The 144179-nt window shown below is 29.0% G+C and overlaps 5 protein-coding genes, 4 long non-coding RNA genes and 1 other non-coding gene across 21 annotated transcripts; 5 read left to right on the forward strand and 5 right to left on the reverse strand.

The window, feature by feature from the left end:
- The first annotated feature begins 17415 nt into the window (after positions 1 to 17415).
- On the forward strand, positions 17416 to 17522 carry LOC149511548 (small nucleolar RNA R71). Its single transcript, XR_016333853.1, has one exon. It is a non-coding gene; the product is annotated as a small nucleolar RNA R71 (small nucleolar RNA).
- A 32489-nt stretch (positions 17523 to 50011) lies between these two features.
- LOC111276647 (uncharacterized) lies at positions 50012 to 71072 on the reverse strand. 4 transcript variants are annotated; one of them, XM_089754777.1, is made up of 5 exons: positions 70884 to 71072; positions 56783 to 56911; positions 55114 to 55352; positions 54726 to 54944; positions 50012 to 50351 (listed from the first exon to the last, which is right to left on the reverse strand). In XM_089754777.1, the coding sequence occupies exons 2-5, from the start codon at positions 56880 to 56882 to the stop codon at positions 50079 to 50081; spliced, it is 831 nt and encodes a 276-aa protein (XP_089610903.1). In that variant the 5' UTR covers positions 56883 to 56911; positions 70884 to 71072; the 3' UTR covers positions 50012 to 50078. The 4 variants fall into 4 exon arrangements, with proteins under 4 accessions (XP_089610903.1, XP_089610904.1, XP_089610902.1 ...); XM_089754778.1 differs by lacking the exon at positions 70884 to 71072 and having other exon boundaries at positions 54804 to 54944; positions 56783 to 56999; XM_089754776.1 differs by lacking the exon at positions 70884 to 71072 and having other exon boundaries at positions 56783 to 56989.
- On the forward strand, positions 58854 to 59589 carry LOC149511549 (uncharacterized). Its single transcript, XR_016333760.1, has 2 exons — positions 58854 to 59153; positions 59244 to 59589. It is a non-coding gene; the product is annotated as an uncharacterized LOC149511549 (long non-coding RNA).
- LOC111276646 (uncharacterized) lies at positions 61832 to 63034 on the forward strand. Of its 6 annotated transcripts, none has more exons than XM_089754607.1 (4): positions 61832 to 62062; positions 62233 to 62335; positions 62444 to 62681; positions 62761 to 63034. In XM_089754607.1, exons 2-3 carry the CDS (start codon positions 62249 to 62251, stop codon positions 62663 to 62665), a joined length of 309 nt encoding a protein of 102 aa, XP_089610733.1. In that variant the 5' UTR covers positions 61832 to 62062; positions 62233 to 62248; the 3' UTR covers positions 62666 to 62681; positions 62761 to 63034. The 6 variants fall into 6 exon arrangements, with proteins under 6 accessions (XP_089610733.1, XP_022718129.2, XP_022718126.2 ...); XM_022862394.2 differs by having other exon boundaries at positions 61832 to 62032; XM_022862391.2 differs by having other exon boundaries at positions 61832 to 62032; positions 62236 to 62335.
- Positions 71073 to 81746: 10674 nt separating the features above from the next.
- On the forward strand, positions 81747 to 82857 carry LOC111276645 (uncharacterized). Of its 3 annotated transcripts, none has more exons than XM_089754768.1 (4): positions 81747 to 81942; positions 82083 to 82162; positions 82256 to 82522; positions 82618 to 82857. In XM_089754768.1, exons 2-3 carry the CDS (start codon positions 82088 to 82090, stop codon positions 82499 to 82501), a joined length of 321 nt encoding a protein of 106 aa, XP_089610894.1. In that variant the 5' UTR covers positions 81747 to 81942; positions 82083 to 82087; the 3' UTR covers positions 82502 to 82522; positions 82618 to 82857. The 3 variants fall into 3 exon arrangements, with proteins under 3 accessions (XP_089610894.1, XP_022718123.1, XP_089610893.1); XM_089754767.1 differs by having other exon boundaries at positions 81750 to 81942; positions 82256 to 82527; XM_022862388.2 differs by having other exon boundaries at positions 82256 to 82857.
- A 4304-nt stretch (positions 82858 to 87161) lies between these two features.
- Positions 87162 to 92015, forward strand: LOC149511550 (uncharacterized). The gene is made up of 2 exons (XR_016333777.1): positions 87162 to 89368; positions 91531 to 92015. It is a non-coding gene; the product is annotated as an uncharacterized LOC149511550 (long non-coding RNA).
- A 2444-nt stretch (positions 92016 to 94459) lies between these two features.
- On the reverse strand, positions 94460 to 94852 carry LOC111276391 (uncharacterized). Its single transcript, XM_022862124.2, has one exon. It carries the CDS (start codon positions 94850 to 94852, stop codon positions 94460 to 94462), a length of 393 nt encoding a protein of 130 aa, XP_022717859.2.
- A 13609-nt stretch (positions 94853 to 108461) lies between these two features.
- Positions 108462 to 111568, reverse strand: LOC111276644 (uncharacterized). Its single transcript, XR_002688527.2, has 3 exons — positions 111216 to 111568; positions 109987 to 110048; positions 108462 to 108825 (listed from the first exon to the last, which is right to left on the reverse strand). It is a non-coding gene; the product is annotated as an uncharacterized LOC111276644 (long non-coding RNA).
- A 13954-nt stretch (positions 111569 to 125522) lies between these two features.
- LOC149511551 (uncharacterized) lies at positions 125523 to 128340 on the reverse strand. Of its 2 annotated transcripts, none has more exons than XM_089754527.1 (4): positions 128173 to 128340; positions 126614 to 126667; positions 126286 to 126491; positions 125523 to 125765 (listed from the first exon to the last, which is right to left on the reverse strand). In XM_089754527.1, coding segments are annotated over exons 1-4 (309 nt in total). In that variant the 5' UTR covers positions 128221 to 128340; the 3' UTR covers positions 125523 to 125764. The 2 variants fall into 2 exon arrangements, with proteins under 2 accessions (XP_089610653.1, XP_089610654.1); XM_089754528.1 differs by having other exon boundaries at positions 126620 to 126667; positions 128173 to 128339.
- Positions 128341 to 141273: 12933 nt separating this feature from the next.
- Positions 141274 to 142393, reverse strand: LOC149511552 (uncharacterized). The gene is made up of 2 exons (XR_016333774.1): positions 142082 to 142393; positions 141274 to 141844 (listed from the first exon to the last, which is right to left on the reverse strand). It is a non-coding gene; the product is annotated as an uncharacterized LOC149511552 (long non-coding RNA).
- Between the last annotated feature and the right edge of the window lie 1786 nt (positions 142394 to 144179).

Consider the following 144179-nt stretch of genomic DNA (forward strand, 5'->3'; position numbering starts at 1 on the left):
ATGTATGTTCGGACATTCATGTATCATTTGTAAGCTATGCATTGTTAGGGAGGAAGGTTGGAGCTTGAGAAAAGAATGGAAAAATAAAAAGAAAGAAAAAAAGGAAAGAAAAAGAAAAAAAAAGTCAAGCTACCTTGCGAAAGAAAAAAAAATGAAAACAAACAAAAACAATAAAATGGTGAATTAGCAAAAGAAAGAAAGTGGGCAAAACAAAAGTTTGCGGGTGATTCTTTAAACAAGCTTTATTTTTCTTACCTTGAAAGCTCAACATTGAATGATCCTAGACAAAGTAATGCATAGATTGGATACTTAAGCCTAAAATGTCTTTTATCATATCTTGACCCTAGCCTTACATTATAAACTTATAAAGTCTTAAATGATCTTCGATCATGTGTTTATTTACGTTGGTGGAGAAAGATGTGATAGCAAACAAATGAAACTTTAGCACACTTTATTGATCTTTGTTCATAAATTTTCATGTTTTGTATAACATTCCTAGATTACATGCAATTTTTGAGAGGTATTGCTTGCTTTTGGGAACCATAGCTAAGAATGAGCTTAGCCTAGGTTGATACTTTTATATTAGCATATTTTCATGATTTTACTTTAGTTATATCCTTTAGTTAATCCATGAGGTATGCATGATGAATGAAGCATTAAAAGTAATTGATGATTCTATCTCAATCTTGTTTTGCTTGAGGACAAGCAAAAGCTTCAATTTTGGAGTTTGATTGCATTAAAATTTTAGCATTTTCTTACTCATTTTTAATGTAATTTCTCTTGAATTTTGGCTTGTTCCTTAAGAAATTTGACAAAAATACTCCCAAATACATAATGTTCAATGTGTAGGTGAAAAAATGAAAAATAAGGAATTTTGGATTCATTTTGGAGGATTTTTGGTGCTAAAAGCTAGAAAAGGCCAAAACTAGTATGCTTGTGCTACATTATCATCTATGGGAGTTTTTCTCAACCCTATCTTTTAGGATTTTTTTAGCTCAATTGAACTTTATGAAACCTTGTTTCAAGTTTTAATTCTCATGTTTTTCATTCAGAAATATTTTTCTTAGCTTATTAGTGCATTATTACCTTTGTAGCATTTTTACAAGTGATTGAAAGGTGATTGGTGCATTAGTGTAGTTGGAAGTTATTTTTGGACTTGTAAATTTCCAAATTTTTTCAAGGTTTATAAAACATAATTTGTACGCTTAATGGCCTCAATTTTGGCAGCAAAATGAAGGAACCAATTTTATAATTGGCACCAAAAGAAGAATGCAAAATTTCAATCTTAGCCATTGAAAGATTTGCCATATGATCAAGGCATTGTGGCACTAATTGTGGAGATTCAAAGAGGATCAATTGGAGCTGCTGAATTGGCCATTTGAAGAGATATAATTGGTCATAATGTTGACTTTTGGCAGCTAATTAGATCATAGGAATAAAGCTTGAAGTAAAGTGGAAGCTAAAGGAAGAAATCAAGCAAACAAATGAATCAAAAAAGGGAAAAAAAAAGAAAGGATCTAGAAGGATGGCAAATTTTTAGATTTTTTTTCTGCATTTTTAGGGGTTGAAACACCTCCCATTTCTTATAAATAGGAGAGAGTGGCCAGCCATAAGGAGCTTTTTGATAGATTTTTAGATTTTTAGTTTTAAATTTTTGCACTTTATTTTCTCTACACTTTTATTTTCTTGCTTTCCAAATAAGGTTATTTGGCAGCCAATTTGCTTTACTATCCATGAAAATTTAACTTTCTTTCTTTAATTTTCAATGTACTTTTATATTTTTTCAATGAAATTTCAAAAATCCTATGTTTTTGCCTTCTATTTTCCATTGATATCACGTGATCATCAATGTTGTTTAGCAATTTTGGTTTTCCACCTCCTTATAATGTTTTGATTAGATCTTTATGAAATCTAGCTTTTCTTAAGCCAACATTTTTTTATTATATTCCTAACTTATAGATCATTAAGTCTTGAACATTCAATTCTGTCTATAAAATTCTAAAAAAATCTTCAAAGTTTCGGCTAAACTCAGTTGGCAAAATTGGATCATGAATGAGTGACAACATATTAAAGGACTTCTCTCCATCTTGGTAGTTGGTTTGCAACTTCTACACTTTACACTCTTCAATTTATGTGTTTACTTGTTAATTCTCATTTGATTGCATTTAATTTCATGATTTTACAGATTATTTGGTTGAATTTTTTTGATACTACTATGTTTTTCCAAACTTGCACTTGGTTTGCATTTGTAGTTCAACGAGCTAGAATTTTAGTTGTTTGATGCAATTTCTTTGTTGAATCATGTTGTAAACTTGTTGATTTAGCTTGCTTTAGCTCAATTCCATTTCATTTTCTCTAGAAATTTCTAGATCAATTTTTTTTCTTTCCTTGAATTAGTCATTTCTATTTTAAACTCAATTTCAATTTTGACTTTCTGTTGCTAGAATTTGCACTTTCTTTTTAGTTCTTGCTCTTTAATTTAGTTTTTTCTTATAGATCCTTTCATGTTATTGTAATTTCCAATTCACTTTCATGCAATTTTACAGAAGTTAGACCTAGGTTTTCATTTGATCAATTAGTTTCTATAATTTCATGCAACTTTTGATTTTTACACTTTTGTTTGGATTTAGCACTTAAAATCCATTCTCATTTTAGATCATTAATTGCTTTTGCATTTTACTATTTAACTTCATACAATTGAAGCTAATTAGATCTAGACTTTTTTCTTGATTTTTGATTTTTCTTGTTTTTCTTGATGTCATGTTTGATTTTATCTTTGTAGTTAGTTTAATTTCATGCTTTTGATTAATTGAGCCAACCTTAGACACGGTGTGGGGATAATAGGTACTTAGGCTAGGAATCTCTTTAATTAGTCCTTATGGGATTGGCATCTAGACTTTTATAGTCTCTATTATTACTTGAATGGCCCATGCGCTTGTAGAATTTTCTAATCAATAGGTAATGACACTTACACCATTTCCATCATGCAAGTATACGTCTCCTTTCTTTAAGCACTACTCTTCTTTAGTCTTTGTATGTCATTACATAAATGAGAACCACATTCAATATCTAATATCTAAGAAGATGTGTCAAAAAGAGATAGATTGATCTCAATTATAAACATACTTGAAATAAAAGTCTTTTTAAACTTCTTTTCCTTTAAGCTTGTCGAGTATACCTTGCAATTCCTCTTTCAATGACATTCCTTACCACTTGGTGTCAAGCACCATTGTCCTTCTTGAAGCTACTAGGAGGCTTGATAGCATTGCTTGTATCCCCTTTCTTATCAACCTTCTTACTTTTATTCTTCTTGGCTAACTTATTCTTGGTTTTAGATGAAAAAACTAGAAGAACGCTAGACTTTTGATTCTTTATGAACTTTTCAACAGTTTTTAGCATACTCATCAATTGTGGTAATGTTACTACCATTTGGTTCATGTTAAAGTTCATTACAAATTGTGAAAAGCTACTAGGAAAAGATGACAAGATCAAGTCAACATTTAACTGATGATCCATCACAAATCTCAGTTGTCCAAGTTTCTCAATCTAGTTAATCATCTTTAGACAACGCACTTTGTTCGAAGTGCTTTTAGACATCACTATTTGAAACAATTCCTTAGGTGTCTCAAACCTTTCAATCCACCTTTATTTGTCAAACAATTCCTTAAGGTGTAGAATGATTGTCGAAGCATCCATATTCTCATGTTTCCTTTTACAACTCAGGGATTATGCTAGCCACTATGATACATTAGCTTGGTTAACATGGTCTTTATGAGTTTCATAAATCTGCCATTGATAGCACCTAAATAAGTAGAGTTTTACAAGCTAAAAATGGTACTAATTTTTAAAATTTGCCTGATTTTTGGTGCTTTTCATGTTGTTTTCATTATTTTAGGTTTTCAAGCTCAAAGATATCATTTTCATGCAAGCCATGCATGCAAGCATGCAATAAGTAATTTTGGCCCAATATTGGAAGCTCATAACTAAATCACATTGATCCATAAGATAAGGTTCTATTGCACTAGGACACTCCATCATGTTTAGCTAAAGAGAAGTTTAATCCAAGCATGACTCATTTGCTTAACCATGAAGAAATTAAGTTTGCATAAAGACTTTACATTCTGTTAGATTACTTCAAAGAGGGAATCAACTACACATGTGATGTTTAAAGAGTTTCAAGATATCATGGACTTTGGCATGATCAGCTAAAGGAGTTTATCTCATGAAGAACTTTATCCATTCAACCATGCAAGGGGAAAGGTTAATTTACAAGATCATGACCTCTTTAATCACCTTCCTATTTGGCCAAGACTCTATCCAAGAGAACTTTCATGCAATTTTTCACAATAAAGGCTAGATACATTCAGCTAAGAAGCATTTGAAGCTTACCATAAGACTTGTTGCTTAGCTTTGAAGATTTTGACTTAAGGTAGGATTTTATCCATTTGAATTTCAATAATTGGATAAAAGTCAACTTACTCTTGAATTTTGAAGCCTTAGTTGAATCCAAAAGAGGAGAATTATCAAGATTTGACCAAGATTCAATCAAATACCAAGATTGCATCATCAAGACCCTATTCGACCAAGCATGCTCAAGCTTGAAGAAGTCCTATTTGACTAAGACTCTTTAGAAGATGAAGATCGAGCTTATCACTTAAAGTTTGAATTTGAAAACAACTCTTGTAATCTTTACCCCATTGGCTGAACCCTCTATTATAAATAGGAAAGTCATTCACCCTTTTCCATCATCCCTCTCCTCACTTCTCTTTTTTCTTTTAGTTTTTAGTTTTTAGTTCTTTCATTTTCTTTAGTTGAATTATTGGTTTAGGTGATATATTTGCCAATAACTACAAAGCTTTTGCTTTTTAAAATTCATTTATTTTAATCAAAGAAGTATTATTTTTCAAAATCTCTTTTGCATTACTTTTAGATTTTAGTTCTATTTTTACAATCTTTATTTCAGCAAAAACATTCTTTTTCTTTCAAGATTGATTCAAGCATTCTTTATTTCTTTACAAGACTCAGCCACCATATTTTTTACTGTTTTACAAGTTATGTTCATGCAATCTTTATTCCTAGTTTACTACAAGTAATCAGCATTCTTAAGTTTTCTTTATTTTTCAAGCTTTAAATTCTCATTTTCTTAGATCTAGTCTTTGGCAATCTTCTTTTACTTCCCAAGTGACAATTGGTGAAGTTAAGATCTTTGCTTATATATTGCCTTTAATCTTTATTTTCTTTACCTTATATCAAACCCTAAATTTTCAATTATTTAGATATAAGACCTTAAGTTTTCACCATTAGTTCTTAAAGAGCAACCTAACATTGCATTCTATAATCCCTAAGGAAATGTTATTGAAATACTTCCATTTATTACTTGATTTGTGCATTTGTAGGCTATACAAAAAATAGCAATCAACCACTCTGAATCATTAGCACTAGCATCTGGTTATGATAGAACTAGTTCATCAAGAACATAAAGCATTTTCTCTTACCTCAGGATATGGTTCAGATTATGGTACCAATCATTGAAGTTAGGTCCATGAGCTTGTTAATATCAAGTATGCTACAAACTAATAAGTTATTTCTCATTTTTTTCAACCTATAAAATATAAACAAGTATCAATCATAATATTCAATGCCAATCTAGATAAGGTCTAAATCTATAAATTGGTTGCTCTCACTATTTTAATCAAATCAATAGCTCTCAATTATTAATTTGAAAAAATCATATTTTTCTAGTGAGTTAAGATCCCATTTAGTTTACCATAACCTTGAATATTGTCCCAACAATCCATGATAAATAAATTAGCTAGATAACTTGCTTATCAATCATATCCCATGTGATTCTTAGATATATTGGGTGACAACTCCTCGTCTAATCAGATCCTTTGTGATTTGCCCAGTCATTGGCTCAATATTATACAGTAAAGTTTTTCACACCTAAATAATATAATGTTAATCAAGTAAGACCCATAAACCATAGCACAACCTTATTTCAAATAATAAGTGCCTTGAGTATTGTCCCAAAAAGCCCCATTAGTAGAAAGTTTATATTAATGAAAGGCATCAAGACTTAATATTTTCATAAGGAATTTTTTATTCATCATAGGTCTCATATAGCCCACATAAGAATTCATCATATATCCAATACATGAAATCTTATCATGCATCTCACAATTATATATGGCATTTATTACATATAAATTCCAACATGTATAATAACAAATCAACATAGCATACATTGTATTTATCTCACAACTAGCATGCATATTACAACACACATCATGTTTAGTTCAAATTCATGATCTTGCACATCTATTCTTTGAATCAATATCAATATCATATATCAATTATCAATTCAACTCAATGTGATGCAAGGCATAAACATGTTTAGCTAGTTTGGTCGAATATGTCCAACCAATGTTTTAGGAATTTGTAATTTGCAATCATAATTTCCTAAACAATTAAGGAATCAGAATTCTACTTGGATTTTAATGTAACATGGTTAACATCACTCTAAACCATTTAGGAGTGCTAATCAATTAAAACTAAGCCAAAATACATGCATTGGGAATTTCCTATTCCAACTAGGTGTTGTAGTGAAATAATTTCTTTTTAGTTAAAAGTTCCAAACAATTTAGAAAGTCTAATTTAATTTGGATTTTTATATGAAATCTAATTTCTCAAACCTAAAGAATTTAGGAATTCAAATTTAACAAGAATTAATATCAAACTAGGGCTTTGTTGAAAAAACCATTCATAATAAGAAACAAGGTTGCAGCTAGAGAAGTTTATATTGGAAACTTGCTAGTTTCAACCACTGGTTGCTATGCTGCCCCTACCAGCCCATCATCCAAGAGTTCTAAACTCTTGCTCATGCTTTTTTATGCCTTTGGTCATAATTCTTTAAACACAAGTAATAATTACTTTGACTTTCACAAAAGTAGTTCACTATTCTTGGTGATCAAGAAAGCAAATCTTGAAATCTTGGTGAACAAGTTTCCTAAGATTCCCAATGTTGATTACCATATTGGTTTTCATTAAAACTTTAATGAACAAGTTTTTAAAGTCTCTTAACTTTTAAGAATACCAACTACATCAAAAAAACCAATTACCATAATCATATTAGGGTAATTATGCATCATATACATATTACGCTTGCCTAGGCACCACTAATAGATTCCTAGGCTAAATTTGTTATCAACTTTTGACTAATCAAATCAACTCAAAAAATTCTTAAATTTGTACATAATGATCATCAATATGTTTATTTTTGTGCGTTAAAATATTGCAGCCAAATAATAACCCTAGAGTGAGACAAAAGTTTTGTCATATCACTACAACAAAATTTTCCTATTATGGATAGATTGCAACAAAAAATTCATAGAGCATGCAAACAACGTCCAAAAATCATGAAATTCATACCCAATCATCCTAAGGCATCATGCTTTGATATTCTAAGAAAAACTAATAAAAACAAGACAGAAAAAATTAAATTTCCAGCTTCTATGTCACAAAAATAGATTCCTACCAAAATAGTTTTGATATTATGAACAACCGAACAAAGTTTTAAGTTGATATTATGATAAGGCTCTGATACCACTTGAAGGAAATTATGTATAAATATATAGAGTTAAAGCAGAAGAATTTTAATTTTTTTTAATTCCCTCAAGCCAAATACAATCACACAACACATATAAGTTACATAGGTTTCAGCAATGGTGTGTACCTTATGTACCAAAATTGCTTTGCTTTAAGTTGATGATTTCCAAGTTGTTTCCCAAGCCATAAAGCTATCCAACTATGCAGCCTCAAATAGTTATCCATACAAACTCTTATGAAAAACCTTCTCTAAGGTAGTGAAAAACGCAAACCACACTTTAACTAGTGAGTGTTGACAAAGCCTTTTGTTTTTCTCTTGCTCTTAGCTTATTTTGCATCAAATATGCCTTGTGTCTTTCAAGAGGGATTGTGGCTTAATATTCTTTTTATAGAGGGACATTTTGTCACATTAGGTTAATACAAGACATGCATATTTCCATAAATATCCCATCCTTGGTCAAATGCACTAAATAAGGAAAGTCTTTCTCTCTTGTTTTATTTCCTCTATCTTTTAGTTATACCAAAACCAACTTAAGTCTAACTTAATTTCTCCCAATTTTAATCTTTCAAAATTATCCTATTGTGTGTGACCCATTAAGTTCTTTAGCATGTTGGCAATAAACATAAGCATTGTGAGACTTTATATTTGGTCATGAATGGATCAAACCTTTTGACTTCATCACTAATTCTCCAATTAGCCAATCTTATGTTTATAGATCATGATCAATACTAGCTACATCATCATGATCCATAATTGCTAAAGAAAAGTCAATATGGCTTGACAACTTTTTCGTGAATGGTCTTAGTGTATAATTAATATCCTTTCATCACATAGTATCTTGGTTTGAACACTGAGTATGGTTTAGTGTCTACTTAATCTTGTTCAACCATATTAAGTGTTGTCCATGACATTAACTCACTAATAAGCTTTGGAACAATTTTAAACTCTTATTCCACTTTGGCTAAATATTTTTCAAGTTAATTCAATCAAGACTAATTGAGATACTCTCTTGATCACACAAGGTGATGAATCCTATCTTGATTACTTCGTGCATCCTTATATGCCTCATGTTATACCTAACAATACTCGATTGGAGCATTCTTGATTAGAACCATGAGTAAAGTAAAGTCAAAGTATAACATTCTTCGTATAAGACCATAAGTAATCTTAAGTCAAAAGATCACTTATACAATCATCATATGAGAATGTAGCTATAAACAATATGTGAACTATCATATAGCATTCCCATCTTGGGTAATATTCAGTGAACTTATTCTTGTAATAAACACCCACATATTATCTCAATTTTACCTAAACTTCAACCTATGAGATCAGTTTCTTGCATTATTTTCAAAAGTATAACCATAAGCTATCTCAACAGCTTTTGTCAATGTTCTCTTATTGATAAAACATCAACTAGGAACAATTTTGAAACATATAGCTTTTATGCAATGATAATCTCATAATTACAATCTAATGTTATTTCTTTGGAAAGCTTTATTTATATTCTGATAAGTTTATCAAAAAAGCACCAACAATGAAATACATGTAAACAAGCTCAATGATAAATAAAAGAAGGCCTTTATAAGATATCAAATATTAAAGTACTAGAAATATGATAAAGTCTTAGCCAAAATATGATTTGACTTGAAAGGGCAAATACCAACAAATAAAACTTATATTAAAAATAACTTAAGAAAAAAAAAAGAATATTGGTTAGTCTATCAACCTAGCTAAAACTAAAAAGAATGACAAACTATTAAAACTGAAACTAGAAAGAAAATAAGAGAAAGAAAGTAAAAACTAGAACAAGGGATCAATGGATGATTTACAAGTGAAATGGCCTAACCTATTTATATCACAAGGGTCGGCCAAAGGGGTATAACTCTTGACAATCACACTTTTAGCTTAAACTCTTTTAAGATTGAATGTGATCTTGAATTTAAATAGAGTTTGGCTGAATATGGGAAGTTGTTGGATAGGATGGAGCTTATATTGGCTAAATGGAATTCTTTTATTGGTCCATTTGTGCCTTCATGCTTCGGTGTCATGCAAAATCAACATTATCTTAAAATTTAAAAAGGATATTCAGCTAAATTGATTTCTAATACCATATCTTCTTGATTTGGTTCACTGGAATAAGAACTCTTTATGATAAAAGTCTTTTATGCACAATAACTCTTGCCTTAGCCTTTTTTATGTGTTTTACTTAGTTTAGAACTCTTTTAAGATTTAAAAGAGTCCTCATGAAAATAAACTTTTTCTTTGGCTGAACATAGAATGATTATCTATTAACTTTTGAGATAGTTACATCATAAGTTGCATATTGCCAACTTTTGCATGGGTTTTTAGCTTCTTTTATATGCATAGTCGAATTGGGCTTTGGTAAACTCTTTTGTGCCTTGGCCAAATATCATCCTCTAATTTTGCATGAAGTGCATGTTATTTACATCCATATTGACCAAACCTAAAAATTAAGATTTCACACATTAAAGCACCAATTTCTTAAAAATTATCAAAATTTTAAGGCTAAATGGACTTATAAAAAGTTATAAATTCTACAGTCATCACACCCTTATGCTTAGATTTTTTCTTGTCTTAAAGCAAAATTCTCAAATTAAGAATGCTAAACAATCGAAATAAATGCTTTTAAAGTCAAAGTTTCACAAGTTATTAATTATGCACTATGGTATAATGTCAAGATAGTTATGAACATAATTAGACATAAAACTTATTCAAAAGTAAGCTTTCAATTTCATGCAACTTTCATGTATGTGTTGTCAATCTATCTTTGATCTATACATTCCATTTAAGCAAAAAGTGTATGATATATGCCATCTCATGTCATAACATATCGGCCCAAAAACTCGATTGTTAGACATGATCAATTAAAATCATGAAGACACAGGGAGTCATCACCAATCCTTTTTAGGGTGTTATTGACCACCCAAAAATTTATCTTTTTAATAAAATAATAAGTTTATTAAAAAGATAATTTTGGTCTACGAAAACAGAATTGAGTTCGGGAGTCGGTTACGCTTATGGAAGGATTAGCACCCCCACAACGCCTACAAAATTGGTACCAATTAATCATGTGCTATTTATAACTTTGGACAAAATGGTTTTTATATGAATTTTAATTATAATTCCTTTCATTTTTTAAGAAATAAAATCAATTTTAAAAATCTTTATTTGAGAATATTATGAAAATATTTAGATAAAAGCAATACTTTATAATTCTCCAACATAAAGGTAGAATTCAAAAATAATTCTTTCTGTCTAAGATTTATCACAATATTTTCTTAAAAATAAAAAAAAATTCTTTAAAAATAATAATTATCGATGACTCTTCAACATCTAGATAGAGTACTAAAAATTATTTTTTTTGAAATATTATTTTAAATTTATTTTAAATCAATTTTTAAATAATATTTTTCATAAAGTATGTTTATGTAGAAAAAGGATGATGCCACAATTAAACAAGAAACAATAATAACAATTAAACTATATGAACATGTGAATTTAAGATTTTCAAATCATGTTTTTATTTCTATTCTTTATTTAATTTTATTATTTTAAGATTAAGGAATTTTAATGAAATAAAACTTCCTTATTATTTTAATTATAGAATTATATGCAAAATGCATAATGAAATAAAATTTCTTAAATACTCCATCATCTAGGCGGCATTTGAGAACAAATTATTTCACAAAAATATTTTTATACAAATCCTTAAAATTTTAAATGAGTTTGTGGTTTCAACGAAAGGCTATTTAGGGTTTCGGATTCCTTTAGGGTTTTGATTTTAAGGTTGCATTTAGGGGTTCAACTTTGGAGTCTTAATTTAGGATTTTGATAGGGTTTCAACCTTAGGGTTTTATTTAAGGTTTCAACTTTAAGGTTTTATTTAGAGTTTCAACCTTAGGGTTTTAACTTTAGGGTTATAATTTTAAATTTTCAATTTAGGGTTTTAATTTAAATTTTCAATTTAGGGTTTTAAAACTTTAGAACTTTTCTAAAAATTTTCAACATATAAGCAAACTTTTAGAGCAAGTTTGTGTCTTGTAATTTTCCTTAAACTTGGATATATATATATATATATATTTTAGAACAAGCTCATTTTTCATAATTTCCAAGAACTAATTCTTATATTTTTTGAAACAAGCTCGTTTTTAATAATTTTCAAAAAAAATTAATTCTTATATTTTTTTAACACACTCATTTTTAATAATCTCCCAAAATTTAATTTTTATGTTTTTATATAATCCTTTTCGTTAAAATTTATTATTATTATTATTATTATTATTTATTAATATTTCATCATTATATTTTTATTATTTAATAATTTTCCAACATTTAGGTGGAATTATTATTTTTTAAAACATAATTTTAAATTCCCTCCAACATCAAAGCAAGAATCTTAAAAAAAAAAAAATGTTATTAGTTTTTATTATTACAACTTAGAATTCTTTATTGTTATTATTAGCTTTTATGAAGCATGATGAAACTAATATATTTAAAATGCCTTAGAAATAAATTACATCTAAGTTAAAGCATGAGAAATTAACTAATATATATATAAAAACTAACATAAACATAAGAATTCATTTAATAAAGAAATTAAACATGCATCAAATTTAAATTACACTTCAAACAACACAAGATAAATCTGCATAAGCATAAATAGAATAAAATATGCATGAAAATCAAATGAATTAAAACAAATAAACAGACTTTTATCTTCCCATTTTAAATCTTTATTTACATAAACACAAAGATAACAATCTTTCTATCCTAGTAAGACCTAAATACATGAATAACAAACAAGATGGTCTTAAGCTCGTATAAGAACAAAGAAGATAAAGATTCGACATTTATGAACAACACATGGATTAAGACTCAGCACAAACTTTTGTAGGGAGAGTGCCCACATGCAGATAGGACAAAAAGAATGAGACAAAACAACTTGGGACGTTTCCCATCAACCCCCATATGCAAAAAGTATCAACCAACGTGAAGATGATGAAGCTTTTAGATCTCCATGCGAAAACAAGAATAGCACAGGAAGACAAGAATTCTAGCATATGTATAAGTCATAACCTAAAAACAAAAAGCATACATAACATAAAGCTCAAAATTTCAAACCTTTTTTCGCCACTGTTTTCTTTTGTTTATCTCTTCTGTCTTTTCCCTTTTTTTTTTTTTATTGGTTGCACGTTCTTCTCGCCCAGTTTAGCTACTGCTTTCCTTTTTCATTTCCTTTCCCTTCCACGCTACTGTTGCTCTCTTTTTTCGGTTTCCTTTTCCTTTCTTTTTCACGCTTATTTCTTCTTCTTCAAGGGCTGCCTGCTGCTAGTTTTGGATGCCTTGTCTTCTGCTCTCTATTTTTCTTCTCCTTTTTCTGCTCTTCTCTCTTCGCTACCAGGTTTTTTTTGCTGTCACTGCCTTCTTTTTTCTGCTTTTTCCTGCTGCCGTTTCTGGTTTTTCCTTGCTTCCAGTTTTTGGTTTTTCAATTCTGCCGTCTTCTTTTCTGTTTGCTTTTTCCTGTTCAGCCCTTTCCGTTTCTGCTTCTTTTCTCTGCAATTCTTTTTTTTGGCTTTTCTTTGCTTCACCCTTTCTGCTTGTTCTTCAGTTTCTCTTCTCTTGATTTGCTGCCTCACGCGACTTCTGGTCTCTTCCCTTCTGTTTTTGTCTTCTCTACACTGTTGCCTGCTGACCTGGTTTCACGTTTTTTCTGTTTTTTTCACCTTCGTTTCTTTGCTTCCTCCTATAACCGGCCACCTCTCCTTCTTTTTCTTTTTTCCTTTTCTTTTTCTGCTCGCTTTTTATTTTCTGATTGATTTTCCCAACAGCCTGTGCTCCTTTCTTTTCTTTTCGCTTCAGCTTTTTCCTCTCTTTATATTTTGGCTTTAGTTTCTCTTTTAGCTGCCCGCTTTCTCTCTACTGTTTTTTGCCTCTGTCTCCCTCTCCCATGCGGCTTGCAGCCAATGCCTCCTCTTTTCTTCAATGCCTTGCTTAGCCGCCTCTGCCAGTTTTTTTCACGACATGCACGATCTGCATGTCTTTTGCGTGCAAGACCCTTCCCAAAAACTTAACCGCCCAAATGGGCCTTTTTTTTTGTGTTTCATGCATTCCCTTTTTTTTTTTTTTTTGGATTTATTTTTTTGGGTTTTACTTTGGCTGTGGGCCTTTAAACTTTATTCGTTTGAGGCAAGCCTTTTTATTATTGCTTTGATATTTAATATTTTTTTATAATTAATTACATTATTATTTTTTATTTTTAATTATTTTTTAAATTATATTTTTTTTATGGCCAATAACAACCCATTAATGGGCTTTTCTTTAAAATGGGCCTTTTATCGGGCCTTTTATTAGGCCACTTTGGGTATTATTTGGGTCTATGTAATGGGTTTTACTATAGGACTCACATTGGACCTTACTCTTGAGCATTTGAAAATGGATCATATAATGGGTCCAAAAAGTTAGCATCAGGTCTAATTGCAAAATCGAGCCAAAGTTAAAGTGACAAAATCTCTCGGACAAAATTAGGTGTTTATATTATATATCAACTTAAATATTAGAGCATACTTCATATATTTACTTTTCTCATTCCCTCTCCACTAATGCAGACTTTCATACATGATTCAAGATCAATGGATCTTTATAGGCTTGTAATGTAAGGCTTGGTCAAGGTAGGAAAAAGGTACTTTAAGCTTAAAACACTTTGCTTACTTTTTGAACTTGGACTTTGAGATTTTACAAGGCTGAGGTATCTTTATATATATATGTATATGTATATATACATATATACATATATACACATATATATTCATGGCTATTTTGGCTTTTGCTTTTACATTTTTTTTCCTTTTTCCTTGTGCCTACTTACCTTACCTCCCAAATGTAACTTGTTCTCTCATTTTGTCCTTAACATGCATAAGCAATGTGGGTTGAGTAAGAAAAAGATGGATAATTCATAGAAAGGCCTTTGGCTTATTAATGTGGGTGAATAAATAAAGAAAAGGATTATAAAGGCTCAAAGTAAGGTACTAAGGATGCTTTATTCATAGGTGGGCTTGAAAAGGCTTAGATGGTCTAAGGATGGCATTAATCATTTCTTAAGTCAAGTACAATCTAAGATTTTATGTTGAGAGTTGAGTAGGTAAAATTTGAAGTTATCTTAAATCTTTATGCATTAAAAGCTTTTCACAAATATTGATGCATGTCAAAGATCAAAATTAAAATGTGTATGACAAGATAATCAACAATCCAAAGAAAAATATAGTTAATAGTTCATTTCATGCTTTCATTATATCCACACTTGTCCTAAGATTATAAATAAGTCATTCATGATTAGCTTATGACAAATTAACTAAGATAGCATTATGATGATTATAGGCATGTTAGCTTGGTTTGAAAACAAAGATTTTAGGGATGAGTTTTGAAAAAGAAAATTTGAAAATAGTTTTGCCATAAAGTAAATTTCTTTCCCCTACACTTAAATTGCATAATATTTCACATGAACCATTAAAGTAATTAGGGAAAAGGAATACTCCCCTATCTTTGTTTAAGCTAACTAGTGTACTTTCCTTTAGGCATCATTGCACCATCTTTATTTATGAGAAAACAAAAACAAACAAAAGATCAAAATGTACCTATCCTAATAAAATTTAAATAAATAACAAAGGAAATGTAAAACTTGGGTTGCCTCCCAAGCAGTACTAGTTTTGGTTAAGTTTGACCATACCTAAAAATCTAAGACTACCATTCTTGTTTTGGAAGGATTTTCCCTTGTTGTTTGCAATTGGTTGGAATTACATAGATTGACTTAACCTTGGGAAGTGGACTTGATCTCCTAATGGGAATAACATAAACATATTGGGCTTTTTAAAGCTAAGCTAGTGAAATGGTTTTTTAGATTGCTTGGAGTTGGGCTTTGTGCGCTTGCCGAATGGGTTTTTAGAGCTTTTAGATTTGTGCTTGTAGGCTCATCTTTTCCTTTATAGGTTAGGTAAGGCTCCTCATGGACTAGTTTTTCCTTTTTATGATCCTCTAGGCTGGACACTCATTGTACATCTTTTTCATCCTTATGAATGCCTTAACATCCAGTTTTAAAGGTTATTCTTTTATCCTTAAATCTTAGGGTTACTTTAAAATTGTAGACATCAATTAAAGCTCTTGAGGTCATTAGGAAAGGTTTACCTAATAGGGTAGGAGCTTCACTATCTATCATATCTAAAACAGTGAAATGAATAAGGAAATCATATTTACTCACTTTCATTAATACGATCTACACTTTTTGTAGCCTCTTAATGGATCAATCAACAAATTTAATGCTGAAATTTAGAGGTCTCAATGCATTAGCTCCAAGCTGCACAAAAATATTCATAGGTATTATATTAATACTAGACCCCAAATTACACAAAGCTTCATTGAAAAATAAATGACAAATGAAACATGGAATGCAAAAACTACTTATATCATCTAATTTGGTTGGAAGAATTTGTTGAAGTGTTGGGTTACACTCATCAATAAGTGTAACTTCCTTTAACTCTTTGAGTATCTCCCCTCATTTGGGCTTGGGTGATGACTTGACAACTTCAAACATTTTCTTGTGGGTTAACATCCTTCGAATTAATTTCATTATCTTCGCTTTTTTATCTTTCTCTTGCATTTCTATAGTTGGGTCTAAAATTTTCAAAATTACTATTCTAACTTGTAATAGATCTTAATTGTCCATTTTAGTTTCCTCTTCCACATATTCTTTTTCAAACTCTTTTTATGGTTTTTCCTCTTGGACTTCTTTTTCAGGGTCTTCCTTAATTTTAAACTTATCTTTCTTTTCAAAACTATCTTTCCTTAAAGCTTCTTAGACTTTATCTTGCACATCTGTAGTTGGATCCAAACTTTTCAGAATTTCTCTTACAAATTGTAATAACTCTTTATCTTCCATATCAATTTCATCTTCTAAGTACTCATCTTTAGCCATTCTCACAAAACTTAGCAAATTCACCAGCACTAGTTCATTCGTAAAAGTCATCCTCATTATTAAAGAAATAAGTTTCTTCATCTTTATAGGAAAATATGGCATTGCACACCTCTTTGCCTTGTTTTTTTAGATTTGATTCGATATTGCTGGGCAAGGAACTTAATGGTTGGTTTGCTAAAGCGTTGCTGATTAGCCCATTTAGATTTCTAAGTTTTTAATAGAGATAGCTTGGCTTTGGATTGTGATGTTTTGGGCTTGCAGAAGTTGGAAAATATGTTTTTCAGGTTGTGTTTCTTTTCTTGAGGTAGATTATGGTTTTGGCAAAAGTTAGATGTTTGGTTGTTGCTGGCATGACTATTTTGATTTTGGTTTTAAAAAAAATTAGGATGGTTCTTCCAACTTGGATTATAAGTGTTGCTATAAGGGTTATAGGATGGTTTGGCTTGATTTGCATATTGCACAATTTCTACCCTAAATTGGCACCTATCAAAGGAATGTGGGCCTTCACAAATATCACAAGTTACAAATGGACTTTGAATTGCTTGAATAGGGGCGTTGGGTGACTGGGTACCTAAAATTCCTATCTTTTTGTTCAGGCTTGTTTACAAGTTGGGATGTAATAAAAGAAAGGGTGTCAATTTCATATACCCCAGCAATTTTGGCTCCCTATTGGTAGTTTTTTGTTGCCATTTTTTTAACCAAATCATAGGCCTATACCATCAACTTGCTCATGATGGCTCCTCTAACGATTGAATCTATGGGTGTTTTAGTTAATGGAGTCAACCCATTATGAAAGATTTGAACTTAAAGCCAATGTGGTAGACCATGGTGCGGGCATTTACACAACATTTCCTTGTGCATTTCCCATACATCGTATAGTGTCTCGCCATTATATTGTTGGAAAGTTGCAATTTTATTCCTTATCTTTAGTGTCTTGGCCGTTGGAAAAAAATTGGTAAAAAACTTCTAGACTAGATTGTCCCATATTGTAATAGAGCTAGAGGGTTTGATTTCAAAGTTGTTGGCTTGGATCGTTAGTCTTTGAATAGATGGGTAAAAGCCTTTAAGGTTAGGGACAGCAAAGTCCCTAAGTGTTTTTTTACCTTTGGCTACTGTATTTGCCATTGGGTTGGTTGTCTACTCATGTCTAAGTCACGTAAATGTTCTTTCAATTTCTTTGTCAAGTGAAACTAAATCAACACTTTGAGATCTATGCATGCAAACAAAGATAAGGTCAAAAATAGATTAAAGCAAATAAAAATAAAAAAAAATTCTAAATTGCTAAGTAGAAATAAATGTTATTGATATTGATCTTCTAGCACTGATTTAATCCCTAACAATGGTGCCAAAAACTTTATTGCTATTTTTTAGCTTGCAAATGCGCAAGTTGCATCCAAGTAATAATAACAATGAAGTAGAGTATCATTCCTTTGATGATTATGTTTAGGATGTGAAATTGAGTGCCAAAAGAGATTTTTTTTTTCTAAATTTATATTTAGACAATTTGAAAAGGTTGATTGATTGAAAGTGAAAGTAAAAGTATAAAAAATGTAAAAGCCAAATGCCAAGTTAGCCAACTATCACTTGGTTGTTATAAGGGTTAGCTGATTATACAATAAAATAAAATGAAGCAAGATTGAGATGACTTTAAAAAAAAATAACCAATGCTTTATAAAAGCAATAAGAGATGGTTGAATATAATAGAAATATAAAGTTGATAGCACTAAAATTTTAGTATTTTTTACTCATTTTTAGTGTAATTTCTCTTGAATTTAAGCTTGATCCTTTAGAATTTCAGCAAAAATACTCCTAAATGCACAAATGTTTAATGTAAAATGAGAAATTTAGAGATTTTTAGAATCATTTTGGAGTAATTTTTATGTTCAAAGATAAAAAAATGCCACAACTAGTGTGATTATGCTATCTTGTCATTTATGGGAGTTTTCCTTAACCTTTTCTTCCATGATTTCTTTACCTCAATTGAACTTCATAGAACCTTATTTCAAGTCTTATTTCTCATATCTCTCATTTGGAAATGTTATTTTTAGCTCATTGGTGCATTGTTACCTTTGTAGCATTTTTACAAGTGCTTGAAAGGTAAAAGGTGTATTAGTGTAGTTGGAAGCTGTCTTTGAATTTGCAATTTTTTAGAATTTTTTTAGGGATTATAATGCATAATTTGTCAGTTTAATGGTCAAAATTTTGGCTGCAAAATGAAGAGGGAATATGCTAAAATAGGTGCCAAAATATTGAAAATAAATGCAAGGTAGGCCGTGGATGCAAGCACCATATGATCAAACATAGTATGGTGCTATTTTTGGAGATTCAAAAAGGACTGATTGGATTTGCTAAGCTGGCCATTTTAAGGCTTCTTATTGGTCATAATGTTGACTTGTTGGAGCTTAATAGCTTATGAGAAGAAGGCTCAAAGTCAAATGGGAGCTAAGGGAAGCAAACAAGTAAAAAAAGATTTCAAAAACTATGAAAGAAGACCCTAGATAGATGGTAGTTACTTGGATTTTTTTTCTTCATTTTTAAAGACTGAAGCATCACCCATTTGTCTATAAATAGGGAGAATGGCGAGCCACATAGAAGGGAGGTAGCTTCGTTTTACATTTTTTTCCTTGCATTTTACTTTTTTTCTCCCAAACAATTTCCTCCTTGCTCATTTAGAGGGCTATTTGAGAGAAAATTGAATTTATTTTATTGCAAAATTTACTTTTCTTATCTTTATTTTCAATGCACCTTTTGATTTCTTCAATAAAAGTTCAAGATCATTACAATTTCTTTTTCAAAAGATTTCAAATGTTTTTCAAATTTGTTTTGCAATTCATGTTCTCGACCTCTTTGTAATGTTTTAATTGATTCTTGTTCAATTCTTACTTGTTTTAAGCCAAAATTTTTCCTTAGATTCCTAACTCATAGATCTTTAAATCTGAAAAAAATCGCATTCAAATTCCACTTAAAAAATTTTAGATCTAGCTTCAAGTTTTGGCTAAACTTAGTTGGCAGAGTTGAACTTTGAATGAGTGATAGCATATCAAAAGACTTGTCTCCATCTTGGCATTTGGTTTGCAACTCCTGCACTTTACGTTGTTCAATTCATGTGTTTAATAGTTAATTCTCATTTGATTGCATTTAATTTTAAGCTTTTACATGTTGTTTGGATGAATTTCTTTAAAACTACTCAGTTTTTCTAGATTTGCACTCAGTTGGAATTTGTAGTTCAATGAGCTAGAATTTTCGTTGTTTCATGTTATTTCTTTGTTGATTCATGTTATAAACTTGTAGATCTAGGTTGTGTTAGCTCAGTTTGAGTTCATTCTATCTAGAGAGTTATTGATCTTATTTTTATTTTAAGAATTGTTAGTTTCCAAATTCATTTACAACTTTTGGTTTTCAAGATTTTGATCAATTCTAGCAATTTTCTTTCATTACCTGCACTTCAATTTTGTTTTTACTTTATATCATTAAATTTTTTTGTAATTCCAACTTTGAGTTCATTCTATTTGATGCAATTTAGATCTAGATTTCTTATTCAATAACTAAATCTAGATTTTGCATTTAAGTTTCGATTTGAATGTTCTTCTTTGGATCTTGCATTTTTAGCACTTCAATTTCATTTTAATTCAGTTTAGATCTTCCTTCACACTCTATTTTTGAGTAATTTCCAATTTGTTTGGTTAATTTCTTAAGAATTTTCTAGAAGTTTTCTTCTTGGAAGTTAAAATTTAGTTAAGTTAGTTAGTTTTCAGTTATAATTAGTTATTTAGATTTATGCTTTTAATCTACTATTTTAGTTGTGAGTTAATCTTGGTATTTTCAATTATTAGAGTTAGATTTAAATTTCAATTCATGTTGAGTTCATTGCAATTTAATTTAGCTTTTTTTTTTTTTTTTTGCATATATCTAGTTTACTTCTTTTACATGTTGTAAGCTTACTCTTTACTATAATGATGTTTTGTTTACTATTTTCTTCCCTTATTCTCATTAGCTTAGTTATGTATCAACTTTTCAATTAAGCCAACTTTAGATAAAGTGTTGAGATAATATATACTTAGGCTAAAAACCTCTTTAGCTAATCCTCTTGAGAATGATATCTTAACCTTAGGTCACTATTATTACTTGAATGATCTATGCGTTTATAGAATATCCGAATTAAGTTTTTGGCGGTGTTACTAGATTAGATGTAAAGAATCTTAGGCTAATATCGTGCTTCACCATGCTTCTCTATAGATTGGTTCACCCCTTAGTTCACATATTTTATGATAGTTGCTTAGGTTACAAAGCATTAACATAGCCTATGATAGAATACATGCATCTTCCCTTAGCTTACATAGCTTTAGTGTAAATAGTTTAGATATAACTATTATATTTTTGTTTATGTTTTATTTTATTTTTCATGAAGGATTCCAAGCTTTATGAGGTAATTGAGCACCATGAAGACCATGCTAAGCCTCTAGGTTATTATTTTGATGACTACCTAAGACCATGGCCTAGTGATGAAGATAAAGCTAAAAGAGAGTTACCCCTTAAATATTTATTCAAAAAATTAAACTCTCTAGAAAATCAACTAGAGGCCATTAAAGCTAGGTATAATCCTAAACCTATTCTTGTCCATAACTTTTCAAGACCATATGACAATGGTAAAGTGCATGGTGAAGACTATCATAATGATAGGTGTACACTTACAATAACATTTACACTAGTCAAATTTGGAAGGGTCATTTTAAGAACATGTGGGATACTAGTTTAGGAAATTCCTTTAGTTCAACACTTAAGTACACCCCGACTTATCTTACCAAGCATTCACTTTCATAGTTCCCTCCACCACCCTAATATTTTCCAACATTACTACAAATCTTTCAAGTACCATACTATGTTCCATTATAACAAACTTTTTCTTCATGACAATGCTATTCATTTCCAAATCACTTTCCATCCACACCATATTCATCACCACCACCTTTTCCATAAGAAAAAACATCATCCCTTGAGAAAATGCACACTGAATTGTTTCAAACTCAAAAAACTCTAGCAAGACTACAAAAGGTATTCAATAGGAATTTGGGGCTATGTAGTCAAAATGTAGATACCATAAATACTTGCCTTCTAGATCCTATGCCTAGGACTATATAAGCAAAACCCTATTATGAGGATAAAAAAAGGGTATACATTACAGGACCATTTGGGAAGAAGAGGTCCAATGTGGATTGATGATGATAAGCCTATTGTGATGAGTTTGCCAAATTTTGTAAAAGTTGTGAAGAAAGAGATAATAGAGGTAGAGAATAAGCCTATGGCTAGGGAAGTTTATGATGAGGGATCACTTAAGGAAGTTGAAAAAAGGAAAACATTCAAGAAAATTTTGAAGTTGATATTCTACTCATGCTATTTCTTGAATTCCTTAAGGATCACTTACTTGATTGTGTGGAAAGGCATGATATGGATATATATATATATTGATAAGGCAAGCTTATTAGATAGATCACTTAAGCTCTTAGACACATTCTTTCTTGAAACTATTATTAAGCTTAAGAATGAGGAGGAACTCATTAGAAAAAAACTTACTTGTCTAGTAGCTTTTCTATTCCTTAATCTTATGCTCAAAGTTATAGACACCTCATTCTTAGAGTTTCTTTAAGATAAACCATCCATGGATGAAAAAGTGAATGATATTGATTTTCAAAATAATGGCTCAATTTCCTATAATTATTTGCAAAAAGGTTTTAGCATTGGTCCTAACCAAGAAATAAGTGAACCTTACAGCATACCTGTGCACTTTCATTTATGTTTTTGAAAATCCACTTAATGATGAATTATAAATGCATGTGGTTGAAAACTCATTTTTTGACAACTTGGATGAGCCAAGTGAAAAGGATGAGGATGCAATAGAAGTAATTTTGAAATAAAAGCCAAAAGTTGATAATGTGGAGGATTTTAATGATGATGATATTGAGGGATTCCCTACTTGTTTAGAAATTTCCCTAACCTCTACTTCTCAGTTTGATACCTTTGACTTATTATCCTTTATACTTAATCGACTTACACCATTCATGGAAGAATTTTTCATCTTAGAGCCTAACCACATATTCTCCATGATGGTGCTTAATTCATTTGTATTGAAATCAATGAGCAACTTTGTTAACTTATATTACAATATGCTTAAATTAATCATAGAAGTGGACATGATTCTACCCTTGAGCACTAAGGTCATTCAAAGCTTACCATTACATATTTAGTGCTAAAGAAAATAATGAAATGGGTAGATTCAGGAAAAAAATATGGTGTGATTCTTTAACACCAATGAAAGTCAAGCTTTTGACTTTAAAGAAGTGCTTATTAGGGGCAACCTAAGCTTTACATTTTTTTTTGTTCATTAGCTTATTTTGTTATATTGCTTATGTTTTCCTTGTACATATTGAAGTTGTTTCTTTGTGTAGTTGTTTTTTTTTTTTTTGTTTTATAGGATGAATAAAAGCTTGAAAACAAGATGTGCAAGTTTCAGCGAAAGTTACAATGTACATTCGGTCACCATGCTTCCAAGATGATAACAGGGGATTTTTCTTATTCCTCTCATGTCCTTTATTTCTTTTTGCTTACACATTAAGGACAATGTTTTTTATAAGTTTGGGGGTATGAGAAAATTGCTTCAAATTTTTATAAAATTTTTTGAATTTTCCTTAACTTTTGCCTGAAAATTAAGCTTGACTTCTTATAGCTTGAATCATTAGTATAGTTTTTTTATTAGTTTTTCATTTAGCTAATGATAGGTAAAGATTGATAATGAATATAACCTTAGAAAAAGATTGAATATTGTATGATATATGAGATGATGGTTAGGTTTAATGATTTCTTGAGTATGAGTTTTCATTTGTGAGTTAATATTTTGATCATTGAATTGCATTTTCTATCTAACGATTGATTATGTAAGCGTGAAATATTTTTTTCATTGGTCTTTGAAGTTGCATTTCATGTTTTAGAATTTTTTTGGATCATCTCTTAAGGTAAAATCCTAGAGGACACATGATTAGAGAAATGATATAGGCCATTTTTAAGCCAACCATGATATAATATTTTCATAGTTACCCCCATTTGAGCCTAATGATATCTTTTCTTTATTTTGAAACCACATTAGAATATTTCTTATCTTTTGGTCCCTTACACTATGTGCATTAGGATATTCATGCATCATTTTATAAGTTATGTATTATTAAGAAAGAATGGTAGAGCTTGAAAAAAAATGAAAAAAAAAAATCAATCAAGCTAGCTTGTCAAAGAAAAAAAAGAAAAAAAAGAAAAAAAGAAAAGCAAAAAAAAAAAAAACAATAAAGTAGTAAAAAAAGGAAAAGAAAAGTATCAAAAACAAAGTTTGAGGTGATTTTTTAGACAAGCTTTACCTTAAGAGCTCAACATTTAATGATCCTAGACAAAGTAATGCATTGTTAGGGTACTTAAGCCTAAAATGTATTTTAAAATACCTTAACCCTAGCTTTCCATTACAAGCTTATAAAGTCCTAAATGATCCTTGGTCATGTGTTTATCTATATTAGTAGAAAGAGGTGTGATATGTAAACATCTAAAACTTGATCACAATTTATTAATCTTTGTTCTTGAACTTTCATGTTTTGCATAAAATTACTAGATTACATACAAGGATTTGTGAGAGGTATTGCTTGTTTTTAGAACCATCATTAGGAAGAAACTTGACTTAGGTTGATTTTTGTATATTAGCACATGTTTATGATTTTACTTTAGTTATAGCCATTAACCAATCCATAAGGCATTCATGATGAATGAAGCATTCCTTGAGGACAAGCAAAAGTTTAAGTTTGAGGGTTTGATTTCACTAAAATTTTAGCATTTTTACTCATTTTTAGTGCAATTTCTCTTAAATTTTAGCTTGATCTTTGAGAATTTTGGCAAAAACACTCTTAAATGCATAAATGTTCACTGTGTAGATGAGAATATGAAAATTGAGAAATTTTAGAGATTTTGGACTCATTTTGGAGGATTTTTTATGCTAAAAGATAAAAAAAAGGCCACAACTAGTATGATTGTGCTATTTTGTCATTTATGGGAGTTTTTCTTCACCCTTTCTTCTATGATTTCTTTAGCTCAATTAAACTTCATGGAATCTTGTTTCAAGTCTTAATTCTCATATCTCTCATTTGGAAATGTTATTTTTAGCTCATTAGTGCATTATTACTTTTATAGCATTTTTACAAGTACTTGAAAGGTAATAGGTGCATTAGTGTAGTTAGAAGCTATCATTGAATTTACAATTTTTCAGAATTTTTCTAGGGATTATAATAAATAATTTTTTCCATTTAATGGCTTAAATTGTGGTAGCAAAATGAACAGGAAATTTGCTAAAATAAGCACCAAAATATTAAAGGCAAATGCAAGTTGTGCTATGGATGCAAGCACTATATGATCAAAGGCATTATGGTGCTATTTTTGGAGATTCAAAAAAGCTCAATTGGAGTTGCTGAGCTGGGCATTTGAAGGCTTTTTATTAGTTATAATATTGACTTATTGAAGCTTAATAGCTTATAAAAAGAGACCTTGAAGTAAAAAGGGAGCTAGAAGAAGCAATAAAGCAAGAAAAGATTTCAAAGACATTGTGGAAGAAGATTCTAGAAGAATGGCAGTTACTTGGATAATTTTCTACATTTTTAGAGGCTGAAGCACCTCCCATTTGTCTATAAATAGGGGAGGGTGGATGGCCATATAGAAGAGAGGTAGCTAAGTTTTACATTTTTTCCTCTCATTTTACATTTATTTTCTTGCAAAATTTACTATCCTTACCTTTATTTTCAATGCACTTTATGATTTCTTCAATAAAAGTTCAAGATCCTTACAATTTCTTGTTCAATTTCAATAGATTTCAAGTGTTCATGAAATCTATTTTGAAATTCACATTCTTAACTGTAGATACCCATTTGTGTTAGGGCTTAATCAGACTTATTCCCTTTATATTTTTGTTATTATAATATATATTATATGGCACCATTATTAATGTCATTATTATTATTACTATATGGTTAATATATTATTATTATCATTATTATTATTATTATTATTATTATTATTATTACTATTATTATTTATTTATTTTTCTTTTTTTTTTTTTGGTGTTTTTGTATATATGATGATATAGTATTATTGATGCCATTATTATTATTATTATTATTATTATTATTATATTATACTATATTATATATACTTTTTGGTTTTTATTTTTCCCATTCCTTTTTTTTTCTTTTTTCTTTTTTTATTCTAATCCACACATGCACGATAAAGATGGAATCGGAATCAGAATCCTTGGGTCAAAGTGTGGATACAATTATTAAAATTTTGGACCAAAAATCACGTTAGATAGAATGCAATCCCAGGATTCAAGTCTAGGATTGATTCTATTTATTTCTTAAAATTGATCCTAAGACTACCTATAAATTGGACTAACTTTGCAGAGAAAAAAGGTAGAAAAATTATTAGAGAAAAAATGTCTAAAAAATTTTGGGCAAAAACGGTTTTAGGAGTTTGATTTTGGAATTTTGGGTTCAAGCTAAAGTTGTGGGTTTGATCTTAGGTTTATGGGTTAGAATTAGGGTTCATGATGATTCTAGGAGTAACCGGGACAAAATTTGAGAGAAATCTAGGTTTTTTTGGAAATTTCTAGGTTTTTCTAAGTTTGGATGACTTTTTCGGTAAAAGTTTAAATTTTTCAATGAAGTTTCTGGCGATTGATTGAATTTTTAGACCATATTCCGGCCAACTTTCTAGAAACTGGTGGGTTTCCAAATTCCGGTTAAATTTCCCCGTGACTTTCCTAGAAACTGGTGGAATTTTCAACTTTTGATTGAAGTTTTCGATGGATCTCTTAAGGAATCCTAGAAGAAGGCAGAACTTCTCGATCTAGAGAAAGAGGGTGCAGAGGGCATTTTGAAGCAAAAATGCTAGAGGTAGCTTATATAGTAGCCTGGAACGACATCATTTTGGATAACCAAAGATCCGTGCATTGACCCGATGACCCGTGCACCGACCCACGTTCTAACCCGACTTGATCGTAGGCTTTTTTTTTAATTTTAATTTTAATTTTAATTTTTGATTTTATTTTATTTTTAACCTATTTTATTATTATTTTTATATATTATTTCTCTAGTTCAATTTTTTAAAAAATCCATTTTTACCATTCTATTTCTGCCATTTTAATTTTAAAAGTAAATAAATTTTCTTTAAAAAAAAAGAAAGAAAGAAAAATGATTCTATAAAGCAAGTAAAAAAAAAGAAAATCCTTTCAAAAAAAATCTTTTTAAATAAAGTCTTCAAAAAAATAATAAATATCCTTTCAAAAAAAATAAAAAAGATCATTTTTAAACAAAAATCCTTACAAAATAAATTTATGGAATCCACCAAGAAATTCCATAGATTAATTTTCAAAAAAAAATAATAAAAATAAAATAAATAATTTTTATCTTCTAAACTATTGAAGGATTGCTTCAAATTAAGTCAAACCAAACTATTGTGAGACTTTATTGAATAAAATACTTTAATGAATCCAATAACGAAACCTTTTCAGAATGGGACACTAGTTTCTATGAATACTCTTGAGGTGAGAGAATTATCTTAAATTGCTACCAAACTATTGGGACAATTTTAAGATTACTTTTTAATATTAAATTATTTGGTAAATCATAAAAAATGACTCAGGCTTGAATAATTTGAAATCAAACTGGTACCATCCATTGGATGGGCTTTATGGGGGTGCTATAACCTTCCTCATGCGTAACCGACTCTTGAACCTAATATTTGTTTTCACAAATTAGAGCACGTTCCAGGTGGCCAATCATACCTAGACAAAAAAGATTGGTGGCAATTCCCTTTTATCCATGTCTAGTAGTAAGTTCATGGATCTATACGTTATGACAGTTTGACGACTCTGCTAGGAACATTGAGAGTCAAGCCAGTAAATAATTTTTTATTATCCAGGCCTCGCTTCATAAATTTGAAGTTATTTTATTCCCTTTCATTGCTTATATTTGCTTTATTATTTATTTTCCTTTTCATTGTGTATACTTGCCTAATTGTTCATTTGTCTATCTTTTTATTCATTACTTATATTTGTTTAACTATTTACTTATTATATATATGTGTCATTCATTTGCATGTGCATAACATAAGCCCTCCACCAAAGCTCTACCTTTAGGAGGGAGTGAAGTACCTATGCTCTCATGAGATTTTATGTCTCTGCATGGGCCTGTGAAACACTCCCACTCAGATTGAACCCTTTTCGCTTGTAGCCTATGATACATGAATATTGGGGTACCTTACTAGTCTGTAATGGACCATGATATAGGGAATAATTTGGAAACCTTTTAAAGTTAAACTAAATCACATATAGTCAACCTTAAAAGCCCAACCATAGATAGAGCCTTATCTTGTCACCCTTTGTAGATAATCCAAAATTCAAGGTCATGTTGTTATCTTACTTGCTATGTAATGTTTACTCTATGTTTTATTGAAGTGATTAACTAATCTCTTTGTCTTCTTTTATTTCTTTTCTTTTTGTGAATATTCATAAACATGTTTACAGATTGCATAGTGTTCCTACCCTAAAGCTATTTCAACAAAAGCCCTTATAGATTCCACAAAACGTCAGGTTTGTGCCCCATCTACACTGTTCAAATTTGACTCTCCCATAAATGTGAAGATAAAATTAGAAAAGAAGCAGTTAGAAGAAAGAGATTGTTTGCCACTTGGTCATGTCTCTACATTGCCAAAGGAAGTTTGCTTGTTTTTTAAACAAAATGATTTGAAAAGTTTATCAGATATATGAAACAACATGACTCCCCCAAAGTAAAAAACTTTCTATCAGAAGTTTAGGCAAATTACATATCTCTTATTAGTGGATCTTTATTACCATTGCTTCATTTTTAATGTGGTTGATTTGGTGCCAACTATAAAGGAGTATTCGACTTTAGTGGCATGCATCTACTATACCCAGACAGAATATATGTGAAAAAACATAAATCAGGGAATCGCAAAAAATTAGGCCAGATTCTAGGAGTGGGAAAGGACACTATAGATTCTTACATTTAAGAGAAATGAGAGCATAGGGGTATTCCATGAGAAATTCTCTGAGATTTCATTATCAAGCATCCAGATGATGATCAAGGAATGAATGCATTTGCTCCAGCCATATAGGTTTTAGGCCACATTAAGATAAAAGTGGTTTATCTTTTTAAACAGGTTGAAAAAAAGTGTAATTTTTCCCTAGCTATCTTGATAAAAACCATCAGATCTTTGAATTTTTGTAGGCAGAATGACAAAGCACGTTTCATGGGTTACATACCCTTATTATATATATGGATGAAAAGCCATTTTGAATGCAAGAAAAGTGCTTTTACTAAACTTTATTTCTACATTCGAAGTCTGATTAGGAATTTCTATCAAAGCATTTGGCCAGAAGCAAAGCCTCAGAAAGAGTGGAAGTGTCTGCTGTAAGGGTTCATAGTTGGTCAAGTAAAATGGTTAGCTCCGTGGATGAATAGTGAAACTATGTTGTATCAATGTGGAGATGAGATAGAGAGGTTCCAGTTTTAGATCTATGGAGGTCAACGAGTTATACACCATTAATGGTAAGAAGATAGTATGGAGCCAATAGTTTACTCTTATGACCTGTAAGCTCAGTCAGTTTGACTATTCATATGGGAAGCCTAGAACTTTTCAAAAGATTGATAGCATGATTAAAGCCTAGAATAAGCCCAGAAGAGTAAGCCCAGGGCCATTTATCGATAGAGTCACTTAAGGGTATCTGATTTAGAGAAATAAGAAGGGTCGGGAGATTATATTTATGTCTCAAGATCATCACCTACCAGTGGGCCAAGAGTCAGACAATAAGCTTTCAAAGTTAGAGCATGAAATAGAGAATGAGAAACTAAAGCAAGAAATTTTGAAACTGTAGGAAAAAAAGACCAGTGGCAAAATAAAGTAGAAAAATTAGAAATCTAAGTCCATAGGATTTTTAACGAATACAGTAGGGCCCAAAAAGTTGTTAGAGAACGGGATGATGCCCTTAAGAAACTAAATGAGCTGTGACAAGAACATAAGAGGTTGCGCATACACGTGCAAGCCAAAGAAATAAACAACACAAATTTGGCTTGTAAGAATAAAGATTTAAAAAAAAACGTGCCCAAATAGAAGATGACTTTGAGGATGTTAAACAAAAAAATCAAATGTTTTCAAATTACATTTTGAATCTAACATTGAAGTTCAATGAATAAAAAAATCTTGTCAAAACCCTCATGGAAAGGCATAGAGAATTATCCTATCAGGCGTGATAGACAAAAGAGAAGGGTTAGGAAGACAAAGATACATAGTGCACCTTACAACTCAAATAGGCAAGGCTGTGATCAAAACAGGCGAGATGGCCAAAAAAACTGAGGCATTGAGAGCTTCAGTTACACCAGCAAAAGAGCATGGTAGAGGCTACTAAACTTATTAAGGAGGCTAAGGATCAATATGAGCAAATTAAGCATTTTTATAAAAGGACAGCATTAGATTCGATGTAAAACAAACTCCTGTGGAATAAATGAAAGTTTCCTTTTATTGAATTTTTTTAAAGGACAAATATTTTCTTTTCTTTTCTTTTTCTTTTCTTTTCTTTTCTTTTTCATGCATTTGCATCACACTCATTCATTCATTCATTATCATAACTTTATCATTGAATCTTCAATTGTGTTACTAAGGTGCAAGAATAGCTACACATCCATACAATACCGGGCTAAAGCTAAGAAGATGGACCAGACAATACGAACCATCTTGAAAGAATAGAAAAGGCCCAAGAAGTACTTGAAAAAAAATTGAGTAAAATTCTAGAAGCCCTAGAAAAGGCAAATAGAGGAAAATCGATGGAAGAAGATACTTCACAAGAAGCTACTAAATCAGCATATCCTCAAAGCTTCGATCCATAATAGAATCAAATCGCACCAATCTTCCAAACTTAATAGATAACTTTTCCAAAGTATAATTACTGGGAATGACTTATGCACCCAGTCATGAGAATGTTCAAAGCTATGACAATCTTATTTTTATTGAAAAGGCAGCTGAACCCATTCCACTCCTTACTGTGAATAAGGTAATAGAGAAAAGAAAGCTGCAAACAGCTTTGCCTTTAAACAATTCTAAGACTAATTAAGCAATAAATAGGCTCAAAGAAAAATTATGGGCTATGGAAGGAATTGACTTTTACGGATCCATAAATGTAGTGGGACTTTGCCTAGTATCAACGTGGTGATGCCACATAAATTCAAAGTACTAGAGTTTGAAAAATATGACGGTACTAAGTGCCCCATCACGCATATCACCATATACTGTTGTAAAATGAGGGCACATGCTAGTAATAAGAAGCTATTAATGCATGTATTTTAAGACAGCTTAACTGGATCTGCAGCAAGATGATAATTCAATTAGACGAGACCCACATAAAGAAATGGAAAGATCTTCCTAGATCTTTTATTAATCAATACTGTCACATTATTGATATGGCTTTTGATCGTCTTTCTTGTAAGGAATGGAAAAGAAAGCATCTGAATCCTTTAAGTAATATGCTCAAAAGTGGCAGGATGTGGCTGCTCAGGTATAAGCCTTTTAACAAAGAAAAAAACTATCACGCTATTTGTGAGCACTCTAAAGTTGCCATATTATGAAAGAATATTGGAAACATGATTAAGAACTTTTATTGATATGCTGATTTTAGGAAAGATCATCGAAAATACCATTATAAATGGTAAGCTTGAAAAATGTTAGTCTTTCAAAAGAGTACCTAAAAAGAAGAAGAGTGAGACACAAGTTATGAGTCTTAAAGGGCAATAATTCAGACTCTACTCTTAGCTTACCTACCCTATATACCACCACACGATGAACTATACTTTTACATCTCCTTACCAATCAACCACTTGACCATCTTACCCACCTTCACTAAGATTCCTCGCTCACCTAGTCAGCACTACAAGTAATGCCAGAGAACCATGAGAGAAAGACCCACCTTTGATCCTATACCCATAAGTTACATTAACCTATACCAAGAACTTTATAAGAACCACCTAATTGGTATTGTCCCTGCTAAATAACTTAAACCCCTTTACCCTAAATGGTATAATTCCAATGCTCACTATGATACCATTTTGGAGTAGCGAGACATTCTACTAAGAATTGCATGCCTTTCAAGCATAGGGTGCAAAGTCTAATCAATGAAGGGTTGATAAGCTTTGATACAATTTTTTAAAATTAATAAAATTTTCTAATATATTGGTAAAATCTTATTTTTAGATTTTTTTTAACAAATCACTAACCCTCCAATATATTGATAAAATTTTTTTACCTCTCAAAATCTATTACTAAATTGTGACCTTCTAATATGCTTATTATCATAATGTATAGATCTATAGACCTACCTCTAGATATAAACTTTAAAAGTCATACCAATCTTTCTATTAAGATGTGATTAGCTACTTAACTGAATCTGACCTATTTAAAGAGGAATCCTAAGATTAATTTAGGTATATTTAAATAGTAAATTTTAGTCCATGAAATTGGATTTTAAATTCGGGAGTGTGGCTACATGTGAGAAAAGTTGTAGCACCTTCACAATGCTTATCCAAATGATGGTACCAGTTTGATTTCAAATTATCCAAGCCTTAATCATATTTATGATTTACCAAAATATTTAATATTGAAAATTAATCTTAAAATTACTCTAATAGTTTGGTAGCAATTTAAGATAGTTCTTTCACCTCAAAAGTATTCATGGAGACTAGTGTCCTACTCTGAATAGGCTCTGTCATCGAATTCGTTAATATATTTTAATTCAAAAAAATAATTAGTAAAATCTTCTAATAGTTTGGTAAGATATGCTTTGATACAAATCTCCCAATAGTTTGATGAGATTTCCTTGTAAATTTATTTTTTACAAAATATATTAAATTTTTCAATAGTTTGGTAAGATTTAATTTCAGATGCAAATCCTCTAATAGTTTGGTAGGATTGAAAAATAATTTTTTTAATTCATTAAGTCCTCCAATAGTTTAGTAAAACTTAATTTAAAAATTTAAATCCTCTAATAGTTTAATAGGATTAAAATTAATTTTTTTTGCAAAAAAAATTATTCTGATATTTTCTAATAATTTGGTAGAATTTTTAACTTAAGAAAAATTAAACCCATAAAGATCATCCACTCTTTACTTAGATAAACTATTAAGTATATAAAAAAACAAAACAAAACATGAAAATTACCCAAATAGATTAAGCTCAACTTAAAAAGGAAATCCAAGACAAGCTGGGGGTTTAACGCCAATTCATGCCAACCAATTGCCCAAGGAATTGGTTCTTGTTTGACTCGTATCTAGCCTTGGTTAATAAGAGGTTTGGGTCAAAATTTATCAAACCAAAATTACACACAAGTGGGTCTTCAAATTGGGTTAGACCGACACTTCTATAAAATGAATGAAGCTTGTTTTCTTTTTTGTTTTCCCTTGTTTTTGCAGAAGTAGCAATGCAGCCCTCCCTTCCACCGATACTACTCATCACTTTTTTTATGTTTATCTCCTCCCTTCAATCTACCAAATCAATGATCAATATCCAAGGTATCCAAAAACTATCTAGCTTGTGCCACCTAGTTCAGATATTGCCTATCTCTTTTCACTAGTGAATCATGCCAACATTTGGCTACCTTGATTAGGGAGCTTCTCTTGTTTTTCAATATTTAGGTATGAGCTTGGGTTTAATTTCTAAGAATTAATGTGAGTTTTCTGGGTATGTGCTAACTACTTATTTTTTAGCTTTCTTAGGTTCATTGATGAACCAAAGCTTCTAAAGCTTAAGGGTTTGTTTCGTGGAATTAATATGTTATGTCTATCTAGTGGTTGTCATATGGAAGAATTGGCCCCTTGGTGATTGTTGTCTTGAATCTTTTATAAGGATTCATATTTGTCCAATTTGGAAAAAAAATAATTTCTGTAAAATCTGTGATTATGATTTTATTTCTCCATAAATTGATTATCTGCATGAATTATGCTCCAACAAATCTGGGACTGAATCACTAATTTCTTTTTTCACAATAGTATCACATTTTTTATTATCCTCTTTTTCCTTTCGATTTTTTAAATAATAGTAATAATAATAACGATAAATGAATAAAACTGAAAATTAAATCAAATTAAAATTAAAATGAAATTTTTTTCTATTAGGTCTGAAGCTTCCCAATGAAGCCCAATTCACGGTCGAAACCTTAAAAGAATCCATGACAAAATAAAGTGTCTATATTTATCCCTCTTTGCACAGTTTCTGTAAAACAAGAATTGCGTAAAGATAAAAGACATCAATTTTATTTGGGTTCAGAAAAACTGAAAAATTGAAATCCAAAGATTCACAATTTGGAGATTCAAGGATGCATGAAATTTTAAAGATTTGCAAAGCTCCATAACAAGAATTGAAAGATTCTAAAACTCTAAAATTCGCAAAAGATTTGTAATGATTTCAAAATTCGTCAAAAGTCAAGATTTGCAAAGGTTTGCAAGAATTTTCAAGTTTCGCAAAGATTCCAAAAGTTTGTAAATGATTCAAGATTCAAATATTCATAGAGGTTTCGATATTCATAAAGTTTTCAAGATTCATAAAAAATTTCAAGATTCGTAAAAACTTCAAGATTTGCAAATTTTTCAAGATTTGTAGAGGTTTCAAGATTCGTAAAAAAATTTCAAGATTTCCAAGAATTTTCAAATTTGCAAGAATAGAAGAGTCATAAGAATTTTAGGTTTTCAAAAATTGAAAGGTTCATAAAAATTTTTAAAGATTCATAAAAAATTCAGGTTTGCAAGAAATTCTGATTCACAATAATTCAAAGATTTGCAAAAAATTCAAATTTGCAAAAGCTTCAAAGATTTGCAAGAAATTCATATTCACAAGAGATTCAGGTTTGCAAACAATTCAAGTTTGCAAGAAATTCAAAGATTCACAAAATTTTAAGATTCGTAAGAACTTCGATTTTGTAAGATATTTAGGTTCAGAATAAATTCAAAGATTTGTAACAAATTTAGATTTGCAAGAAATTAAGATTCGCAAGAGATTTAGGTTCACAAGAAACTCAGGTTTGTAAGAAATTCAAAGATTCACATTCAAAAGATCAAAAATCTAAAGCTTTATCTTTGAAAATTTCAAGGATTCACATCAAAGATTTCGAGGTTCAAAGATTCTTGTTCAAAAAATTTCAGGATCTCACATCCAAAAATTAAAGATTTTCATTCAAAAATTTTGGGATTCACATCTGAAATTTTAAAGATTCTTATTTAAAAAATTTTGGGATTCACATCTAAAACTTCAAAGATTCTCATTTGACAAATTTTGGAGTTTTGCATCCAAAATTTAAAGAATCTCATTTGAAAAAGCTCCTTTAAACAAAGGCTTTATAACTTTAAAAGTTTGGAAAGTTCATCAACAAAAAATCTCATTATGAAATATATTCCTCGTTTGAGGATTCAAAAGTTAAAAAAAAAAAATTCCCCAATCACAGTCAAATTCTTGTACATGATAAATGTTATGCAAATGCCCTCTAAATGATGCTAATGCCACAATAAAGATTTTCACTAAATGTTGCAAATGCTAATGTCCTACTATAATTCAAATGTTCTCTACATGATGCAAATGCATGCCCCAATAATGAGCAAATGCAATTATCACAATGTATGCAATGCAAATGTCACTAAATCAATATCTTAAAATTCTAATCATGGTAACAAGTTTCTCAAGACTCCACCATTACTTCTTAGCTTCTTAATACTAATAATCTTAGAATAAATTTTGTCAACTAATCCATGTTATTTTTCTCATCTAGTCATAACTCACAGGTTATATCAATTAATCTATTACTGTATTCATCATTGTGTCACTTTGTTTGTCCTTTTAAATCATTTTCTTAGGCTTTTTTCACTTTTTTCATTTTGGATTTCTTTCAAAATAATGGAAAAATCTTGTATGAACATTGTAATTTATTTATTTACCATCATTCTAATTTATGACAAATATGATACATTTTTTTTATTCATTTAAATGATGCACATTTGGTAGAGAATAGAAAAGATGGTCTTTATTATTGAAAGGAAAAAAAGTATGGTTAAGAACAACTTAAAGATAAATGAAAGAAAATTGATGTGATTGTGTAAATGGGATATTAATATCCAGAATAATGAATGTTCAGACAATTTTAAATTTTAACTCATAATCTTTTTTCAAAAACACATTCGATTGATATTCTCGATCTTTAGACATTATCCATATTCCTAAAATCTTCAAATGAAGTTGTATTTCCAAGTTTCTATCTTTATTTAAACCACCTTTTCAAGGTTTTAGTTTAAGTTTTCCTTTTTCCTCATTGTTCTTCTTTTTTTTTTGCTTTTTGTTTTTTTATTTTTTATTTTTTCATTTTTTTGCACACTCTATTCTCATCTTGTCTTCTCATTTCTCTTCCCTCTTTGATCCATCAATGATACTTTAATCAAAATTTCAACAATCCAATAGCAAATCTACCTTTGTTCAATTCATCATTCTCTAATTCGAGTATTCATATTTGATCAAAATGAACTTTTTAAGGACATAATGTAGGATGGGGTGAGAGGTTATGAAAGAAATGAAAAAAATAGGCCCAAAATATATTTGACGGGTAATCAAACCAAGGATCATTTTTTTCATATAGAGCACTATAACATTTGCCCTATCAATTTCTTTTTTTTTTCCTTCATTTTTTTTTCATTATTTTTCAAGAAAAATTTGAGCACAAAAAGGTTTTACCCTTGAAATCACTAAGGATAGACAAGCTTTTCAAAATTTACTTTAGTGTGGGTTGATCCTTTGGTAGGGTTTCTTAAAAAAAATTTCAACAAGCTCAAATAAAATAGCAAAAGATAATTTTGCTCTTTTTGTGAAAGGTAGAAGAAAAAATGGCCATTTGTCATTTCCAATATGAATAATCTCAATAGAGAACATTGATTAACTAAGAACAGACTTGTGAATGAACCATTGCAAAGATCATGTATTGCGTCACTTTTAAAATTATTCACCAAATTTATTTTCTCTTGTTAAACAATCTCAATGAATCAACAATCTCAATTTATTAATCAGATCATCATGAATGATGTTTTCAAAATCAAATCCTGAATTATTGTCATAACTATTTGAACATTCATTATTTGGAATCAAATAATGAATATGAGAATGTAAAAGTATGTAATGGTGATTCAAATAAAAGAGAAAATGTCATGAAAATGTATCAAATCTATCACTTTTATTAAAATGCTAAAAAATAAGATGAAATCTTAGTATATAAAAGAGATCAATATTCTTAAAAAATCTTAAGATGATAAGTAGTTCTAATTAGCCTTTCCAAAATCATACCCCTAGATGATTGGGTAAAGGGCCTTTGTGGATATTCAGCTCCCTTGATTCATTAAAGCTCATCGAGCCTACTCGAATCAAACTTTACACCTTCTACTTGAAAGTAAGGTAAGTTTATATGGAGTGATCCACATTCCCATTATAGTTGTCATATGTGGCATTAACATTGTACCATTTGGGATAGGATGGCTTTATTGGTTCTAAAATGATTGGGGATGCCAAATCATTCTTGACCAATTCTAGAAACAGCTCAGCATAGGTTATAAGGATAGGATTAATGCAAGCTCTCTCTTGGTTGCCCCTGGATCTTTCTAAACCATTTACTTGATTGTTAGGCCTTGACACTGGTGTAGTGACAAGATTAGGCCCATATGCCGGTGCTTGAAAAAAATGGTTGATAAGGGCTTGTGTAAATGTTATTCATAGTTGGATAATAAACCTGGTAAGGAACTGATGCAATATTGTTGATTGCAGAATAGTAAGTAGGATAATCAAATGATGGATATAGAGTATAATCTTTGAATTTTACCTTTCAAAACTCGACGTTTGGGTTTCAGCTTCTTACTTCTTAAACATCCCACTTCTCTTAACACTACTGGCCTCTCATTCTTCAAGCTTGCTAGTCTTGATGGTATTTTCAATAATTTTCTTTGAAATCACCATATCAACAAAGTTCTTTGTTATATTTCCTATCATCTTCTCATAGTAGGGTGACTTAAAAGTGCTCATAAACAAAACCATCATTTTTTTTCTTAGTTAAAGGTGGTTGGGCTTGAGCAGCTATATCCTACCATTTTTTGGCATATTCTTTGAATAATTCTATCACTTTTTTTTCCATACCTTGTAAAGAAAGGCAATCATGAGCCATATCTATGATATAATGGTATTGATTAATAAAGTAATTGGTCAAATCCTTTCATAATCAGATGTGGATCCTATCTAACTGAACATACCATTTTACAATAGAACCAATTAAACTATCTTGGAAAACATGCATAAGTAGCTTCTCATTACTAACATAGGCTGCCATCTTTCGACAGTATATAGTGACATAAGTTATTAGACACTCAGTACCATTATACTTTTCAAACTTCAAAACTTTAAATTTTAAAGGAATCATAACATCTAAGACCAAGCAAAAGTTGATAGAAGTTGATAGCATCTATGAAGCCATAAAAATCTATCCCTTTAATAGCTCACAACCTTTCATCAAGCATGTTCATCTTGTAATTAGGTTTTGAATTTTCCAAAGCTTCAACATTTTTAATTTCTTTTTTGAGATGTCTAAATTAGAAACTTGAATCGGCTCAACTATCTTTTTTAAGAAGGCCAAGGTTGTTGTAGCTTTGGACATTTCTTTTGATAGGTACAAGCAGTATTTTTGAGTAAAGCCTATCAAAAATGCAAACTGTTATGATAAAATATTTATAGTGGATTGGGCTTGATATGGACTATAGCCTAAAGGATATAAAGGATCATCAACATCATGTGAAACATTTTTTTCTACCACTTTCCTTTATTCAACTTGCCCAATGTCTCAAGAATTTTGCTCAACTCTTTTTTAATTTCCTCTTGGGCCTTTTCTAATTTCTCAACATGGCTTGCATTATCTTGTTCCATTCTTCTAACTTGGGTTTAGGTATTATACTTGTAGTGAGTTGGTCGAGTTATCCTTAAACCTTAATTTTTCATAATTAAGGTGCAGATTTAGAATGATGTTTATGGAACCATCCAATTATGTAAGAGATTGAATGCAAAAAATGCATGGCTGTAATAAGAAGGATTTAATGATATGAATGCATGTATAGTAAAAGAAATGGTTAGTATACACATATTATACACAAAGAACAATAAATACAAAGAGCAACATAAAGAGTTAGCATAAAAATAGCATGTATAAAATCATATACCCTATTTAAGTTTTTCTATCATAAGAGAAGGTATGGCTTTAACTAGGTTCAAACCCTTTGGATTTATTTACGTGCTGGGTTTAAAGGTTTGATAGTCTAATGGTTCTCAAATTATTCCTTACGACATTGTCCATTATAGACTAGTACGGCACCCCAATCTTCACTCATTATAGGCTATAAGCGAAAAAGGTTAAATTTGAATAGAAGTTTTCGCTAGCCCATTCAAAGACATGAAATGTTACGAAGGCATATGTACTTTACTCCCTTCTAAATGATAGAATTCTGTATAGAGTTTATGTTATACATATACAAATAAATAATAGATATATGAAAATGAATAAATAAATAAATAAAATACAAACCAAGAAAGAAAAAAATCTCAAATTTATTAGGTTAGGCTTGGATAACAAGAAATCATTTATTGGCTTGACTCTCGATTTCTCTAGTGGAGTCACCAAACTGTCATAACGTATAAATATATGGACCTATCGTCAGACATAGACTTTAGAAGTCGCTACCAATCTTTTTATTAAAGTATGATTGACCATTTGACTAAATTTATCTTATTTAAAGAAGAGTCCCAAGATTGATTTAGGTATCTTTAAATAGTAAATTTTAGTCTACAAAATCATATTTTAGATTCAAGAGTGTAGTTATGCGTGAGGAAGGTTATATCACTCTCATGGTGCCATCCAAAAGATGGTATTAGTTTAATTTTAAATTATCTAAGCGTTAATCATATTTATGATTTACCATAATATTTAATACTAAAAATTGATCTTAAAATTATTCCAATAATTTGATAGTAATTTAAGATAATTCTATCATCTTGTGAGTGTTCATGGATATTAGTGTCCTATTTTGAAAAAGTTTCATTGTTGGATTCATTAATATTTTAATTCAAGAAAATAATTAATAAAATCTTTCAATAGTTTGATAGGATTTACTTTGATGTAGATCTTTCAATAGTTTGGTGAGATTTCCTTGTAAATTTATTTTCTAATTAAATTTTTTAATAGTTTGATAAGATTTAATTTAAGATGCAAATCCTCCAATAGTTTGATAAGATTGAAAAACTTTTTTTTTTTACATTCATTAAGTCCTCTAATAGTTTGGTAAGACTTAATTTAAAAATTTAAATCTTCCAATAGTTTAGTAAGATTTAAAATATATATTTTTTGTAAAAAAAAATTATTATGAAATTTTCTAATAATTTGATAGAATTCATAATATAAGAAAAATTAAACCCATAAAAATCATCCACTCTTTACTGAAATAAACTATTAAGCATATAACAAAATAAAACAAAACATGAAAATTACCTAAATAAATTAGGTTCAACTTTAAAAGGAAATCCAAGACAAGCTGCAGGTTTAACGCCAATTCGGGCAAACCAATTGCCCAAGGAATTGGTTCTTGGTTGACTCAAATCTGGGCTTGGTTAATAAAAGGCTTGGGTCAAAATTTATCAAGGCCAAATTACTACGGGGTGGGTTTTCAAATTAGGTCAGACTGGCACTTCCATAAAATGAATGAAGCCTGTCTTCTTCTTTGTGTTCCTTTGTTTTTGCAGAACCAGCAACGTAGCCCCTCGTTCCACTATAGCTACTTATCCTTTTTTGTGTGTTTGTCCCCTCCCTTCAATCTACCAGATCATAATCAATATGCAAGGTATCCAGAAACCGTCCAGCTTGCACCACGCAGTTCAAACGCTGCCTATCTCCTTTCACTGGTGAATCGTGCCACCATTTGGCTGCCTTGATTATGGGGTTTCTTTTGTTTTTCAATTTCTGGGTATGAACTTAGGTTTAATTTCTGGGAATTGGTGTGAGTTTTCTGGGTATGTGCCGACTACTTGTTTTTTAGCTTTCGTGGGTTTATTGATGAACCAAAGCTTCTACCAAAGCTTCTAAGGTTTGAGGGTTTGTTTCATGGATTTACTGCATTGTGTCTATCTGGTGACTGCCGTATGGAAGAATTGGCCTCTTGTTGATTGCTGTCTCAAATCCTTTATAGGGATTTATATTTATCCAATTTGGAAAAAAAAAAAAAAACATAATTTCCACAGAATCTATGATTATGATTTTATTTCTTCATGAATTGATTCTCTGCATAAATTATGCTCCAACAAATCCGGGACTAAATCACCAATTTTTTTTTTTCACAACAATACCGTTTTTTTTTTTTTTTTTCCTTTTTTTTTTTTTTTGTTTCTTTTGTGACCTTTTGATTTTTTAAATAATAGTAATAATAATAATGATAAATAAATAAAATCAAAAATTAAATGAAATTAAAATAAAAATAAAAATTTTTTTATTGTGTCCGAAGCTTTCCAATTGAATCCAATTCATGGTGGAAGCCCACTTTTGTCTCGGAAAAATTCTGAACAAATAGGATGTTTACATTTATAATGTTTATTTATTTAAAATATATATATTTTTTATAAAACATAAAACCTTGATAAGATTTATTTTTGAGTTTTTATTATATTTCTATTATTATTACCAAATAATGAAAACATCCTCTAAATCAATATATATAATATAAAATTAACAAATCAATAAATAAACAATTAAAACAATAGAACATTAAATAAATAAATAAATACCAAATATTTGGGTTGAAAAACCCACTCAAATTCGGTTTAGGTTGATAGAATGCTTTTAAGAAGGCATGTACTAGGGTCAGCAAATCAACTCGAAATCGTCAGGTCTCGATCCGATCCGATTATTTTAGGGTTGAATTTTTTTTTAAAAATCGAGTTTCGGGTCGGGTCGGGTCGGGTCGATTTTATTTTTTAAAATATCAGATTCGGGTCGAGGTCGGGTTTGTATGAAATCCGACCCTACCCGACCCGAAATATTTACTAAAATACCTTTAATATATATAATTTTTTTTAGGGTTTCTGAATTTTAATTTCTTTTGGCCGCTCTCTCTCGTCTCCCTCATTCGTTTTGTTTTGCATTTCTGCTTTTATCTGCCAGGCTGCTTCACACAAGTGCTGTCCACTCCCAGTTTTTTTAAATGGACTTCATGCTCTCTGTTAAGCCTCTGCATTTCTTGTTTTTTATCTGTCAGTTCATTCGTTGTCATCTTCTCTGTCAACATCATTTCGAAACATGTATTCACTAAAATCAATCTCTTTCTTCATTTTGATTGTGATTTGGAATTGACGGTCCAAATGTCATTACTAATTAACTTCAGTAGAGTTGTGATTTGTGATTTCATTTTTGAGTTTGATCTTTTGATAGTCTTATGTAGTGGAGTTAAGAACGAAAGTAATTTCATAGAGGCAGAAGCAATTTTTGGTCCGATAATTTCTTTTATTTTCTATTTTTCTTGATTCCTAATTTAAATTTTTATTTCCTTTTCATTTAAGGTTAGAAACCTATTAATTTTTGTAACTTTCTCCTCTTGATTTAAACTTGTTGTTTGAACCTTGTTAATAACTTCCACATTTTTCTTTTACCTCTGCTTGTTGTAGAACTCTATTTAATTATTTTTGAACTCTGCCTACAGGGTAGTCACCTTATGTACAAGCATTTTACTACTCTTAACTTTGAATTTGTATTTGATAGTTCTGAAAATGAACTTGCCATGCTTGACTTGATACAAGGAATGTGTCTAATTTTTCTTGTAGAGTCACCTATAATGGAGTAATCTATCAATGAAATGTTGTTCTTCTATGTTATGATCTTTTCAAACTCAAGATTTCAATTTACTCGATACTTGGAGATGTCTGAATATTTCATCTTGCATTATAGATATGAAAACTTTAAATAAAGCTGAATATAGCCATTTTGGTGGTCTCTTTGATGATTTGAACTTGAATTAAGTTCACATACACCTTTTTGTAAAATAGATCCTTTTCTTTGACCATTTAATGAAAAGAAGAAAACAAAATTGATTTTCATCTGCACTAGAATCGGTAATCACTGTATGCAGTTTTGCAAAATATCATTACTAATAAACTTCTGAAGCTATCTGTTTATGACAAAAAGGGTGGATATATAAGCAATAATTATAATCTTGTTGTTGTTTAATTAATTGGATCAAGGCACACTGCTGGTTCTGAAATGATGTTGTCTAACATTTGAATTGAATCACTACATATTTATTTATTTATTTAGATTTTTTTTGGTTTAGTGAAGAAGTTTCTATGTTAAAAATTTGTATTGATATTCAGTATGCAGGTCTTGTACCTGCAACCTTCATGATGCTCTAATCAATTGAACTAATAGGCCAATTATTCCTTTTTTTTTTTTTAGCTTGACATAAATTTATTACTCTTAAAACATTGCTGATAAGTGATGATGAAAGAACATTTTTTACATTTTAGATTTTAGTTTGGAGTTGTAATTGTGCGGCAAAATTATTGTTGAGGAATTGTTATTTCAAAAGCCATGACACAAGTCATTTTAATTTAGATTGAAATTTTTTAACCTACTAACCTTGAATTGAAGTTTGGATTTCACTGGAGCTAAGAAATAGTTATCAGAGATGGATGATGGTTTAAAGTATGGTTTTAACTTTATGGAGTAGGGCACTAGGTGTGCAATTGTTAGCATGGGCTTTAGAAGAATATGTTTGTGATTCTTCTTACTTCCAAAGTTAGATTTAGGTAGGAAACAGGCCATAGATGATTTTACTAGATGTTATTTTCGGGCATGTTTGCTATGTCTCCTTATTCTCCCTTCACCTCTTGTTGCCTTATTTGAAGGCAATAACAAACATAATGATGATAACATTCTGATCTATAAAAAATTTAAGTTGATGAGTTACTACCTTGCTTGTATGAAATTCACTGAGAAATTTCATTCTTGTTTATATAATAGGTGAGGATTCTTGTTAGATTATATGTCTATAGTTGAATATGCCATCGTCTGGTTCTGATCCATGCATATCAGCAATACTGAAGTTCTTAGTGTGTTACCTTAGCATTTTTTTAGAGGGGGAATCATAACAAAATGGTTCTGTTTGAGATAATTAGTCTAGTCTTTCTGAATAGCTTGCTTTGCCCTTCAAGTTATAATCTTAGTTTATTGTCATTAGCATAAACTTTAGTAGTGTTTGGAAATTAATCATGTCTGTTATTTTTGAATGAAGGTAAAATGTCTAATTTGGGAGATAATTCGTGTTCCCCAACACCTCCTACTTCTATCTCACATCAATCACCAATTCAGCAAACTCCAATTCCAACATCTGATGAAAATACAACTCAATCATTAAGTGTGACGAATCATGGTGCTGAAGTTGATGATAGTGGGTATAACTTAAGTAAGCTAAAATCAGAAGTATGGAAACATTTTAAAAAAGAGAAAATCAATAATGAATGGAAGGCAATATGCAATTATTGTAAGAAAAAACTTTGTGGTGCTTCAAAGAATGGGACAAGTCATTTACGTGAGCATTCAGACAGGTGCAGCAAGCGATTTCAAATGGATATTCATCAACAAGTGCTGGTAGCAAATCAAAGGAAGGCAGATGGAAAAGTAACACTAAAAAACTTTTCCTTTGATCAAAATGTCACAAGGAGGGAGCTTGCCAACATGATAATCATGCACGAATATCTTTTATCAATGGTTGATCATGTGCAATTCAAAAAGTATTCTTACAGTCTCCAACCTTTGTTTGCTATGCCTTCTCGAAATACTATAAAGAGTGATATTTTGAAGATTTTCAAAGAGGAAAAGGCAAAAATAATATCCAAGTTAGAAGCTAATGAAGGGAGAATTGCTATCACAACTGATATGTGGACTGCTGATCACCAAAAAAGAGGATACATGGCTGTCACTGCTCATTACATCGATAATCAATGGAACTTACAAAAACACATCATCAGGTATATTTTATTAAATTGTCTTATTTTGATAATGTTTATTTTTTATTAAGTAATTATTATTATTGAATTAATTATTAAATTAGTGTAAATAATTGATTGTTTAATTAGGTTTGAAATGTGCCAACTCCACATACAAAAGAGGTCATTACTTCAAGTTTGATGAAATGTTTCCTAGATTGGAATATTGATAGAAAACTTTCATCTATTACAGTGGATAAGTGTAGTGTGAATGATGGTGTTATTGAGTTGTTAATTGATAGAATTGGTTGTGATGCATTTTTGCTTAATGGGGTTTTTTTTCATATGCGTTGTTGTGCACACATCTTGCATTTGATTGTGAAAGATGGATTGAGTGTGATTGGAGATGAAATTGAAAGAATTCGTGATAGTGTCTTTTTTTGGTGTGCTACACCAAAGAGGTGGGAAAAATTTGAAGAGGCAGCGCAGCAATTGCGCATTCCAACTTTAAAAAAGTTATGTGTTGATGTCAAAACACGATGGAACTCTACTTATTTGATGCTTCGAACAACTTTGTTTTATAAAGATGTTTTTCCTCGTTGTGTGCAATTACATGGTGATCCTTTGTACAAACATTTACCAACTGAAAATGATTGGATCATTGCAACCGAGATTTGTGAGAAGTTGAAATTGTTTTATGATATCACTAAAGGGTTTTTTGGCACAAAATATGCTACTGCAAATCTTTATTTTCCTAATATTTGCAAAATCAGATTGGCATTGAATGAATGGATTATGCATACCGATAGAATTATTTTATGTATGGTTGTGAGCATGTTAGGTAAATTAGAAAAATATTGGAATGATGTGCATGGTATAATAGGTGTTGCTACAATTTTAGATCCAAGGTACAAAGTAGAGTTGTTGGAGTATTACTTTGAAAAGATTTATGGAGAAAATGCTGAATTTGAAATTGAAAGGATTGTGCAAATATGTCAGGATTTGCTTAAGGAGTATGAGGAAAATTTAGCTTTGAAAAAGGAAGAAGGACCTTCTAGTTCAAGCTTTTCATTCTTAGATGGTGTTGGTGTTACTGAATTGGAAAATTTGGGAGACTATGATGATTTTGTTTCAAGGAAAAAAAAGAAAAAATCAAAAGTAAAATCAGAGTTAGATCGTTACTTGGATGAAGAAGTCATACCAAGAAAAGGAGATTTTGATATATTGAATTGGTGGAAACTAACTGGGCCTCAATTTCCGACCTTACAACTTATTGTTAGAGATATATATGCCATACCAATTTCTACTATTGCTTCAGAGTCTACTTTTAGTACTGGAGGGAGGTTGGTGAGTGCACAACGTAATAGACTTCATCCATCAACTATAGAAGCTTTAACATGTTGTCAAAGTTGGTTATGGGCTAAAGAAGAAGGTACAATAATTCATATTATGTAATTTTATTTTTTATTTTAACATATTGTTAGTTATTATATTTTGTTGTTATATATTATTTGTTAATGTTTTATTATTTCATTTGTAGGGTCAATTTCATTAGAAGAAAATTCTTTTAACGAGGATGTTGATGATAGTGAGATTGAGGAAAAGATAACTAGTTTGGTAAATAATATTATCTTTTTTAACTAATTCATTTTTTATATTATTATTTTTAAATATATTATTTTATGATATTTATTTATTCATCTTATTGTTTTATTTTATAGGATTAGTGTGGTTAGAGGAGAATGATAATATGAAGCTTAGTGATGATGAAATGATTTGTTGTGGTCTTGGAAGATTTTCACCATATTGGATGAAAGAATGTTCAAACAATTTAACTTTTTATTGTGGTAGTTTAAGCTTTTAATGTTTATCTTGTATTATGTACTATATTTAAATTTTAGTTATTAATTTATGCTTGTTTGATATTTAAATTTTAGTTTACTAATTTTATATATTTCATAATTCCATCATTTATTGTGAGAATTTGTTAGTTTTGATTTACTATGTTTTATGTATTTTATAATTCTATTATTTATGGTTAGAATTTATGAGATTTTTATTAAATAAAAAAAGTTGTATGTACTAAGTTTGAATTTGTTAGTGATTATGTTAAATTTGTTCATGTTTGTAATATATTTAGATTATGATTTATTACATTTGCAATAATTTTGAATAGGTAGTAGATTAAATTAGGGCCAGGTCGGGTAAAATTCGGATAAATAATATTTAAGCGGGTCGGAGTCGGGTTTTTTAGCTACAACCTCCGAGCGGGAGCGGGTCGGATATCGGGTAGAAGCATTAAAGCATCGGGTCGGAGGCGGGGAAAGTGAAAAACCGACCCGCCCCGCCCCGATGCCATCCCTACCTGTACCAAGTGTGAAACATGGGTGGAGTCTTCAAGTGCTATCTCACTCCTCCTTGCTTTCTGTTGATATTTTTGTTTGCCTTTCTTACCTGATAAAAAATGTTACGTTTTAGGCCACTAGTAAAAGAGAAAGCGAAAGGATCCCAAAGCTTCTATTTCTCTTTCGTGTCTCCTTTCTGTAAAAAGACTAACCCCATCGCTCCACAAGAAAAATTAACAACTCCGCCTTCCAAGCTCTTCACCAACAATGCTGTTATTATCGTCATCGGTTTCACCAACTCTTATTGTTTAAGCACAGAACTCACCGCCCTCGATTCAATCCTTTTCTGTTCAAGCATTTAAACTCCCAAAAATCCCTCAACCTAAGACTTTAGTTTCAAGACCAGAACCTCCGATTTCCTGCTGATCAGGACCACCAGAACCACCTTCTTTTTTTTTTTGTTTTGTCATTTGTGAATGGTTGTTTTCTGTGCTTCTGTCTCTAATTTGTGGCTATTGTGTTGCTGGGAACTGCTTCTGCCTTCGGTTTATGTCTCTCGATTTTGCCTCTCCCTTAGTCCCGAAAGTTTCCCAAAACCAAAAAAAAACAAAAAAACCATCAACCTAAAAATTCACCTCTGCTAGAGAATACATCTGCTTGTGTCTCACTGGACTTCCCTGTTCTAACTAAGCCTTACCAAGTAGATTTAGAGACGGAAAACCGAGAACCTAAAATCAAAAAAAAATTCGCTCATTGCTTTGTATTGCTTCTCTCTATCTATCCATCCTCTCACCTCATTTTCATTGTTGATTTTTTTTTATAAGCCATAAACTCCGATTATTATAAGAGACCAAGTTAAAATGGGATTGAAATTCAGAAAGTTTGCACTAATGTTTGAAAATCAATCCCAGAAATCTATCTTCAAAAAAATACCACTCTAATCCAACAACTTCATAAATTATCTTGCTTATCCAAAATTTTTCAAAAATAAATAATCATTTAATAAAAATACTAAAAAGCAAAACACATAAAAAGAAAAGAAAATGGGGTTTCTTGACTAAAACCGAGTCTAATGTAATGGTCAAAGCCCAAACCCACGTTGACTACCTATCGGCCAATTAAAACCTTAAAACTTAAATCATTATGAATCAATATATTAAAATTAACTCAGAATTCGAAAAATAACTCTGGATAAAATATGGTATCTATACGGGTTGATATTTCTTTTCTATGGTCAAATTTGATGGTACAGTTTGTGGTGTAAATGGAATCAAAATTTTAGACAGATTCATCTTGTTCCAAAATTTTTCATATCATGTTACCCATGACTAAGGGATTAGAGTAGTAAGTTCATCTATTGGATTTGTTTTGCAATGTGGATGTATTTAGAGACTTTGTCTGCTACTTCAAGCTTGACAAAAATAGTTTCACTAGAGTTAGGCATTGTTAAGTTTATGGCATGATTCTAGATTCTATATGCTATAGGTAATGGAGTGTCATTCTGTATCTCTTGTATACCAAGAATCTAGAGTTGAACCTTTAAAACATCATGAATCGTAAGATCATGGAGAGGCATGTTGTAATTTGGGAAGATTATAAAGAAAATAGTTCTTGAATTTAGAGTTGTCTCAACCATTCCGAGTATAGCATGCTGTATTCTTTAAATATTATGTCTAGAAAGGCCATTATGATACAAACAAAAATAACTTTACGTCCATGAAAAACTCAAGGTAATTTTGATAGCATCAATATGAGTGTGAGTGTATCCTTGAGTTATTCATTACTGTGAAAATTTTGACAGAATCTAAAAAATAACAAAATGCTTTTGGGTTCTTGTTAGAAGTATATATTGGTCAAACTTTGTGGCTTGAATGTACCTTTTTAGAGTCTAAGGTTTGTGTTTAAGAAGAGTTTTTATGGGCTTAACAAGAGAAGATAGATGTTTAGAAAAGGTATTATAAGGATTTACAAAAAGAAATTATGTTTCTTAGATTTTTTTTATCTTTTATAATATAGTTTATCTCATAAAGAAATTTTAATTTCGAGGCTGAAGATTTTCTAAGTATAAGAAAAGGTAAAGGAACAAAAAAACTATAAAAAAACCTAGAGGTAGAGATTTGATCTAAATTCATGAGTGTTTAAGCTTGACTATCTTAATCCACTAGTCTAATAGTATTAGAATTTTCTTATTCTATTTTAATAGGATTGTAAACTTACTTCAATTAAATAGCACTTATTTCTCATTTCTCATTTCTCATTTCCAACACCTCGAAACATTTTGAAAACCCAAAGTAAAATAAAAAAAGAGTTCTTCTCTAATTATTCCATTTTTTTAATATTCTTACAAGAATATTAAGAAATTTTAATGGCTAGCCTAAAATGCCCAAGAAGCTAAAGGAATCCAAGAAATCAAAGAAAATCCAAACAACACAAAATCCAAGAAGGATCGGGCCCAACGGAAATTGATCCAAGCCAATCTAAAAGTCCCAATCAAGCCGAAATTCTACCATATCAATCTAAAAATCTTAAAATTGACTATATATATATATATATTATTCTAATTAGCCAAAAAAATAATGAAATTGTTTCTTACAAGAAAAAAACCCTAAAACTATGACTAAAATTTTCTTTTCCTTTTTAATTAAAAAAATTATTTTTTTCTTATCTTTCTTCAATTTTAGATTTTTGTTTGATGAAATTATTCGCCTCATATTAACTTTGTAACACTAAAATCAAATGTAATTTCACCTAAAAGAAGAATGTAAAGAAAATTGAATTTTAAATATGTGATGATATTGGAGACAAAATACTAAGAGAAATATTAAGATTTATTTGATTGATAATTTTACAATTTATTTTTTGTTTTTTAAAGTTGAATAAAAAATAAACTAAACATTAAAGGGAAAATAATAAAAAGCATCAACCAAATCCAAACTTCATTACTAGCAAATAAATTGCTTACTATTACCCTTGTTTTTTAAGAGAAAGAGAGAGAAACAGTGTAGTTTCCTTTTACAATATCTATCAATGCCCCCTTATCCCAGTAACTTATGGCCACAAATTTGCTATTTTCATGAACTATCTTACCGCATAAAGCATCTATCTGCACTTTGAGTAGCATATTCTGATGGTGTAACTTTCCATTCTCCTTCACAATCTTTAATTGCTCATCACTCAATTTAACCATTTCTGTCAACTGAGCATTTTCATCTTTAAGCTTCTGATTTTCTTGGCACATATCAGGATTAACCTGTAGATGGTTCCAAATTTAATATCAATAAATCTATAATTTGAAATCAATCATAAATCACATATATATTTCCATATCACAAAAGAGAGAAATGATAAAAAAAGAAAGGTTCACAAGTATAGACTTTAGATATAACAATATATATGTATCGTTTGGCATTCTAGAATAATTTACAATTATAAAAATAAAAACTTGTAGATTTAATGATCATTTACACTACTAAGTATGTACCTTAATCTAATTATTGAATTTTGAGGGTGGATATCAAACCTAAAATCACTAGTCATTATTATATTTATACTATAGTAAATATTTTGTATGTAAGCATAAGAAGTCCATGACAACAACATGAACAATATCTACTCTGACATTATGTTAAGATAGAATTTATTACACCTCAATCTCCATATCGAGAGATTTTGAAAATTTACTATGATATATAAGCAAAACCTTAAATCCAAACTAGTGAGGTACTTTTTGTGGAATAAAATCATGAGATCTTCATATTAAAGCATACAATACTTCACAGGTTAAGTGTAGGTCTCCACAAATGGTATCAGAGGTATATTACCAGTCGGACGAGAGCTTAGTGGCATACCGTGAAAACCACCTCTAGAACTCAACTTTAGTGTGATCTTGGTTCTGTGATTTTGTGTGTGCTTTGTATTAGGCCTGATAGGATATAAAGCTTTAACGAGAGAGTTTGTAACATCTCAATTTCATATCAGGAATTTCTGAAATTTTATTATGATATACAAGTAGATATTTAAATCCAAACTTATAACCATTTTTTATGGGACAAAAATGTGAGATTTTTGGATTAAAGTGAACAATACCTTATAACTTGGGTGCGAATCTCCACAGAAATTAAACTTTAATTAAACAAATTATCAACATGAAGAAAATTTTATTTCATTTATATGTACTTCAAATTCACCATATTTTATTGATGTGAACTTTTGTGTATGATCACTTAGTTATACTAACTAAAATTATCTCATACACAATCAACGAACATATATTTTTAAAAAAATTAAAAAATTAATATAATGAATAGAAACACATGACAATATTTTTATTCTGCTTATGGAGTTTAAAGTCTTCGTTAGCCGATATCAAAATATAATAATTCTAATACTAATCAATTGTAGAGAAAAGTTTGATAATGAGGTCAATAAGCCTAAAGAATGGCCAGGCCATATGCGATGTGGGCCTAAAGTTTATTCTTATATAGGCTATTCTTGTTGGACCAAATTAGCATCAACATGTCATATTTAAAGAATCGTTTACTAATGGTCTTCAAAGGCAATATCCTATTTAGGGATGATAGTTCAGTCTAAATCTATCGGATTTTGACCCAACTCAATCTTATACTCAATCTTATAAGAGTGATTTTTTTAAAAATCAAATTTTAGGTCGGATCCAGTTGGATAATAGAAGAAAAAAGTGAGGATCAAAATTTAGACAAACTTACCCCGACCTAATCTGGTATAAATATATATTATTTATTTATTTTTATATTTATATATATTTATATCAATTTTTATATTTATTTAAGTTTATATTTATATTTAAAAAATAATATTTTATTAATTTTTGATTGGGTACGATTTTATACACTGTCAGATCAAGTCAGGTTTTAATATAAAAGATAATAAAATTAATCGAGTTGGGTCGATTTTGGGTATTATGGATAGAGTCAGGTCGGGTTCGAGATGAGAAAAAACTGACCCTAACCTGACTTGTCGCCATTCCTAATCCTACCCATTTAAATCACAACATATATGTTATAATTTTTCCTTGTTTTTTCACCTTCATGCATGTTGTGCATAACATTTTGCATAAAATTAAAAGTTCATATTTGATACCTTATTCTATATATATATATATATATATATATATATTATATTGTCAATGAATCATAAAATGACATTTCATATAAAAATTAATTTTAAATATATTTTTAAAATTAAATTTACTAAATTTTTAGGATTTTAAAATTTTAAAATTAATTTTTTAATAAAAAATAATTATATAATTTATTGACAATTTTAAATTAAACCCTAACATGACTTTCCTCTTTTTACCATTCTCTCTTTCAACCCTTGCATTGTCCCATGGCTTTAGCTTTTTAGAAATGTCAATTCACTTCCCCACCAACTACTCCTTCCCAAACACCACCTTTCTTAGGAGTATAAAGGAGTCAAATTACTCATAAGTTATTTGGATTCGACTAAAAAAAAAAAATTGAGTTTGAACTTAAGCTACTAGTAATGACTCGAGCTAAGTTTGGGTAGTTTAATACCTCATTCAAGTGGCTTGCAAGCTTGATCAAACCTTTTTTTAATATATTAAATATATATGTATATATAAATAAACAATAAAATATAGTATTTAATATTAATATCTACAATTCTATCAAACTTATCGAGTCAAACTCAAACAACTCCATTAAATTATGAATTGAGTTTAAGTATGAAAAATAAAATTCGATTGAACTTAAGTCTGACTTTGAACCTTGAGTTTTTAAGTCAAGCAAAGTTTGAGACTGGTAATGTATTTGGTTCAATTACACTCTTATCCTCTTTTTGCTCCCTAAAATCCCGTACCAAAAAGGAGTAGGGATATAATTAATATATATATTTGTACATTGAACTTGAGTCTGACTTACTGGTAATGTATTTGGTTCAATTATACTCCTATCCTCTCTCTGCTCCCTAAAAACACATACTAAAAAGGAGTAGGGATATAATATATATATATATAGAGAGAGAGAGAGAGAGAGAGAACTTGAGACTGATTTTGAAACTTGAGATTTTAAGTCTAGTTGAATTTGAGACTAGTAATGTATTATGTTCAATTACACTCCTATCTTCTCCCCACTCCCTAAAATTCCATGCCAAAAATGAGCAGGGATATAATATATATATATATATATATTACTTCTTTTTAATGTTGATATGTAACAATTAAAACTTTATTTATTAAATTTTGATGTCTAACATTAACTATTAAAAATTTAAACTAACTTCAATGATATGCAATATTTAACCAAAAATTAATCTAAGAAGAGAAACTATCTAAAGTTTCAACATTCAAATACAACAAATTAAATAAATATTTAGAAATAATTAGATACTAATTAATAGTTACCAATTAATTACCCCCAACCTCTACTAAACAAAACCATAAGATCTTGCAAATCAATTACCTATCAACAATAATAAGTAATATAATATATATCTCAAAATATTTTAGCTAAATCTTCGAATAAAAATTCAATAATCATTTAAGTCTTTACATTTTAGTACAATTAATCAAGTTTTGAATTTTTTATTTTAGATTAGTTAGATTTTTAATCATCTATTTTCATTCAATTAAAGCATCGATTGGATAAAAATGTGTGTTGATGGTTAACAAATATTTGTCTAAGAATGGTTCAATTGGTAAAAATAGATTTTGAGAACTTAGTTGATTATAATAAAATAAAAGGAGTTTGAATGATTATTTAATTTTAATCATGGGCTTTTTTTATACTTATGCCAAATATTTATTATTTTAAACATATAATAGCGAGTAAATATATAATATATAAACACGTGTATGTATAAACACTGATTGTGTAAAGTTTTTTATTAATGAAAATACACATTTTTTAAAATAATTGTTATTTTTAACTAAAATTATTAATTAATACGAAGATTCATCTTTAGATATAGAAGAGTTATAATTATATTGAATTGGTTTCATAATTGAAGAATGATTTATTTCTATCATAATAGTAAATAACAATTATGAATATATATTAGAATAAAATTAACAAAAAAAAAATCTAATCTCATGCATTAGGGATGTAAACGAGCCGAGCCGAGCTGAATAGTGAGAAGCTCGAACTCGAGCTCGACTCACAACTCGGGACTCGATACTCGGTTCGAGCTCGATCGAGTTTTATTTTTCAAGCTTGAGCTCGATTCGTGATCGAATTCGGCCTATTCGAGCTCGTTCGATTAAGCTCGATTAATATGTAAAAATAAGCTCGATTCGCATATTCGACAAGAGTTAGATTATTCATACTCGAATTCGAACTCGAACTCGGATTCGAAATATTTTATTAATTAAAATAATAAAAATATATTTAAATATAAAAGCTCGATTAGGCTCGCGAGCTACTCGAGTCAGATATAAGAATATTCGAATTCGGCTCGATCGATAAGTCGAGCTACTCGAGCTCGACTCGACAATAATCGAACCGAATTCGAGTTTTTTTTAATAGAACCCGAATAGCTTGCGAGTACTAATGTATCATTTACACCCCTATCATGCGTCTTGTATATGCCCGTGCGCGTGGGTCTTGAGAGAGAGAGAAAAACTCACTAGAAGGTCTGACAGTATTTGTGCAAGTGCATTTTGCTTCTTATTCTCAAATTTTAAGTTCTCAACAATATTTTTAACCTCGTTCAGCTCTTTCCTTTGAGATTGCAAAATTTGATTCATAGAAGCATTCTTCTCCTTCAAAGATTCATTCTCTATCTTTAAACGCTTATTTTCTTCGACAAAAGTCACCATGTCTTGTTCCATTTGTAGTTTTTTCATCTGTAAAATATTAGACAGAAAGGTCAAAGACAAAAGTAGTACTAGTGAGTATTAAACCTAGTAATAGACTATGCAATATTTGCTAGGAAGAAAAGGGAGAATGATGATAAAAAAAAAAAAAAAATCAATCAATGGAAAGGAAATAACGAAAACAAGGGGTAGTAGTTACCTTGCATCTTTCTCTATATGCTTTATCTATTTTTCTTTTATTTTCGGCTTTTCTTAGGTAATCATCAAACACAATTGAAGCTTCCGTTGATAAGCATTCTTCTATAGCCATATGGTGTACCTCTCCACTGCTTACTAATGCAGGCTGATGATAATGTTTTCCAGTCAATTTTGAGACATCAATTTGATTAAATTGACCTTGATCAAGGTGTTGTAGTAGAATTTTTGCACTACCTTGATCTAGGGAAATTAACATTTGAGATAAAAGCATTTCAATTTTCACTATTAAAAGTTATAAGAACGTTAAGATAAAATCTTGAAGGACAATTTACAATTAATTAAAACTAGGACAGAATAATTTTGTAATAAACTTTAACATTATATCCTTTTTCATCTAACAAATTATTAAAATTATAATATATATATGTTGTATGTATTCATACCCTACACAATTTTCAAGACATTTTAATAAATTTTATATGCAAAAAGCTTTCAATTTTCTATGGTAGTATTTGGTATTGGGTGATCACTTTAAAAATATATTGAGCTGCACATAGTAATTGGATCACTGTATTTAATAAGTACTTGGTGATCTTACATAGTAGTGATTTTGGATCATCAAGAGTAATCAAATCATTGTTTTTAAATATTATTTAATTTTCATTCAAAAGGATGGGAAACTTTTATCACCAATATAAAGTTATATATAAAATTAATAATAATCAATTTTCCTCATTTAATAGGTGAATTAAAAGCTTGTTGCATCTTAAAATTGTAATTATTTTATATTATAAATTTTTATATTTTTAAACTAATATTCATTATAACAAGTTCAAAATAATTCGTATATATTTTTTAAATATTTTATATATAATATAATTTTTTATTTTTCTTTTATTATGAATTTAACATATTGAATTTATTTTCTTAATTAAATTTTTTTTCATAATTTATATTACAAATATCAATAAATATATTTATTACTTTAATAATATAATTGTATTTTATTATAAATAAAATAAATATTATTAGTATTTTAAAAATTATTACTGTTAAACAACCATAAAATTATTAATTTATATAACTATTATAATGTGCATGGTTATTTTCGTATTTTTAAACAAAATAATGTTTAATTTTTAATAATATTAAATACAATGATCTTTAATTTTTAAGAATTAATTATTGTTAACTAAATAAAGTAATTTTAAATCATAAGTGTTAAAATTATCTTGGTAATAAAATCACCCTGATAATTATATTACCATGATGATCTTGCAGAGGATACTAAACGCTACTTAAGTAATTATAAATTTCAATTAACTAATTAGTCACATTATACAAGCTAAAAATTTTTTCAATTGAAAATTTCTTTTTTATCAGAGGAATTTTGAAAATTTCTAACTAATTAAGCTTTCTAGAAGTTTGATTTTAAACATTTATTACTTAAATTTTCAAGAAAATGATTTTTGGATATTAGGGGTTGGAGCAACCTATTTGTCTGAAAATTTTATTTGCCAAAAAGAAATCAATAAAATTAAAAGAATTTAAAATTTAAAATTAGTCATTGAAGCTTGAATATTTATTGGTTACCCTTTAGCTTAAGAAGATGTAAAACCACAACAAAAACTTGAACAAAGCATAAGATAAGATTCACAGATAACACTTACATGATTTACAGCCGCCGTCGTGAAGGCTCTGAAGGATGTCTTCTCCGGCGTCTTCACCTGCACAACTTCCATAAATATTTGGTTTTCCGGAGTTATCCATTGATTAACCAATCATTCTTTTCTTTTTTTCTGAAAAAAAAAAAGTCGAGATATAAACGGTGTTTTATGAAGCATTGGGCAACAAAAAATGGTTGGTTAAAACCAAGAGTCAAAGGGGAGTGGAAACTGATTGAACGACGAAAACTTGGCGTTTTATGATCGACCAATCGTAAAGTGATAGCGCGACTAGCCCCGTAAATGGGGACCAAATGTTAAATGATCGTACGACATGCAACTTGGCGTTTTATTTTAACTCACTTGCGTCAACATGACTAGATGGAAGGTAACTTTTCTAGCACTTGTGGGGAATGGAAGAGTACAGCTTCTAATTAGTAATTTGATTAAAGTGTTTAAAAATGCTTTGAATTATAATTAGAAAAATCGTCCAATTTTTAAATTACTATCACTTAATTTTTAAAATATTTATTTGTATTTAATTAAGTTTTTATTTGGATGAAAAATGAACATCATTAATTTTTTTTGCCAACTAATATAAAATTATATGTGACATCAATAAAAATATATGAAAATTTATTATGTGACATAATTAATATATATATGTGAAAATAAAATAAAATAAAATATATATATTTACTTTTTTCTTTATTCCTCTCTTTAAGATCTCTCTAATGATTCAATTGAATATAGTTTGGAGATTAACTAATTATATTTTGTTACTGACTAGATTTCTTCTATTTAAGTGTTCAATTGAGTTAAAATAAAAAATTAATGGTTTGATTTATTACAATATAATGTTAAGAGTTTAAATGGTTATTAAATTATAGTTTAAGGGTATTTTTAACCCTTTAGCCTAGTAATTTCTTTTAAATGTAAATATGAATTTCAAATAAAAAATTAAGTGCAATAAAATAAAAGTTTATATTTGATGCACTATATGTTTATTTTTTTAAGAGTTTATATTTGATGAACTGTCAGTGTATAAATTCTATATACTATTAGTAAATTGAATAATCTCATCTTATTAATGAGGTGAATTAGATAATGTTATATTTAATTTTTTGAATATTTATTTTAAGAGTTGATATTTACGTATTAATAAGATGACATCATTTGATTCACTAATTGTGTATAGAATACAATAAATCAAATATAAACTATTTTTAATTGATTTTTTATATTTTAATATACGTCAAGAGGTATATGTCATCCTACTAACCTCCTACTTATAGAGTTTTAAAATTTTATTGACTATAGATTAGATAATTTCTTATAAAATAAATTAGGTTTTTAAAATTTTTAAAATCAAAATCTTCAAAATATTTTAATTCTAAATAATATTATAAAAAGATTCAATTTCAAATGAAAAGAATAATATATTTTATTTTATTTATTTTATAATTTTATGTATATTTATTGAATTATCTATTTTAAGATCTACTAACTTCCAATACTAACTCAATTGTTGATATTATATGTTAAATATAAACATATATTAACTGAATTATCTATTTTATATTATTTGCAAAAACCTTTTTAGTTATAGTTTGAAAACTAGAATTTTTAATATTAGAAAGTAAAAAGTGTTAAAGTTGATATTAAAAAAATTGTGACATGGTTCTAAAAAAAGTTATTTCTTATACTTCATTAATGAAAATTTTAAACTCATTTAGCAAGGTTGAAAGAATATCACGTGTACTTTTTTTATATTAATTTTGTATTTTTTAATATAACGTAAAGAAATATGTAACAAATTTTCAATTCCATTAATAAAATTTTAAATTTTCACTAATAATATATGAAATAATTTTTCTTAAAATTATAAAAAAAAATCAACTTGCAAATTTGTTAAAAAGATAGTACATAGAAACTTACAAGCTTATTTATTTTATAAAAAATATAATAAAAGTTATTATAAAAAAAGAATTGTAGGAATTTTTTTCTTAAAAAATGGACATAATATGAACACAAGAAAAAAAAAAAAGGTAGGATATTAAATAAATTAAAAGTAGAATTGAAAAAGTCAATAGGCATCCCCATCGGATTAAAGAAAATGGGGCACGATGCCAGAAGATAAGTCGTTCTTCTACCTGGCTATTAAATCATATCTCGCGCGACTCAGCCGGTTTCTTTTTATGAGAGGGAAAGAAACTCGCGCGATCCTTTCGACAACGACTCATCCGCAAGAATATTGACTTGTGTTTATATATAGATAGAGCTTGCGAGAGATTCAGTGGCAGTTCTTGGGCTGAGAATAAAGGCAGAAAAAATGGAGGAACAGAGCACAACCACTCCGGAAAAGACAAAGCAAATGGTATATGATGGCAAACCCAATTCATATTTGCTTTCTTTTTCTTTGTTAATGTTATGATGTGATATTATAATGTTAAATTTGGATGCCCAGGAAGGAAAGAGGAAAGGCAAAAGAAAGATAAGTATGAGAGAATTGAAAGCAGAGATGGCAGTGATTTGTGAGGAACAAAAAAGCCTCAGAGAAGGGCAAAGAGAAGTGCAACAAAAATCTCAAGAAATTAAATCCAAAATCTCCATGATGCGACAACATGGAACTCAGTAGGACACCCAGCTTTGTTATTTAAATATCAATGAAATGTTGAATGGGAAATAGCACATTTTGGTCTATGGTTGTAATCAAGTATTGTTTAGTTTACGTGAAGTACTGTTAGTTATCTTGGATATATGAAATTAATGTATCAGTCTCCTTCTATGATTAATCACTTTTCTTCAAATAACTCAAATTTGATGACATGTATTTGGATTTGGTTTGTCGCCGTGAAGTTACACATTATCCTGAAAACTAGTTAAAATACAACACACTTGTGTATTTTAGAGACTATAAAGCATATGATTAGACATTTCCTAAATCGTTAAGGTATTTTTAATCTAGCAATTAATATAGATCTAACAAATAATTAAGAAATTTTGTCAATCATGTTTGATATTTGTGTGAGGCACTCACAAAAAATAATCTTGAATGCGTTTGACCAAAGTGAGATACTGCACCCTTAAAACTGTCCAACATTATATTAGTTTGTTTGTTTCATCGGTTTGTTTATCAATATTTTTCATAAATGTATTATTTTTTGTACAAAAAAGACTATAACCTGAGCATAGCAGAAGCGGTTGGGGGTATTGGAATTTTAATTCAATATTTATTGCATATCATTTTTTAAAAGTAGTTATATGAACTAATTGAATTAAATTTTAAATTTAATAAATATATTATTTAATTATAATTATAACTTCTATTTATTAAATGTAATGGTGTCAATAAAATTTTAAAAAAATTAAGACTCAAGTTTCATGAACTTTATCATCCATTTTTGTACTATAATAATTTGATTTTTTTTGTTTTCAAAATCAAGCTCTAAAGTCATGCTTATACTAACCAACAATTTCAACCGTTCACCACTAAGCGAGAAAAAGTAGATATGAGCCATTTTATCGTCGTAAAAAAAAAAAAAAAAAAAGAAAAAAGAACTGAAAATTAGCTCCGGGAAGAGTTTAAAGATGGATAGACTTGGTGGAGATCCCATAAAAGTATCTACAGAAGAGCTAATTAAAGAGATGTGTTTACTATTTCTCATCTGCCTTTTATAATTTATATTGCTTCTGGAATAAGAATTTGGTTTTTATGTTTTTTGAAGATTCTGACATAACTGAGTTGGGTTCTTGCAATAACTGAGGATGTGAGAAACAGCAGTTTAGGCAAATTGAGAAAAGAAAGTGATTTCATTAACGTGGCCCAATTAGGTTGACGCAGCACCAACACCAAGCAAGGCACAATTCCGTTCAAAGAAACCACAATGACTTTTGTTCATGTTAATGAAATTACAAATTTAATAATCATCCTTATCCGAAGTAGATGGGCCCTTTTGCCTCATCACAACACTATGAACATTAAAGTAGATGGCGGTGCAGTTGTCATAAAAAAAAAAAAAAAAGTGCCACTCCCAACTCTCGTTTCCGTCTAAAGAAGATTTGCGATTAAAAATTGATCACTTTTCAAATTTTCATTTATTTTAGTTGATCGATAAGTGAGATTTTTTATTTTTATTTTTTATTTTTTATTATTATGTTGAAAATATTCTTATAGTTTTTTTATTTTTTATTTAAAAGTCATAAAATAATTTTAATAATTTAATATAATATATATTTTATTATTTAATATATTAATAAATATTTTGAATAAATTTAATTATTTATTAATAATTTTATATAATAAATAAAGTTTATAAAAATTAAAAAATTATAAATTTTTATTATATATAACTTTTAATCTAATATTTAATAATTATATTATTCACTATAATTTACTATACGTCATTACTATCAAATGATCAAAACACACGCAATGGCTGTATAATAGACGAGTCGATCGTGCGAGACGTTCGAAGAATTGTCTGTTTGACGGCCACCGTCGTGCGATTTCCAGGTTCAACGGCAGTGTCATTGGAAGTGAAATTAGAAAAGCTAACATGTTCACCCTCACTTAAAAGTCAAAGGCCTTTTTAAAACTTATCATCATCTTTATTTTATATGGGTACAAGAGAAATCTTATTTAGTTTCAAAAATTATAAATTTAAAACAATTTTATATTGCAAAAACAATTTTACTAAATTTTACACATTTATATAATTTTATGTATAATTAATATTTTAAAAAATTATCAATACTTAAATTTAGTAATTTTTTATTTATTATGTAGGTAAAATTTCAAATCAATCTAATATTCATATTATACACATTAAATGAATGAGATTCTATCGTTGCCAAATAAAAAATTAAATATTTTAAGTTACATAAAATTTGACAGTATGTGCATGTTTACATAAATAAAAAAATGAAATTTATGTCTTATTGGATTAACAAAATAAAATTTATATAACAAAATGTAAAATTAAAATAATTTTATACCAATTTTTCGCTTTATAATTGTATTCTTGCATTACAAAATCATTACTTTTTGATGGTCCAAACACACCTTATCTTTATGAGAAAAAGGTTTCATTTTTGTTAGGCAAACTAAAAGGAATAGAAAAAAAAGTATAAATTAACATTCTTAGTGAACACGTTGTCCGAACTTTCGAACTCTCCGTCGTTCACCCTTTTCAGTCCTCACCGCAGCCAGCATCGCTAAACCAGCAGCAAATTTTTAAGGTTATTCTTATCTGTGTGAGTTTATTAGATTGTTGCATATTACTTGTAAGTTTCACTCCTATTTTCTTTCTTTTAATTTTTTCATATTAATTTCTTTTATAATCCGAAAAATGCCATCGACGTTATCAGCAAGCATTTTAATTTATAGTACTAAAATTTCTAGTTTGGAATCTTTCAAGAAAATAATATATTTTTTCTCTTTAAATTTTGACTAGCAGAGACGGAGAAAAAATGAAGAATTTCATGGCTGCAAGAAAAGAAACTGGACCTGAAGTTTCCCAAAAGAAACACCGCAGGTCAAGGAAACCCAAGTTTGAGGTATAGTTTCAATAAATTTATTGGAAAATTCTTGGCCTTTTCAAGCTCTAAATATAGACTTCTTTTGGTCTTTGCTTTATTTCGGTTTTTGTTTTCATTTCTATCTAGGTTGGCAAACCAAAGCAAGTTAATGATAAGAAGAAAAAGGATAAGAAAAAGAAGCAGAAACTGCGTACCCAGATCGCCAAGCTGGGGCTGGAAGAGTTTGCGGTGATGTTTGCCAAAATTAGGGAAAGCAATCGCCAGTTGAAAGAGCTGAACTCTGAGATCGACGCTTACATTCTTGATAAGGTTGCTGCTTGGGATGCTGAAGATAACAAAGGCTTTTGACCATTTGATATATCTGGTTGGTTTTGCCCTAAATTTTATCAGTTTACAATCAGTTTGTTATTGAATTTTTTTCTGATGGGATTCAATTTTCCAAGGTTCTTATTTATCAAGCAGCTTCAATTGAATAAAAGAAGTGAAGAACAAGCAGCTTCAACTACTTAGGGTTTTTGTATTGGTGTGTTTATCTATCTATCAAGAACTAAATTGGTGTGTTTCTGGGATTGAAAGACGGTTCTCTTTGCATTTTTATTTCATCTTAAATAACTTAATTTGTTCCACTTTGTGCTATGAACATTTTATGTGTTTTTGGGATTGAAAGACGGTTCTCTTTGCATTTTTATTTCATCTTAAATAACTTAATTTGTTCCACTTTGTGCTATGAACATTTTATCCTAATTTTAGATCCCGTTGATTCATCATTGCTACCTGTTTCAATGCTATTCATTCTTTGCACTGGTATTTTGGATAAATTATATTTCATTTTCAAACGTAAGATGTTTCTCTAAATACAAGAAATTATTTTGAAAACAATTGTATAACTGTTGATTTATTAACAAGTTCAACATGGTATTGCCTAAGATCTTTGTCATACCACCATTTCCCAAGAAATTATAGCAGAAGAACATGCCTTCCTCATTTCAAAATTTTATGGCAGTTTAATTCTACAAATTCTCTTATTCTTAATAATTTGCATTAATTCATTTAATAGATCAATATTATATAGTTTTTCTACCCAAAACTCAAAAAATGTTTAAGTTTTACATGCCTTGTTACCTTACATGCTTCTACAAAACGTTTTGGTCAAGCATGCATCAAATATTTAGATAAAGCAGAGACAATTTACACATGAATCATCTCTTGTACTATATATATTATCCATATTATCATATGCATCAGATACACCCAAACCACTTTAGTAATACCAAAGTATCAACGTAAGAAGTATCACACAACCTATTCTTTCAATTAATTGTCTGTGAAACGAACAGTATTCCATGTACTTATTTAATACACTCATTTCACTCACTCACTTTTTATTTTAGAGACTTAACTGAAAAGTACTAAAATTTTTATAAGCTATGATAAAAATTTTGAAAACTTATATATTATATGATTATGTAAAATAAGGATGTGTTTCGTGTGCATAATTATAATATGATAGAATATAAAATGAAATTATAAATAGGATTGATTAAATAATATCATCCTATCTTGTATTTGATATGTGCAAGGATTATGATATAATAATTTATTTATTGATCAAAATATTCCTTCTTCAAAATTTATACAATTTAAATTATTAATATTATCTTTAAGGGTATAATAGGATATGTAAATTTAATTCTATGAATTAAAAATAATCATTTTCATTTGGGAGGAGATTGAATCTTCCTTGTAATCTTATCGTTTTCTTTAGATATAAAACAAACATAATATAAAATGATTATCACCATATCCTATCTATTATCCTATACACTAAACATGACCTAAGCATATTAGGCGAGTGTTTATAGCTCTTTTCCATGACTCCATGTGACAAACCCAATGTCTTAGCAATAATTTCCTAAACAATCTCCTACCTGACCATTGGGTTCTAAAGCTTTTTGGTGTGCATAATATTTATTTCTTTTTTCTTTTATTTCCACAATGGAGTTTCGAACTCAACTTTATTGAAACAAATATTCGGATATTTTGGAGCAAAATTTCTTTTTATCTAATGACTAGAACACAAGTTTTGTTATGCACCTAGAATAACAGATCCATTATTAGGTATATTCTTATCTTTTTTTGTTTCCTTTATTAACTTTCCCAAGAAACTCCTTCGATTCAGGGACGGGTCCACTCTTTCATCTTGTGTGTCCATGGAAGCTCTCAAATTTTGAAAAATAAAAAAATTTTGAAGGAAAAGTTTTTGACTGAACACCCTTTCATCTATAAAATTAATAAATTCGGCAACAAAATTTTATATGTATTATAAATGAGCCATTTCAAAAAAAAAAAAATTATAGATCCGCTATTCAACAGTTTACTGAACAAAACCGAAATATCATGACAAATTTTATGCTATTAATGAAAAGCACGTTCTTCTTTAATTCCTTAGCTTCCCCATGCCACCTACAATTGACATTAAAAAATAGTACCCATTCTTCCTTTACCTCTTCCATATATTCAACCAAATGAATTTATATTATTATTATAACACAAACAATTTTTCTCTTATGTTTTAAGTCTATCCAGACTATGTCTTTAAAAACACTTTGTCTAACCCTCGCCCAAAAATCTTCTATCTCATTCACTACAAAAATGGTATTACATTTAGAATCTTATTTTATTTTATTTAATCTTTTATATAAATGGTCTGTGATGAAACTATCAAGACTTGAGAATTGAGAAAAAACGTGAGCTTTTCCGTCCAAAGGAAGATTTTGTAATTAGAAAACTTAAGGAAATGAAAAAAAAAACTAGCATGATGAGGAAAGTAGGTCAGACTCTTTTTGACCGGTGTTTAATTGGGATCTCCAGTAATTTCGACTTTCGGGTTTAATTGGTTTACATGTTTTTGTGAATGATGGAACTGTTGTTAACTACAGTTCTCTTGAATTTTTCATATGGTGTTGATACACTCTCTATTAGGTTTCTATACCTTGTATGTTCTATTGTTGTCCTAACTTTGATAGAATATATGTTGCTTATTCCGTAGGTAAATTCTGTAGGTAATGTCTAATTTTTGTATACACTTATTCTCGTATTGTATGTACTACTGAGAGGTTTAAATGGGAGATGGATATAAAGAGGTTTCGATCGTCTTTGTCAATGATAACCCATCAAGAATTAACTGGAGATGGCTATAGAGTGTTTTTCAACTTCAAGGTCTCGTGGTCAATGGTGTTGTGTTTATCCTTCTAAAGAGAAGTCGGAAGGGGAAAATTTTGGCTTTATACGTTTTGCAGATAAAGAGGGAGCAATGAAAGCTAACAGTAGACTTGATAGGACCTGGTTGCTTGATTGCTGTATTGGAGTGAATATGGCAAGGTTTAATGATAGGACAAAGTATTGGAGAAAAGTTGGAAGAAATGGAAATCAAGGGATACCGTGTCGGACTTCAAAATCGTCAGATACAGTGGTGACAAATAGCATCCAGGTCTGTGAGGTAAACGGGATAAACAACAAGAAGTTGGATGAGGGAGGCAATGTGAAGGGCGGTCAAAAGACATACCTATAGGCGCTTGTGAACAACAATACCACTTTGCAAGAATCAGATAGGGACAGAGAGACTGGTATGGCACATGATGGAAAAGCTAATGGTAGTTGTGAAAGAAATCTTATATGTATCATGCAACGGTAGTGTGGAGGATGAGGTGATTGAAAGGTTGGTTAGACAACTGCTTGGTCGGAGCGGCAAGGGGATATTATGAAACGTATAGGTTAACGGAGAATTCTAGGATGAATGGGGTATTTGAGATTTCAGTAAAGAAGATATCAGGTGGGCAATTTCTTATTGAATTTGAAGATCTGGAAACAGAGGCTGCCATGAAAAGTTTGGGCTGGTTGTGGCTCAAAGAATGGTTAGTGGAGATTAAAGAATGGTCAGGCAAGATACAACTGAAACAAAGAGTTGCTTGGGTTACTTGTTTTCGTATTCCTTTACATGCATGGAATTATGATACGTCTAAGAATATTGCAAATATCTAGGGAGGGTAAGTGAGTTTGGATGATAAAACTCTTAAATTTCAGGATTTTAGTAGGGGGCTATGATGATAATGACGGATCAATTAAAGTTGATGGATGAAACTATAGTTGTTTATTGCAAAAAAGCCCTTCTAAGTTAGGGTGACCGAAGTTGGCGAGGATCTTGTTTCCTTGTTTCATAGCTGCTGCAAGAAATTTAACAATAATAAGAGTATTAATGAAGCTGTTATTATTGTGGAGTATGGATCTTGTGATTTTTCTGGAGATAGTGTTCGTTTGGAAGATGAGCAATCCCTAAGTGCCATGGATGGCTTGGTTAGGAATGATGGCATTATTGATACAATTGGAAGGGTGGTTGTTGAGTTCAAGGAAGCATGTGTGGGCCTAGAGAATAGAGATGGTGTGCTCAAGGTGGGGATGTTGAAAAGATTAGTAAAAGAGTTAAATCTCTTGGTGGGGACAGTCTGGAGGAGTGGGAATCTGAAAATTCATTAAAAAAGGTGGAGGGTTAGGACTTGGAAATTGAAAGAGACACACCCATTCCCTATGTTGGGCTAGGGGAGGAACAGGCAGCCCACAAAGATGAAGGCAATGATTATTTGGGGCTTGATTGAGATAGGTGTAAAGCGTTATGTCACAATACCAAGTCCGGCCAGATTGAAACTGATTGCCTTGGTGATGGGCCTGTTGGTGAGGGATTAAATGAAGGTATGAGTAATGTAGTTGACCATGGTGGATTGGAGGCAGATTGCAACACTAATTTAGGAGATCGTCTAATATCAAGGAAAAAGAAAAAAAAAAAAAAAAGGAAAGAAAAGTGAGGAGCTTAGAGGATATTGATGAGGTGCTTCAAGAAAAGATACCTATTGGTTGGCACAAACGGGGGCAGAAAACCAAAAAGAGTCTGAGATCCGGCCTGAAAAAGAACAATGACGATGTGATCGTGAATGCCTTTTGGATTTTCGTAATAGAAGAAGGTCGTTGTGCATGGAGGAAGCAAAACAAACATAGGAAATTGGAAAGAAATCGGGCATGTATGCTAGTTGTGATGATGATGAACTGATTCAAAAGCTGATGGACCTGGAATCTATGAAGATCTGATCGGTCTAAGTTGTCAGGTATTTTTTTTTTATTCTGATTGAGGTATTATTCAGTCGTATGTACAAGTAATTTGGGTGTGGTAAAAATTTTTTGTTAAGAGTACAAAATGAGAATCCCCACGTGGAATATTAGTGGATTGGGTAGCTTAGCAAAGTGTGAAGGGTTGAAGGAAATTGTGATTAATCAACAGGTGGACATGGGGCTAATTCACGAGACAAAATTGGGAGATGTTTTAGATGGATGGGTTCTAAGGATATGGCCTGAAGGGAATTTTGATGGGTGCTTTTCTGCTAATTCAAGGAGTTCAGGTGACATGCTTATGGTATGAAATTATAGTGGTTTAGGAAGAGTGGGTTTACGTAAGTAGAAATCGAATGTATCTTAGGGGAGTATGGGTTTGATATAATTTTGTATGTGTTGTTTGCAATATTTATTCTTCCTGTGAGGTTTGAGGGAAAATACAAGTTTATGGGATGTTGTTTTGGTATGATCGTCGGTGGGGATAAATATCCTTTAGAGATACGAGTCATGGACTACTTTCTTCTTCTTTGAATAAGTTAGCAAAGATGTCGGCTATTATTGGAATGGTAATTTTTAGCATATGGAGTTGCAATACTTGTTCAAAAGATCATTATTTTGTTGTGAGACGAATATGCTCAAAGAGTTGTATCTTGGCGTGAGAAGGTGGAATTCATATCGTGGAGGTTATGGAAATATTTTCGGCAATCAATAGATTGGCTGGATAAGTGAGTGAAGTTAAAATGATCAACATTCTTCGGGAAGTGAATGTGATGAGTGACGTGCTGGCACACAAAAAAGGAAGATTCATAATGAGACGTTAGTTGGCTGGTTGTGATGATTGTGTTTTACTTGGGCTCGTTATTGTTTTGTGTTTTTTTAATGACATGGGATGAGTATTCTGGAAATTTTTGCCAGCTTGTATCCTTAACCTGATGCCAATAAAATAATATTTGACTTAGCAAAAAAGAGAATATTTGTTGTTTTTAATAAAATTTTACTTTGGGTTAGGAAAAAAAAAAAAAAAGGAATCTTGAGGAACAACACAAATTGCACAGGCTAGCTCGAACACTGAGACATATACCCAACAAGAAACATGCAAAGCCTAAGGATCCTGACAAAATAAAATTTCGACAAACAACAATATGTACAGTACTACTGAATCACTGATGAAACATTACTGAGAAATGAAAGGTTGTTAAGATGCCTTATTGGGTTGGGACTCTCATTTTCATTTTTCTTGCAGGTTTGCTTTTATGGTTTCTATTGTGATTTCCCATTTGTTTGGGAACTTGGTTTTCTATCTTCTTACTGAATGCTTTTCTTTTGCCTTTCAAAAAAAAAAAAAAAAGACAAGAAAAGCGAACAATGCAATCCAAATTTCTCAATCAACCAACCTAAGAACAAGATTCCACAACCACATGTTATTTTGTAGAAAACAAGCGCTATTGTTTTGGGCAACTTAAAATTGTTACTTTTGTTCTATTCGAGTGGCGTTATATTTTCTTTGTTGGTGATTTCAGAGTACTGCCTTTCTAAGACTTGATTTCTTAGGATCTTGGTCATATTTACTACGATTCAAGGAAGATCGGTATTCCATAATTTTGATTGTGGTTTGGTCAATATTTGTGCTCCATGTGGTGCTTCTGTTAAGAAAAAGCTATGGGAGGATTTGACCGAATTGAAAGAGAATGTAGTAGAGAATTGGTACATAGGAGGGGAGTATAAAACAACCAGGATTTTGATGAAGAGAGGAAGGGATGCATTTCGACTGGAGTGAGTGTTACTCATTCATTTTACTTTTAATGTCAGTTGATTGATGTACCCTTAAATTTGGGAAGGAAATTAGGCTTTTCGGCAAGATGTGGAGAAAGTGTCATTTTGGAAAGATTGAAACTTAGAGAAATGAAACTTATAGAAATGGGTTATATGATATAGAACTGTTTAGATTCAAGATATTTTGAAAATTTTGTTCGAGCCTCGGTCCAATTATATTTAATAGGTCACATATAATTTAAAAAATATAAAATTATTTTTATATTAATATTTAATATTTTAAAATAAATTTTACAATTAAATTACATAAAAAACATTTTTATTATTTAGTTAATATTTCGAGCTGATCATGTTTCAAATTGAAAAATCCTATCGAAGGCTCAACTCCATCAATAAGTTTAGTTTGGCAGGAGATAATAGGAAGTCTTATTTAGTGACATGAAATGCTATGTACTGATGGTAAAGGCAAGATGGGGTTTTGGTTGCTGTTTAAGACGAAAATTTTCTCATTGAAAGAAGCGTGTAATCTCCAGATACGTGTGCTTTGTTTTTTTTTTTTTTGCCTGTTTAATGGTAATTGTTTTTGCTCCTTGGAATGTAATATGATAAAAGTAACTGATGTGTATTTATTGGATCAGCAACTAGCTATTTGTGGAGCTGTGTAAATCAAGGAACTTAGATTTAATTTGTGCAAAAGTTAAAATAAAATTATTTATTTAAAAATTTATATATATAATTTAAATTATTTATATAATTTTTAAAAATATAATAAAATATTTAAAATTAATATCATAAATTAAAAATAATTCTATTTACTTTGAGAGGATTTGATTATTCTATATTAAAAAAATGATTAATCTTTTTTATAATTCTATCTCTTTCTTTAAATATAAACAAAAAATAATATATGATAATTATCATTTTATTTTATGGCTCATTTTATATATAAAATATGACTTTAATTCTTTGCCCAAGTGCTAGCTGAAAGGATAAAATGTTTACTGGGAGGTGTGGATTTGATGAGGAAGTCAGAGTTGCAAAAGAGGCTGATGTGAGGGCAATGCAATATTAAATTTTGAAGACAATGTCAAACTTTGTATATTTTCAAAATAAGAACAAAAGATTTTCTAATAGACTTTCAAACGAAAGATGGATAAAAGACTGAAATGCGCCTGCACTAAACACCAAAAATTGTATATGCATTTCTTCTTTTAAGTGTTAAGATGAAAAAAAAAAAAAAAAAAACCGTCCCATCTCTCCCCTCTAAACGTAGCAATAGAAAAAAAATCCTTCCCATCCCTTCCCTCTAAATGAAGTGATATTAACATTATCACCTTCCAAATGAAAAAAGATTAAAGCAGACATATTAAAGATACTAATTTTCTTATGAACTCAGAAGCCAGAGCTTACATCTTAATAATTATAACTTTTTTACTATTTGCATATGGTGACTTATTATAGAAAAAAAATGATTTCTTTTATTCAGTTAACTGATAACATAAGAACTAAACAGCCCATTTTGATGATATCAAAGGAACAACAAAAACAAAAGAAAAGAGATTACAAAAGTCTTTTGGCACTACTGCAAATTATAAGATCAACAAGAAAGAGACGATTGTTCAGATATACTTACAGTAGTCATGCATCTTCATCAAGCTATTTGCCCATTGTTGTTTATAAACTCATCTCAGCACCTCACATCTTCCACAGAAATTTGCTTGTTTTGATGAAACAAACTCAACTCCTGTGTTCAACATAGCGAACCGATCAGTCTACCAATTATGGACTCTTAACCAACTTGTACGGAAACATTTTAAGTCAATGGAAGACTTAAACAAAGGCCATATGATGATTGCACAAATCTCAATATTATTGGGTGCCAACTTGGAACTAAAATAATTAAATGTGTTTTTAAATATTCAATCATCCACTTGAAGTTGAAGAAAAGACATCCAATAAGATCGTTTTGTTTTTCTTTTTGGAACCTGCAACAATGCACTCAACGACAAGAGGTGGGGATTCCAATCTTATACTTGCTCCAAATACACAAAGCCAATAATTCAGTCACATTTCCTCTTCAACGTATGAGAACCTTTTTGCAGAAAACAAAAATTTGTTAACGAGTGTTCTTCAAAGCATTCGTTATGATTATTACATATAATTTTTTATTCAATATATTAAAAAACATGAATAAAAATATAAAATATACCATTAATAAAAAAACTATCGTTATAAATAGTATTAAAACAAACATTACTATATGATTATATTGAAACAAACATTAATATATGTATAAATTAATATCTATTTATCATGTATGAACTTTATTTGAATACAAAATGAATTTTCTTTTTGAATATTCAGCCATGCGTGGAAAAGAGGTGGAGGAATATTATATTATCCCTGCAAAAATTATATTTTATACATGTTAATTATCTCATATTCTCTCATTCGACTAGAGGTGTCTGCTTGGTAAACAAAATTAAAATTGTTCATGGACGAGTATAAATCTTACTTATTTACCCTTAACCCCCCCCCCCCCCCCCAATTGAAGTTCGTTATATTTAAAATATTTTAAAATATTAAAAATTTTATCTTTATATCAATATTTTAATATTTTAAAGCTTTTTAAATTAAAATTAAAATTAAAAATTTATAAAATAATATCTTAGGTTCGGGTATGGCAAAGTTTAATTTTAAAAATTTTATATCCAAAGCCCAAACCAAATATATTTAAAATTTTCAGCGAGCTTAATTTTTATTTTTTATTTTTACTGTCCACACTTTTCATAAAATTGAAATTTATATCTTAAAGTTGGAATAATAATTTGTCATAATTCTTCTAATCATGTGAAATATTTTTAGTATTTTGCAAAATCTTTTTTAATATATTTAATTTTTAAAAATAATAAAAATCCAATAAATCCCAAAAAATTTATACATCAATACTTTAAGGCTTATGCATCGTCTTACAAGGAGTGTAAGTCTAATGCCTCTCACTATAATCTAGGCGTTTAATTCATGAATTCTTAAATTTCACGACAAAAAGTAATTAAGAAAAAAATAATATTAAAGGAGAATGCATGATTTTTGGATTTTATTAACTTAAAGAATGTAATGTTTTTGTATTTGGTTTACGAAAATTCAACATTACTTAATAAAGGCTTTTATTATATTATCTTTAATAATATATGAATAACACGTAATATTCATAATAATAATATGTAGTAACACATGACATGTGAATAACATGTTGCATTCATTGAAATTAAATAATTCTAAAAAATAATTTTTTATATTTTCAACAAAAATTGTGTTTTTATCTTAGAAGCGTCATTTTTTTTAAAAAAAATGTTTTTATTTTAGAAACGTCGTCTTTATTAAATTTAAAAAAAAAATTTCATGTTTTCAACAAAAAATTACACTTTCTATCTTAGAAACGTTATTTTTGTTAAATTCTGAAATATATATTTATTCATATTTACAACAAAAACTACATTTTTATCTTAGAAATGTAGTCTTTCAACAGCATTTCTTTTATCTTAAAAATGTCATTTTTTTAATTATAAAAAATAATTATTTTCATATTTTTAACAAAGACCTCGTTTTTTTATTTTAAAATGTCATCTTTATTGAATTATGAAAAATAATGTTTTCATCTTTTCAACAAAAATCATGTTTTTAATCATCATTTTTGTAGGATTTCAATTGCATTTTATTAAAAATGTGATATTTTTTAAAATATATTAAGAAAAAAATTATTTTCATAATATTTTATAAAAAATTATTACATTTCTTAGGTAAATAAACATTGTTTAGATAATCTAAAATACAATTAAATAAGGAAAATGGGGAAATATTTTACTTTCTCTCTAGAATCTTAAAATATCTCAGAAAGATGAGAGTTTTTTATTTCCCTTACTTTTCTACTTCTTGACTTTATTGGGATTCTTTAAAAACCCATGTAATCATATTTGCGTAAACCAAATCTAAGAATCAAATTACAAAAATTAAGATTTTAAGAAAACAAATTTCCTTTCCTTAAACCAAATGCCCCTTTAAAGTTTTATATTAAAATTATCTTAATTTTTTTATTACATCAATGTTCAATGTTTTTTACTATAAAAAATAGAAAAATTAAATAGTAATTAATATAAACTGTAGAAAAAGTAAGGGTTATAAATATTAGTAAAATACAATATCTCAAAATATGTTTGAAAGAAAACCAACATAATAAATGATCATTTAATTATAGTTTTTTCATGAGAGGATTAGAGTCAATAGGAAATTTATAGTATTTTCATGTTATGACTATCTTCTTTGCTTTCTCTTCTCTTAAAACTTAGGCCCAACCGAATCAAGTCTAAAAATTTATGCCCTAGCTAGGTACCATGAATTTATTATTTGAGTTAAGTTCTTTATGTTAATCAATATGCTTTGAATGTTATTTTTTTTATTGTACTTTGTGTTTGGGTGTGAGAGAGATGTATTTATTTATTTGTAATAAGGTGTGTGAGAGATCTTGGATGTGTTAATTCTTCAATGATTGATGACAAAAGTGGTGAAGATTAGGATTACTTGGTGGGTAAATCCAAGGTTGGTCAAGAAAATTAGTGAGTAAATTAAAAGGGAAAGAAAGAGGCATTAAAAATTGATAAATAAAACGTATGATAAATTGCATATATCCTATGAAAATCGCACAAGCATTTGCTTTTTCAATAATTTGATTCCATTTGATGGAAAATTTTACTCCTTCTATTCTTATTTGTTTGTCATTCATTAATTTTTATGAAATATATTTTTTTTAAAATGTTGATTTTAATTAACGCATTTAATTTAATATTAAAATTTTTTATTTTTTATAAAATTTATGTTTCATAGTTTTTAATGTTAAAAAGTAAAAAAAATTATGACAAATATTTATAAAATATAAAAAAGAAAAAGAAAAAGAGTTTAAAGTATTAAAAATAAAGAAAATATAGTTTTGAGAAAGTTTTTAAAAAAAATATGGACAAAAAAAGTAGACGAAATGAGTACTATTTCTTAAGATTTCACAAGTGGAATTAGTAGTATGATACATACCTCTTAATTAATTATGGCATATTAAAAAAAGAATTAGTATTTGATGTAGACACTTAATTTTTTCTAGGTTATCTAACAGTCGTTTCATGGTGATTTGGACAAGTTTTGATTTTTTTTTGTGTGCTTGCATCCTACTCTTTCAATGTCTCCATTAAGTTTGTGTTGTTTGTTCAGGTTTCGCTTGGACTTGTTGAGTTTGATTAGAGTTCAATTCAAATTGGTTTAAGTTGTTTGGGCTTGAAAGCCTAAAATTACTTTGTTTGGGCTTAAAGGGCTTTACTCCAAAATTCATTTTCCATTTTTTAGATTTAAAAGAAATTATTAAAATTAAAAAATAACAAGCAAAATTCAATAAAGGAAAAAAATAAAAAACAAAATTTGGGAAGGTGGTGTTATGCACGACATCTACCTATTAGTTACCCTACCAATTCCCCATACCCATGCCAACCACCTTACTTCCCCATCTTCATTGATTTACTATCCTAATTTTGTTTCCTACAATTCCCCTTTGTTCCTCTAGTCCACTACTAGTCACCCTTCATCTTTCTCATGATCTCAAAACTCTCATTAGATAATTGTCTGCCATCCCAACCTTTAGCAGCTTACCTTTGATCTATAAAGCTAAGAGTAAATTCCACTACAAAAAAAAGAAAAAAGCCAAAAACTTTACCAAAAATCCAAGCATCCTCATTCTATCCATCGTCGAGGTCACAATTCTTTTTCTCACCAAGAGCCTCAAATCCAATCACTTACACTACCCAATAACCATCCCCTCCCTACATTCCCATTGAGCCTTCAACCTACGACCACTAATAACCATCACAAAAAATTATCCCATCATGCTCCACAACAACATTCACCGTTGAACCTCCATCGTTTGTCCCAGTAGCCTATTGCTATTACCCAAACATCATTGACTTGCAAACCCTCATATTCGAGAGTTCATAAAAAATAAAAAATAAAAAGCTCATTCTTCACCAATAAGTGAAAAAGCCACACAAACAAAGCAAGAAAATACTCAGAGAAAAATTAAAGTAACATTATTTCAAAGAAAAAAGATAAAAGGATAAAAATCTTAGGCATAAATCACAAAGTCAAAACATGAGAGTTTCGGGTGTAGCTCTATGAATTTCAAGACTACCGAATTAAAAGAAGAAAAAATAGTAAGCCATTTGGCAAAAAAGAAAGTGAGGGAGAAGAGAAAGGAGAGAAAGTTTCATCTAGCTGAAAAGAGATTGGGATGTAACACTTAGAACATTGCTGGAATCAATATCATTGTAGCTAATGGTAACGAATTATTAACTCAGAATGTATGTAAAGCATTGATTTAAGAGGTTCGAGGCCTAGTCCAGCATACTAATTTCTTTATGTTACCTCTAATATGCTAGAAGCAGTATTTAGGGTACAATAACTCTAGACACTAGGGCCTATTCTATGGGATTTTTCCTTGCTGACCATGCAATTTACTATAGCAAACAACTAGTATAAAGTACAAGAAATAGAGGCTGCTTATGTACATATGGCTATAAGTAAGTAGTTTGCTAAATTAAATGTGGTCAGTACGACGAGTGGACTAATGATGATATCTGGTATTAGAGTTTCTCAGTCTTGAGATGAGTTATAGCAGTTTAGTAAATTGATTTATTACATGATTTGCAGGAATTGTTACTATAATACTCTTTAGTCTTTGAAACACCTATAAATTTACCTCTATCAAGGCCTTATGATCATAAGATACCTTTGATAAACGAACCTTAACCTATAAAGATTAAGCCTTATAGGTACCCAATTGTACAAAAAAAGAGATTGAGGATATAGTAGTAAAAATAACAAAGGTCAAAATTATAAGAGACAGCAAAAGTTCATTCGCATCTCAAGTGGTTCTAGTGAAAAAAAAATGGCTCATAGAGGCTTTGTGTAGACTAAAGGCAGTTGAACAAGATCACACTTAAAGATAAGTTTTCATTCTTTTAGTAAAATAGTTATTAGATGAATTATCTGATACTTACTAGTTCTCTAAGCTGGATCTTAGATCTGGTTATCACCAAAATTGAATGGATCCTGCATATGTTCATAAAACAACTTTTAGGACTCACCAATGGCATTATGAGTTTCTGGTCATGCCTTTTAGATTGACTAATGTAGCTTTTACATTTCAAAGTTTGATGAATAGTGTATTTTAACCTTTCCTTAGAAAATTTTTATTGGTGTTCTTTAATGATATCATGGTTTATTCATCAAACTAGAATGATAATTTGGCATATTTGCAATGGGTGTTTGATGTCTTAGTCATCAACCACTTATTTGTTAAGCTTTCAAAGTATGACTTTGGTGCTACTTGAATCGAGTATTTGGGGCATGTGATCAATAAGGGGATAATTGCTATGGATAATACAAGGTTAAATGTGTTAAATAGTGGCCAATTCCTGGGTCTGTTAAAGAATTAAGAGGATTTTTGGGCCTCACTTAGTATTATCACAGGTTCATTAAATGATTACGGAACCATTGACTGATTTATTGAAAAAAAATGCCATTAATTGGCAAGAAATAGCAACAATAGCTTTTGAGAAGCTCAAGCAAGCTGAAATATCAGCTTTTATTCTAGCACTACCAAATTTTAACTCAATTTTTGTAGTTGAGTCAGATGCTTCAAGTTGTGGAATTAGTGCTATGTTAAGTCAAAACAGTAAGCCAATTGCTTATTTTAGTGAAACTTTATCTCTTAGACATTAGGCATTGTCTGTTTATGAAAAAAATATGTTGGCCACATTAGCTTAGTGAAGAAATGGAGTGCTTATTTAACTGAAAGGCATTTTCAGATAAAAATAGATCACCAAAGTTTCATATTTTTACTGGACCAAAAAAAAATATGCCTACTCAACAACTTTAGGTTGTCAAGATGATGTGATTTAATTATGAACTTGTCTACATGAAGGGTTCTACCAACATGGCAACCAATGCTTATTCTCGAAATCCTAGAGCCTTGTTATATGCTTTATCTTTTGCAACTAATGATCTAATGACCACGATTAAACAGTCTTGGTTGAAAGATCCAATATTGATATATTTGTTTCATAAGCTTAAAAATAAACTAGGACAGTCTCCTAAGTACACTTGGTAACCAGGTCAGTTGAGAAGGAAGAGAAAACTTATGGTGGGAGCTGATTTTGAGTTAATGAAGAACTTATTGACATTTTTTCATGATTCAGTGGATGAAGGGCATTCTGAATAAAGGCAACTATGAAAAAAATAGCTAATGTGGTATATTGGAAATGAATTTTAAAGGTAGTTTGACAGCATGTTAGAGAATGCACAATTTATCAAAAATACAAATATAAAACTATCTCTTCAGGTTTGTTACAACCTTTACCAATTTCGAATAAGATATGAGTTGATATGTCTATGAGTGCCTAAGTCATTTGGGAAAGATGTTATAATGGTGGTAATGGATAGGTTAAGTAAATATGCACATTTTATCACTCTAGCTCATCTTTTCAATGCATTACAATTGTTCAAGCCTATTTAGATAATGTGTACAAGTTGTGTGAAGTACCAAATACCATTGTTTTTAACAAAGATAGGATTTTCACTAGTTCATTTTGGAAGGAATTGTTCAAATTATTGGGAATCAAGCTAAAAATGTCTACTACTTATCACCCTCAAACAAATGGACAATCTGAAGTTCTCAACAGATGTTTGGAGACATATCAAATGTGCATGATAAAAGAACAACCTAAGCAGTAATCCAAATAGATCTCTTTAGCATAATGGTGGTATAATACTAGTTTTCACATTTCTATTCAGACTACACCATATGAGGTAGTCTATGGTCAACCTGCTTCCATTTATCAACCATATCTACTTGAAGATTTTAAAATGGACAAAGTGGATAGAAGTTTGAAAGTGATGGAGGCCATAATCAAAATTTTAAAATTTTATTTGAAGAGGGCTTGAAATAGAATGAAGCAGCAAGCTGACAAACATAAGGTTGATAGGTAATTTGAGATTACTGATTTAATTTATGTTAAACTCGAGCCATATAAACAACAATCTATCATCAATAGGTCTTGCTTTATGCTAGTTGCTAGGTACTTTGGCCCTTATAAGGTGTTGGAGAAGATAGAACCTGTCGCCTACAAACTAGAATTACTTGCTAAAACCTAATTCATTCTGTCTTTCAGTTTCATAGTTGAAGAAGCACATTGGGAAGGTTTCAAACATAATATACTTTTCCTATGATTGATGCAGATGAAATGGTGGCCAAAGAACTAATGGTGGTTCTAGATAAAAGATTGAGTAAGAAAAGAGGTAGAGTAATCGTAGAGGTTCTAGTATAATAGAGTAATAGTTACCCAAAAAATACAATCTAGGAAAGATTATATGAGCTACAAAAAAAGTTTCCCTGCTTCAATCCTTAAAGACAAGGATTATTTCAAGAGGGCAATAATTGTTACAAGTTGAATCGAAGAAGGCTAAGTTAGGCCACGTTAGTTATTTAAGTCATTTATATTTTTTACAATCAGTATATATGAGTCAGCATGTTAGTTATTTTGTTAAAAAATTGACAGTTGGTGTAACAATAATTACATAATGAATACAAAAGGAGGTGGTTATAGGAGGAAATACAATTTTTGCACTCATTTTCTACATTCTAAAATTTCTTTTTATCTCTCTTATTTCTTCTCTCCTTATCTCTATTTTTGAAATTTTAGCTATTGGAAACTTTAGTTTTCATAAAGGAGCTTGAGTTGACAGTAGCTCAATTGAACAACATCATTAAAGATAAGAAGAAGAAACAAAAGAAAAAAGGAGAATCAATGATTAAAAGAAGAAGAAAAAAAAAAGAATAAAAGAGCTTGAAACAAGTAGTTTAGGATTTTGAAAAAAAAAAAAAAAAAGAGCTGCCAACTAGGATCCACCAACCTAACCCAACCCAAATAATATCTGAGCCTGAATTGTGACCTACCCCAGAAAGTTAGGCTACCAGACTTGGACCTTTTTTATTAGTTCTTTGGATTCAATTTCAAAGGCTTCATATGGGTATATGTCTCTTTCTCTATTTTCTTGTTTATTATTATTTTTTATGTCATCACATTTAATCATTTTAATGTTTGTTAATATGTTTTTATGATTTGTAAAAAAAATAAAACTAATAAATATATGTATCTTTGAAGATTAATTTGCATGTGGATGATTTATGTTATTGATAAAATAAAAAGAGATTTGAACAAAAAATAAAGTGTAAAAAATTTATGGTTAAAAAATATATGTTTTTCATTTTTAAAAAAAGAAATAAATAATAGAATAATATTTTCATGTAAAAATATGGTTTTGGAATCCTTACCTAGATATTAGTGGGAATTCAAATAATTATTTTTTGCAAAGAAATATTATTTTTGTAAAAAAAATATTATTATTTGAATTTCAAGTGAAAGATCAATTTTTTAATTCCACCTAACTATTGAAGTGTTAAAAAAATAATAAAAATAAAAATAAATATTTTTAATACCAAAAAATGCCATTTTCATCCTAAATGACATGCATCATTTAATTTATACTCATATTGTCATTTATGGATTTTATGCATTAATAATAAATGTGGCCAAAAAAGTTATAATTTCAAAAAAAAAATATATTCTACAGAAAATAAGATAATATTTCTAAAAAAAAAAATTTTGGAGACTATGTCTAGGTAATGGAGAAAATTTAAATAATGTTTTTACTAAAGAACATAATGTTTCTTAAGTGAAAGATTAATTTTCTTAAATTTCACTTAAATATTGAAAAATTAAAGAAAATCTTCCAACATAAAATAGATAAATGAAATAATTAAATCTTTTTTTCACTTGCACCTTTTAATTTGTATATGTATCATGTTACATTATATATTTTATTATTGTCAAAAGATGTGAATTAATAAATGATGATTTTGGAAAATTGTTTTTAAAATAAAAGATAATATTTCTAAATAAAAAAAATTATTAGGATCCTATCTAAATATTAAAGGTTTTCTCAATAATTATTCTTTATAAAAAAATATTACGCCAGATTTTAAGGATTATTATGAGAATCTAAAGTAAAAAAATATTTTTTGAAATTCTACCTAGATATTAAGGAATTCAAAATTTTTTTCAAAACTCAATATTTTATTCCTAAGCAAAATCTCTTAAACAAAAATTTTCAAAAATAAATGAATTAAAGGAATTATTTTTAATATTTAAGTTAAGATCGTTTTTTTTAACAAAAAGATAATATGAGGTCAATTGGTACTATTTTTAAAATGAGAACTATAGGATGTTAATTCTTTTTTATGCGTAATCGTACTTTCGAATTTGATTTTTTTTTAGTAAACCTAAAAATTAATTTTTTTAAGTTTTAATTAATTTTAAAATTTTATTAAAATGATAAGTTCTTTTTGAGTGACCAAGCACGTCTAATCAAAAATATTAGTGGTGACTTCTTTTTTATTTTAAATTTCATCTTATGACTCCAAAGTTGTTATGACATTTGATACACTATTAATGTAAAATTTTATTTCTATAAATAGGGTTAAGAAATTGACACATATCATGTTTTATTTTTAATTAGAATTTTTATTTTTTTTTTAAATATACTTTAGGCAATATGTGTCATTTTACTAATCCTACTTATAAAATTTAAAAATTTTACTAACAATGAATAAAATAATTTCTCTTAAAAATAAAAAAAATAAAACATATATTAATCTCTTAATTTTTTATTGACAATATATATATATATATATATATATATAAACTCCATAAACAATGTGTTTTATTTCTTTGGGCGAATCGTGCGTGGTGCTTGTCTTCGAGTGGGGTAATAATTCAAGTGGTGCAATAATTCAGTTGATATTCAGGACAACAATTATTATTCTTTTACCTACAATTTTGTAATTATTCGTAACAAAAAATGTATTTAAGGATCTCTCCCATGTAAATGTAAGTTGTGAATATTTTACAATTTTAAATTGTAATTAAATAATTATAATGCAATCTCTACCAAATATATATGCATCCCAAGTTTTAACTTTTTTATTTGTGCGTGTTAGGAGGGAGAAATTCTTAAAAGGTCTTTTTTTCTTTTTTCGACTTTCGAAAGAATTTTTTCAAAACACCTTTTAAATTAATATAAAGCATAAGTTAAAGTAGAATCGACTTTTTGTAAAAGCTTATATTTAATGTATCATCAGTGAATAATTTTGTACATTATCAATAAATCAAATAATATTATTTTATTAATAAATAATTATGAACTCTTAAAATAAATATAATTTTTTTAAAAAATTTTACTCATTAATAAAATTATATCATCTGATTTATTTCATTAATAAAATGATATTATTTAATTCACTTACAGTATATAAAATTTGTATATTAATAATATATAAAAATAAATTTATTTTTTATAATTCTCTAAGATAAACCGGTGGATCGAGCGTTAAATCGCAAGAGTCGGCATGCTTGCCTGCAGATTAGATCGAGAGCCTCGCTTTGTATGAAACTAACTATAAAGAGCAAACTTGGCCAAGAGAGAAATCTCACTTTCTTCCTGTCAATCTTAATTCCTTCAATCGACTATCGCAGTTTAAGGTATGTTTGTGTAATCTAAGAGATATTTACATATATGAAACATGGTTATATTTTTGTGATCTAACTGTCGGTTATTAATCAACAAAAATTCAATTTCTCTCTTTATTTCTCTTACTTTTATTTATCCATTTATTTTTTAGAAAGAATGGCTCCAAGAAAGGAAAGTGAACTGAAAGTTTCTCGAAAGAAACATCCCAAGTTGTTGGAGAGAAGGGTTGAGGTATTTTCACTTGGTAAATGTTTTTTAAACATTTTTCTTTGGTTGATCTCACTTCGTTTTTTCTCTTGCTTTGAACTTTTTGTTCGTGTAAAGAAAAATGGGATGAAAGAGTACTTGAGTCGTTTACAAGGAGTCCAGAAAAAGCTGGTGGAAAAACAGTCGAAGCTGAAGGCAAAGCTGAACCTGGCGGAACATAGCAGTCCAGGACAAGGCAAACAAACAATGGACCAACTCCGCCAAGTGAATCTTCGGCTAGCAAGGTTCAATGCTTGGGTTCAAATTTATATACAAACTAAGCTAGCTGACCCTGCCTGGGATGCTGCAAACTCTCGTAACTAATAGCTAGCCTTTCCCATATATGTATGGTTAGTCAAATGCATGCATCTTCCCTTCACGTGTCAGATAATATCCTATGATGATTCGATCATTCATAATTTTGTTCCTTCTTTTTGTAGGGATCTCAAGAAGAGACGATTAATAGGAAGAATAAAAGGAAAACTTCGGTTGGCAGTCATGTGTGGTTTTATTTTGATCGATCCTTTAATTATGGTGTGGCAGAGATTCTGTGATGCCTTGTTACATGTGTAGACCTTTATATGTAATAAACTATCCTCTTAATTAGTCAAAAAAGAAAAAAAAAAAAACAAATTGCATGTCTTCCAATATCAGCATTTATTGAAAGATGAGTTGATCAATTATTTGGCTCAAGGGCAGATTCGGTACATGATGAAACTCATCATTTCTAAAATTATTATTAGCAGATTTTATATATGATAACGTTTTGTTGAAGATCTATGTCTACAATTTCACTTCAATAAAAATGGGTTTTAAAGACAAAATACCTCTTTCAAGTTAAAAACTAGTTGTAATCAAAAGCTAATTTAGATGCAACATATAATATTTAGATATACCTTTCGCATACTTATCATAATGAATTTCATATTAAGTCATAACCATTTCAAATTTCACAGCGAGTTATAGCTGTATCTTATATATTTCATCAATCTCATATAGTTACCCGTAACTATGATTTATGTATAATTTGATCATTGCCAATATTAAGACAATCTACTAATAAAGAAAAATGTTATAATACATGAGTTTAGAAGACATAGATATATGGATTCGTAAGGTTGTACTTAGACCTTGAAAAATTAAATTGTCATTGTAGCTCGTTTGAAATAGTGAATGGCTTAAAAAATCCTGGAATTTTTCATTTAATTCCCTACTCCTTTAAAAGGATGTTTGCAACTTGCAGCAAACATTTACTTCGTTATTTATTTAGTTCTACTGAAGATTTTAGAAATGTGAGAAGATTTCGAATCTTATATTTACTTCCTAAACAACGATTGACTATCATAAATCGAGAAAAATGGTGAGAAACCTAAACATGTTCATACATATATGTATGCACGTATATGCGTAAAAATGCGTGCGTAAAGAAAGTGATTCAGAGGAGCAAGATGGACCAATCAAAGAATCAAGACAAGCAATGCTAAGGAGGCAAAAAAGGAGATAAAAGAGGAGGTGGGGAGAGGGGGAGAACAGAGAAAGAGAAAGGGAAGGGAAGGGAGGAGACCAGAGGGAAAATGAAGGGATGCTGGTGGAGAGAAAGGAGAAGTGTCATCTGCAATATGATTCTCCAAACATCCTTTTTCTTTTCTCTAATGTATGAAATGTTGATGGACTTTGATGATATGTCTAACAAAATCCAAGTAATCTTCCTCTATATATACCATAAATTCTTAAATGTAAAACTGAATTTCTTAATTGACCCAATAATCGAAGTTGTTGTGCATAAAATAAATGCGTCCCCATTAATCTATTTTCTATCTCGCTGTCCCTACCTAACCTTAATTGATGCCTTTCTCTTCTCATTATCACACAAAATTGATTCGAATCTGATCAATTTTGTCCTTAGTCCGCAAAACCAACCAATCAAAATATTATTTTTTTAGAAAAAAATTCTAAATAATTAAGCTGATGTTAGAAGGCAGATAGGATGGAATTTATTATTGGCAAATGGCGGGCCGCAAGGAGTCGAACGATTGTCGGTGAATCCGCGTAGGGCAGCGAGCAAAATCGCACGTTCACTCACGACAGTCAAGTAATTACGGCAAAAGCAGCGCATTTTAGCAGCGGATGGATGGAATATTCGTTTCTTAATAATCAAGTAAAGAAAAAACATAACGGGAGCTCTCAAGTCAATGCGCAAAGTTGTTCCACACTTTGTAGTGGATCCCATTTGAAAAGGAAAAGAATAACAAAAAAAAAAAAGAAAAAAAAGACTAATTGAAAGCCACGATTCACGCGTGGGGTTTTGGGATAAAATTTTTTAAAAAATAAAACTAATAAAAAAAACGTCTTTAACAAAAAAAAAGTACAATAAAAAGTATGACTAAATTAAAATGAAACTGTAACGTGATTGAGTAATTTGATCAGAAATATATAAATTTCACATATATCTATGAAAATTTCATTATGAAAAAGTAAAAAAAAAAAAATTTTTATTTGCAAAAATTTTTTTATAATATTTTTTGTTTTTCTTTTGTAATTTTGTTGGATTAATTGTTAAATTATATTTATTTTTATCTACTTAATTTCATTTTAGTCTGTAAAATGCATTACAATTGATTTATATAACTTCTTTAAAGGTTAGGGTCAAGTTAGAATTTTTAGTTTTTTTCTTAAATAAACTTAGATTTTTTAGTTAATCTTAATTATGTAATATTAATATATTGTTTAATTTCTAAATAGACTGCTTAATTTATTTAGCATATCATTTTCTAATTAAGTATTGTGTCACTCATTTGGTTTAAATTAATCGATTAGACTAGGCACCTAGGCCTGATTAACTTTTTATATATTTTATCTAAAACCAGATTTGATTACTCAGGCTTAGATGTTCGATATTTTTTTCAAAATATATTAAATTATTAAGAAATATTAAAATATTATCATTTGAATATTTTTAAATATATTTTAAAATAAAAATAAATTTTATTAATAAAATAAAATTTTGAATTAAATTCTAACTTTAAAATTCATATCTAAAATTCGATCTATTAATAGATCTAACTCAAATACATTAATTATTAATTAGATTTGAGTTAATATATTCAACCTAATGAATACGATCCTTCCTGTTAACATTGCTAAATATTATAAGTTAATTGAAATGGTATGGAAGAAGATTAGGCTCATCTATTACCTTTTCTAACTTAGCAAACAAGTTTAGACTTCCATACGATTTGAAATATTATTATATGAATAAATAATTGACTCGATTCAATTTGTGGGAACAGGAGTCAGGACGAGTGAGGCCCGATTTTACCTAGGAATTAAGTCGTTTGCATACCAAAATAGTTCATCTTCCTTAATCATGTTTTTTTTTTTATATAGTTTATTAAATCTTTTTATTTTTTTATTAATAATTCTTAATAAATAAATATAGTTAATTAAAAATGAGAAGAAGATCTTATCTAATTTTATTAAAATCTTAAAAATCTTCCATACAAAATTTAAATAACTGTTTAACCACATTAACCCAAAAAAAATTCACACATAAATAATTATTTTAATTATTTTAATTCTCATATTTATTTCATATTATAATTAAACTTATCAATGAATTTTATTAGATTTTTAAACCATTAATTAATAATAACTCATTTATTGAAAATTTCTAACGTAATGAAGAGACTGGTCAAAAAAATTATTTTTTGATGCAGAGGAAGATAGAGTGAAACAAGGAGAAGGAAAGAAGATGCGGGCAAAATACAAAATTAACCCTCAAATCATTTTTAATATCAAAACTGATTTTATTTTAAATTAAAAAGAGATAGCTCTAATTATATGTATGGGTATGTATAAATGGATCTATCTATACGTTATATTAAAATCATTTACGAGACTTGTTAAATTGCTACCATGTGTCAGTCATAAGCAATTTCTTTTTATTATTATTAATTTTTTTCTTTTCTTTTTATCTATATAATAATATATATACTACACTATTAAAACTACCCTTTTGTGGTGATTCTAAAATTATAAAAAAAAAAAAAAAAAAACCAGAAACAAATCTAAAATAGTCATCAAAAGAATTCGTAGCCTACATAGCCCCAATAGAAAACAAAAAAATGCAAATATAAATAAAAAAATACAAATCCAAAATTGAAAAAGCCAAGCATAAAAAAAAAAAATTTGAATTCAAACAATACCCAAAAACTAATCAGACGATAGACGGTGGCGGCATAGACCACGTCGGTGACCAGAAACTAGGTGAAAGGCGGCGGTAAGAGATTGTATTTAGAGAGGGATGGATATTTAGAGACAGAAATTAATGTGAGAGAAAGTGAAAGGGAAAAATAAAAAATATATCTTTCGTGACATGTCAGCGATCTGGGTGCTTTAATACTATTGGCGGCGTGAGTCCTGAGCTTTTCCTTTCCAGATTCCCCTCTCCATCTTTTGTGTTTCCTATGACGTTTGTGCTTTCTGCTTTCTTAGGTTGGGCATTGGGCTAAATAATAAAATTATGAATGATTGAGATTTAATGGGCAGTTTCCCAACCAATACAAGGGTAATCCATTTAGTATTGAGACTTATTGCACGGCCTGCCTATGCTATAAAAAATTATTGTTATTTGCTTAAGACCACATATTAAAATCTTAAGATTATAAGCAAATTAATGACAAGAAATAAAATAAAATTTTTTTATTAATAATTTTTTATTTCATAGTTTATGTAAAAATATTAAATGGGCTTATTATTATATATTTTGTGTAATGACAAGAGAATTTTATGAAATTTTAATTATAAATTAATAAAAATTATTAATATTTATATTTATATTAAATATTTTTACATAAAAAATATATAAAAAGTATTTTTTATTGCTACCTTACCATACTCATGTCTGTATTTTTTAAAAATTACTGTATCATTGTATCCGTTTTATATCATATCGAATTGTATGTCCATGTCCATACTTCCTAAAGTTTTATATATATTTATATAGAAAATGATTTTTGGTTTGTTTAAAGATTAAAGAACTACTGCACTGAGATCAAAAGTTTGAGCAAGAAACCAACACAGTAACGAACAAAGAGCCAACTTGACAGAAACAAATAGAGAAATCAAGATTCAAAGACAGAAGCTGATAGAGATCCAAAAACAAGTGAAAAGGTTTTTTTTTTCTTTTAATCAGATAATACTTCATTAATAATAAAGTAAAATCAAGAGGACAAAAAGATGAAAGAAGACGGTTCGTCCAGAGTCTCTGTTCCTCAACCTATAACTCAAATTTAGCTAATTCATGAAATAGATTATTAGCCGCTCTATTTGTCTGCCTAAAGAAACAATACTGAAAACCGGATGTTTGTATCCTGAAGCACATTATTCCCTGCCAAATATGATTCGGCCGCGTGATCAATCTCCTTTATTGCTGTCAAAGAATACTCTCCACAATTATCCTATCCACAGCCTGTTCGTATGCAAGTTGTAATCCCCGCAGAATTGCTCCCACCTCCGCATATAGTAGGCTTTCAATCCAATCAACTCGAGCCACTGCTAAAAATACTACACTTTTATTGGAGTCTCTAAGAACAGCTCCCAAACCTGCCTCTTTTGTGATAGCTTTAAAAGATGCATCTACATTAAGCTCAAGCATATCCTGCTCGGGAGGTTGCCAATTATTTTGCTAACACTTTATTATTATGGCATCAGGTTGGTTATCCCATACAAGCCTATCCCCTAACAAACAACGAGCTTTCCCCACCAAAGTCTTTCTCATAGAGCATATTCCTTGATGAATACATTTGTTCCTATTAGTCCAAAGTAGCCAAGACTATATACATGCATACCTCCAAGGATTCTGCCTATGATGCCTTGGTTAAGACGGTAAACCAAAAATCTTCAGGCGAGCTGTTATTAGGTACGAAGCCGGCCATTAAACTCACCTCACTCCAGATCATACGGTTAACATAACATTCAACAAAGACAAGGTGGCAAGATTGATCATAGCTACCACATACCGAGCAATAATTCTCCAGCTGCAAACCTCTACTAATCAGTCTCTCATTAATTGGCAAGAAATCATGTATTAATCTCTAGAAAAAACACCTTCACCTTTGGAGGTGCCTTAGCGGACCAGAGAAGCCTCCAAATTGGATGCCTTTGATTTCTGTTCAACCCATTTCCATCAATCACCTCTCTGGCTGTGCAATAAGCGGATTTTACCATAAAATTCCCAAGCAAAGAATCATACAAAATGAGGACACCTCAAACGAAATACTGAATTAACGTATGTGCAAGATTCTCGCCGCATCCTCTGACGAAAAAATGCTCGTCAATAGTATCGGCTCTCCAGGACTTTCTTTCTTGATCTATTAAGATAATCACATTCATTATTTCAACGGTGTGGGCCGTTGGCCAACTGGTTGACCAACTTTCAAATTGCAACAACCATGTTTTGTTTTTCATTCTTTTTTTACAGTAAAACTGTAAATGTAAAAGTTAAAATTTTGAATTTCTTTCTTGTTGAAGTCCTTTTGTTCTACGTAACTAATTAATCAACCGAAGCTTATCCTATAAGAACCCCAGGGGTATAAACACATTGAACTCCCATTTTTCTTATGCAGACAGGCTGATGATTCATGGCTGCAAGCAAGGAAATTGAACCGAAAGCTTCCCCAAAAGGCAAATCCTTTTTTTGCTTTGGTTTCTCTCATTTCTTTTGTGATGAATCTCATTTTGCCCTGCTTTCAACTCTGTTTGCTGTAACAAAACTATTGAATGATAAGGAGAAAAAGGAGAAGGAAAAAGTGAAACGATTGGGAAAAGTCCAAGTAGATCTGACAGCAGAAATGAAACTCTGGAACTTAGAGCAAAGTCCTGGAGGCCTTAAACTGTAAATATGGCTTATTTGGGTCATGTTCAGTCTATGGTCTTATACGATTTGCATTTATGTTCCATGTGGTTCATTTCTGCTGTCAGCGATTTACTTTTTTCTTATCCTTTTTCTTCTTATCGTTAAAATGGCTTTGATACTGCAAACACAAAGATCTTCAGTTTAAGGTTTTCTCCGTTGGAACTTTCGGTTCACTTTCCTTTCATGCAAATATGAACAAATTTCTCTCATCCCCCGCAAACATCAGAGTCAAACCAACAGTTTTGAAGCGAAGAAGATGATCATTTAGAAACAGGGTAAGATGATTTACAGGAAGGCTATTAGCTCTTTTTCTTATGTTTTGGCAGCTTTAGTTTCTTTTTTGTTTGTATTTGGGGGGTGGGTTTGAGATGCCTATGATTTGTGATAAGCATTAGTAGTTACCTAACAAAATTTATGAATTCGTAGTTAAGAATATCATAAATAATAAAATAATTATGAAAGTCATGTTTGTTGTAACAGTTTTGAGATCACCAACATAAATAAGTTTTACAATCGAAATAAATGAAAAAAGTTATCACTAATCTTTGTTAGGATATGAGTGATCATTTAAAAGTTTATCTTTTTAATAAAATTATAAAAACGAGTTTAAAGTTTATCAAAAAGATAAATTTTGATCTACAAAAAATTAAGTTGGATCCGAGAGTCGATTACATGTGAAAAAGGATTAGCACTACCACAACGTCCATAAATTGATACCATTAATTACGTGCTATTTTCGATATTGGATAAAAATGATTTTAATTTTAAATTTAACACTAATTCCTTTTATTTGAAAAAATAAAATTTTGTTAAATATTTTTATTTGAAAATATTGAAAAAATATTTAAGTTACAGAATTATCTTAAAATTCTTCAACATCTAGACATAATTTAAAATAACTTTTTTCACTTAAGATTTAACACAATAATCTTTAAAATAAAATAACAATCTTTATAAAAAATAATTGTTAGTGACTTTTCAACATCTAAGCAGAGTACCAAGAATTATTTCTTTCGAATGTTATTTTTATTTTATTTTATAATATCACAAAAAAAAATTTTATTTTTTTTTAATTTTTTATACTATTATTTTTGTTATTTTAAGTTTTTATATTTATGCATGATAAATATTTAAATTTATTAGGATAAATATCTAATTATTTTTTAATAATAATAAAATGAAAACAATATAGGATAATAACTAAAAAATATTTAAATAATAATAATAATAAAATAATTTTTTTATTTTTTCTGCCTTGGAGGGAATAAAAAAATATTTTTCTAAAGAAATAATTTCGACTAGAGGTTGAAAAATTATTATTATAAAAAAAATTACTAAATAAGTTAATAATTTTGATAAGTTTTCATAAAAAAAAGATTTTAAACAAAAAAAAAACATTTTAAAATAATAAAAAAAAAATTTTAAAATTAATTTAAGAAACATAATAATTTTTTTAATTAAATTTTTTTATTATTTTAAAATGTTTTTTTTTTGTTTAAAATCCTTTTTTTTATGAAAACTTATCAAAATTATTAACTTATTTAGTAATTTTTTTATAATAATAATTCCCCAACCTCTAGGCGGAATTATTTCTTTAGAAAAATATTTTTTATTCCCTCCAACATCTAGGCAGAAAAAATAAAAAGATTATTTCATTATTATTATTATTTTAGTTATTATTCTATATTATTTTCATTTTATTATTATTAAAAAATAATTAGATATTTATCATAATAAATTTAAACATTTATCATGCACAAATATAAAAACTTAAAATAACAAAAATAATAGTATAAAAAAATTAAAAAAAATTTTTTTACTTGAATCGGACCGATTAATGCTGGTTTGGGTCGATCTGATCGGTTCGGTGGTTCAATCAACAATTCAGCGTTCCAACGAGTCGGATCGATTTACTAGCGGTTCGTCTAAATCGGTTCAAGGCTGGCTAAAACAGACCGTCAGGTCGGGTTGCGTGGATCTCGAGTCGGGTTCAGTTCACGCGCGAATCTTCTATGCTTGAAACGACGTTGTTTTGATCCTATCCTCAAAACGACGTCGTTTTGATCATATGCTCAAAACGACGTCATTTTGCCCCTATGTTTTCTATAAAAATCAGATTTTTTTTTCTTAGTTCATTTCATTTCACAGAAAAAAAAAAGCTTTAGGGGTTCTCTGGCTTTCTTCGGAATCCAACGTCGTGCACTCCGTCGACCGCCATGTGAGTCACTGTCGGCGGTGGTCGTCGGTGATCGGAAGGGGTCAGAAAGTCACCAAAATTTCTCTCGACGCCCTCTTTCTGAATCCGACTTTCGTTTGGCCTGAAAGAGCTTTGATAGTCGCGAATCGATTTTCAAAATTTTTGATCTACCTATTTTTCTTTTTTTTTTTTATTTTTTTTCGAACAACTTAAACTGATGATTTCTCTTTCTTGTTTCAGGCGACTGTGGCACTGAGGTTCCTCCCTGTTAGGAGGATTGTGTTTTTTTTGTGTAAATCTGTTTCGTTTTTCTGTTTGGGGTATTTGGAGGGTTGTTTGAAATTTTGAGTTTTTTATGTGTGAGAATGAGGGTTCTGTCTGGGGCTGTTGAGAGTATTTTGAGGGGGGTAGTTCGTCGGAGCTCGAGGGTTTTCGTGGAGGTAGATTGAATAGGCCTTTTTTTTTTTTTTCAGATAGTGTAGAGAGTTTGAAGGGGAAGGATTTGGGATTTTAAAGAGCTTAAAATAGGGGATCTGGGTGGCTGTAGGGTGGAGGTAGGTGGGCTAAACAGGGAGCTGGTCGGGGGTTGGACAAAGGCAGCAACGACGTCGTACCAACCCTTGATTTCTGTCTCATTTTCCCTTTTTTTTTCTTTTTTTTTCTTTTTTAAATTTAATTAATTTTTTTTAATTATTATATATATTTTAAATATTTTATTATTATTATTATTATTATTATTATTATTATTAAACTAAAATGGAAACGGTAGACTCGAACAAAATCGGTGTTTACAGTTATCCCTCTTTGCACATTACTGAAAATCAAGAATAGGGCAAAGACAAAGACAATGATTTTGTCCGAAAGTAAATCATAGATTTTTTTTTATAAGTCAGGTCAAGTGATAAAGAAAACGACATCGTGAGTTGAAAAATAAAGAATCGACTAAGGCAACACCGAAAGTCAAATAATAAAGAAGGTGATCGGGACGACACCGCGAGTCAAAGAATAACAAGATCCAGATTGAACGTGGATTGAATCACCAATCAAAAACAAAGAGATCGAGATAAACCACGAGTAAAAGAAATACTAAGGATTAGGATTAAACCGTGAATCAGAGAATAAAGAGATCGAGATTAAATCATAAATTTAAAAAAATGACATTAACTTGAATTGAATCACAAGTAAGAAAATAAAGAGACCAGGATTAAACCACGAGTCAGAGGATAACAACAATCGAGATTAAACTGTGATTTTAAATTAAAGAGATCGAGATTGAATCACGAATCAGAGAATAAAGAGATTGAGATTAAATCGCGAGTCAAAGGATAACAACAATCAAGATTAATTGCGACTTTGAATTAAAGGGATCGAGATTGAACCACAAATCGAAAAATAAAAAGATCGGGATTAAACAGTGAGTCAAAAGATACAACAATCGAGATTAAACTGCGACTTTGAATTAAAGAGATCGGGATTGAACCGCGAATTAGAGAATAAAAAGATTGAAATTAAATCGCGAGTCAAAAAATGACGTTAACAAGTAAAAAAATAAAATGATCGAGATTAAACCACGAGTGAGAAAAATAAAAACGACTAGGATTAAACCATGAGTCAGGAAAACTATAAAAATGATCGGGATTAAACCACGAGTAAGAAAAATAAAAATGACTGAGATTAAACCATGAGTCAGAAAAACTATAGAAATGATCGGGATTAAACCACGAGTCAAAAAATGAAGATGACTGGGACTAAATCGTAAGTCAGAGAATTAATGAAATGATCGGGATTAAACCACGAGCCAAAGATTAAAGATAACTGAGACTGAACCGTAAGTCAAGAAATTAATGAAATGATCGAGATTAAACCACAAGCCAAAGATCAAAGATGACTAGGACTGAACCGCAAGTCGAAGAACTATATAAGACTGAGCTGTGAATTGAGAAATAGGAGATTGGGTACTCTATAGAACAACATTTTTTATTTTAAAGATTGTGCTAACATACCATCTTCAAGGCCATCATCTTTGTTTCGAGAAAAAAAATGTTGATTCTTCTTGATGTCTCATAAAGAAACCTTTTATGCAACTTATCGTGAGGCATGTAATGCTTACAATGATTGTGATGAATGAAAAGACAAAGATGCCGTCAACGAATTATATCATGCATTTCATCCAAGTTAATTCAACTTTTGGTTCAATTCTTTCAAACTTTAAAAGCCACTTCTAGTAATCTCGTCCTTTTAAATCTCTCAATTTTCGATCAAAATTCTCTATCTCATGACGGACCCATCTGGCTTTTAGTCGCTCTAAAATCTTTTTTTTTCTTTATCCCTTTTCTCTTCTTTGTCTTCAGTAATCAATCGATTTCATTTCATTCTTTTTGCCCTCATATTACTATTTTTGACATCCTCATATTGCATTCTCTTTTCGAGCGATGCATTGGTCTATTATAAACTTTATCAGTGAATATCTTAATTTAAAATGACAAATGCAATGATTTCAGGTTTAAAGTTGGGTGTGCAATACGATCAGTAATAGGGTATTTCGGGTTTAGAAAGATAAACCTTTCGAGACATAAAGAACAGTTGACTCAAAAGTATTTCAAGAATCAAATATCAATTCTCTAAATAATGAACATTTAGACAACTTCGGCCTACTCAAACTAGGTCGTTTCCAAAACCTCGTTACATTTGTGATCTTGTCACCTGTGATTTCATATGACCAATCCTTGCCCCATATCTGTGACTAATGAGAACTTACCCCCTAAAAGTCATCTCTTTTAATTCTAGTGACAATTCGTCCATTCGATGCCACTCCTTCATTTTCTAAAAAACTTTCTCCGAGCTTCACCTTCATTCAAGTCGCCTTTACAAGTTTTCAGCTTAAATGACCCCCTTTGACTTAAATTACCCTTTTCGGGTTTTCAATCTGAATCACTTCCTTTCTCATTTTTTTTGTTTTTGTTTTTTTTATCTTTTTATATTTTTTTGTTTTTTTTTTAAGCAAAATATTTCTTGACAATGTCTGAATTTACAGGATTTGGTAATTCATCTTCATCCATTTCTGTAAGGATCAGAGCTCCACCAGAAAAAACTTTTTTTACCACTTATGGACCTTCTAATTGGGCGTCCATTTTCCTCTATTGTCATGCTGATATGGCAAGATCTTTTTCTAAACCAATTCGCCCTCACGAAAGCATCGGGGTCTTATTTTTTTATCATGTGCTCGGATGATTTTTCTTTGATACATTTTTCCATGACTGAATGCTGAGAGCTTTTTCTCTTCAATAAGATTCAGTTGCTCGAAATGATCCTGAACCCATTCTGCCTCATCCAATTTTATCTCCATTAACACCCTCAGAGAAGAAATTTCCACTTTAATTGACAGTATAACTTCCATCCCATACACTAGTGAAAACGGGGTGGCCCCTGTGGAGGTTCGGATTGATGTTCTATAGGCAAGCAAAGCAAAAGGTAACTTTTCATGCCAATCCTTATATGTGTTAGTCATTTTTCCCAATATTCTCTTGATGTTCTTATTCGCAGCTTCCACTGCACCATTCATTTTTGGGCAAAATAGTGCTGAATGATAATGCTTGATCTTAAACTGTGCACACAATTCTTTCATCATTTTATTATTTAAATTGCTAGCATTATCTGAGATAATCCTTTTCGGGAGACCATACCGATATATTTTCTCTCTTTTTTATAAATCTACACACCACTGATCGCGTAATACTAGCATACAAAGCTGCTTTCACCCATTTTGTAAAATAATCGATTACCACAAAGATAAATCGATGCCCATTTGAAGCTTTAGGGGTTATGGGTCCGATCACATCCATTCCTCACATCGAGAAAGGTCACGATGGCATCAAGACATGCAGCGAGACTGAAAGAGAATGAATTTTATCTGCATAAATTTAGCATTTATGACACTTCCTAGCATAACTGATGTAATTATTTTCCATTGTAGACCAGTAGTAACCAGCTCTCATGATCTATTTGGCCATCATATGCCCATTAGCATGTGTTTCACAAATTTTTTCGTGTACTTTTTCAAGTATCATTCTCGCTTCCACAGCATCGACACACTTTAGCAAAATCTGATCTCGACTCTTTTTATACAAGATTTCTCCATTAAGCACAAAACTTGCTGCTAATCTTCGAATAACCCTCTTATCATTTTTTGAAGCCTGCTCTAGGTAGTTTTGACACTTGATATGCTGTACAATGTCATAGTACTATGGTTGTCGATCAACCTCTTCTTTCACACTTGAATAGTGGGTTGGTGAAACTTTCACTTGTACTCTAATGGGCTGGATTCTCATACTATTATTTAACTTAAACATTGCTATCAAAGTAGCCAAGGAATCAGCAATCTGGTTTTCTTCTCGAGAAACATGCTGAAATTGAATCTTTTTAAAATGTTTCCTCAAGCCAGCTATGTACTTTTGGTATAACACTAGTTTCGAATCTTTGGTCTCCCATTCACCTTTTAGTTGATAAATTACCAAGGCTAAATCCCCATATACTTCTAGTATTTCAATTTTCTTTTCAATAGCCATCTGTAACCCATGACACATGTCTCATATTCCGTGATATTGTTTGTGCAATTGAAATCTAACCTTACGGTACATGGGTAATAATTTTCTTCTAAGGATATTAGCACTGTTCCAATGCCATGCCCCATTATATTAGATGCTTCGTCGAAAAACATTTTTCATACTTCTCTTACAGGCTCTTTATCTTCATCCTGCAAGATTCCCATCAAATCTTCATCTAAAAACTCAAACTTCATAGGTTTATAATCTTCTGTAGTTCAATCAGCAAAAAAATCAACAATTGCACTCCCTTTTATGAATTTTTGTGTCACATAGATAATATCATATTCTGAGAGCATGACTTGTCATCTCGCTAGCCTGCCTGATAAAAATGGTTTTTCAAAAATGTACTTGAAGGGATCTAATTTTGATATTAACCACATCGTATGGTAAAGCATGTATTACCTGAGTCTACGAGTAGTTCAAGCTAGGGCACAACATATTTTTTTATTTGAGGGTACTCGACCTCGTACTCTGTAAATTTTTTACTCAAATAGTATATAGCATGCTTTTTCTTGCCAGTTTCATCTCTTTGCCCCAATACACACCCCATCGATTTTTCTTGAATCATTAGATATAAAATCAAGGGTCTTCCTACAACTGGTGGAACCAACACTGGTGGGCTTATCAAATATTCTTTAATATTTTCAAATACATTTTAGAATTCTTCATCCCATTCACCAGGATTATTTTTGCGAAGCAACCTGAAGATTGGATCACATTTCGAAGAAAGTTGAGATATGAGCGAGAAATATAATTCAATCGCCCCAAAAAGCCTTTCACTTCCCTTTGCGTGCATGGTGCTGACAACTCTTGAATTGCTTGAATTTTATCAGGGTCTACTTCTATATCTCTTTCACTGACTATAAACCCTAACAATTTTTTAAATTTAACATCAAAAGTACATTTGACTGAATTCAGCTTGAGCCGGTATCTTTGTAATCTTTCAAAGAGCTTTCTGAGACTAACAACATGATCTTCACTTTCTTGAGACTTAGCTATCATATCATCAATATATACCTCTATCTCCTTATGCATCACATCATGAAAGAGAGTGACCATCGCCCTTTGATATGTGGCGCCAGCATTCTTTAGCCCAAAAGGTGTAACTTTATAGCAAATCATGCCTCACATTGTCACAAATATAGTTTTCTCCATATCTTCATAGCCATTTTGATCTGATTGTAGCTAGAGAACCTATCCATGAATGAAAAAGTGGAATGCTTAGCAGTGTTATCTACAAGGGTATCAATATGTAGCAATGAAAAATTATCTTTTGGGCTAGCCCTATTTAAATCTCGATAGTCCACACACGTTCTAACTTTTCTATCTTTCTTGAGAATTGAGACATATTGGCTACCCATCAGGGTACTTGGCTACTTCTAAGAAACCAACGTCCAATTACTTTTTTACTTCTTCTTTTATCTTCAGTAACATTTCTGGCTTCATGTGTCTCAACTTCTACTGTACTGGTCGACATTCTGATTTTAAAAGCAAACTATGCTCAACCATCTCTGTGTTAAGTCTTGACATATTTTGATAAGACTATGCAAATACATCCATGTACTCTTGCAGCAGATTCACTAACTTTTGCTTCTCAATCGGTGATAGTGAAGTACTGATCTTAACTTTTTCCTTATTGTCACCATCTCTCAAATTTAATGGGTTAGTTGATTCTTGGTGGTGTTCTATAATTTTTTTTCTCTTGTTTCATCCATTTTAACAGATCATGAGGTAAATCATAGTCTTTTGAATCAACATCGTTATCAAGCTCGCTAATGTAAGTCAAATTTTCAAAATCAAACCCAGTGTTATTGTTTTGGTCATCCATAATGTTCATTATTAAAAAACCTGAAAATGGGTATAATCACAAAGAAACATATATTGATCTTGGCAAAGGCAAAGAGAATGATAATGAAAGAAAGAAAATTGAAAAATAGAGAACATGGTATAAGTGAAATGCATTGCATTCATCATTTTATTAAGACAATGAAAATAAGCTCATACACTTAACCTCTGTATGCTCTTGGGCAAAAGCAATTGAAATTTTCGAGTTAAAAGGTTCAAGGACAACAAAAATGGTACACCATTCTTCGAGTCTCCTAAAAAGAAAAAAAGATCTTTTCATCTTGCATGACTCCTTCATCTGCTTCCACTTGAAATCACGAGAAAGCTTCCTCTAATCCCATTACCAATCCCCCTTGTTCAACTTCTGTCAACCCATGATAGACATACTTGGCTGAACGAAAGGTTTCATACAAATAAGGGAACACCATTTTTCCATCAATCAAATTTTGCCCTTTGAGACGTGCCATTCTTTTTTCTTTCTTCTCTAGCATTACATTCTTTTTATCAGCAGTCGTAGGCTTATAGCCTAACCCCTATCTTTCTTTATTTTCAATTGGGCGTGGTGCTCTTGCGATTCCTTGTAGAGCTTTCCTTAAGCCTTGTTCGACTCGTCAACCCTTACCAGTAGTCTGCTTGATCACCATATTCGTAGCTTTTGACAATTGAGGGATCGACATCCTTGATCCTTCTTTTACGTAAATAGCATTTGCTACTTCAAAAGCTTTGAAAGAACATTCAATCGCTTCTTCTGCTACTCAACGTAAGGAGTTGTTAAGGTCTTTGTTACCAATAAATCCTCCTCACCATCCACACTGACTTATTTTTCTTCTATGACGAATTTTACCTTTTGATGTAAAAAAAAGGTACAACTCCGATCGTGTAAATCCAAGGTCTTTCAAGTAGATAACTATATGAAAGAGTTATGTCCATTACTTGAAATATAATATTAAAGGTACAAAGACCGATCTATAATGGGATCTCTATATCGCCAATTACCTCTCTTCGTGCCCCGTCAAACACTCTTACAATCATATGGCTATTCTTCATGTGAGAGGGATCCACTAAAAGCTTTGACAATGTCGTCAGAGGCATAACATTAATAGATGATCCATTACCAATCAGCACTTTGACCATAGTGTGGGAGTTACACTTGACAATAACATGTAAAGCCTTAACACTACCACATCCTTCCGGAGGTATTTCATCATCATTGAAAGTGATAAAATTCAAGGTTATAATATTCCTAACCATGTGATCTACCTTCTCAATAGAAATGTTATGCTTGACATAAGCTTGGTTGAACACTTTCAGTAAAGTATTCATATGCGACTTAGAATTCAATAGTAACGACAGTAAGGAAATACGAGCTGACAGTTTATTTAACTGGTCAATCACACTATACTCACTGTGTTTAATGATCTTTAGAAACTCACAAGCTTCTTTTTTTTATACTGGTTTGTTAACTTGCACTTTCGAGCTTACCACCGATTGAAAATCTTGGCTTTCCCTTTTATCTTCTTCTCCTATCTTGCCTTTTCCTTTCCTGGCCTTTTCTGACATTTCAAGAGTATAAATTCAACCACTTCGGGTCATTCTTCCTATTCTCGCTATGTTGGAGGTATTCTTCGCGCCTGAATTATTCGAGGTCATATTAGGCCCTCGTATCACTACATTATAATCGTATCTCTATGGGACTGCTTTGTCGATCTGATAAGAGAATACACTAGGGACACAAATGGTCATTGATATCTTGAAAGAGGAGATGATTTTCTCATTTAGGGGCTCTAGTTTCTCATCATAGTAGACAGTGAGAGGTTTGGGGATAAAAAGCTTGTCAAGACGCTCGTCACCCACTGTATTCACATTATTTCCATCCATTCATCATAGAACTCAATGATGGCCTCATCCATCAAGCTCTGCAACGTTCGCTTAAAGACCTCACAACTTTGGATCAAATGTCTAATTGTTTTCCCATGATATTTACAAAAATGGTCAGGGTTTTCATGACTTTCGTTGTCATCCAAAAATAATGGCTGAATCATGTCCGTCTCGTACAAATAGTCGTACACCCGTTCAAAAAAGATCTTCACTTCATCCGTGCATCTTTTGATCTTTACATATTTTTCCTTACCCATCATATTGATTTTTCCTTCGGTGTGATCCGACAAAGGGTTTCCATTGACACTTGGTTTGAATTTGGTATCAAAAGATAAAAGCCTATCATTTATCAAACCTTGCACCTTGTGTTTAAATGCCGTGCAATTTTCAGTAGAGTGTCTTGTAACTCCGTAATGATAATCGCACTTGATGTTAGGGTCATACCAACTTGGGTAAGATAGTTTTAATGGTTTCGTATAAGTAGGAGCGATAAGGTGGCCTCTCATTAACTAACGGTTCAAATTGATGTAAGACATAAGAATTGGGTCAAAATGATATCTTTTTCGATTGTTATTATTCTATGAGTTTCTTTAATTACTGTTTAGGTATATTGATCCGGTAAATGGTCAAGCTGGAGGTGCAGAGGTGTAATTGAATGGTTGAGAGCTAAAACTTGGTCTGAGTAGCGATTGTTGGGGTGTTCGATAATGGTATGATTGTTGAGAGATTTAGTTTGTGGTAGGGTAGTAAGGGGGATATGGATTATATGAGACAAAAAGATGGTGTGAGAGATTTCTGTGAGTGACAGCATGTGTCTCCCGCTCTTTCTTCTTTAAAGTTGCTATCTTCTTTAAAGTTGCTATCTTCTTTTCGGACCCTTTAATTTTATCACTTTCGATAACATTTTCTATCATATCTCCTGGGATTACCATGTTAGAGAAGTTTTTAGTGGCATTTTCCACCAATCTGTCATAATACGAGGCCTTCAGTGTATTGACAAATAGCATAGTTATCTCTTTTTCAGTCAGTGACGGTTGGACCTGAACTGTTGCATCTCTTCACCGATGTGCATATTTCTTGAAGGTTTCTGTTGATTTTTTCTTCATATTTTGTAATGATAGCCTATCAGGGGCTGTATCCAAGACATGCTTATATTGAGCAAGAAAAATTTTGGCCAAATCTTTCCACGAATGAATCTTGCTTCGATCTAGCTGTACGTACCATTTAGTTGTTGAACTAGTCAAACTATCTTGAAAACAGTGTATCAATAGTTTGTCGTTATGGGTATGACCCATCATCTTTTTACAAAACATGGTAATATGAGCAGAATGACACTTTGTTCCATCATATTTCTTGAAATATGAGGTTTTGAATTTTGGTGGGATAACCAAGTCAAGCACTAGGCTAGCTCATTGGAGTCAATAACCTCATAAATGTCATTACCTTCAACCGCTTTGAGCCTTTCTTCAAGTTGGTCATACTTGTTTCAAATTTTTGAATTTATAACAGGTTCTAACATTTCGTGAGACTTCTCTTATTCAACAGGATCATCAAAATTTGGTACCATGATGGGATCGATTGGATGGGTCTCGAATTAATATTCAAGTAGGTTGGTTGTTGACTTACAGAATGATTGACATAGGGGTATAACTGTGCACTTAGTGGTTGTATGTGTATACCCCGAAGAACTTGAACCTGAACCTGAGACAGAGTGAATCTTGAAAGGTATAATGGCTATTCCATATTAACCTCATCTCCTGTCCTTGACTCGTCAACGACTCCTTTTCCTTTCATTGAATCAAGTAACAGTTGTCTTAATTCAGCCATTTGTGCTTTGATGTTTTGTTGTATTTTCATCACTCTTTTTCATATCTTCTCCTGTGCCTTTTCGACCCTTTCAAATCTAGCTGTATTCTCTTCTTTCATGATTCGAGTATAAGAACGAGTATTATATCTATACGAAATTGATGGATTTTGATTCTTCGACTTTGCTATCATTGAACCTTAATTTATTAACCATGAATTAGATCGCATGATATAATGTCGTTGATATTATTGTTAGTATTTACATTTATGAAAATGCATGCATGAAATGAATGAAATGCAAATTAGGGTACTGTCTTGGATCGAAACAAAAAGAAACTTTCATTAACCATAAGAGTCTTTATATATAATCCGATCATTCTTGCATTAAAGCCATAAAAACATTTGATTTAAGCATATTGCTCCCTAACTTCATACAAAAAGTGCAATAATCTTTAACTGTGACCTTGGGTTGGTACAATCTCCCATTTCAGTGCTTTCGCCTTTTCAACCATGTTGCTTGCTTTTCGAACAGCCTTGTAAATTTGAGCAATCAGATGTTTGATGTATTACTGCCTCCTTAAACTTTTCACTCTCCACATCTCTCAAGCATCTACCTCCATATTACAAGTGCGAGCCCAATAATCCTCTCTCTTTTGCCACTCAGTCAAAATCTTGTCTATGTGACTCTGATTGCTTGTCAATTAAAGCTCCAAGCTCATTAATTCATGCTCTAAAGCTTTTTTCTCACTTTGCAAATCGGAGTTCTTGTTTTGTTCCCTCCTTAGTTCAACTTTTAGCTTTTCACTTTCTCTTTGGTGCCTTGCTACCTTTTCAGAAGCTCCTGAAAGTTTTTTTTTCCATTCATGCTATTTTTTAGTGAGTGTAGAGATCATTTCTTTGTGCTCTCGAGCTCTATTCTTTCAATATTCCACCATATCTCATGGTTTTTCCACATCTTTCTTAGATCCCTTCAAAGGTCTACTATCCAATCTCAATTTCTTATTTTCTTGATGTAGATTTTACAGATCTTCTTTCAATACTTTTCGTTCTTTAGTCAACTTCTGTATTGCATCATCTCTCATCATCAAATCATATCTTAATTAGTTAACTTGATCCATCATAACCATCTTTTCTTTCTTCAACTTTTTTTTTTATTCTCAAACTCTCGTTGAACGATCTTAAAAGTTGACAATACCGATACTGAAATAGGAGCCGATAACTTTTTTAAAGTATTAACTGGTAGAGGCCTAATTTCGTTAACCCTTTTCATCCTTCACGTAAAGTAACCTTCCGTAACGTTATCTGCGAATCTAACTAGGCTCATTCAGTTGATCTGTTTCCATGCTTTAATGATTTCACGAACCCTTTTCACATAATCGGGTGTTTCATAATCAAACTCAAGTGAACCAAGCTTATGAGTCATAGGGACGAACTATCGTGAGTCATATTGTCTTTGAACCATAAGGGGCACGTAACTCACTACCCCTCATATTCCTAACAAAGGTACCCATGACTCATCTCCACAATTATATAAGATGACCATCGAAAGCATCCATGGTACCCTCCATATTACATCCTCGCTAGTGAGCTTCAGAAAAAATACCAACCATTGACCTTTTGTCCAATATTTTCTCCATTCTTTAGCTATAAACTCCTTGATAGAACTGAAATGAACGAAAAATGGTCGAAATGATGTCTTTTTTTTCCCCAAAAATGGCTTCTGAGCCAGACAAAAAGTAATTGAGCACACCCCATAAATCATCCTTCACCCTTTCTTCGACAAAAATTAAGTGATCTAATAATCTCCGCCAAAATAGTTGGTGAAAGATTTATTCCTTTATCTAATTGCTCAAAAAGTCAATCACTGATGCTTCTACATGTTTTAATGCCTTAAGAAATATCATCAATCCATACACAACGAAGGCAAACACATCCAATCCCTGATCAGTTTCAATATACTTTTTTATGTACTTGAGCAAAAAAAGTAATGGAATGGTTTCAACCCCGTTATTTTCCTTCTTGTGCTTGTCTATCTCTTCAACCTCTACTTGTTCTTCAACCTCTACTTGTATGATCTTGGCTAACTCTTTCTATATCCGATAGTCTTATGCTCTTTCCAATAGATCTTATCTTGATTGGTAGACTCTATCTGGAGTAAAAAAGAATATTCTTCGATCGTTGGGACCAAGTCTTCTTAGTTGAATACAAAAATCGATAAGATGGATCCCAAAATTGTATTGCGACTTTCATCAATTGTTCATCAACCTTCACTGATATAAGTAGTGCCACATCTTCGTATTTCTTAGAAAAGATTTTTTTCTCTCTATTCTTCACTGTTTCCAAATGATTTCTAATTTTGATATATTATTCTAACTGAGATCCATATGCACTGACTGTGGTAGCATCGATATGTGACCATCTACTAAGCAATCTCCTTATTTCCCTTAAAAACTTTCTGAATGGCACTTGACCTCTAAGTAGCTCTTACAAACAGACGACATCCTTTTAGGTTTTCTGAAAGTTTTTCTTGCTGAAGATTGGTCCAAAATAACCCTTTAGAAATATGGTACCTATATGATGTATGCAACAAAATCGAAGACAACAAAACAAATCAATAATGTAAATAAAACAAATAAATAAAAATGAATAAATGAATGAAAAGTATAACATACCTCATAACATAATATACATAGTGTCTTAATTTAGGTAATTTTCTCGTAAAAAGGAAAGTATGGCTCTATCCTAAAGTTGGACCTTACGGCTCACTATATGCCAGGTTAAGATTTATGTGTCTAAAGGTTCCCAGACTATTCCTCACACCATCGTCTATTATAGGCTAGTAAGGCTCCCCGATCCTCACCCATTACAGGCTACTAACGGAATGGGTTCAATCTAAGTGAAAATGTTTCACTAGCAAATACGGAAGTTATTACCTCACGAGAACGTAGCTACTTCACTTCCTCTTAAAAGGGATATAGCCCGGGTCCAAAGCTCATACATGAATATGCAAAGTGTGTGCAAAATAATGTATTAATCAAAATACCATAAATACAAAATTAAAATAAAATAACAACTAACATACAATTTAGCTTATTCATTAACATATATATTTTTGAAAAATCAAAATAAAAGAGATTAAATGAAATGTCAAATAAGACCAATTAAATCCAATAATTCTTAATAGCACATAATTAAAAGTTTTGGCTTGACTCTCGAATTTTTTTCCTAGTGGAGTCATCAAGCTGTCGTAACGATTTTGGGACTGCTAGACGTAAATGAATTTTAAAACGAAATAAATGAGGGGAGTCGTCACCAATCTTTGTTAGGGTGTGATTGACCACCCAAAAGTTTATCCTTTTAATAAAACTATAAAAACGGGTTTAAAGTTTATCAAAAAGATAAATTTTGATCTACGAAAAATCAGGTTGGATCCGAGAGTCGGTTACGTGTGAGGAAGGATTAGCAACCCCACAACGCCCATAAATTGGTACCATTTATTACATGTTATTTTTTATGTTGGATAAAAATAGTTTTAATTTGAAATTTAACACTAATTCCCTTCATTTGAAAAAATAAAATTTTGCTAAAAATTTTTATTTGGAAATATTGAAAAAATCTTTAAGTTAAAGAATTATCTTAAAATTCTTTAACATCTAGGCAGAATTTAAAATAACTCTTTTCACTTAAGATTTAACACAATAATTCTTGAAATGAAATAACAATCTTTATAGAAAATAATTGTTAATGACTCTAAAACATCTAGGCAGAGTACCAAGAATTATTTCTTTCGGAATGTTATTTTTATTTTATTTTATAATATCACAAAAAAATTTTTAAAAGTATTATTCTTTTTTATTATAAAATATTTTATCATCAAACAGTAAATTAAAGAGAATAATGCAGACAATTGTCGATGATAACATGCTAACGTATGTATGCCAATGAATGTTATGTAGGATGAGATGCAATTTTAAAGTTGGATTCTTAAGTATAATGAGACCACCACGACTCTTCAACATCTAGGCAAAGCTTAGGTGCCACTGTTTTATATTTAAGATCTCAATTTACTGTTATACTTTTTATTTATTAATCTTATTATTAATGTAAATTAAGAACTCATGTGAAAAACTTAATGAAATAGAGTTTCCTAAATACCACATCATTTGGGCAGCATTTAGGAACAAACCATTTCATCTGAGATTTTCACACGTATCCTTAAAGTTTAGAAAAAATTTTAGGGTAAAAGTTTAGGGTTTAAGTTTAGGGTTTGGGAGTTTAGTTAAAACGCGAACATCTCTAAAAATTTTCATCATTTAGGCAGACTTTCGAAACAAGTTCAATTTTTTTTATAATAATTTAAAAAAAATTAATTTAAGAAACATAATAATTTTTTTAATTAAAATTTTTTATTATTTTAAAATGTTTTTTTGTTTAAAATCCTTTTTAATGAAAACTTATCAAAATTATTAACTTATTTAGTAATTTTTTTTATAATAATAATTCTCCAACATCTAGGCAAAATTATTTTTTTAGAAAAATATTTTTTTATTCCCTCCAACATCTAGGTAGGGAAAATAAAAAGATTATTCCATTATTATTATTATTTAAATATTTTTTAGTTATTATCCTATATTGTTTTCATTTTATTATTATTAAAAAAAATTAGATATTTATCCTAATAAATTTAAACATTTATCATACATAAATATAAAAACTTAAAATAACAAAAATAATAGTATAAAAAAATTAAAAAAATTTTTTTACCTGAATCGGACCGATCAACGGTCCGATCAACGCTGGTCTGGGTCGATCTGATCGGTTCGACGGTTCAATCAACGGTTCGACAATCCAACGGTTCGGATCGATTTACTGCTGGTTCGTTTGAACTGGTTCAAGGCTGGCTGAAGCGGACCGTCGGGTTGGGTTACACGGATCTCAAGTCGGGTTCGATTCACGCACGGATCCTATATGCTTGAAACAGCATCGTTTTGGTCATATGCTCAAAACGATGTCATTTTACCCCTATGTTTTTTATAAAAATCAAAATTTTTTCTTCAGTTCATTTCATTTCACAGAAAAAAAGGCTTTGGGGGTTCTCTGGCTTCCGCCAGAATCCGATGCCGTGCACTGCGTCGGCCGCTGTGTGGGTCCCCACCGACGATGGTCATCGATGATCGAAAAAGGGTCAAAAAGTCACCAAAAATTCCTCTCAACGCCCTCTTTCTGAATCCGACCTTCGCTTAGCCTGAAAGAGCCTTGATAGTCGCAATCGATCTTCGAAGTTTCTGATCTCCCCACTTTTTCTTTTTTTTTTTTATTTTTTTTCGGACGACTTAAACTGATAATTTCTCCTTCTTGTTTCAAGCGGTTGTGGCGCTGAGGTTCCTACCTGCGGGGAGGATTGCATTTTTTTTTTGTGTAGATCTATTTCGTTTTTCTGTTTGGGGTATTTAGGGGGGTTGTTTCAAATTTTGAGTTTTTTATATGTGGGAATGGGGGTTCTGTCTAGCATTGTTAAGAGTGTTTTGAGGGGGGTAGTTCGTCTAAGCTCGAGGTTTTTCGTGGAGGTAGATTGAATAGGTTTTCTTTTTTTTTTTTTTTTCAAAGAGTGTAGAGAGTCTGAAAAGGAAGGATTGGAGATTTTAAAAAGCTTCAAATAAGGGGATCTGAGTGCCTGTAAGGTGGTTATAAATGGGCTGAACAGGGAGTTGGTCAGAGGGCTAATCGAGGGCTGGACAGAGGCAATAGCGACGTCATACCAGCCCCTAATTTCTGTCTCATTTTCTCTTCTTCTTTTTTTTTAATTATTATATATATTTTAAATATTTTATTATTATTATTATTATTATTATTAAACTAAAATAAAAACAGTAGACCCGGACAAAATCGGTGTCTACAATGTTCATAAGATTTATAGCACACAATTTTTTTTCTAAATCTTAAATCCAATTTTCTTTTTTTTTTTTTTTTTCAAATTCAAGTTCTGAAATGTAAATTTTGATTTTGTAATTTATTATTAGTATTCGTAATTTAAAAATAACTACCCACGAACACTTCCAGTTAATAATTGAATTACCTGAAAGAGTAAGAGACTTTTTTTTATCTCACACCTGAAGTGCGAGCTCAACCAGTGCTCCTTGTCTTTGTCCAATCCCTTGCCGCCTCTAATACTTTGGAAATCAATAAAAAGATAAATATTTAAATAAGTAATAAAAATAAATCAGCAAAAATATAGACATCTAAAAGTTTAAATCTTTCAATTTTGTGAATTTGATAAATTTTAAATACGTTTGTGATCGATATAATATAATATGTTGGTAGATACAGACGTGGCAATTAGACGGTAAATCAAAATCAGTTGCACCGTTTTAAGTTTGTTTAGCTTCAATTTGGAATTATTTTAGGGTTCAAATCCGCTCTTTTTTCTAGATGTGAGTGACCAATAGAATTGGTTTTGCATTCTGCTTACGGATTACGAAGAGGCTTCGAGATTCCACCTTGGATCACTTAAATTCTTTGTCAGCGTTGGATTATGTTTAATTTGGCAAGAAACAGAAGAAAAGAGTCTATTTGGAACGAAAAAATTAGTCGCTAATAGTTCTTTATTGTTGGAATAAAAATTCTGATGCTAAAAGTTTGTTGGAAAACTCGAAGTTAGATTGCCTTTGTCACTAATACTAAATTACATTAGCGGCGAAAATTTTCCATTGCTAAAAATATATATTTTAAAAATTTCCATCACTAAATTATAATTTTACTAAAAATATATTTTTTAAAATATTTACAATTGACATTTATTAAAATTTCATTTGATCAATCAAAAACATAGAATATATTTACTTTTAAAATATCAATAAAAAATATCTAATCACATAATCTAACCTCAAATCATATGCAATAAAAATTTCAAATATATATAGAACAAAAGCCATATTCTGTTTACACATGTTTAAACAAAGAAAACAAGAAAAGAAAGTGGGATTCACAAAGAAATTGAAAAAAAAAAATTTGACAAATACTAACTAGTGGAGGACAGAATAATAACTAAAAGAATTCTTATAACATAATTGAAAACAAAGAGTTAATTGAAAAGGCATGAGAATAACATGACAAGAAAATGTGCATCCATAAAAATTACACTAAACTGGTATATCTAAAAAACTATGAAACCATATGAAATTCATCACATCTTCCATTGATCAAATAACATACCAACCTGACAAGATAATTCAAATAACATACCTTTACTGCAGCTTCCATTGATCCAAATTTGCACCAAATGAGCAATCTGGAAGCCACTCATTCAATTTCATCACTTATTGTCATAGAAAGGAAATAACAACTCAACACAGAACTACTTTCAGTTGTAAGAGCAGCTTTTGTTCAACTAAGGGGAATGTATCTGCAACAGAAAGATTATACCTATCAGAACAACTACAAAATAGACAACGTTTTTCACAGAATCACATGTTTGAAACACACACAAGTTATCAGCACCAGATAAAAGGAACAAACGATTAAAAATGCATGTTATTGCCTCAGTTAATAATTATGAAGCTTTAAACTGATATCAAACCATGAAGCAAAAATTAAAACAAGAAAATTGAACAGAGACAAAACTCAAACCAGATTTTACCAAAGTGTTTACTTGACTGAAATTGGATACTAAAGTATTATTCTCAAAAACCTTTATTCAAGAACTTAAGCAAATAGGAAACTAACTGAACCATGTGTATATATGTAGGTCATATTTGGTGCATAAGATGATGGATAGAATAGGATAATAATCATCCTATTTTTTATTTGGTTTGTATCTAAAGAAAATGATAAGATTACAGGGAGGATTAATCATTCTCTTGGTATAAGATGATTCAATCCCTCCCAAAGTGAAGAGGATCATTTTTAATCCATGGGATTGAACTTATATATCCTATTATACCCTTAAAAATTACATTAATAATTTAAATTGTATAGACTTTGAGGAAGGATAATTTTGACCAATAAATAAATTATCCTATCCTAATCCTTGTACACATCAAAACACATGATAAGATGACATTATTTAACAAAATTAAAGTTATTAACTATTGCATATAAGCAAAATAATCAACAAAATCAAGAGTTACCATTGCAACAACAGGATCTACAAACTCACTATAATCAACATTAGAATAGCGCTAAGCATAAATTTAAGAAAAACAAAAAGTTTAGCTTTGTAAAAATGCATACTGATATAAGCACGATATGGTGAATGCTAGAAGAAAGCCCATGTAACTTAGCATAGTACGAAACAGATTAACTACAGGTCCATCTATAGGCTTTTGCTTAAATTAAAAAAGCAAATGTCACACACACATCTTTATGCTTTATTATCCACTCAAGTTCATTAATTTTTTTACCAACCTAACAAAAGAAAAGATATTAAGCCATACAAGGGGAAAGGAGGCAAAACCATTCTGAACAAATACTGTTGAAATCTTATAAAGAAGTATGGTAGGGCAAAAAGATACAACAGAAAAGCACAAAATTTTAAGATATAATAACTCTCTTGAATGGAGGGTACCTTCCCAAATCTAGTGTAGCATTTGCAGCAGTAGAAACCATATCTATGAGCACATGGTGTACCTATTTGGTACATAATAGAACCCTCACAGTTATCAATATAGAAAATGACATGGTAAAGCGTACATCAACTAATAAATGAGTTACGAGGGCAATTCTTTAAGCTATAATCATTCAAATTAAAATAATTTATAATACTTCTTCTTGAGGTGGACCATAGTCAAATAACTATCACTAATGAAGAGAATTCAATCCATAAGAAAAATTAGATCAACTATAGAACTGAAGACCAACAGTACAACTGCATACTTATGCACCAACATTAAACATTTTACGATTTAGAAAGAGAACAAAACTGCTAAAAAGAATTAAGTCAGACACCAAAAGAGCAGGCATGTCATGTCCCTAATAATGCTACAAACTGCAATTAAGATTAAAATATAAACAGATTCAAGAATTAAGCAACTGAATCTAACAGTTTGAAGTTTCGATTCAAAACTTTTAGAAAAAAATAAATAAAATAAATAAAAATTAACAATATTTGAATTCTGACTGCCTAAAAAGGTTCAAAGGTATGTGGCTCAACTCATCTAATTTCCATAAGCGCCATAAATAGATGGCAATAGGCATACACCAGAAATTGCCAATAGGCGTCATGCAGCATAAGGTTGGAGATAATAAAATAGCATAATGAAGGCATAGCTCCAATACCTCATCATAAACAACCAAAGAAAGTGCCAGCTTTGTATTCACCAAATATAATGATGAAATCAAAACACAGAATGGGAGAGGGATTCAACAACAACAACAATAACAAAAATAATAACAGACTTAAAAAAAAAATTAAGGCGTATCCTTACATAAAAAACACAAAGGAATTTAAACAGTTAAACCATTTACCATAGTATTTGATTCTCTAATAACCCAAAATTGAGAAGTAAAGAGAAAAAAAATTAGACGTCAAAAATTTTCTATGCTCATTTTCATTTACTAAAGGCAATCCAGTCACGATCTTAACCCCAATCTGTGAGCTCTTGGGCTTTATCTCAGGTGGCTCCACTCTTCATTTTGAAAACATTCAAAAGAAAACACCAAATGGCAGACTCAGTTGTACAAATCAAACCTAAAAAATTTTCCAAGTATGGGCCATTAACATTCTCACATCTGTGAGTTTCAAAATAATTAAGGGGAGGGGGAAGGTTTAGGGTTGAAGTAAGAAAAAAAACTCACGGATGGTTATGCAAATCTTCTGCATGAGCAAGAGTACGGGGAGGGTCGCGCCGAAGGCGAGTGGGAGGGATTAAAGCAGGAGGAAGTGGAAGAGGTGTTCTGGGCCACAGGAGGGCTCGAATAGATTTAAAGCAGATCGTTGGGCGAAGAGGGAAGGGCTGGATCTGGGTGGTTGCCGGAGGGGGGAGGGTGTCGGGCGAAGGGAGGAACGGCCGGAGCTGGGGCAGCTCCGGAGCTTGGCAATCGAGCGAGAGTTGGGGCAAGGGGTCTGGGAAAGGGAAGATATTGTCCCACACGGGCCAGCTAAAGAAGATTTAATCTAACTACCAATTATCGCTACACTCACTTAAAAGTTGATTTAATCAAAAGGTATGTATAAAGTTAAGCTAATAAGAACAATTGAATAAAACTAAAAATAATACATGATTTAGTAAGAAGTAAAGTTACAATATGTAAAATAAGTGAACGGGTAAAATAAACTAATATAGTAGCTAAAATGAATTGAATCGAACTTAATATGAATTAAAATGTGATTCAAAATGTAAATCTAATCTAAGAATAAAAAATAACAAGATTAATTAACAAGTAAAACGGTAGCTTGAATGTACAAACCAACATAATTAACTATAATTGAAAACTAATTACCTCAACTTACTTCTAACTTCCAATAAAAAAACATCTAAAAATTCTTAAAACTTGATCTAAACAAATCAGAAATTTACAAAAACAAAATGTAAATGAAGATCAAAAATAGATTTAAACTAGAATTAAAGAAGTAAAATTGAAAATCCAAGTAGAACAAGCAAAACCGAAATTCAAGTGCAAAACTAAAACAATCAATTATGTAACAAGAAATTTAGAACTAAGCTACTACAAATTGAATAAACTTGAACTATGAATTGCAAAAACAGTGAATGATCTAAGGTAAAAACAAAATTAAATACAAGCAATGAAAAGAAATTCCAAGATCTAATTAAAAAGTTGAAAACTAAAATTGGTTTTGAATTTTGGAAATTATCAATTTTTAGAAGAAAATTTAGATCCACAACTCTCTAGATAGAATGAACTCAAATTGAACTAAGACAACATAGATCTACACGTGTACTACCAACTTCAACAAAAAAATAGCATGAATCAATAAAAAACTCAACTCATTGAACTCAATTACAAACCGAGTGCAAAATAGCAAAAATAGAATAGTTACAAGAAAATTTAGCCAAATAGAATTGAGATGCATGAATTTAAATGCAATCAAATGAAATTTAGCAAGTAAACAGATGAATTAAAGAGTGCAAAGTAAGGAAATAGCAAACCAGATGCCCAGCTAGGAGAGAAGTCACTTGAAGTGCTATCACTCACTCAAGCTCTAGCACACCTTCTAGATTCAACTGAAACTTTAAAGATTTTTTTGAAACTATGTAGACTGAATTTACATGTGATTTTTATCAAATTTGTAGAACAATGAATCAAGAATCTATAAAAAAAAATTTGTATTGAAGCTCCTAAGAATTCATGGAGTTTTAATGGAAAAACTACAACTAGGTTAGAAATGTGATTTTCCAAACAGATTTGAGATTCAAGTGAAAATGCATCAAGTTGAACTTGAAATCTTAAAGAACATGAACTTTTATTGAAAGATTCTTAAAGTGCATTGAAAATAGAGGCAAGGAAAGTAAATTTTGATAGAAAATAAAGGCAAGTTTCTTCCAAACAACCCTCTAAATGAATAATGAGGAAACTATTTGGAAAGAAAAGAAAGTAAATTACAAGAAAAGAAAAATCTAGAAAAAATGGAAAAAAATCTCTAAAAAGTCTCTCAATTCTCAACCACTCCCTCTATTTTTAGGCAAATGTAAAATGGTTCAACCAATCAAAATGCAAGAAAAAGCCATCTTAGTTGCCATATCTTCTAGATTATTTTAACTAATCTAACTTGCTTCCTTAGCTTCCTTGTGTGCTTCTCGTTACTTCACTTTACTTTAAGCTTTCTTCCTTTGATCTTATGAATTTTGAAAAGTGAAAATTATGTCCAATGAAAAGCCTTCAAATTGCCAACTAAGTAGTTACATTTGATCCCTCTTTGAATCCAAGAAATGGAATGGCACCAATCATCCTTAATGATCAACAAAGCATCAAACGATTTTGGTTGGATCTTTGCTTCCAATTTTAGGTGCCAAAATGCAAACAATTTCTCCTTCAAATTCCAGCCAAATATATACCATTTAATTGCCAATTTATGCATGAAAAATTTTGAAAAAATCTAGAAAATTCTTAATTCCAAAGATAACTTTAAACCACACTAATGCATATTCCACCTTTCTAGCACATGCAAAAATATTACAAAAGTGGCAAAGTACTAGTAAGCTAAAAGGAAATTTTTCTCATGAAAAATATAAGGATTAAAGCTTGAAATAAAGTTCAATAAAGCTCTAATAAACTAAGGAAATCATAAAGGTAAAGAGTGAGAAAAACTCCCATAAGTGGCAATATAGCACAAACACATTAGTTTTGGCTTTTCATGGCTTTTTGCACCAAATTTCCTCCAAATAAGTTCAAAAGCTTCAAGTTTCCTCATTTTTCATATTTTTCATCTACACATTGAATATTTATGCATTTAGGAGTATTTTTGTCAAATTTTCTTAAGAAACAAGCAAATATTTAAAAGAAATTGCACTAAAAACATATGATAAAATGCTAAAATTTTAATGCAATAAAAAAAGTATACTTTTTTAGGGTGTCAAAAGTTGATCCTAAACTTGTTTCACTCTTACTTTGTTGTTATAAATACCAAAATCAAGTGGTCAAAGAGCCAAGCAATCAAAAGGAAAGTTTGAAATTCTGGTTCAACTAAAGCTCCAATAACAACTCTAGTTTCGATAACAACAATAAGGAGATGGAAGTGGAAGAGTCTAATTCTAATATTGGAATTATAAATTCAAAATAACAAGGGGTAAGAGATAATGAAATTAATGACTATGAGGATATGGCATTAAAAATCGATGTTGGATCAAAATTAATATTGATAAATACGTTAATGATCATAGTAGTAGTGAAAGGTCCGATGAGAATGAACCAGGCTCAACCAAGAATGTTATGACAATTAAAGAGAATGAGAAATGGTTTGAAACAATAGCTATGAAAAAAAGTTCTAATGATATAGGCGGGTAAGTAGGTTAGCTTCAAATGCGAGCCAAAGTGATAAATTGGAATGTACTTATAAGTAAAGAGTGAATCAGATGGACCTAAAAGAAATATGGGAACTAAGGCTACATTAATGGAGTATATAAGCCTAATAGATGAGGGAGCTATTGAAAGTAATGAAAATGCAGGCTTGGATCTGAATGTAAAAGAAACATATGGGCTTAATCATTATATTAAACAATACTCTTCTTGTGTTATTGAAACATAAGATATTCAAGTGGCTAAAAAGGATGGTGAGGCATAAATTAAGGTGAAAAAATGGTGATTTTACAAAGAGATAGAGAAAAAATTGATAGATATAGTAAACATGAAGAGAAAATCTATATATATAAAAAAAGTAGAATGAAAGCTATTGCAAACAATGGGTAAGTAGGTGAAGCATAGATTGCAAATGTGTCAATGTCAAATAGGGATTTTAGGAATCAAAATAGAGTGTTATCTAAAACAAAATGAAGAAAAGTTATTGAAAAAAGCCAAAGCCATTTAAAATGTAGTTAATCAGCTATAGATCAATTCAATAGGGGACATGAAAAAGTTTAGCAAAAGATTAATAATGATGAAAGGTTTAGTGATACAAAGTCAGGCCTAATAAATGCATGACCAAGGTAACATTTATTTGTTTTTGTTTATATTTTAAAGGTAAGTTTACAAGTGGGTCTCAATACTTCTTTTAAATTATATTTTTAGTGGGGTTTTGGTATTTAAAGAGTTTATTTGTGTTTTATGGTATTTCAGTGGAGGAAGCATATATGATATATTATCGTTGAACATTTAAGGTATACTTGAAGGTAAAAAAATCCAAACTATGATGATGTTGATAAAGGGTTTTAATCTTAAAATGATTTTTTGTAGGAAATTAAATTGGTGTCTTATGATTTTTTATTTCTTAATAAGAATTGGGCCTTGAGGAATCTCAAGTGGGCATTTAGTTTTACATAGGTAGATGTAGTGGTCATTTGATAATATAGGAAAGATTTCCTTTAATTAACTTTAAGTGGTGATCAAAGATAGATTCATTTTATTAATTAGGATGTTGACAAAAAACTCGTCATTTTTTAGGATGTTGGCAAACAAATGCTCTGCTACAACAACTTTACCTTGTCTTGGTACACAATTAGCAAAGTTGGTGTGTATTACACAATTAACAAAGTTGGTGTGTATTGGCCTATTGGGGCTATGGGTTACCTATGTTGGGCATTTCATATAGAGGAAAGAGATGTTTACTTGGTTGATTTATCTATTCCAACTTAAAGGAGACATGGAAGCTTAGGCAGCGTTAGGGTTGGGTTGATCTGGTATCATACTTGACTTATTATAATCTTGGTGGTTTAAGTTTTTCTCAATGGTTATTTGGTTTTTGTTTAAATACTTTTTTAAAAATAAAGTTTAGAGTTCTTAGTGGTTGTTTTATTAGAATGGTGGTTTTTGTTCAAATGCATTTTTATAAGTAAAGTTCGAAATTATGGGTGGTTGTTTGATAAGATGTTGGTGGTTTTTAATTGTGATCTCTTTCATGTTTGTTTTACGAGAAGATGCTTTAAGCCTTGGTGGCTTTTAAGGAATGATCTCTTGTTCTATGAAAAGTTTCTCTTTTCAATGATTTTTGGTAGAGTAAGATTATATGTTTTTTCATTTTAACTTGGTCAATTTTATTGGATTGAAGTTTTAATATTGGTTTTGAGTTGTATTAGTAAGATAGTTAAGTTTTTAAGAAGTTTTATATAGCTGAAATAGAATTACTTTCCAACTTTTTGTTGCTTAATTATAACTAGCCTTGTTGCTAGTTATATTCCTTTTAGGTTTTTAATAAAATTGATTTTGGCTAAAAAAATAAAAAAACATAAGAGTCAAAATAACATCTACCATGGAATAATATCAAATTAATCTAAAAATAAAATTGATAATTTTCTTAGTCGATAGCTATGTTAACTACTTTTTTATTATTAATAATAATAATAATAATAATAATAATAATAATAATAATAATAATGTAAGATTGAAATGGCCTATAATCACATAATTTCCTCTAGTTTTGTTGAAATCTTGGTCTTTATACCTAATATCAATGGCTTCTCATATTATTTAAAAGTATAGGCTATTAAGTAATCTTTCTGTTTGGCAAGTAGAGCCATTTCAATATGGTTTTCTATAAACTATTTGTCAAACTAAAGTATTTTTGTTTCTTGATTAACTTTTTCCACAAGAACTTCTAGTAGATTTGCAAGTTTCTTGTCTATGATGTTCATAAAACCTTTGTCTTGTTGCTTTTTAGACTCTAAACTTTTTGTCAAAATCGTAAATTCTTCTACCCCATTTTTCGTCCAGTAGAAAGGATAAAAGTTTGTTTATGATCGATGTGCCTCCATTCAAACTAATAGAATGATCACATTTGGTCGTATGAGTTCTTGATAGACCTCTTTGAAGGCATTTCTTGTATATTTTGCTTGATCTTGAATAATGATTTTAGTTTATCATATATATTATAATAGATAGAAAAAGAAAATATTGTGAAGAAGGTTGATGAAGAAGTTTTTTTTTCCCAATTGTGAGCTTGATAAGTAAAAATAATTATCCTACTTAATTTATGTGAAACACCACTCATGATAACATCAGTGTAAATTAAATCATCTGCTGACTTACTTGGTTTTTAAAGATTGTATAAGGTAGAATGTTGAAGGTAATGCCATTGTTTGCTAAAACCTTGTTGATGCCAATGCTATCCATGTGTGTATAGATGTAAAGAAGTTTCATGTGTCGAGTCATCTTTTTTTTTGGCTTATCAAAAATGATATTTTCTTTAACTAACTCTAGTTGAGGTTTTGTTCTTTTCTGCCTAAAATTTCAATGACAATCTCCACTTTTGCCATGTTTGGTGAAGTAATGAGAACATCTACCTTTTCTTTGGTAAAAGTGTAAACGAATAGAGCTTTCGACAAACCTATTTGCAAACATGTTTGGTTTTCTTTATGTTTATGTTTGTTTATTAAGCTTAACAAACAATCCTAAATAGCATTTTTACATTCGTTTATTAAACAAACAAAACACGAACATAGGCTTGTTTAGTTCATTTATGTTCGCAAACAAACTTATTTGAGGATTATTTAAAACTCATTTGTTTATGTTTGTTTAAAGTTTATTTATTATTTAGTAATAATAATAACAAAATTACATTTTTATCCTTTACCCTAATCTTATTTTAGGATTTGTTTATATTCATTTAGAATTTGTTTATGTGCAATTAGGTTATATTTGTTTAAATTTTTTTGGTTATGATTTATTTGTCATTCATGAACATGTTCGTTTAATGTTCACAAACAAGTTCATTTAACTTAATTGAGCTAAACACAAATCAAATGCAAACATCTTACTATTTAAACAAACCATGTTCAAATGAATAGAGTAATTTTCTTACTGAACAAAAACCAAGCCTGAACACTTTTAAAAATAAAATGAACAAAAAATAAAATGAACAAACCCCGGATATATGTTCATTTTTTTATATTTGATTCATTTACTCCCCTCTTCTTTGGCCTCAAAAACTATAGACAAAGCAATCGCAAAACAATTGAGATTGACATTGAACTGCCTGAACTAGATAAAATGATCTAATACGTAGAAGTCATCTACATCTAGCATTCAATCACCTTAGTATGCTACCTTAGCTTACAACTCAATTGGTATCTTAATCTATCCATTGAGGTCTACTAATTGCACCCTAATAACATAAGTTTTCAAAAGGTTTTGGACACTTAAAATCATTTTTAGGCAAATCAAAATAAATATGATATTTAGGAATTAAAGTTGACTTTGAAACCATGTTGAGTACTTTAAGCTTGATCTTTGAAGTTATCTAATTTTGAGTCTTAAAACTATTCAAATACTTGGAATTCTTAAGTTACCCTTACATTGTTAAAAAAAAAAAAAAAAACATACAATTCCCTTTCTTTTAGTATTCAAAATGATATGCTTGAAATTTAAAGCATATTTTGAAATCTAACCTACTTTTAGTATTTTTAGCATATCGTGTAAATTAATTTATTTTTTTAGTGAAACCAGCTCATAGAACCTAGACTCTTTAAACTACCCTTCTATATATAAAGCACTTAATTTAAACATATGATGAAAAAGTTATGGCAATTTAAAATTAGACATATATACAATTTTAGAAATAGAGTGTCGATCGACAATCAAATGTACCGGTTGGCCCATTTTGTTTTTACCTAAATTTCATGATTAATTTTGTATTTTTGAGATTGATCCTCCCAAAATGATATTACTAACTAATAATTGAATTTTTTAGGATAAAAATATGAAATAAATCTCACAGAGAGATAATTTGGATGATAAATGAGATTTTTGTTGAAAATCTTTTAATAACTCATCTCTAAGATTATCTTTTTCATCTGATGAAGTTTCATTACTTGACTAGCACCTATCTTCCTTTTATCCCTCCATTATAAATAGCTTTCTTTTGTTCTTTAATTTTACTAATAACAACCAATTGAAAAACCTATCTATTTTCTCCTCTTAAAAGCTTTCTCCCTCTTGCTTGTCTTCAGGATTCCCTTAAAAACTTAAATTAGCTTAGCTAGGTCACCTAAAGCCTCAAAGTTTCTTAGCAGACATTGTCTAAAACTTTAAAAACCCTAAACATTTACTTGATCATCATCTTTGTCTTATCCTTAACCTACCAAGCACAACCAATTGATAGCTTTCACCATCGATCGGCTCAACGCCACCTTGCTTTCATTACCATCATCATCTATTGCAATAACCTTCATCATCTATTGCCTATTGATATTAACCAATCAACACTATCACTGCCAACCAAGTCACCCCTTTAACCAAACTATCTTGCCACCTTATCTTTGCCTTTTCACTTAAACTACAAACTCAAACCTTGCCACATCAGCCTAACTACATCATAACTGCCATATCATCTCTGAATTTCAATCCAACCAAAACTTTATCTAAAGAATTCTAGTCCAACCAAAACTCTATCCAAGGAGTTCAAGTCTATAGAAAACTTTTATCTTAAGAATCCCAATCTAACTAAAATTTCATCCAAATTGTTCCATTCTAATAAAAACTCTTACCTAATGAGTCCTAGTCCAACTAAAACACTAACCCAAAGAATCCCAATTTTTTTGAAACTTATAAAGTCCTAGTTAGACTAAAACTCTTATTAATAGTCTAGATTGCTCTAGGTTTTCTCCCAAAACACCCAAAAACATTTTTTAAATTTCTTAACAAATTTATAATAAGCTTAAAATCTTGTTTATCCTGAAACTGGGACCAACAACATAACCTATCTATATTTGTCGATCTGTACTTCATCTAATCAGTCAACTCAAAGTCCATAGTCTATTGACTACTACCAATTTGCTCCATTCATTTAGTTAACCACTACCATTTCATCAATTTGTTGATTAGCTAACCACCTAAATTGTTGGCTTAGTTCACTCGTTTTGTCACAGTATCCCAAATCATCTAAGATTCCATACTAGAGATCCATTTATATATATATATATATCCTAAACCATTAGGCATCTTAAGCCATTTATTAATTAATAAGTATGTGATATTCATCATCTATGATCATGCATCATGTAGTCTTTAGAATGCATGATGTATTTCATTTAGTTATTTTTAAGATTTTATTTATTATTAAAGGTGATGAATATTTATTATTTTATTATGTATTTGAAATGCATGATGTATTTATTATATATTATTTTATAATGTAAACTCACGTCTAGCTTGCCACGCATAATCATGCCATGTGGTTTAGGTATGAAATGAGTTGGATTAAATATGCTTTAAAGGCATCTCATAAACTACCATTTAAGTAAGCCATTTAGATTAGGTTGTATTCTATGCTTTTTTGGTTAACGTTCCCTACTTTTTATTAATAGCATGAACTACTTTATTTTTTACGCTTGATTAATAACACAAATTATGCATCATTAATGGTTAATAGACTATCCAAGGTTTCCAATGACATATATCATTTTAGATGCATGCTTAATGATGCAGAACATACAAATTATTCATAAATTCCATGCCATTAAGAATAAAATGGAGAGAAATGCTCTTTTAATTTGTAAACAAAGTCATGGTATGATTTGAAGTGAAAAAGTAAAGGTTAGTTTACACTAGACAAGATTTTGAGCTTTGATTCTCTAAAGTCATTTACTATCTTCGAACAAAGTTCTTTGGTAAAGACAAAACCATGACCTTGAAATTGGTTTCAGTTCTCATGATATAAATAAATTGATTAGCAATACCTAATCAAATTGTGAATTTTAACATTGAAACAACCACTAAGGGTGAAACCATACCACTCATAGTCACTTCGTCCTATTTAAACATAGGCATTTGTTATAGTGAATAATTTAAGGCTATTTCAATGGTGTTAAGATAGGTTTTAGTTTCTATCTGAATTTTCTCTACCTTTTATTCTACCCTTCTAACTTTAGCTTTATTTCTTAGTACTTTAAGCTTCAAAGTTCGAAAGTTCTTTATTTAAGGAAATTTTTTGTGCTCGACAATTTTCACTTGATAGATAGTAGTTGATTTTACCATACAAGACTTACTACTTTTAAGAAAACATGAACATAAAATAGACTTACTACCTTTAAGAAAACATGAACATAAAACTTTTATTTGAACTTAATATGAGAATATACATCAATAAGAATGATGTCAAATATAATCACTCTCAATTTTTTTTTTTTTTTTAGTATACTTATGCTTTATGTAGTCTATTTTTGAGACTTTCATGATAACTCATGAAAACTTATGAATATATTTCATCATAGACACCATTCACCAATTTATTACCATGAACAAAACCAAGTCCATCACCCAAGTGGGTCAAATAGCATTCATCTAGCTATTTTAATTTTTTTATATTCACAAAATCTTTGAATCACTAATGACTTTCAAAGTAAATATAATTTTATATTTTCACTATATCTCAAAACTAAAATTATAAGATGTAGATCATTTATACAAGGCATAATCATTATCAAATAAAATTAAACAAATATCACGTTTATGTAAAACTATTTGTATATTATTTATAAATAAATAATTTTCAAACTTATCAAAAACACTATTCATTTAAGAGTAATACCACATTTTCCATGAATAATTCATTTATTGATCAATTCCAAGGATTAAGGCTATTGTAAGAGAACATCATTATCGAATCCACATTAAGAGTGCATAACTAGTACTCATCCTTGTCATGAAATTATAAAAATCCATGGAAATTTGTGCATTTTCCTTTTTTAATTAATCTATGCACAATAATTCCATATATCCTTACAATTATTTATAATCTCTGTTTGCATTAAAATAAATTTTATTTAAATTGTTTTAATTGCAAACTTGTTATCTTCTTCTTGGCATTCCAAGATAAACCTTTTCAAATCCATAAACATGGCTGATAAGACATTGGTGGTTTGCCTTCAAATTATGGGTAATTAGCAATAGCTTTTAATGTTATTAATGATTTACCTTTTTCATTTAAACTTGAATATCACATTTAAGCCAATTTGTTGGCCAAACATTCGGTTTAAAATAGTAACATAAAATTTCACAAATAAATCATGCCAATATATTCACCCTATTAATTTCATACTATTACTAACCACAATTTTGAAAAAATTATTTCAATGAAACTTTTGGAATGCACAATTAATAAATTCCAAAAGTCCAAGTAATATGAAAAATAATCATGAAGTTGGATTCAAGCAATAGAATCAACAAATAAATTAATGATATATTAATTTTGAATAAAGTCTCCATTTGTTTCATAGAAAATTATTTTTAAAAAATGATTTTCATAATTTCATGTGTTTGTTTGGCAAAAAACTAGCTAATCAATAAAAAATAACTTATTGATCAATGAAAAATGAGGCATTTTTTTAAAAAGAGTTGTTTATGAATAAAATTATTTATCAATACTGTTGAACATAATTTTTCTTATAAATAATATTATGTTAATAAGTAATATTATATTATAATATATTAATAAATAATATACTATTAATATAATATATTTATAAATAATATTACAATAATAAATAAATAATATTTTATTATTTTAATAAATAATATTATAATATATTAACAAATAATATACTATTAATATAATATATTAATAAATATAATTAATAATTAATATATTAATAAATAATATAAAGAATAATAAATATTTTTATTTTTAGTATTTTTTATATTAACATGATATTTTAATATTAAATATTATTATTAAAATATAATTATTTTTTAATATTAATAATTTTAATAATAAATAATTTTTAATATTATAATAGTTATATTAATATTATTTGGAAAAAAATAGATTTTTCAAAAAAAACCAAACAAAGAAAAATATTTTTCATTAATTTATCCAAACAATAAAAAATCTCTTTTAATTCAAAAAATATAAATATTTTTTACAAATTATTTTTCAAAAATCATTTTTTGTAAAATAAAACGGAGCTTAAAATTAAAGAAAATCTTATCTGATATCATGGTAGAAAATTATTTCTCTTTGTCTATAATTATTTCAAGAATTCGGATTTCACAAGTGCATTTCTAAATTTTTTTTTCTCTTGCATATCCATACATATAAAATATAAAAAAAATTTCATAATTATCTTTAAATTGTTAAAAAAATAAATAAGAGAAGAAAATTAATAAAAAATAATTTTGGCTTTTAGGCATAACAAATATTTTTTTGAAAGCAATTAGGCATTTAGGATACAATAAAACCTCAAATTCTCTAATTAAAAATAGCAAAAATTGTTATACAGAAATATTCATTTATAATGAATGAATAAATATAAATTTTTATTTAAATAATTACGATTTTTTGTATAATTATGATCTTTATAAATAATAATCTATTTATATTCAAAGAGTTATAACTATTTATCATATAATAATTATTTCTGTTCAAATATAATTATTTAAAATATAAATTAAATTAATATAAAAATTAATTTTATTTTTAATAATTAAATTTTTTTATCTAATATAAGATGTGCCATATTATAAACTACCAACATAACATTTAGTAGATTTATTTTTCTGGGTTTTGATATATAGATCTCTCTGCACTGCTTTCAACTCTGATTCAAAAGGTGAAGGAAAAGGAGTTTCAAGCAGAGCTGACATCAGAAATTATGATCCGCATGGAACGGCCTCTGATGGACGCAAATAAAATGGCCCAAATCAGAGACGTGAATAGTCTGGGAGCAGAGTAAGAAGATATTGGGCTTTCTGTGTGGGCATGCATTTGCAGCAAAGCTTGGATTGGCTTCCGTGAGAACCTCCCTTTCAAGCACTCATAGTACTCTACCGCAGGACCATTCACGCCCCTGATTGAGCAAATTTACGGTTCCATGATGTTCAGCTCTGCAAGATGAGGGATTCCTTCATGCTCAAAGAAATTAAACAAGTTTAAAACAATACTGTTCGAAGAGGACATTGTTTTGTGATAGGAAAAGCGATAAAACTTTCTACCAGTCTTTTTCAGAGTATGTCGAACAACTGACAATTGCTACTGGCGAGTATCGTGCGCCTTACCTTGGAAAGTGGCATTGGTCGGTATGAGTGTAAATGATACATTAATCTCACAAGTTACTTGAGTTCGATTTGAAAAAAATTCGAATTCGATTCGATTATTATCGAGTCGAACTAGAGTTCGAATAGTTTGACTTATCGATCGAGTCGAATTCGAATATTTTTATATTCAGTTCGAGTAGCTCGCGAACCTAATCGAGTTTTTATATTTAAATATATTTTTATTATTTTAATTAATAAAATATTTCGAATTCGAGTTTGAACTCGAGCATAAATAATCGAACTCTTATCGAGTATATGAATCGAGCTTATTTTTACATATTAATCGAGCTTTATCGAGCGAGCTTTAGTAGCTCGAATTCGATCACGAATCGAGCTTGAGCTTAAAAAATAAAACTCGATGAGTTCAAATCGAGTATCGAACCGTGAGTTATAAATCGAACTCAAACTTAAACTTTTTACTGTATCATCTAGATTCAACTCGATTACACTACTATTGATCGGTCAATCAAGCTAAGGGTGGATTTAAAGTTTGGGTTTTTATTTTTATTTTTTTTTAAAGAAATTCTTTATGATGCGAATTCATAAAAGCAAAAAAGCTGTTATTATATACGACTTGCAATTAGAGGTGCAAATAATGGAGCGGTCCAGTCAAGTTTCTTTTCATTGTTAAAATTTATTTTATGTTTTTGTAATTTCGTATTAATATGGATTTGAGTTCAATCATTTTATTTTATAATTATTTTAGATTTGAACTTCTTCATGCTCAAATAGATATAATTTAGATTATAATCATTTATTTTTATGCGAACATATGTTTTTTTTATATATTATTGATTGAATTTTTAAATTTTAAAATGAAAATTACAAGTACATATTTTATTACATTATTTTTATTATATTTTAAAAAATTATGTTATTTTTTATTCAATTGATAAATTTTAAAATTTTCACTAAGCATAAATTAGAATGATTAAAATGGTGAATGAGTTTATCATTAGCATAATAATAATAATTATTTCATTTATTTGATTAATGCTGCTAAGTTTTATATTGTACATTAATTAAACAATGATAGAAATAAAATTTGATAAAAGTAAAATAAAAAATTAACAAATTTTTTAATAAAATTAAATATAAAAAGTTAAATAATTTCATTAGTAAGAATTTAAAAGTGAGGTTTAGTCAGCAGAAATCTGAAAAAAAGAAAAAAGTAATACTACTCATGTTAATCTTACCCAATTCAAATGGATAATTGGTTTTTATTTTAACGAAAATAAAGATCGATACTTAATTTTAGAAATGGAAACAAAATTAAGTATATAATTTAAAATTTTTTATTAGATATGAATAAGGGATAGATAATATAGCAGTTGTCCCATATCTTATATATTTATATATATTTAATAAATTAATATTTGTATAATAATATAAATTTTATTTTAGATTAATTAAAATTAATATATTTGTATTTAAAAAATATATTTATAAAAAAAATATGTAAGATAAAAATAAAGACTTTTTACTTTTTTATTTTTTCAAACAAAATACATATAAATGATTATTTTTACCTATTAAATATACACAAATTGAGATGAAGACGAATTCGAAATACCTAATATAGATAGGGATGTGTATATTACAAAAAAAAAAATCAACGGTAAAGACAATCATATCTCGCTGGTGGAAGGCGGTGTGAACGGACGGTAATCGTTTATACCCAAGCAATTTTCATCAAGAAAATTTAATCTGCAAATGATAAAATGAAAAATAAAATCATATAGTTAAAACGTTTTTCAAGAGTTCTAATCAATTAACTAGATTTCATGAACAATTTTGATGTGGTTTAATTATACTTCTCAAATTTGAATTAATATCAAATTTATTAATAAAAAATCAGATTTATCCATTTTGAATATTTGGAAATAATTTTTTTATTTATAATGAATTAAAATGGTATAACTATAATTAAATTGCGTGAAGATTCCATAATAAATACCAAAAATCAAGTCTATAAAAATTAATTTTTTTACTATATAAATTAAGTTAAAAATTATAATTTGATAACATGTTAGTGTATATACTTTTAATAATAATTCATAAACAAATAAGCATAAATTTTTACAAATTTTAAAAATAAATACATAAAAACTTTCTCATTAATAAAAGAACATATCATATAGTCTAAGTTTACTAAAAGATTATATAATTCATACGTTAACAGTATATTGAATATAAACTCAATAACTAATAGAAACAATTCAATTACCATCCCAAATGATGAAGGATAGCATCAATGTAAAGTTGGATCCGAGCGTTGTTCATTGCTGCTTGACGGTTCGCTTCTCTGGTTTCTGAAATTCTCCGCTGAAGCTTTCCCAGCCTTGCCTTGGCTTTCCGTTCAGACCGTTCCATGTTGTTCAGTTCTGCTCTCATCGTGGCTACCACTGTTTCTAAGCATTGCACTTCCTTTTCCTTTTCATTGTTAAATGGTATAATTAGTGCAGTAAACGCAACTGGAATTAGATCAAGGCAAGATTGATCATTGACAAAAAGCAAAGATAGTTAGCAAATCAAATAATGCAACTATATATTACCACAACCTTCCTTTTCCAACACCAACGATGCTTCCTTCTGGGAACTTTCGATTTCTGCAACCCAAAAAAAAAAAAAAAACCCTATATCACTATTATGTCACTAGCCACTGCTTATCTTTAATTTCTCCTCTAAACCCCAGAAGAGATCAATGATAAATAAAAAGAATGTGAATAATAAAAATAAAAATCTTCATTGGCTTGATCCTTGAGCTTGCGATTATAAGTGGTCATGAATTGAATTAGGCCCGCCGACCTATTGGACTAACCATTTCTAAAGTGAAGTCCTGAGCTATTTAGATTATTTTATTTGGCCATTTATTTTTATTTTATTCTTCAAATATTAAAGAAATTTTTATTATATTATTTATATAAAAAGTCATACTTTCAGGACGAGTCATGCTTGGACCTAAAACTTAAGTTCAAGCTACATCCAGGACTTGGGTCACGTATATGAGATTGGGGTTGTTGGCCCAACCATAGAACATCTCTACTTGCGACAAAAATGTCCATCATAGAACTATATAAAAGATTGACAATTGTTTCATTAAAAAACAACAAAGGGTAACTTTTTCCTTTTAACTCTTCGGTTGGGCTTGGACCGGCGAACCAGATTGACCATGTCCAAAGTCAAGCCCAAACTTATTTTGATCCATCAGTTTATTATTAATAAATGAAAAAAATCATATGAATATATATATATATATATATTTATTTATAATTAAAAAAAAAAAAGACCGACGCATGCCGTGAATCTAAAACTTTTGTCCCAGCCTAGCTTAGCTTTGGGTCAAATTAGCGATTGGTTGGGCTCAAATTTGGACATCTCTACTTGTGACTATTAGAAGGAATATCAAATTAATGTAACAATCAACGTATTGTACGTAGAATTTTTATTTTACTACATTATTATCAAACTCGAAGCTCTGTTTGGTTTAGGAAAACTATAAGAGAAAAGTAATAAATTTTTTGTATTTTAGTTTTTCATGTTTTATTACTGTGAAAAATCTCAAGGAAAATTTTAATAAGCAAAAGATTAAGGAAAATTTAAAATAATTTTTATCTTATTTTCCAATAAAAAATGGAGTATAAGAAAGAAAAGGGGAAATTTTTTGAGGCTTCTCTTCAACCCAAGGAAGAACCTCTTGTCGTGCTCTGTTTCCGCTTTCAAAGTTCAAACTCCAAACTTTTCCTTTCTTTTTTTTTGGATTGTGGAGCTCATGAGTATTTTATTTCATTTGAAACTTATCTAATCTTCAATGTTATTTCATATTCATAGATGGCTTGAGTTGTTATTATTAATTAATTATTATAGAGAAATTATAAATCCAAACAAAATAAGATATTTTATTTTATTTTCCTTCGTTTTCTTTTCCTTCAAAATTTCCTTGAATCAAACAAGATCGAAGGGTTATCAAAATGAAGGATGATGTTCAAAGCCTTAGAAAACCTTTTAACTACACAATAATCATGTGCTTTCCTGATGAAAATCCATGAAAAAAAAAAAAAGGATAAAGAACTACTAGTATTAGAAAATAGAAATGAAATTTCTTAATCTATACCAGTTTCCTTCGTAGCGTCGGTGTCTGGGTAGATAGGGTTTTCGCCATTCGTTTGCTTCTTTACAGAGTCGAAGAAGCCTAGCAATCGATCTTCCCTCGGCGATGGACTTAATTATTATTCAATGACTTCTTGGTTATAAACCGTACTCCATATAAAAACAAGGATCTATTGGACCCTGGCAAAGACGATCTTTCCACGAAACTACCAAAAAGTAATAAAAGAGTTGACGGGAAAATAAAAGTACGGGTTCTTTTACAGCTTTTTTTTTTTTTCCTGAATTGTAATTTCATTTTTATTTTACTGTCTTTTTATTTTTTATTTAAATATCTTTTTTAAAAAATAATTATTTCATGAAATCTCAATGTTTTAAAAATAAAGAATAGCATTTCTTTATTCTCTTGTAAGAACTGTAATTTTTTATTTATCAGGAATTAAGTATAATATTTATTAACAATATTATCCTTATATATTTAATTAATACCAATTTTATCTTTACATATTTAATTATGTAATTAATTAATATTAATGAAATTAAATTCTAATAATTAATTAATATTAAAATATTATATCAATTAATTAAATATTATTAAAAATTATGAAACTCATATTTAATATAAAATATTATTAAAATAATATTAATATTAAAATATTATTAAAATAATATTAATATTAAAATATTATTAACATAATTTCAAAAATTATTAAATTCAAATTGAATATTTAAATAACAGTAAAATAATAACAAAATATGATAATATTAGTTAAATAACATTAAAATATTATTGAATTGATATTAAAATAATAAAGTACAATTAAAATAATATGTAATATTCAAATATTATTAAAATATATAAAATATTAAAATCATATTAAAGTAATACTAAATATTAAAATATTACTAAATTAATATTTAGTATAAAATATTATTAAAATAATATCAAATATTACAATATTATTAAAATACTATTTAGTATTAAAATATTATTTAAATAATATCAAATTTTAAAAAACTTAATATTTAATAATAAAATAAACATAAATATTATCAAATTATTTATATATTATTACATTAAAATTTATTATTAAAATAATATGAAATACTAAATATTGTTAAATTAATATTTCCTATTAAAACATTGTTAAACTTAATGTCTAATACTTAATATTAAAATAATTTTCAAACAATATTAAATATGAAAGTATTACTAAATTAATATTTGTGTAAATATTATTAAAATATTCAATATTATTTATTTAATATTTAATATTAAATATTGCTAAAATAGTATTATAAAATTAAACTATTATTAACTTAAAATTAATTTTTTTAAAAATTATTAAATAATAATGAATATTTAAATAATATTAAAATAATAACAAAATATGATAACATTAGTTAAATAATATTAAATTAATATTTAGCAAAAGCTTAAAAGATTTAATATTATTTAATTAATATTTGTTATTAAATTGAATATTTAACATGATTTAATTAATATATAATATTATAAAATAGATAATATTATTAAATTAATATTGAATAATATTAAATTAATATTGCTATTGATATTATTAAATGAATATATAATATTATTAATTAATATTTAATATGATTAAATTAATATTTAGTTGTACGATATTAATATTAATTAAAATATTAACATTTAATATCAATTAATAATATTTCATTATTATTTTAAATTATAATAAATCTTTTATTTATTAATTAATTAATATTTTTATAATAAATTTCAAAAATAAAATAATTTTTTAAACTAATTTCATTCATATTTTTTGAATTAATCAAACATATCAATATTAATTCATTTTTTATTTTATTATAATAAACCAAATTCTATAATTTTATTATGATTATTATTATTATTATTATTATTATTATTATTATTTTCTATTCACACAAAATACTTTTTTGTTTTTTATTTCATATCGCGAGCCAAACATTCCGGTACAAAAAATAAGAGGTTTCAGTGCGGAAAGTGCTGTCCACGAAACGCTGTCGCAAGAGTCGAGTGGTATTCGTTCGACCTAAGTTAGAAAATCATCCAAAATCGGGCGTCTCAGACGATTCACTGCTGACACTGATAGTGGGTATTGTCTAGCTATGTTGTCTTTGTTTATGTTGCTTATGTGCCGTGTTTTATTGGATCACTAAACTTGATGCAAGTGCTTACGTAAACCCTTATGTTATTAAGTGCAAAAGCTTTTATGCTCGCTGTTAATTATAATGGCAAGGATTTTGGTGGTTTATTTATGAAATCAAATTTGAGTTTTTTGTTTTGTTGAATTTTGTTGCCTACAATACAATAGTTATCATAGTCAAAAGTTTTATTTTAATGAGGTGAAAGATAGGGCTGAAATTTTTTTGGAAAAATTAAATTTATAATATTTTATTTAATTTAGATAGATTCTTTTATTAAATTTGGATAAAATTTAGATTTTAAATATATATTAAATTCAAATAAAATTTTGAATTGAAAAGAAAAAAATAAAAAAAATCGAATTGAATTATATATTTTTATTAATTTTTATATATATTTTAAATTTTTATAAAGTAAAATAATTATTTTATACCTAAATATATTTATTAAAAATCATATTAAAATAATATATAAAAAACAAAAATTTTAAATTTTAAAAATTGAATAATGAACTGAACCAATAAATTTTCATTTTATTCCTAAAATATCCTAAACAAATTTTACAAAAAGAAAATTAAGAGAATTGTTTTAAATAAAAATTAAGATATTTTTTATTAATACTAAAGTGTTAGCATTGAATTAATCTTTATTTTGAAATGATAAAACATTAAGCTAAATAGTTTAATCATAATTTTAAAAAAGATTTTTTAGTACATGTTCTTAAGCTTAATTTATATTTTGGTATTAAATAAATAACATAATTTTCAAAGTTTAAACAAATATTTCTTTATGTTTTCTTATTTCTTAAATCAAAAGTGTCTTTAAAAATTATTTATTTGAGCTTAAATGAAAGTCTAATTATTGTTTTTAAAGTAAATTTATTCATTTTGAACTTAATACAATTTTGATTATATTAGTTTTGAGAACTAGATTAACTTAAGAAAGTTATTTTATAATAATAAAATTTTTTAATATTGAATTGTTTTATCTTTTTGTATTAATTCACAAAGTTTCAATATTTAAATTTTATATGGTTGAAAAACTCTTTAAGTCTACTTTTTAATGGATCAAACATAATCAAAATCAAAATTTTTTTAAGAAAAGATTTTAAATTTTTACTAGACACTTTGCAGTTGTCTAAAAACTACAAAATGGATAGTTTTAAAAATTCACTATAATTCGTATACATTGAATTGTGCAATGAATTTTATATGGATAGAAAACCTTTTAAGTGTAGTTTCTAAATCTTCAAACAAATTTTAATTTGAATTTGTATAACTAAAGATATGATTAAATTAGTGAGTAAAGTAGAAAACATGAGACAATCATCCTGCTGGACAGGATCGATCCCTTCAAAAATGGATCGATTGGTTTTTTGTCCAAAATAAAAATTTTGCTCAAGGATTTGAAAAGGGATCGATCACTCAGACTAGGAGATCAATTATCTAAAAAAGAGATCGGTTGGTATTAAAAAGTGATCAATCCCCTATGTCTAGAAACACTCCAACGGCTAGTTTTTTTAAGTTTCCAACTGGTATTTCTTCTTTCAAACCATCCCCAACTACTAGTTCTTTAGTTCCTCTATAAATTAGGCACTTCAACACACCAAGAAAATTGATGAATTAAGAGAGCAAGAACCAACAAGCTATATTTTCATTTTCTCAAAGAATCAAGAGATGTTAGAACTTAAAATCTATATCTTTTGTATTGATTATATCCAAGCTATATTATGTTGTTCATTCATTAAATTTCTTTGTATTTCATTAGGCAAACACTCAACCTTGAGAGGTATTTCAGTTTGCAAAAATAATTTGAGTTACCTTATAAAAAAGATGTGAGGTATCCTCTTGATATTATAAGGATAAAAGTTGCTATCTAAGCTTTAAGAAAAAGATAGAGATTTAGTACAAGATAGGTTTGTATCTTATAAGAATTTTTCTTTAATTAGTGGATTGAAGCCTTAGTGTGAGCAACCAAGAAGAGATGACGTAGATGCCTTGTGGAGAAAGATCGAATGTCTATAAATCTTTGTGTTTGATTTTTTTATCCCTATCTCTTTATTTTCATTGTTGATTATATTTACTTCTAAATATATCAATTATTGTCATTTACATCATATTGTAATATTGATTTTAATTTTTCATTCAATTTTTTTGAAATCATTGTTTGGAAAGAACTTAAAAAAATCCAATTCACCCTCATTGGATCACCATCTTACTTAAAAAGCTAACAATTGGTATCAGAGCTTTAATATCTTTTTGTAGGTTTAACCATCTTGAGTAAAGATCCTATGACTCGATTTAGGTTTCAAGATGGTGAAAAAATCCTCAAAGCTCCCATGTTTGATAAATTTGAATTTTATGAATAAAAAATGAAGATAAAACTATTCATAATAGCCCATGATTTTAAAGCTTGGAATATGGTAGAGAAAAGGCTTGAAATTTCTTCAAATGATGCAAACTATATGAGGCAAGTGATGAATAATGCCAAGGTAAAGTGCTTCCTCTATAAAGCTCTTGACTCCTACAACTTTAACTTGGTCTCAAAAAGCTTCACTTCAAATGAGATATGAAAGAAGTTGGATAAGCTATATGAAAGATAAATTTTCAATCAAAATGCATCATGTCTCATGACTCTTGAAGAGCCTTAGGTAAACTCTAATTTAATTTATTCAAATTCATTTACTTTTGATAAATTGCAAGATGCCTTTAATGAGTTAGTTATGGAATTTGAGCCAATGAGAATGAAATATAATAAAATGATTTCAAAGCTGAATGTAAAGAATATATTTAAATTTTTGATAAATGCAAAAATTGTTTTAGAAAAAAAAAATAAAAAGGGTGAAAATAGATTTAAAAACCTTTCAAAATATGTATGAAATTTTAGAAAAAAAATTGATTTGAAAAAGAAATTTGATGTTTTGATGAATAGAAACCAAGAGTTTTTAGATAATAGTTTAAGTACTAAAATGATTAAATATAATTTTTATAATTTTTATGGTCATACTATTCATACTTGTCTCAAAAAAAGAAAAGTTTCATTTATAACTAAGCAAGCATGGGTTTCAAAAGAAACAAGAGATATTGTGACTAACTCTTAATGATCTAAAGCAATTTTGGTATCAAAAATCAAATGAGATTGTCTCTTGTAGGTGTGCTAGATCAAGGAGTTATAATATAAGATTAAAAATTGAATACACTAGACACACAATAAAGATGTGTAACCTCTAAACTTTTATTTTAAGTGAATATGAAATTGGTTGCCTATTCTTGTTGAACATTGAGTGCTTAATGGATATTGATATATGCTTTATTGATATATCTTGAATATATCAATTTTATTTGATACATTTAAGCTTGAATTAAGTATGCATTTTTTTGTATGATTTTAATATATTCCGTATACTTGTTGATATTGTGTTTAATACTTATTTGCTTAAGATACATTTTTAGAAGAATTCATGAATGCTCTAATGAATTTGTAGGATTACATGTTGATGCTCTTAATGTTGGGATTGCATGAATGATCTTGATATTTTGATATTATTTATGAAATTGACACTCTTAAGAACTTGTGCTTGTGCATGATTATGTATATAAATGTTGGATATTGATGATATCATACGTGCTTTGTCAAATTGTTATTGGTACTTCATATGATTAATTGTGTGCTAAATTATTTTTATATTTATACACAAACTTAGAGGAAGCACTCAAAGTTTAATGATTTTGAAATTTTATGTTTTGCTTTGAAAGTGATTTTTTCTAGAGTCAAGCATTAAAATATGAAATTTTGTTTTAGCAAGTTTTTAATTGTAAAATGAATTTGAATATCTTGAATTGAATGATTTAAACTTGCTCAAATAAAAAAAACTTGATAACTTGCAATGATTTTAATTTTTCATAAGTGTTATATGCAAGTTTCAAAGGATTGTAGAGCTTAAAATATCAAATCTTATTTTTGAACATTTATGGGCATAAAAACTATTTGAACTTTCTCAAAGTGTGATATAAAACTTTTCTAAAAGATTTGTAGAGCTTAAATGTGTGTTTAAACATATTTGCCCTTTCTTAATAGCCTTTTTCAAGAAAATATGAGATTAAGAGTTGCCTTTTTTATTTTCTTGTTTCTAAATGCTAAATGATCATTTAAACAACTTTGTTTTGTCATTTAAAATTTGTTGGAATGGTTCAAGTTAGTTAAAAATGAATTTGACTAGTTATAAGATTTATTAAGGTCTTTTTCAAGCAAAAATGAGCTTTAAAATATCAAAAATAAAAATCTTAGAAATATGAAACTTTGAATGATTTATCCTATGTTATTTTGCATAAATATATTTGTTTGAATGATTTTGACATGATGTAAATGATTTTTTGATTTTTATACATATTGATTTATGATTGTTGAACTTGCCTATGTGACCATGATGTTTAAAATTGCTCAATTTATTTATAATGCTTAGATCTTGTGAATTCTTTAAACTTGATTGTGTTATACATAATTGTTTTGATTCTTGATTTATGATGTTGGTGAATTGATGAACATCTTATGCTTAAAAGATATACATTGATTCTTAGTTTATTTATGATCTTGGTCAAGATATGTGTTTATATGATCATTAATTAAACTTGTTAATCCTTGTAATTTAAAACTGCTTAAATTTTTTATTTCTTAATTTTTAAAATGGTCTTAAATATACTTGCTCTTGTGCTAAATTAATTTATTACTTTTGTAAAATGTTTTGGATCTTGTACTTAATTGTTTTATTCCTTAATTTTTCTTATTTTAATTTTAAATTGATGAACTACTTGTTCTTAAATGATAGATATTGTTGATTCATCTATTGCTCTTATTAAATATGTGTGTTTATGTGACAAATGTTATTTAGCTTGACTTGACATGGCTGCAATATGACTTAAGTAAATGATTTTCTTATTATGCTTATTTTTAGCTTAAGTCATTATTGATTATGGCCTATAATTTGAGTAAACATATTTATGCTTTTGTGCTAAATTTTTTTTAAATATGTTTTTGATGATAAATATGTCTTCCTTAAGTTTTTTATTTTCATATGGCCTAACATTTATTTTAACATATTCTTTGGTGATTTATTGAAAATACATGGATATTCAATATGTCTTCGTTGTGTTCATTATTTCTAAATGATCTAGAAAGCATTCATGTTTTCTTCATTACTTGAGAACTTTTGCTTTAGTTCTAATATTGAGTTATTTGATGTTTGATTTGATACATGGCCTTTAGAATAAGTTTATGAAGTATTTTTATGAAATATATCTCCCTTGCAATTGGCAACTTATGCTTAGTGAATAAATTTTCTTTGCCTGTAATGACTTAGAATATAGAATTATTTTCTAACAATTAGTAAAATTTTTATCATTTGATTTTCTTGATGCTTCTAATGAAAATCTTTTGTTAAGAAATTTTTTAAGTCTATGCTAGGAGAACTTGAAATGAGCATGAATGAATTAATATTCTTTTTGAAGTTTCAAGTATAGTAAGCAAAACATCTTCATTAATCAAGCTCAAGTATACCAAAGATTTGCTCAAAACTTTTAGATTGGAAAATTCAAAACCAAATGAACATATCAACATAGCTTGATAATGATAGAGGTAATTGTATTGAATCTATGCTATATGCCTATGATTTATAATGTTTAATGCATGATTTGATAAATGATTACTTTGATATGTGTAAAAATGAGATATTTTGTTTGAATTTGTGAACACTTTGCATAAATTAATCACTAAGCTACTTGATAAAATTCGTCTTAACTTTATTAAATATTTAGATTGATTAATATTCATGCTTAGTTCTTGATTGCCTTCATGTAATTAATAAATTTTTTTTGCATAAATATTTATTTAAGATGAATCTTTGAACATGGCTATGAGTTGGCTATTTTGCTTTCTTGATCTTTAAATTGATTTGACTCATAGATTATGAATTATAAGTTTGAAATTTATATACATGTTCATTGATTGAGATCATTGAGATGGCATGTACCAAATTGTTCCTAAATGATTGCATATTTTTTGAATTAGGTATATTGCTTATGTATTTTACATATGCTTGTATGATTTTGATTAAAATGTATGATTGAATTCTTGCATATGTTTGATTTAAGTACTTTGCTATACATTGAAATAATTTGGATTATAATTGAATAATTATACTTTCATTATTTCTTTGCTATAGCATATGTGCTCATCATGTTTAGAAAATCATGCTTATATAATATTTGTTAGGACATGATGATTGAACCTCATTGCTCATTAGTAGTTATGATTTATTATATACATAAGAGCTTTGGGTTCTTGTTTAGATAGGATAGCTTATGAAAGATTACTATTATCATTTATGCATGTATTGAATGAATCTTTCATATGCTTAAAGTATATGTGCTCTATGAAAGTTGTTGAATAAAATTGCTAACAATTGGTATCAAAATTACCAAAGTTTTTTTTTTACTTTCATAGATGCTTATTACGTGCCTATCCTTGATATAGCTTGTACTTTTCATGTAAAATTATGTATGCCTTAAATTGATTAATCGTTATTTTGAAAATGAAGAGAAATCTTAGAATACAATTTTGCTTAATTTATTTTGTTATAACAATTGGTATGCTTTGTGATAACATATCTTTAACAATTGTTATCCTTAATAATTAGTATGAGCTTGTAGGCATGTATTTGAATTTATGCTTAATTGCTATTAATGTTTTGGGTTCTAAGCATGTTTTATGATAATGTGATTTTATGAGCAGGTTGTATATCATTTATTATTCTTTTGTTAATAAATTTCATGTTGTTAGGTTGAATGAATGATTTTGTGCTATAACATTTTAATTGGATACTTTTATGCTTTTGTGCTTAAATATATGTATGTGAACTTCATTGTGCATATTACACTGGACTACATGCATTCAAAAATACTCTTGATATTATTGATATCATGCATTTTATTACATACCTTGAATGGATATCTTTTTCTTTTGTTATGACAAAAAGGGAGAGAGTTTATGGATATTTCTTCTTGCATATTTATAGTAACTGGTATAAAAGCGTTAACATTTGGTATAAAGAGCTTAAACTAAAAGAATGAGAGTAATGTTTTACGAATATATTTATTAATGGTGCCTTTTTGTGTTTATATGCTCATGCCTTTTTGTTATGACAAAAAAGAAAAAAAATATCATATAGATAAATTTGCTTGTGCTTGACATGTATATGTTTGATTATGCTTATTTCATATATTTGACTAACATATATTTGTTGAGTTATGTTGGATTAGGATGCATTAATTAATGGGGAGTTTTGCTATGCATTTTTTAAGGGGGAGTTTTGTCATATAAAAAGGAGGATATTGTTAGCCTTGAATTGATCTTTATTTTGAAATAACAAAACATTAAACTAAATAAGCTTGATTAAGATTTTGAAAAAGATTTATTTAGTACATGTTTTTAAGCTTTATATTTTGGTACTAAATAAATAATATGATTTTCAAAATTTAAACAAAACTTTCTTTATATTTTCTTACTTCTCAAATTAAAAATATCTTTAAAGATTATTTATTTGAGCTTAAATGAAATTCCAATTGTTGTTTTAAAGTGAACTTCATTTTAGACTTAATACAAATTTGATAATATTAGTTTTGAGAAATGGATTAACTTAAGAAAGTTGTTTTACAAGAATAAAGTTTTCCAATATTAAACTTGTTTTATTTTTTTGTATTAATTCACAAAGTTTTAATATTTGAATTTTATATGGTTAGAAAGCTCTTTGAGTCTACTTTCTAATGGATCAAACAAAATTAAAATCTAAATTTTTTAAGAAAAAATTTTGAATTTTTACTAAACATTTTATAGTTATCTAAAAACTGTAGAAGGGGTAGATTTGAAAATTCACTATAATTCGTATACAATGAATTAGGTGATGAATTTTATATGGATGAAAGTCCTTTAAGTCTAGTTTTTAAATCTTGAAAATGCTTTTTGATTTGGATTTGTATAACTTAAGATATGATCAAATTAGTCAGTAAAGTGCAAAGTAAGAAATAACCACTTTGTTGGACAGGATCGATCCCCTCTAAAAGAGATTAATTGGTTTTTCTATCTAGAATGAAACTTTTGCTCTAGGATTTGAAAAGGGATCGATCACCCAGACTAGGAGATCAATCACCTAAAAAAGGGATTGATTAGTACCAAAAAAGGATCGATCCCCTATGCCTAGAAACACTCCAACGACTAGTTTTTTCAATATTCCAACGAGCATTTCTTCTTCCAAACCATCCCTAACGGCTAGTTCCTCAATTTCTCTATAAATTGAGCACTCCAACACACCAAGAAGATTGATGAATCCAGAGCACAAGAACCAACAAACTATATTTTCATTTTTTCAAAAAATCAAGAGTCATTAGAACTTAAAATCCATATCTTTTGTATTTGTTATATCCAAGCTATATTGTGTTATTCATTCATCAAATTTCTTTGTACTTCATTAAGCAAACATTCAACCTTGAGAGTTATTTTAGTTTGCAAAAATCATTTGGGTTATTTTGTAAGCAAAAAGTGAGGTATCCTCTTGATATTATAAGAATAGAAGTTGTTATCTAAGTCTTAAGAAAAAGATAGAGATTTAGCACAAAATAAGTTTATATTTTATAAGAGTTTTTCTTCAATTAGTGGATTAAAACTTTAGTTTGGACAACCAAGAGAGAGAACATAAGTGCCTTCTAGAGAATGAGCAAACCTCTATAAATCTTTATATTTAATTTTTCTATCCCTATCTCTTTACTTTCATTGTTGATTATATTTACTTTTAGATATATCAATTATTGTCATTTGCATCATATTGTGATATTGATTTTAATTTTTCATTTAATTATTTTGAAATCATTGTTTGGAAAAGAACTTGAAAAAATCTAATTCACCCCCCTCTTGGATCATTATTTTACCTAAAAAGCTAACATAAAGAATAACATATAATTAGATAGTACCATTTTTAAAATAAACATTTTGGGAAAATTAATTCTTTCGCATGCATAACTATATTTGTAAATTTAAATTTGTTTTCACAAGCCAAATAAAAATTATTTTTAATACATTATAATAAATTTTAAAATATTATTAAGAAAATAAGTTTTTTTAGTTGGCAAATCACACCTAATAAAAAAAAATTAATAATAACTCTTTGCATTTTGACATTTTTAAAAATTTTGTCTAGCGGTCAAAAAGTTAATATTTCTAAGTAAAAACAAAAATTTGGAACCCTATCTAGATATTGAAGGGATTCTCAACAATTATTCTTTATAGGAAATATTACACTAGATTTTGAAGATTATTATGAGAATTTCGAGTGAAAAAATATTTTTAGAAATTCTATGTAAATATTGAAGAATTCAAAAAATTTTTCAAAACTAAAAATTTTCATTTTATTACAAAAAAATTGAAATTAAAAGAATTATTTTAAATATTAAAATTAAGATAGCTTTTATCAATACTAAAGGATAATATATAATTAGTTGATACTGTTTTTAAAATGAGTATTGTATGAATGCTAATCCTTCTGTGCTTAATTGTACTCTCAAACTTAAATTTGTTTTCACAAATCATACCAAAAATTATATTTTTAATAAATTTTAATTAAATTTAAAATTTTATTAAGAAGATAAATTATTTAAATAGCCAATCACATCTAATAAAAAAAATTAGTAACGATTTTTTTTTGAAATTTTTAAAATTTTCATTCGTAAGTCCTAAAACCATTATGATAGAAGATGATCTAATTACCATCTAAAAATAAAAAAAACTTTTATCTCTGAAATAAAATTATATGCAAAATTAAAAATAATCAATATTTCTTATTTAATATTTAAATTAAAAACTTATTTCTTCTCAAACTTAATTATATTATTTTATATTATAATTTTTTATATTTTCAAATTAATATTCATCACAACAAATTAAAAAATAATTTGTATATTTTTGCTTTTCTTTTTATCATGAATTGAGTAGATTAATTTTATTTTCTAATTCAATATTTTTTTTACATAATTTATATTATAAAAATTAGTTTATCTATTAATAAATATATTTATTATCTTAATAGTTGAATTATATTTTATTATAAAATAAATAAAATATTAGTAATATTTTATAAATTATTATCTTTAAATAATATTAAAGTCATTAATTTATATAACTATTATATAGTTGTTTATGTATTTTTAAATAAAATAATAATTGATTTTTAATATTACTAATCACAATAATTTTTAATTTCTAAAAATTAATAATTATTAATCAAATAAAATAATTTTAAATTGCAAATAATAAAATTATTTTGATAATAAAATTACCTCAATAATTATATTATCACGATAATATTACAAAGTTACCAAACATTGCCCAAATAATTTATTAACAATTAATCGGTGAACAAAATAATGGAAACAAGAAGAGAGGTGACGAAAGGACATAAAACAATTAATAAAATAATATTAGAAGTCTTTCAAGTCCATATGCTGACATAACCCATAATAATTAACAACAAATTAAACTTTACCTAGAAAGTCTTAAATTAACGGTGATTTTTGTAAAATTTTTTTTATTAAAATTAATTAAGTTGAAAATAAAAATTAAAATTAAAATTGATAAATTGAAATATTTTATTATATAAATTAAGTATATAAAATTTAATTATTTTTTTATATATATTTTTAGATAAATATTTTTTATAAAAATATTGATAAAATTTTTACTATTAAATATGTATTAATCAAATTTGAATTATAAATAATATTTTTAATTATTTTTTCATATATTATTAATTTTACATTGAATTCTGTCAATTTATTGGTTTAAATTTTTTATTAAAATTTTTATTAAATCATTTAAAAAAAATAATTTTACATAAAGAAGTTCATGCAAGTTTTATCCAATTTTAATATTAATATGCTGTATGAATACAGAGAATTAATACTAAACAAAGAAATTATAAAACATTAAGCAACTACAATCAACTGCCTTTGTCTGCATCAGCCACCAAAAATCCAAGCATCCCATCAATGTAGTTTTGTATTATAGCATTTAGCAGTGCCCACAGAATGTTGACTCCCGTGAGTTGGTGGCATTTCAGAAGCAGGTCTTCTCGGTTTGAGCTGGTGCCCATGTCCTCTATAAGCTCTGTTTGCACAGCCTCCACCTCTGCTAACACCCCTGACCAGAATTTTACTTTCTCCTTCTCCTTCTTCTTTTATAATGGACATAGACATGGACGACATAGTAACACTGACTGCAAAGTTAGACTTACCAGGATACAAATTGAAAGAAAAGCATAAAAAATAATAGCTTGAGGGGTTTGGAAAGCAAATTCAGTACCAAATCAAGCTTCCTTTTTTTCATCCCATGGTCCTTTTTAGTAACTTTCGGTTCAATTTGCCTACTTCTTGCCATGGTTCAAGATGCAGTATTTCCCTCTTGAATCTCGATTCTGTCAGAAAGTAAACGTATTTTTATTTAAAAGACTCCAAAATGAAAAAACATTCGTATGGATCAGATTCCAAGCATGTTTAATTTTGATCAAATGCATAACATGCATGTTTTGGGAATTAAAATAGAGAAACCGAAGCAGAATTGATCATTCTTCCAGAACAAGCACAAAACTTTCACTACCCAAATCCAGAATTAGTTACATAAAAACAAAGAAGAGCATTAAAAGGGAGCATACCTTAAATTGACAGTGAGCAGAAGCAGAAATTGTCATGATTAGGGGAAGTTAGAGAAGTTATTTATACAGACTGCTCCGGTCGGAGACAATGACACAATCCGCATTGAAGCAAAAAACACAAAACGGATTTGTTTAATGCTTATCTTATCCGCATGAACGCATCAAAGACATTAATAAATGATAAAAATAATATTAGTAATAAAAATATTAATTTTTAAAAAGGAATTTTAAACCAAAATAAGAAATAAGAAGGGAAGATTGGTCTTTTCAACACTAGCAAGATTCAGTTCTGTTGTTTCTTTTGACGGTTGCTTTTCGCTATTATATTATTTTTTGAACAAATGCTATAAAACAAAAAAAACAAAAAAAAAAATATCATACTTGATTATTGTATTTTGTAGTACTAATCCATTTATTTTCTACTTTTGCTTGCTAGCCTCTTGGCTTTTTAATAATAAATAAATTACTTTTGGTTGAGAAAATATATTATCATTAATTTAAAATGAACAAATTGATAAAATGTAATACCAATTATAACATAATTAATTTATATAAAAGTCGAATCATATATTTTTTCCATAAAAATAGAAATATATTTTTGTGGTTAAACATTCAAAATTTTCATTTTTTTTTTAATCTAAAAGCACTTTTTGTTTTTTTATTTTTTTTATTGCTATTAAAAAAACAAATAGCAAATCCATTTAGTTTCAATTTTTTTTTCCTTAAACAACGCTATTCATATTTATTCGAGAGCTTTTTTTTTAATAATTTATTGAGGCTAAAAAGTTGTCGACATTTTTCGTTATTTCTTGAATAAATAACTTCAGTCTAACGGCCGATAAAGCCTCAAAGCGTGCGATCAACAAGAGGGTTTCGTGAGTAACCTTGCGGCAGTTTATTAATGTATTTTCTTGGATAAAAGTCGTTGGTTTCGTGTCATATCGATTTTATTTCAATTATTTTGTAAAAGTCTTTGAACATCGAGAATGAGGGACAAGCTGTTAACGTTTATTTATAACCAAGGAAATTAAAAAGTTAGTCATACATATTGCTAATTTCTTTACGTTATTAACATCGATTAGATTTTCAAATATAGACTTGAAAATTAAGCCAACGAGAAATTTGGGTATTTTTTCTGTTATACAAGATGTTCGTGGGATTCTAGTTTGCTCTAAATTTTAATGTCCAAATCACTTGAATCATGTGAAAGTGGATGAATTAATAAATAAATAGTAAGATTTTGTGGTTCAAGTTGGCCGGTTTACAACGCTTATCTCTAACCTTATCTGATCCAATTATATATTATTTTCTCTAACCTTAAAGCTAAACAATTAATTTGTTTAGCTATTTGCCTTTTATTAGTTTTTTTTTTTGTTTTATTAGTCGAGAATCATTAGAGGAATTAGGCCACTGATTTGGAAACAAAAGAGACAAAGTGCTCTCAACTCACACTAAAACGAGCAAGTAATCAATATTTTATGAAATATTTAAAGTTAAAATCATAAAAAAGTTTTGTGCTTTATTATTTTATTTAAATAAGTTATTATATTTTTATTATATCTAATTAGATTTTTAATCTTTAATTTGTATCCAAAAAAATTTTTAACTTTTAATTTGTATCAAAATAAATTTTTATTTTTTTAATTTGTATCTAAATAAATAAAAATTAATCTTTTATTTTAAGTGAAAACTTATATAAATATAAATGAAAGAATAATATTTTATTTGGATACAATAAAAATATAAATTTTATTTAAACGAAATTAAATAATTCAAGATTTTCTTTTTTATATTTTAACCACTATTTAAGAGCAAGTAGTCATTTTGTTAAATCCTTTGCGCATTTCTCTTATTGTAAGTCATATTATCACCCGCATTTGCATAAACAACTTCTATTCAACATATAAAGGCTCTTTTCTGGAGGTAATATATTATTATTATTATTATTATTATTATTATTATTATATGATGTGTTAATTATAATAATTTAAGATGAACATTTAATTTAAAATTAATTAATAATAAATGAAAAGTTTTTTTGTCTTTTATGTGCTCAAGATGTCTCAAATTTAATAGCTGTAAAATTTTAATTTATCAC

The sequence above is a fragment of the Durio zibethinus genome, chromosome 25 (genome assembly GCF_047325235.1).
Source record: "Durio zibethinus cultivar Kanyao isolate XHJ-2024 chromosome 25, ASM4732523v1, whole genome shotgun sequence".
In the NCBI taxonomy this organism is placed as follows: Eukaryota; Viridiplantae; Streptophyta; class Magnoliopsida; order Malvales; family Malvaceae; genus Durio; species Durio zibethinus.

What these genes read in the sequence shown, in the direction of transcription:
- LOC111276645 (XM_022862388.2), top strand. Translation starts at nt 82,088, where the DNA reads ATGGCTCCAAGAAAGGAAAGTGAACTGAAAGTTTCTCGAAAGAAACAT. An exon ending in TGTTGGAGAGAAGGGTTGAG is followed by an intron (nt 82,163 to 82,255) that starts GTATTTTCACTT and finishes GTTCGTGTAAAG; the next exon opens with AAAAATGGGATGAAAGAGTA.
- LOC111276647 (XM_089754777.1), bottom strand. Translation starts at nt 56,882, where the DNA reads ATGGATAACTCCGGAAAACCAAATATTTATGGAAGTTGTGCAGGTGAA. An exon ending in CATATAGAGAAAGATGCAAG is followed by an intron (nt 54,945 to 55,113) that starts GTAACTACTACC and finishes AATATTTTACAG; the next exon opens with ATGAAAAAACTACAAATGGA. An exon ending in AAATACTGTCAGACCTTCTA is followed by an intron (nt 50,352 to 54,725) that starts GTGAGTTTTTCT and finishes AACCATCTACAG; the next exon opens with GTTAATCCTGATATGTGCCA.
- LOC111276646 (XM_089754607.1), top strand. Translation starts at nt 62,249, where the DNA reads ATGAAGAATTTCATGGCTGCAAGAAAAGAAACTGGACCTGAAGTTTCC. An exon ending in CAAGGAAACCCAAGTTTGAG is followed by an intron (nt 62,336 to 62,443) that starts GTATAGTTTCAA and finishes ATTTCTATCTAG; the next exon opens with GTTGGCAAACCAAAGCAAGT.
- LOC149511551 (XM_089754527.1), bottom strand. Translation starts at nt 128,220, where the DNA reads ATGGCGAAAACCCTATCTACCCAGACACCGACGCTACGAAGGAAACTG. An exon ending in CGACGCTACGAAGGAAACTG is followed by an intron (nt 126,668 to 128,172) that starts GTATAGATTAAG and finishes TTTGGGTTGCAG; the next exon opens with AAATCGAAAGTTCCCAGAAG. An exon ending in GTTGGAAAAGGAAGGTTGTG is followed by an intron (nt 126,492 to 126,613) that starts GTAATATATAGT and finishes AACAATGAAAAG; the next exon opens with GAAAAGGAAGTGCAATGCTT.
- LOC111276391 (XM_022862124.2), bottom strand. Translation starts at nt 94,852, where the DNA reads ATGAATGGTGCAGTGGAAGCTGCGAATAAGAACATCAAGAGAATATTG.